The sequence below is a fragment of the Setaria viridis genome, chromosome 9, assembly GCF_005286985.2.
Source record: "Setaria viridis chromosome 9, Setaria_viridis_v4.0, whole genome shotgun sequence".
In the NCBI taxonomy this organism is placed as follows: Eukaryota; Viridiplantae; Streptophyta; class Magnoliopsida; order Poales; family Poaceae; genus Setaria; species Setaria viridis.
Genome location: NC_048271.2, coordinates 10,151,284 through 10,291,538, shown reverse-complemented (window position 1 = coordinate 10,291,538; position 140,255 = coordinate 10,151,284). Strand labels below are relative to the sequence as shown.

At 45.4% G+C, this 140,255-nt stretch overlaps 12 protein-coding genes, 1 long non-coding RNA gene and 3 other non-coding genes across 18 annotated transcripts in view; 4 read left to right on the top strand and 12 right to left on the bottom strand.

Annotated features, from left to right (window-relative positions):
• LOC117839240 (homeobox-leucine zipper protein HOX32) overlaps positions 1–2,040 on the bottom strand; it is a 5,654-nt gene extending 3,614 nt beyond the window's left edge. The window contains exons 1-4 of the mRNA XM_034719529.2: positions 1,536–2,040; positions 465–624; positions 193–308; positions 12–102 (exon numbers count right to left, since the gene is read on the bottom strand). Of these exons, the coding sequence (XP_034575420.1) occupies positions 12–102; positions 193–308; positions 465–624; positions 1,536–1,780 (612 nt within the window). The 5' untranslated portion in view covers positions 1,781–2,040. The remainder of the gene's footprint in view (positions 1–11; positions 103–192; positions 309–464; positions 625–1,535) is intronic.
• Positions 2,041–15,859: 13,819 nt separating this feature from the next.
• On the bottom strand, positions 15,860–19,695 carry LOC117836672 (uncharacterized). The gene is made up of 7 exons (XR_004636140.2): positions 19,044–19,695; positions 18,146–18,280; positions 17,141–17,346; positions 16,877–17,050; positions 16,614–16,797; positions 16,435–16,535; positions 15,860–16,173 (listed from the first exon to the last, which is right to left on the bottom strand). It is a non-coding gene; the product is annotated as an uncharacterized lncRNA (long non-coding RNA).
• A 22,808-nt stretch (positions 19,696–42,503) lies between these two features.
• Positions 42,504–47,831, top strand: LOC117837542 (uncharacterized). Its single transcript, XM_034717212.2, has 2 exons — positions 42,504–43,110; positions 46,299–47,831. The coding sequence occupies exons 1-2, from the start codon at positions 42,614–42,616 to the stop codon at positions 46,549–46,551; spliced, it is 750 nt and encodes a 249-aa protein (XP_034573103.1). The 5' UTR covers positions 42,504–42,613; the 3' UTR covers positions 46,552–47,831.
• A 1,069-nt stretch (positions 47,832–48,900) lies between these two features.
• LOC117837541 (U3 snoRNP-associated protein-like YAOH) lies at positions 48,901–55,135 on the bottom strand. The gene is made up of 7 exons (XM_034717210.2): positions 54,588–55,135; positions 52,918–53,254; positions 52,562–52,786; positions 51,366–51,567; positions 50,984–51,156; positions 49,629–49,694; positions 48,901–49,335 (listed from the first exon to the last, which is right to left on the bottom strand). The coding sequence occupies exons 1-7, from the start codon at positions 55,004–55,006 to the stop codon at positions 49,240–49,242; spliced, it is 1,518 nt and encodes a 505-aa protein (XP_034573101.1). The 5' UTR covers positions 55,007–55,135; the 3' UTR covers positions 48,901–49,239.
• A 453-nt stretch (positions 55,136–55,588) lies between these two features.
• Positions 55,589–59,648, bottom strand: LOC117837403 (cationic amino acid transporter 1). Its single transcript, XM_034717016.2, has 2 exons — positions 58,892–59,648; positions 55,589–57,175 (listed from the first exon to the last, which is right to left on the bottom strand). The coding sequence occupies exons 1-2, from the start codon at positions 59,313–59,315 to the stop codon at positions 55,791–55,793; spliced, it is 1,809 nt and encodes a 602-aa protein (XP_034572907.1). The 5' UTR covers positions 59,316–59,648; the 3' UTR covers positions 55,589–55,790.
• A 2,624-nt stretch (positions 59,649–62,272) lies between these two features.
• Positions 62,273–67,517, bottom strand: LOC117837401 (BTB/POZ domain-containing protein At1g30440). Of its 2 annotated transcripts, XM_034717014.2 has the most exons (4): positions 66,958–67,516; positions 64,970–65,039; positions 63,359–64,546; positions 62,273–63,186 (listed from the first exon to the last, which is right to left on the bottom strand). In XM_034717014.2, exons 1-4 carry the CDS (start codon positions 67,014–67,016, stop codon positions 62,617–62,619), a joined length of 1,887 nt encoding a protein of 628 aa, XP_034572905.1. In that variant the 5' UTR covers positions 67,017–67,516; the 3' UTR covers positions 62,273–62,616. The 2 variants fall into 2 exon arrangements, with proteins under 2 accessions (XP_034572905.1, XP_034572906.1); XM_034717015.2 differs by lacking the exon at positions 64,970–65,039 and having other exon boundaries at positions 66,958–67,517.
• Positions 67,518–72,278: 4,761 nt separating this feature from the next.
• Positions 72,279–78,057, bottom strand: LOC117839597 (single myb histone 6). Of its 2 annotated transcripts, none has more exons than XM_034719977.2 (7): positions 77,545–78,057; positions 75,988–76,190; positions 75,607–75,833; positions 75,439–75,523; positions 74,548–74,631; positions 73,654–74,001; positions 72,279–72,541 (listed from the first exon to the last, which is right to left on the bottom strand). In XM_034719977.2, exons 2-7 carry the CDS (start codon positions 76,135–76,137, stop codon positions 72,527–72,529), a joined length of 909 nt encoding a protein of 302 aa, XP_034575868.1. In that variant the 5' UTR covers positions 76,138–76,190; positions 77,545–78,057; the 3' UTR covers positions 72,279–72,526. The 2 variants fall into 2 exon arrangements, with proteins under 2 accessions (XP_034575868.1, XP_034575869.1); XM_034719978.2 differs by having other exon boundaries at positions 75,988–76,187.
• A 2,772-nt stretch (positions 78,058–80,829) lies between these two features.
• LOC117841149 (small nucleolar RNA Z247) lies at positions 80,830–80,965 on the top strand. The gene has a single exon (XR_004637179.1). It is a non-coding gene; the product is annotated as a small nucleolar RNA Z247 (small nucleolar RNA).
• A 5,181-nt stretch (positions 80,966–86,146) lies between these two features.
• On the bottom strand, positions 86,147–86,287 carry LOC117841174 (small nucleolar RNA F1/F2/snoR5a). The gene has a single exon (XR_004637201.1). It is a non-coding gene; the product is annotated as a small nucleolar RNA F1/F2/snoR5a (small nucleolar RNA).
• A 259-nt stretch (positions 86,288–86,546) lies between these two features.
• On the bottom strand, positions 86,547–86,637 carry LOC117841221 (small nucleolar RNA Z195/SNORD33/SNORD32 family). Its single transcript, XR_004637243.1, has one exon. It is a non-coding gene; the product is annotated as a small nucleolar RNA Z195/SNORD33/SNORD32 family (small nucleolar RNA).
• Positions 86,638–87,109: 472 nt separating this feature from the next.
• Positions 87,110–92,491, top strand: LOC117838442 (uncharacterized). The gene is made up of 7 exons (XM_034718474.2): positions 87,110–87,288; positions 89,210–89,274; positions 90,153–90,439; positions 90,523–90,765; positions 90,853–90,907; positions 91,008–91,150; positions 92,160–92,491. Exons 2-6 carry the CDS (start codon positions 89,229–89,231, stop codon positions 91,028–91,030), a joined length of 654 nt encoding a protein of 217 aa, XP_034574365.1. The 5' UTR covers positions 87,110–87,288; positions 89,210–89,228; the 3' UTR covers positions 91,031–91,150; positions 92,160–92,491.
• A 6,275-nt stretch (positions 92,492–98,766) lies between these two features.
• LOC117836581 (protein kinase PINOID) lies at positions 98,767–101,293 on the top strand. The gene has a single exon (XM_034716039.2). It carries the CDS (start codon positions 98,854–98,856, stop codon positions 100,288–100,290), a length of 1,437 nt encoding a protein of 478 aa, XP_034571930.1. The 5' UTR covers positions 98,767–98,853; the 3' UTR covers positions 100,291–101,293.
• Positions 101,294–120,082: 18,789 nt separating this feature from the next.
• Positions 120,083–122,479, bottom strand: LOC117835249 (G-type lectin S-receptor-like serine/threonine-protein kinase At2g19130). Its single transcript, XM_034714618.1, has one exon. It carries the CDS (start codon positions 122,477–122,479, stop codon positions 120,083–120,085), a length of 2,397 nt encoding a protein of 798 aa, XP_034570509.1.
• Positions 122,480–128,605: 6,126 nt separating this feature from the next.
• LOC117840056 (uncharacterized) lies at positions 128,606–129,489 on the bottom strand. The gene has a single exon (XM_034720508.2). The coding sequence runs from the start codon at positions 129,487–129,489 to the stop codon at positions 129,013–129,015; it is 477 nt and encodes a 158-aa protein (XP_034576399.1). The 3' UTR covers positions 128,606–129,012.
• A 617-nt stretch (positions 129,490–130,106) lies between these two features.
• Positions 130,107–134,108, bottom strand: LOC117840054 (ornithine aminotransferase, mitochondrial). The gene is made up of 10 exons (XM_034720506.2): positions 133,927–134,108; positions 133,194–133,302; positions 132,763–132,993; positions 132,098–132,257; positions 131,960–132,015; positions 131,421–131,573; positions 131,197–131,294; positions 130,941–131,021; positions 130,603–130,836; positions 130,107–130,468 (listed from the first exon to the last, which is right to left on the bottom strand). The coding sequence occupies exons 1-10, from the start codon at positions 134,091–134,093 to the stop codon at positions 130,324–130,326; spliced, it is 1,434 nt and encodes a 477-aa protein (XP_034576397.1). The 5' UTR covers positions 134,094–134,108; the 3' UTR covers positions 130,107–130,323.
• Positions 134,109–134,725: 617 nt separating this feature from the next.
• On the bottom strand, positions 134,726–136,233 carry LOC117840055 (glutathione S-transferase U24). Its single transcript, XM_034720507.2, has 2 exons — positions 135,555–136,233; positions 134,726–135,462 (listed from the first exon to the last, which is right to left on the bottom strand). The coding sequence occupies exons 1-2, from the start codon at positions 135,897–135,899 to the stop codon at positions 135,109–135,111; spliced, it is 699 nt and encodes a 232-aa protein (XP_034576398.1). The 5' UTR covers positions 135,900–136,233; the 3' UTR covers positions 134,726–135,108.
• Positions 136,234–140,255: the final 4,022 nt, after the last annotated feature.

Below are 140,255 nucleotides of genomic sequence, written 5' to 3'. Positions count from 1 at the left end.
AAGTTCATTACCTTCATCCCAACCATTTGCACCCAATCGACAGCAGTTCCCGTCGCCTTCGACAGGAACTCTGCCAAGGTCTCCTCAGCAATAGCGAGTAGACTGCCACATACAAAAGGACTCCATCAGATTTACAAGTCGTGCAAAAACAGAACAGAAATGGTCTTAAAAAATGTTAGGCACTGAAATTACCCAGCTGGGTTATTTGCATCCCTTTGAGGACGCGGAGCTGCTGCGTTTTGCTGTTGGTGGTGCTGACCACTTGTGACCACAGACTCACAGCTCGTGTCTGTAGTCGCAACAGAAGGCTAAAAGCATAATAACACACAGCATTAGAAAGCAGAAGCAGTTGATGAGGAGCTGAAATTATTTTAACATTAACTTTTGTTCCGATAAGAATATTCAGCTAAATAATCTACAAATATACAAGATGTGATGGGATCAGCAAAGGAGATGAATCTCACATTATGGAGCTGCTGCCGCATGTACCCATTCTCGTAAACGAGACGGGACACCTGCTTCTGCAGCCTGTCATTCTCCTCCATCAACAGCTTGTTCATCGCAGTCAGCTTTCGGTTCACAGTCTGCAGGCGCGAGGCCTCCTTCCGCTGCTTCTCGCGGCATCTACCAATTGCAAGAACCATCAGAATGGCAGTCACATCACACAGGAGTTACAAATGTCACTTGCATATGAAGAAACCGAGCCAACAATTGTTAATTCGCATTCCAACGCCATTGCTCATCCTACACATCACATTCCACCTACACATGCGTATGGCAGGAAAGCAAGACACTAACTCAGGGAAGTTAATTGGTCGCCCAACTGAAAATGATGTATCCCTACAACCCTTTAAATCTGCTCTTAAAGTGAACATTGTGAGAAGCACGGGATATGTGATTGGATCCATTTATTTATTAAAATATTTAATACGATGGCAACATATTAAGGCCAACAACTTTTTCTTACAAATGCTCACGAAATGTTGCTACTTGTAGATAGAGAAACCAATATACGCGACCAGCAGAAGACGCATCGACTACGCCTAACCGTAATACAATACAAACGGCAAAAATCTCAAAAAGATCACTTGCTATCCTACAGCGGAACTTGATAGTCAATATCAAGTTCCAGCTGGAAACTTGAGCAAATATGGGCCACAGTAGCTCAGAACTCCAACAAAATCATGTCCTAGAAGCTCATGACTCAAACCCAAAACAGACCAAGGTAGGCTCATGTGTGCCAGCCGCCAGCCCAATGCAAGAGACAGAATGGATGAAATCCTTGAAAAACAAATCAGAACTTAGTGCCAGAACCAATTTTCCCCACTCTGAACTTTGTACCCGAGACGACTTCGATGGCCTACAGTAAACGAACATCATGAAAATACGCGAAAGTTCGCTCTCTGAAGAGACTCAAAACGGGGGGCAAATTTTAGCAGCAAGAACGCATAATTCCTCAAAAGGAGAAAAAAAACCCCGCAGGCAGGAGCACAGATGAGGGATGGAGAGAGGCGTGGGGGGCTCCGGCGACGCACCTGCGGTTCTGGAACCAGACCTTGATCTGCTTGGGCTCGATGTTGCTGAGTATGGGGCACTCCCTGATGAGCTGCTGCCGGCGCAGCGAGCTGGGCTTGGGGCACTCGCTGTAGACCCGCTCGAGCGCCTCGACCTGCTCGGGGGTGTAGCGCACGTACTTGCCCGTGTCCACCTGCGGCGCCCCACCGCCGCCAGGCGAGGAGCGATCCTTGCCGCCCCCGCCCACCACCATCGCCGCCGCCATCTACCACCGCCCAAGGAGGAGGAGGGGGAGGGGAAGGATGGGTTTTCGTCGCAGGGAGAGGGAGGAGGAGACGGAGAGCCACGGCCACGGGCGGCGCCAAGTCATGGCCTCGGAGCGGGAGCGCAGCCGCCCGACGCCATGGTGGTAGGAGAGGCGGTGGTGGTGGGGAGCTGTTGCTTGCCGAGCCGCGGTGGAGGGGAGGGGGCGGAGCGCGAGGGGAAAGGGAAAGGTAGCGGCGAGGCGGAGATGGGGAGAGAAGGGGGTGAGACGAGTGGGGTTTAATAGTAGCGGCAAATGCTCAGCTCATGAAGTCTGGTCTGGTGTTGTGTGAATCGAGTGGGTCTTGGGGGCGAGAAAGATAGATACGGAGGGGGTTTTTCGAATAATGTACCCGTATTTCCCTTTTTGTCTTTCCTTTTGTTTCTATAAAAATCATCTATTTTCCCAATTGTACAACTACTAGGTGAAGTAGCGCTCGGATTTCTTTTGGTTTTGGTAAAACCTCATTCTTCTAACAAAAATGAAAAGCCTCCCAGCACATGGAGATTTGGTAGAATGGAGCTTAGGGTTCACTAAGCCAACAATGGGGTGCGGCTACAGCATATATAGATAGGGTAAACTTGAAAATACGATTTTAAAAAATGAAGTTTTGTCGTTCTAAATATTTAGGTCATTTTCACCAAACTTCAAGCTCATATAGAGATTTGTTAGAATGGAGTTTAGCGTTCACAGAGGCAACAATGGGGTACGGCAACAACATGAAAATGGATGGATAGGGTGACAAAAATTCAAAATACGTTTTTAAGTGAAATTTTATCATTTTAATTATTTAGATCATTTTCACCGAACATGCATCTATAGGGACATGTTGTAGCAAGATTTATTATTAGGACAGATGACGTGATAGACGGCTGATGACGCTAATAGAGGGGCTAGTAGCCATATCGTAGGAAAAAATTCTTCTCGATCAAAATAGGTTCCTTGGACCTTATGATTATGGTAGCTCGAGATCAAGCAATGAGAAGGAAAAGAGAGGTGTCTAGGAAGAACAATACAACGTTCAAGAAGAAAAAATGACCAACAAAGACACCGAGCGCATGAAGAAAATGAAACTATTTGTAGACCATTTTCAGGGTAACATTTGACAGATAGGACCTTATACATTGCAAGTATAGGCGTATTTTTATTTGCCTCGATTAAGGCTCTTATTTTACGATGAAATATGGTGCAACAGATTTTGGCGAAACTTCTGCATCCGTGATAGAGATAGATTGAACATCCTTGGCAGCTGGCAGGAAAAGGTTGGTTCCGAAAACAAACTTTGAGCTACATGCGACATGGAGTATACCACTCTTTGAACTAGAGTAGGGAACATTTACTCAAAATCCGTGCAAATTTACCGGGTAAAAATTTGAACATCGCGGACCCACGCTCAGCCCTCCAAGTCAGACCCGTGTGTGTTCTTGCGAAATTCGACGGACAAATATTCTCTCCTTTGGAGGATTCCATTTTATTTTCGGACTTGGGAGGTGTGTCGCCGTTGGTGGCGCTATGCTTTTGATGGCAGGCACATGCCCGTGGCAGAAGGGCAGGAGCATGCCCGCTCGCTCATGGCGCGGGTAAATATGGTGGCCAGGGCGCAGAACAGGGACCCCACGGTTGCCGGCCTTTTGGGAGGTGAACCGTGAACGGCAACACGCGCACACGATTTGCCTATAAGCGCATGCCAACCGTCAACCGATAAATTCCGGTGGCTATAACAAGGACCATGCTTTTTTAGTCCATTCCAAATTCCAAATTGCACTCGTTTTACCTTTTCTATATAGGTATATGATTTTTAAATCTATAGATTATGTTCAGATATATATCAAAATTTATCTATATTCTACATGTTCACTTTTAAAATGCACAAGACAGTAATTGAGCAAGTAGGTAAACTGCGTAAGCATTGTATTTGGCGACATGCAGATATTAATGCAAAGTCTCCACCTAAAGCAGCATGGGAAATGGTATGTTTACCAAAATCTGAAGGTGGCTTAGGTGTTCTGCAGTTATAGTCACAAAATGAGGCATTATTGCTGAAAAACCTTCATAAATTCTTCAACAGAGCCGATATACCTTGGGTGCATTTGATTTGGAAAAAATATTACAAAAATAGCAAATTTCCAAATGAAACTATGAAAGGATCCTTCTGGTGGAGGGACAATTTAAAGCTCCTAACTAATTTTAAAGGTACGGCCTCTGTTGTTGTAAAGGATGGATTATCATGTCACTTATGGATAGACCAATGGGGTGGGATGGTCCCTTATCAAGTTTTCTCTAAGCTCTTTTCTTTTGCTAAAAATCAAAGAATAAATATTTAGAATGCCGGAGCTGCAACTGAGATTATCAGCTATTTCATTTGCCACAGTTATAATAGTTAGCCCTATGTCTAGAAAATATGCCACAGGAGACTGAACAGGATCAATGGTCATATATTTGGGGATCTTTCTTTTACTCATCTCATGAAGCATACAAACATTTGATTGGACACAGGGAAGTTCACCCAACATTTAAATGGTTATGGAAAACATCTTGTCAAAATAAACACAAAGTCTTCTTTTGATTGTTGCTTAAGGACAGACTAAGTATAGGAAACATACTAAGAAGAAGGAGTATGGAGTTACAATCCTATAATTGTGCTTTGTGCTCCTTTGTCTTGTGAGGAAACTCTTGTTCATATCTTCATGCATTGTGAATTTGCTCAGTCTTGTTGGATGCTCCTAAATGTGTCAATTGACACTGATCAAGATCCATTTGATGTGCTCTCAAGTCTGCGGCTGCAACTGCAACAATCTTTCTTCATGGATATCATCGTACTCATAAGTTGGAGCATATGGATGTCTTGTAATGATATGATTTTCAAAGGAATTGCTCCTGAAGTTAGTCTTTGCTGGAGGAGATTTAAGAAGGAATTTGCTCCGGTTATCCTTCGAGCAAAATCAAGAACCAAAATGCCAATGCAACTATAGCTACTTTTGCTTATCTTTTTTGTATGTTTGTTTCTTGAACACTCTTTTGTTCTCACTTGTGTTTAATTAATACATATAATCAGTAGGGACTTACTCCTCCAGTTTCATAAAAAAAGTTATCTATCTAGAAAAGTTAAAACAACCTCAATTTGAAACGGATGGAGTATTTTTTAGCTCAGACGTGGCTAGTGATGTCTGCCTCACGGCATCAATTAACTATTGAAAACCCAACGAGAGTTTCATTTTTCATTAAGTAGAATGTTATATCAACGTTTTGATGTAGCAAAGAATTAATAAAGAGAGATAGAAGGGTTTTATATAGATAAATTATTCCGTGCACAACATAGATCTTAATGTATTGTCAACAAAACAATAAAAATGAGGCAGTGCATTGTATGCTTATATATGTGGCGATCTTGAAAACACTGATATGAAACCCTCGGGAATAGTCTAGGAAAAAAGAAAGGCACAGGACGCACTCGTTGTCTGCAAATTAAGCACAGGAGTTTTTCTTAAGAAAGTTTCTTTTAAGAAAGTAAGCACAGGAGTTTAGTTGCTCTTGATACCCTTTTAATTGACACCGCGAGGGGAGATCTGCCCTAGCTCTCAAACTGATCTGCATAGCCCGTGACCGTGACAGCCTGACTGACAGGCTCTCCGTAAGAACCGGTAAATAAAGCGAAACGAAAGCACGGCCAAGACAACACGCACAGAACTGCAAACAGTGATCGGAGCACGAGAACAAGCAGGGCTTTAGACTGTGTACAAACTGTTCATATGCACTGTTGTACTGGCCCGATTCCCGTGTGTAACTGTATTCGATGCCCTCGGCTATATGCAGAGCTGCATGAGTGTAGGCCGGCCCCAGATCACCTGAGGCGATAGCAATGTTTCGTTGAAGCTTGAGCAATTCTTTTATAAAAAAAGAAAATCTTTGAGAGCGAGAAGGCTGAACATATCAGGAGTAATGAAGTAATGGTAATGTAGTTCGACATTGTTGAGTTTGGTGGGATAAATTCGTCCTTTCAACTCGAAAATGGACGATTAGTTGCCTTATCTGATCGGGCAACAATTTTTAGGATTAAACTTTGCATATGAACCTGTAGAATTTTTTATTTTATAAATTTCAAACTGAAGAAAAATTTGCTCAAAAGAGATACAATCTCTTTGAATTTCTGACCCAAATTAAAACTCAGCAACCAGCAAAGGTTTCAATTCATTGCGGTAGCAGAGTCCCTGTGCTTCAGAGACAACAAAAACAGTGGGACAAGTTTTTTGCTGCCGGGAGGTTAAATTTTTGGCCGGCGAGAGACCAGGGGCCGGCACGAGGGAGGCTCTGCATCACCTTTTTCACCTTCTCATGCTTCCCTTCCGTCGCCTTTGGCCTGCTGCAATTCAATGGACGACGAGCTAGCAGCAGAGCTGCAAAGAGTTTATTTCCATCTTGCAGCTAGTTCATGAATTCGACGGCTACCAAGGATCATAGATTCGTAGGCCACTGTTGCCTTCCGGTGCTAGATGAACTGGTAGAGCTCAATTATTCATAGATTGCATGCATAGATTCCTTTGGCATGTTGTGGGACTAAAAATCATCCTCCAACAGGTTGACCAAGACTGAAGCTGGGGTTCATATATGATATATCTCTTGTATTAAAGGGAAAAAAAGCACTTTTATCCATGATGTTAAGGATCCATGTAAAAATAATACCTACTAGTTATGACATCACGTACTTAATTAATTATACATAGAGAAGTAACTAGGGTTCTACTATTCTTCAATTCAACAATGAGGTTGTGGTTGTCCAAACGGACAGAGAAAGCTTAGCTGAGGTATATAGGGTATGCAGTGGACCAACAGTTGGATGTAGAGAAATCAACTGTTGACATAAGTCATGTGGTTATATATACATGTGGTTATGCATTTTCGCTTAGCTGAGAGTGGTATGGTGGTGAAACAAAAGGGGCTAAGGAAAAAAGGGTGTGTATGTATTTAAATTTTGAATCCCTGCTAGTTCATCTTTACTACATGAAAATTTTGAGTTTGAGTGGGTGAATATATGAGGAGAGCACTACAAAGTTAGGATTAAGCTCCCATGCATGACCCTTAAATGATATAAGAATGTTTACATAGAAACTGTTGAGCAATGCCAACGGACAAGATTGATACTGTATTACGTTGTCGTTCCACCGCCACATCATTTTTTGCATCCCACAATGGATCTGTACACCAAACCCTAAATCCACATCGTTGAGTGATAGTAGCATTGTCGGAGATAAGAATCGTATCGAGCATAGAAACTTTCGAAAGTAACCCACTTGATCAAAATGGAATTGGTTTTTACGATAAATGTCTAAAAGTCAAACTTATTAAATATGGTACGACAGATATTACATTTTACAGGCAAACGTTTAGTTCCAATCAACGATTTATGAGGTCATCAGGGACAAATACCAACCGCATTCAATCTACAGGCTCGCGGCCACGCCATCACCAGGAGCCCTGGACAGTTCCATATGTTGGCATTGCACTCGAAGTTTGAAAGCGAGAGGCGTTGGTATTTGACAAGGAAACGGAGGTCTGCCAGCGCCGATGCAAAAGGGACTCGTCACTCGCCAAAGCCGGCGATGCCGCTCCCCTATTGTTACCTAGCCTGCGCCCTGCGGTGCCCGGGCTCGTTTGCGTTGCGTGCTGGACTCTTTGGACACACGCATGGACGCATGCGCTGGCTGGCCGCTTGCTGGTGTATGGTGGTGTGCCGTGGCATGCGTATGCATCGCATGGTCGCGAGATGCGTGGGATGTGTGGCCGCGTGGTCCAGCTCCAACGGCGCCGCGGTGCGCGTGCCGGCCAGGCTTTTGCCGCGCCCCCGGCCGACACCGCCCCGGCGCGCGCAGCGCACGCCGAGCCCCGCCACGCCCCGGCCGGCCGCCGGCCAAGCCCCGGCCCCATGCCGCACCATGCGTACGTCTCCTCACGACCTTTTTTTTTTTTTACCGAGCTCGCCATGCCGGCAGTGTGACCTGTGACGACTGGCGCGACGCGACAGCGTGGTGAATATACCAGCTGGCCGGCCTGGCCCTGGGGGAATGTCTCTGCTGCAACTGCAAGCCTGCGACGCTGGTCGATCGCTGGGAGGGGCGGGCCCACTGTTCAGTGGCGGTTAGCAGCGTCCTTAATCCTGTGGCTCGTCCGTATACGTGCAGTGAGGAGATGTAAATTCGCGCGTCCGTCCATCTATGCATGCAGGTGTGTGCAGTGCAGGCAAGAAGAAGCCAGCTAGGTCCCCCCACTGAGAGGCAGGGGAATATTCAGAGACTTGGCACATCATGGGCCCTTTTTTCTTCGGTCCGAATTCTCTCGCGTTTGGTTTTTACCGAATGTTCATTTTCTTCGATCGTGTCGTTAGAGTGACATGGGGAAAACTACTAGTGTGATCAACTCAGTTCCAGGTTAATGAAAGACAGTAGTTTACATTTTACAATAAGGAGAGAGCGAGCTATAGTCAGCTAGCCACGCATGGCAGACAGTGAAAAGGAGAAGAACACTAAAGCTACCCTTTTTTTTGTTTCTCTCTCTGCGTCTCTTTTCATTTGCAGAAACCGTTGTGAGTTGGTGACATATGGTCTTTAGATCCAAAAATCCTCAAAGAAAAGGGTTCCTGGTCGGTCTGTCGTACATGTTGCTTAGAAGCTACACTTGTTTCTATACCACCCACAGAAAAAGAAGCATCAGTCCAAGGGTATATACACCTGCTGCATTGCATACACAAAGAAACAATTCTTTTGTCACTACATGGAGAGCATAATTAAACCAATTCACAATCCGAATCCAATGTGACTGAAACGATACATAAAAATTAAGGTGCGTGCAAAAGGTGTGTTATCACTTTAAACTCGTATTATGCGAGACAGCTAACCAAAGTGCGCCATTTGGACCGACAGAGAATTCCAAGAACAAATAAACAACGAAAGGAGCCTTTTAGTGCTATCTATCAGAGAGACTTGTTAATTGGTGGGGTGTGATATGTTAGTTTTATGAGCACATTGCGCTTGGAAGCACTTAGCCCTGGTGTTAGGGGGCAAAGCATGAGCCAAGGGAGAAAAGCTTGCATCTTTTCCTTGGGCTTTGGTGATGTGCCTTGCATCCAAAGGGATGCCAATTCCACTAAGCCCCACGAATGCAGGCTTTAGCTAATGATCGCATATTGTGCCCGTGGAAAAGAGGACGAAAAGTTTTCGGCGGCAAATTCGTGCGGACAAATGAGGATAGGTGTTAAGGAAACACCAATTAATCCAAGATGAGGTGTTCATACGGCTCCTTTTTCATTATTTGTCTTTATGCATGGAACAAGCTTGACTTCTTATTTTTCGTCAATCTGAAACTGCTACTTCTCAATCAGTTGTCGCTATCGAAGATTGCTTAAATTATTGACATTGGGGCTAACCTTTCATTTTTAATTTATTTCTGAATCCTTCATCAGATATAATTCAGATTTATGATATTCTTTTATAAATACATAAATTGTTCCGTGCTGATATATACAGCAAAGTTCATCCAGTAAAAGAGAATCAATCCATATGGATATATAGTTGAGGTACCTACGTATGTCAATGCAACTTATAGATTTTTAAATTAAAGGTTTTTAAGAACATTCTCCATCAATTGATTTACTACTAAGATTGATGCCATGATGATAGCACCGTTATTAATTCCTCACAGCAATAATCAGCAGCTTATTATTCACAGTATGATTGTGGATGACCACGCATCAGTTGCCTGCCACATATATACATTGCTTCTGATCCTTAAATGTATACTTGTTGTGCCTATTTACTTCTTGATTAGTTTGATTTAGTTGAGCTTGGGACAAGGTCTCTATATACTTCACAACTAGCTAACTGAACTACCAAATCGTAGTATGCATCGGATGAACATAACTACTAGAAAAACTAAACTCAGGGTGATTTAATTAGTTTGAAATTGTGAACTCCATCATCAAATGAATTGCTATCGTGTCGATCACAAAAAAGCAGACAAATGAGTTTCAAGTTTCAACAAGTATGTGTGCCGAATTGGCGAATTCAATACTTGTCATTCGCTTCGTTGGTCTTATTTGTACACAATTCTAAACCAGAAGTGAGATACGAAATCGAATTATTGAAGGCTAAACACTGCCATGTTTTCAATCAGAGTTCTTCACAAATAAACAAAGACTTTGCAACACATCATTCCTTCAACTTTCGACATCCTCAAAAGTTGTTTGCGCTGATCAGGAGCTCCTCCAAATGTTGGCAAACATTTTTCTACTACCGATCGTCAGTTGTTGCATCGCTATCACCCAGACACAACACAAGGAGAAGATCTCCATGAACAGAAACACAAGCGGTACATCATATCAACGCCGTAATAATTGAAGGGAAAGCGCATCGTTGCATTCATGCCCTTGTCCTGTTGCTTCAGAACGGCAGGGCAGGGCGATGGGCACGAAAGCTGACTACTGCAGGGCTAGCTCGAGATCTTGCACTGGATTAGCAACTGGGAAGGAATGAATGCTTGCAGGCAGTATGTGGGTGCAATTGAGTGCTTGTGCCGGGTCATGAAATGGCAATGCTCGTTTGATCAGCTAGCTGCTAGCAGTGGTGGCCGATCTGACAGTCTCAGTTGCAACTCGCAAGCTTGCATTCTCAGTTGGCCTGCAGCTGAGAGCTCTGCTACTTTCGTTGGCTCTCATTGCTGAGGCATTATTTAAATCATGGAGCACTACAATTAGCAGTTAATCAAGCTGATGCACCGAAGCTAATTTGATGGTCCTTACTCCTGAGTGTCCAAAAAGTTTGGATTTGAGTAACTCATGACCCTGACATGCATGTACATACACTTTCAGTAGAATTCAGTTCAATTGCATGCTTATCCACTTATTGCTAGTCAAAAGGCGATCAAACGTATAGCCTATAATGGAGTAGTTAAGATTTTAGGTGTAGAACATTAGTGTCGTATGAGGTAGCCAATCACTGTCTGCCTACATGATCAAGGAAAAGCATGTGGTGGTCTGGTGGTCAAATGTCAATACTTACTACTATAATATGCATATATATACAGATGACTAGATGCCAGATAGTGTTTGAATATCATTTGTGAGAAAAGCACTACTTGAGGTTGAGAGAGATGTTTGTGGGAAAGGACATATTGATCAGAAATTTAAAAATTGAAGTATATATAGGGTTGCTCGATTATTTCTTGAAGAAAGAAAAGTAGCATGGTCTTCGCAACAAATGACGTGTACAAAAGAAAAATTAAAATGCCAATTCAGCCCAGAATCATGCATATGGAGTATGTTGTTTCAACTCATGTGGGTATACATAAGGATTTCTATGATTGTTCGTGGATATCTTCGTAGTTATTACTCAATCGAGTTTAAGATAACGACCCTAGGTGCGTAGGAGTCCACGGTTAGAACTATGATCTCTCGTTATCGATCGGTTGCTTTTTGGTGGCCAGCTTTTGTTAGAGGCAGCAGGGGCTAGCTAACAAAAAGGAGAGGGCGCACACAGCAAGCTGATGGAGTAGTGGCCTCAAAGTAAGAGAAGCAAAAGGCACTCCTGCCCCTTTGCATGCATCCTTACAAACATAGCCTTTCAAATCCACCGCAAAAGAGATTTGTCAAGATCGTGTAGCCAAATGGCCACACATTTCAGTGTGCTCAGGCTCAGTCAGTGCTCTTTCTTTCACACACACACATACACACGAGAGAGAGCACCAACCTTAACCCCTATGAACCCTAGCATGAACGAGCTGGACCCTCTCACAGGTCCTTTTGCCCTAAAAAAACAGCTTTCTTGGCATGAGGAGGCACCAACCATCACTTCCCAATAAAAACCCTTTTGTTCCTTTCTTTTCTCTCTTGCATGGGTGACAAGTGTGAGTGTTGGCCTGCTGGGGCTGTGGCCACCCTCCCCCTATCTCACTCATCTCCCTTGGCTCCCAAGCTTGTCACTGGCTTTATGCACTCAAAAGCAGGGGAGAGACGATCAAAAGCACACCACTTTTTAGTATTTCTAAGGTTTGACAAGCACACCATGGCATGGCATGCACCCATGGCTTTTTTGTGCTTTTTATATATACCACTCCTACCCTAATTAAACTTGGTTTTCTTCTCCTTTTCAAAGGTGCATCTCGGGAAAACCAATCATACGTGCTGGCCTGGCCTTGGATGTACGAGACATACTCGTATGTCATGTCACCTTTACGCACGCAATGGTGTGCATGCAACAAGGGAACAAAAGCCAGCCACAACAACACCGGAGAATATGTTGCGTGTCTCATAATTAAAGGGCGATAAGACTTGCGGATCCATGCCCTACGTAGGCACATGACATAGCTCTCTCACTACTCGCTGCATGCTACTAATTGCAGTACATGCAATGCAATGTGTTTTTTAAACAGAAAAAAGAAGTGCATCATGCATGTTTGGAATCAAGAAATAGAAAAGTAATGTATAAATTCCTTTATTATATATGTAATATAAGTAGTTGCATGCAGTGTCAAGAACATCATGATGGTCATGTAGAGGCGCTGTTAAGTTTGGCATGGCGTTTGTGATGTAGCCATGTAGGCCAGCGCAAGACGAGCTACGACTGTGTAAGAACGTGGCGAGCACCGGAGAAAAATAAAGCATATTGTGCAGCAGCAGGGTAGGGCCTGGTTCTTTTACCTCGTGCAGGGGCTGCACTGCGACGAGAGAGAGAAAAGAACAAGGATGGCAACCACTGGGAGCACCAAGTACCAACCGAGCAACACGCCGCGTAACAGCACAATTAGTGGCGCATGATGGATGGATTTGCCGGAGAGGGACTGAGAGAGAGAGAGAGGGGCAGGGGGAGCTTGACAAGATAGCGAGAGGTCAATGCTGGATCCCCAGCAGCTAGCTAGCTAGGGTTTGTGCATGCTGGATCGAGTTTGTGTATGCGCACCGGACACCGCCATATGAGCCGCCAATGCAGAAGAGAGTGTTGTGCTAGGCCGGGTGTGCGTGCCCTACCCTACCTATTGTCGCCGGCCCGGCCCTGGGATGCCATGATGAGGGCGCTCGTGTCTCTTTTCCCATGCCTTCTCGCCCTTGTCCCTCAAAAGAAAATACGGGAGAGAGAGCGAGAGAGGTGGCATGGGGGGCCTAGTAGCCTGCCGATGTAGTGCAAGCAAAGCATGCCGCTGCCCAGTGTATGTGGGCGTCCGGTCCATGCTTACATGCATGTCACCGCCTCTATCCACACAATGTTTTTTTCCGTGATGACACGGTGATCTTTGCGAGCTCTCGCGTAGCATATCTCTACAGCTAAAAACACCAAAACTGAGATTAAAACGTCATACATTGCGGGTCCTCCACCTAATCGTCCCGCCCTCCAGCGTTTCTACGGCCTCCGTGACCGTGAGAAGCGACGAGAGAAGCCTGAGCGCCCTACGATGGAAGGAGGGCACCGCTCGCGCCCAAGAATGCCCTCCTCGTGACCTCCTGCGTTTTTGGACCCTTGGATCGTTCTATGCCTATCCTCACTTCTTTCCCTGCTGCCGCCTCCCCTCGCCTCTTTCCCCGTCGTCGTCCTTGCCACCCTGTGTGATGCCACCGTCCATGCTTGCCACCATTCTCAGGATCGCTGAGGCAACCGCCACCACCAGCCCCTGTCCCGCCTTGTCCGGAGTAGATCTCCTTCCGGGTGCCATGTTGTTGTGACGCCCGGCCCAATTTGGTTGTGGCACAGTAGTGGTCCATGAGCGCAGGAGCACAAGTTAAGTACCACCTTGCTAGTTGAGCAAGGGTGGAGCCAACTTATAAGCCTTTGTCCACCAGCCATAGCACCTTTGGGTTAACCTTTTTATACGAAGCGAGGACGAAAGTATAAGCAAGGTGCTAGTGTACGCATGCCCGCCCCTCGGAAGGGCTGGGCGGTGTGGCTATGGAGGACAGGGTGTTACTGTTTGTGCGGGGGCATGCAGAGGTGCGGTCGTGGCACCTTTCCTCTGGTCAGCCGGAGGGTGCAGCCTGCGGCAGGTTGCCTGCCCATTCTCCTATGAGTGCCCATCTGCTACCTGCCCACATGATTATTTGATATCATATTTGTGATTTTTTGAGTACCAGGTGTCTTGCGAGTGGAGTCATACACGGAGATCTCAACCTGATATTATAGAACAACCAAAAAGTAAACTCAGGTGTTGTTAGATAACTATAATGTTGCATAAGCAAACATAAGAACATGTAAACTGTACACGTTTGAGTAAGGTAAATGACAACAATATTGAATAAGCCAGATATACTTCTGGACGTTCGTGTATGTTTGAATTATAGGAACACAAATTCTAAATGGAAAGTCCAATACTTAACGGTCCTTCATGCCTGTTTCTGACTATCCTGCAATTCTGTTTACTCCCAAACAGATTTATGTAATCTAACAAAGAATGAAAGATAAAACCATTTTATTTGAATAAGGACATATGAATAACCTATTGAGAATTTCTGCAGATGGACCATGCACATTGCAAACAGGTATATGCTGATATGCAGTGATGTCTGGAAAAAGAGACTAATCTTGCCATGAATTAACCTCAATTGTGGAGGTGCAGATGACACTAATAATGGTGGTACAGAAATAAATGATGATCCTTTTGATACAATATCGGCTTACCTGTTGATCCTGGCAACCACATTCTCTGAAGAGGCCATTACCAGTGGAATGCCCTTGAATGAAGAGGAAAAAAAGGCATCAAATTTAGCATCCTTGCAACATAAAATTATTTTGTAACAAATGGTTCCTTGCATGTTGTGCAAGTGGTCATAATGGTATTTCTTTTATGAATGAACTTTACTATTCCCTGTACTGTACACTTGTACAGAAGCAGTTCTTTCAACTAAAGAAGTAGATACTTGAGGCCTCAAAAAGAATTATTACAAAGGTAACAACATCTGCAATGCATCTTTTTTAATTTGCAATGGTGGGTACAATATGAGTAATACCACCTCTATCCAGAATATAGCTAAGTTAAGCGTTCAAACTTTGTCCTAAATATAACTACGTTTGGAGTTACAACTCCACAGTTTACATATGAAGGGACCAAAATACCCTTGAACCATATCTCCCCACGCACAGAACGAATTGATGGCTCTCTGCCCCTCTCCGCATGCGTTGTCCCAGGCCAAGGCCACGGTAATTAGCGTTAATACGTTGATTGGCGTTAATTTGGTATGGGCTGGCGGCAAGATTTTCCATGCTGAAACAATTTTTGCATGTCGCAATTGTTTGCATGGTGTTAAATAAATCAGATTCTCAAGCGCTGCATTTTAGCCTCAATCAAATTAGACGCCAAAGAAACTCCGGTGTGCATGGCTCATCCATATCTGACGCCATTTATGCACCCACCAAATTAGCACGTCATTATCATGTAACAAAGCTGTGGAAGTTAACTAAGGGCAATTGAGTCTTTTCATCAGACTTCTTAATCTGTCTGAAAATGTCTTAAAGTAGCTATATTATGGAACGGAGGGAGTATAAGAATAAGATTCATCTGCCTACACAATTGGGCCACTCAATAGCATGAATAAAAAATCGAAGCAATTTACCTTTGAACAGGTCATATTAGGATATAGGTATGTCATGATTAAACATGCCTTACAATTTATAATAGTGTGATCTTGCTGTTGCAGACAGCACTTCTGTGTACACATAGATTGTCCTATTTACAATTTGACAGTTTGAACTCTACCACTATTAGAGAAAACGCCTTTACTATCAGTTGGGAACCCCTTTAGTACTAGTTATCCAACCGGTACTGGCAATTCGGTACTAGAGGGGGTCCTTTGGTACCGGTTGAAATAACCCCTACTAAAGGTACCCTTTAGTATCGGTTTTGGAGACCAACTGGTACTAAACGGCCTGCCACGCCGTGCGCGGGGGCGGCCTAATGAGACCGCTCCCCAACTGGTACTAATTTTTTTCTTTTCTTTTCTTGTTTTCTGTTTCTTTATTCTATATTCGTATTTCATATTTGTTTCCTTTACGTATACTAGTTCTAATATGCTAATATATAATATATATATATATATATATAAAGTTCTATTATCTTTAATATTACATTTGAGATACTATTTTATATATAGATAGACATATTGTGCATACACATATATGAATAATATTACATTGCCTCAACTTTCCAAGTTCAACATTTCATATCTACTATTCTGAGCCTGAGTCCTGACGGTGATGTAGATTTGATCCATCATTATAAAACTCCCCCGCTGGATTTATGACCTCATCCAGAAGAAATTCTCAAAGTTGTTCTTGTATTGCTCTGAAAACATCCGTGTCGCGGACTCTTTTCTTCATGTATATCATCTGTGTCATTGGAAAAGGTTATTATATATATATATATATATATATATATATATATATATATATTAGATCAATGGATTTGCACAATTGAAACTTACTTGAAATATAAGCAAATAAATTGAAATACTTAATCTAATTTTTCTAAGTATATACAAATGAATTGAGTTTTGAAGCATATACATATGAATTGATTTTTGAAGTATATACACATGAATTGATTTTCTAAGTAGAACTAATTTATTGTTAAGAATTTTGTATACGTACGGTTAAGTCGTGGTCGGTCGTATGCGGCGGACCTACAAATCCGTGGACGAACTCACATACAAGTATTCGCATAAATTAGTACCCGGCTCCTGTCTCCAACACTATATATATGGAAAAAAGTTATGAAATATTTGTTGTGTTAAAGGAAGTGTCACGAGATGTGAAAATTAAACACATACCAGGAAATCAGTCTTCCAATGAAGTTCCTCCTTGAATTCACCCACGTGATTTCGACGGAATCAAGCTCATGCTTTGTTCATAGCATCTATGATGTCATTGTATTCTTTTTTGGATTTCCTCAAAGAGTCGAAGACATATGCCAAGCTCATATCAGGCACAACAACAATGAGGATCCAATGGAAGCTGTACAGGCAAATTAAACCTAGTTAGTCTTATGTTTAACTGCTAGTTCGAAAAAGAAAGAGATGGGAGACACGCTCACTTGAAGTTGTATGGTAATAGTATGTACTTCTTGTAATGTTACTTGTCGATGAAATTATATATATTCTTCAATGTCCGATTTAGTTTATCTCTTAGAGTTGCCTCATTTACAACATCGGGATCCATGAAGCCTACGTGATAGTATCCTTTCCTCCGAAAAATTTGAATCTCCATCCTGCATGATCCAGAATTGAATAGGAGTTAAGTCATCGCACAATGACTAGAGTGGGGATTTTGAAGTTAGAGGAATATATTAAAGACTTACAGAACCCAGCAACTGATGAGTGTCTTGTCAAGTGCATCTTGATTGAATAGGAAATACAGTTCCTCCAGCATCGCATTTATGATGGCTTCCCCACGGAAAAAATGTTGATCACCAATCCGAACTTCCATCATGGCAAAACCGTTGGCTGAAGCCTTCATGTACCATTCGTGCAACTTGTACATCTTTGTTGCGAGACGGTCCACCAACTGCGGCCACACAAGCGGTTTCCCATACTCATATTTCCATTTAGCAGCCCCAAGGTGCTTTGAATGAGTGAAATCCCCAAGAAATGGTCACAAATCCGGCAGCAACTCCCCCTATTTCGCCATGGATAGGGTGAAGCTCGAGCTGGAGGAAATGGCTCAGGCTGGAGGAAGGAGGAGGGATATTTATAGGAGGAACTTTAGTACCGGTTGGGGGCACCAACCGGTACTAAAGGGGGTTGCCATATTTGTACTGGGTTGGGAGCCTCCAACCGGTACTAAAGGGCCTCATGGGCGCCCCCTCAGGGACTATCCGACCGGGCTCAAATTGAACCGGTATTGAGGCTGGGGATGAGAGGTCATTTTTCTAGTAGTGTACATAGATAAACCAAAGTGGTGCCATTTCTGTCTATTGTTTTAAAGAGAACATATGAATGAATTATTTTAATGTAACACTCTTTGTGAAAATAAGCACACATATAATGGTTAACTGGTAATGGAACTGTACTCCTATCTCTGCAGAATTCCCATTTGCAGGTTTTTTCACTCATATTACCTGCTGCATCAGAGATAATAATTAAATGTGATATTGTACTGGCTTAATGTGGTTTTACATGAAGCTTATTCAATTTACAGGAAGTCTTATGGTGGAAGAATTATTATTGCAAAGCTTATCGTAGAACCTATGAATTTTCTGCACACATGAATTATGGACAATGCTAATATATTGCTTCTGAAACTTCATCTAACTACATGGAGATTTAATTTTGTTGCTTGTGCATGTGCACAGAGATATCATTACCTGATTGATAACTGTCAGTAGTGTTGTCCATTTCACGGCAAAGCTGCTCTGCTGCCTATTTTTGGTGGCGTTCCCTCAACACATTAACTCTGGTCCAAAGAGACGGAGACAATCTGCTTATTGCTACCTCATTTCCTATAAACAGAGCAGTCACAACTCTCATGAGTCTTGTGTTTTTGATGTAGACATTACTCTCACCAAGTCCCCAGTGAAGCAAAAGAGAATTGTTGCCTTAGTAGATAATGTAAAACAAATAGGCTAAATTTCTAAGGGGATAGTAAAATCAGGAAGACAATTGATATATATTTCTTCATCATAAGTAATATAAAGTTTGGCATTTAGACTGAATTGAACATCAATTAAAATACCAAACATATTATTTTGATTTCGAAGCAATCTATAAAAGCTGTGTCTTTCAATGGCAATGTACACAAATAAGCTCTTGCTTGACCATAGAACAACGATAAGTTAGATTTAGATGAAATTTGATCAGACCTTATGATTATTGTAAATCTGAAAATACAATTTGTAACTAAGAGAAGATGGGAACTCAGATAATTAGCTTTTTTTAGCATTGGAGCAACATATGTTTTATATTAAATAAAAAATATTGAGCAGTGGAGATGTGCATATATTCGGTAATAGCGGATGCTAAAATCAGAGAAAAGAACATGCCATACTTCACCATTTGTTCTGTTTTCTTTTTAGTTCAAATTGAATAGTCATAGAAAGTATAAATGTGTTTATTTCCAGATTGAAGGCAATGACTAAGTGCTACACTTATGAAGTATAAAAGGTGTGAAAAATGAGTAACTCAATGAATTAAATTTCACACGTAGTTTTCAAAAAAAAAATAGAACATGTATACAAGAGAAATGATAGAAACACCCCATCAAACCTTATCCGTCCCTATCCCCATGTGCGTGCCTTCCTCGTCGCCGTCGTCTACCCGCCGAGATCCACCTCGCCCGCTGCCGCGCTAGAGTCGAGCGTTGTCGCGAGGCTCTAGGAGGAGAGGGTCGTCGATTGCGGCGTGGAGCAAGATGAGGACTGGACGACACCTGGGGGACAGAGGGAGAGAGGCGGAGGTGGGCTGGCCGATTGACTGGCGGCGAGCTCAAGGGCATAGAGGTGCCTGGATCTTGAGATAGGGAGGCTGACGAAGAGTGGCCTAATTGGGCAGGCCATGTTGCGATGCCTTGGGAGCCTTTGCAGCCAAGGGTTGGGCATGAGCTCACCGGAGATGGGAGGAGCTAGCAACGCAAGCGGGTTAGGGGCGGAGCGACCCAGGGTAAGGAAGAGGCGCTTCCGCAGGATGCCTACCTGCTAGGCAACGCTATGCCATGGGATGTGCGGGAGTAGAGGGAGCTGGAGCCGAAGGGAAAGGAGACATGCATGGATAGAGGGCTTGAGTTCACCAAAGTCCAGAGATGATGTATTGAGCCAGAGGCTCATCCTGGGAGCTTGGCTCTCATGGTGAGAGAGAGAGAGAGAGAGAGAGAGAGAGAGCTGATGGACCCCAGGGAGGAGAGGTTACATGTGTCCAGCTGCCTGGCCATGCGTCGAGGAGCTTCAGCTCTGTTGGCTGCTAGCTAGATTTGGATGAATATAAGATAGAGACAAAGAGTGGACGGATGAGAATGATGGAGGAAGGGGATAAAAAAAATCTGAGCACGCAAGATGATATTTTGATTTTGTTGTTTGTCTCACTGTTATTTGGACCCACCATAGCTTGGGTAGCTAGAAGTAGCTAATGGTTATTAGTGAAACCAAACTAAGACTTTATATTGGTATATGCAGCAGATGGGTCCCAACATGCAACAGGGCATAAAGATAAAATATAGACCATAATTACCTGATAATAATCTTTATTTTGTGATTTACATGATTTTTTGATTCGTGGATCACTGTATGGGGAAAATGATGCATCCTTATAGTCTAATAAATTAGATTAGTGTACACTTTCAAAATATCTATTTTTTTCCTATATTCCAAATGCCATTCCTACACAATTCCGATTTTCATTTTCTCTATTTTCTCATCCCATTCCTTTTTTATTCCAATATTTCTTCCCAACTCTATATTTTATATTCCTCCATTGCAAACGAGCACTAAACATTTGCCCAATTCCTATGTGTTAGATTTTTACTTTTACTCACTACATTTTTATTAGTAATAAATATTACTAAACTTGATGCAACTTAAGAGGTTCTTGGCATATGATATAACCTACTTTACTTCAATTTTAAGTGTTTGTACCCAACATGTGTTGTAAAATTTTTACATTATTACTATGTTATTGAATGCTTCATATATTGGAATATAAATATTTTATTGCCTGAGTTAGTGTTTTGGAGCTAAGGGTTTGGGATTCGATTCACTAGAGTTCACCAGTTTACGGGACACAACATCAGGTTGGCCTGCAGCAATGGTGCGGTCGTGGGTTGGACGATGATGTGGTGTGGTGCTGCTAGCAAGGTGGTGGTGGATGTCCAATGGGTAGGGTAGGGGCGGGGACTACGGTGGAGATGTCAGTGGCTGGAGGTGGCGATGAGGTGGTTGTCGCTACCTCGTCGGTGGCATGCTAACGTGGAGTGCTCTGCCAATGACTACGTGGCGAAAGCAGAGGTTGATATTGGTGAAAGTTTAGGGTGAGAGAAGACAATGAAGTTGTACCATCGTTCCTTGGATATAGTGGTGGAAGAAAAATCATATGTTAGACACCTGTCAAGTACATAGTCATTTTTCTATTGGCATTATTCGCACTTTAGACTATATGTTTTTTACAAATATTTTACAAGATGACGATTAAGGAGAGAGAATTTATTTCGCCCGTAGCAAGTACATGTAAAAATTGAAAAGAGGTCAAGGAGTCAGCGCATACGGGAGGAGTGCGCCAAAAGAGGAAAGGGGCGGGCGGTCAGCAAGTAGGTCCGGAACCAGACGGAGAGGGGAAAGACGAAAGGCACCGCTCTTTAATCTGGGAGCGGCGCGTGACACCGCGCGGGGGTCGCGCATGCGCATGCGCGCGCGTGACGGCGCGGGTTGCGGCACGGCAGACGGCACACCACCATACCGCCACTGTGGGTGGACGGGACTAACCAACCAACCGACCTAGGGAGACAGGAGGCGATAGCTCTCGCTGCATCCGACTCTATCTGTACTACATACTGTCGCACGTCTTGCATGCATGGGCCAAAACGCATCTCTCACGGCATGGACCCTCGTCTGGAGTCTTAGCTCTCAAGCATCCAAGAAATCCTCCATGCTACCATACTATGTACTATGTTGAATTCGACAATTGCAATCCAATTATCGAATTCAACATATAGCATGTACGTATCGCGTCTTTGAATATTTTTTTATTATAGATGCTTTATTTTGCATTTCATGACTCTAATAAAAGGGTCTCCAAGTTAATGTGGGACCTATGTAGAGGATAGTTTTGAAGATCATGCTATGAGAGAATCGCATCGAGCTCTTCACCCCTGCTAGTCTTATAATTTTTGCACTATTCAGTGAATAAAAAATTGATGCGGTCAGATCTAAGCTAGTTCATTGGAGACACCCTAACTTAATACTCCCTCCGTTTATATTTATAAGATGCGCACGCATATTAAAATTCAAATTTAAAATTTTTATCAATAATTTAACCAACGATTCTTTATTTTTAATGTAAATTTGACATAGTTGGATTTATCATCAAATATAATCTCTAATGATTATACGTTTGTAACCATAACTAATATAATATAAGATAAATAAATGATCAAAGTTAAATTTATAATACCGTGTTGCTCTATAAACGGGAACGGAGGTAGTATTCCCCTTGGTGCGAGTCGTCGAACAAAATTGTTTTCACATGACCCACTGAAACTGGGACACGGGCTGCGATATACAGCACCGTACGCGCGATATTCCCGCCGGCAAACGATCCATGTGATCGCTGCTGGTTATTCTCATTCGATCATGCATGTACCCGCTAATTTTTGTAATGCATGCATGCACGGCCACCTGTGGCTAGTGGCCTAGATTTATTTGTCGCATGCATGATCATGGATCTGTTGCACGCAATCTATCGTTATCGTTAGGTTTGCAGCCACGACAAGAGAGTCAGATGGTAATCAAAGTGTTTTTACCTCCGAGGCATTCAACGACTCTCTCTGACTCCTAGCAGCTTGATGTGATGGATCGGTCGATCTGTGGCGCCATGCCGGTGAGGAGTGAGAGGACAAGCAAAATTTTGGCCGTGTCGCAACTTGGATTTACAAAACCACATGGCTCTCGATTGCTAACTACAATTATATGTACTGCAATTACGATTCGACGATGAGATGCCCGATCGCGGATTAATTGATTGCTTGTTATCCTTATATGACATGAGTGGTATACGATTTGCTATTTTTGTTCACTTTTAAGTGATTTCTAATGTCCACATGTACAAAAGCACCGTTAACATGATGGTGGGTCCCTTTGTATTATTATAAAACTACATTTTGAATAAATCTTCTTGTATCATTATAAATTATCTAAATAATTTGATAATCCGAGCCATGCAAACATGGCCGATCCTATGCATGCATCATGCATGATTAGGCAGTGCCGGTACGCCAAGGGCGCCGCTCGCAATCGATGATGTTGTATGATCTGGCGATCAAGATGCATAAACAAAAATTATCAACGAGAGCCTATAGCTTGCGTGCTACGTAGGGAGGCATGCTTCACTCATAATTCGGGGGGCCCAATTACACACGATATTTAGCTTTCAGCAAGCTGCATGCATAAACATTAAACAAATAGAACACATGCATGAACTCCTCTAACAAAGGTAAAGGCAATGCTTGGCGCAAAAAGTCTGTATGATATGTCGATGAGGAGGACTTATATGTGACTGACTAGCAGCTGCTAACTACAAACCGTGGCTAAACTAGCTATATATTCTTCCATCCATGCATATGTGTTCAACGTTCTGACTAGCTAGCCCTTCCTTTGCTTCCTCCTTTCTGCACGCCTATAAAACCGGCTCGCGGCCCTATGTGAGTTGTTTAACTAATTGTACTATCTATGCTAAGAAAAATGAGCTATCATCTCACTTTGCATGGGATTCTAGTCGCTTATGACTGGAAAGAGTACTATAATTGCTGGTTATTATGCATAATTCTGCTGGAAGCAAATGGCCTCCAATTATATGGTATTGTTTCACCTTTTTTTCTCTTTCTTTTTTTTATATAAAGTCAGTCTGATTGAGATCTAGTAATGCAAACCCATATTAGAAAACTGCAATAGAGTGATCCACTTAATTACCAAATGAGTATATAGACATTAACCTCACTGTTCATAATCTAATGCATAGTTTGGCTCAGCAATCTCCCAAACTATGATTTAGCCATTAATTTCTCTCATATTACATATATAACAATAATACTAATATCATTGTCTTATATAAGTACTGCATTCAAGCATGAATCCAATTAAACCCATCTAATATTACAAATTCATAATTATTTAGACTAATTTCTAGCTGGTCAAAGAGTGTGAAGTCAAATATTGAAATGTGAATGCGGATTTACCCCAAACTATGTTTTGTGAAGATTTCTAAGATTTATGTTTTTTTTCTAGCACATCACGTGAGGATTAACATGGTGAATTTAAAAGGAGTCTCCAATGAGTATAGTAACTCAAAATTATTATGCTCAACAGACGTTGGTGCATGCTACATTGAAGATGCGAGCATGGGAAGAGAAGATGGAGGCCTGCATGGCCGCATCGAAACACTGTTGTCACCCAGGACAACAACCACACGTGGAGGTTCTAAAAGAGCCTCCAATTAGTAATGGCAAGATTTTTAATAAAAATTGTGAGTTCATATATTGAAACGTGTGTGTGGATTAATAAATTGACCGGAGGAGTAACTAGTTCGTAGGATTATTGGACATAACCTAAGATTGTTTGAGTCCAGACTGTAAATTTCTTCTTAAATTAGTACCTAGTTTTGGCCATGAATCAATAGTTTTGCGAAATTTACTCTTGCTAAATTTTTATCCGTGGGAGAAGATCGTTATCTCTGGACTGTGGACACGGCTGAATTGAGCAGATCGACATATATCATCACGTTGCTTGGGATTAAAAGGCCGAGCTCGAGTCGTTTTCCCGGGGGGAAAGGTTTAATCATTCGCCGATTGCCTATGTGCGGACTGTCCAAATGTCCTATACTCCTATGCGCCACCTAAAAGTTCCATTTCATTAACAAAAAGGAAATGATAAGCACATTTTGACTCTTGGGCTAACAATGAGAAGCCTAGCTAGCTGCAATCAACGATTCAGAGTTAATCAGAAAAGAACACTGTCCCTTTCGGATCACCGAGCAGCTGGACTCATCCACATTTGCCTTTAACGTTGCATGGGCAAAGTCCTTCGCAGTCTGAAAACGCATGAAACCTGCTGGGGTAGTGGGGTTACAGTGTTTGCCAAAGGTCATAACCGTAAAACTACCCGACCGGATAATTACCGTGTTTAATTTGCAACGGTTGTGGTTACGAGAGGTGGCTAGATGAGCCGGTAGATTTGTAGATAAGCACGCATGCTTTGGCTTCCTTTTCAGCGGTAACTTGCTTGCGAGCTAAGGGAGATTAAAGAAAGCTAAGGGTACGAAGCTAGCAGACAGGGCAGGGTACGTCACATGTGTCTCGCCTTTGGTGAACACGCGACATTATCATCGCCCGGTCGCAGTCTGCAGGTGGGATTAGCAAGATGACAGGCTCGTCAGTGTTGGTCATTATCGAACCCCCGGATTAAGTAACCTCGATCAGGGTAAGAACTCGTCAGTATTTTATTAATTGCTGCTGTTGCAGGTCATGATTCCTGGGGAATCCTAAGCTCCGAGCCTCTGACAGGGCCTGGTTGGTCGTCGTCCTTGTAGTTTGTATGTGTGTGTATCGAGTCTGTGTCAAATCTGTGTAAAGGATGTTTGGTTCTTTAGTTCAAACTAAAGTTACTGTCAGAACGGATGTGCACATACTAATTAGGAGTAAATATAGACTAATTACGAAATTAATTGTACAGATGGAGGCTAATTTGCGAGACGAATCTATTAATCCTAATTGGTCCGTGATTTGATAATGTGATGCTACAATAAACATATGCTAATTATGAATCAATTAAGCTTAGTAAATTCGTCTCGCGAATAAGCCTTCATCTGTGTAATTAGTTTTATAATTAATTCATATTTAGTTCTCCTAATTAGCCTTCAAAGATTCGATATGATATGGACTAGACTTTAGCTCAAGGATCCAAACACCCCCTAATTCTAGACTCTATATCATATTGGGGCTCCCCGGCCCATAAGCTTCGCTGCTTTTGGTTCTCAAGCTTTATTAGAGCAAGGATGGAGGTTAAACTTTAGTCTGTATCGCATCGAATGTTTAGATACTAATTAGGAGTATTAAATATAGACTATTTACAAAACCAATTGCATAGATGGAGGCTAAACGGCGAGATGAATCTATTAAGCCTAATTAGTCCATAATTTGATAATGTGCTGCTACAGTAACCATTTGCTAATGATGGATTAATTAAGCTTAATAGATTCGTCTCGCCGTTTAGCATCCGTCTGTGTAATTAATTTTATAATTAACTCATATTTAGTTCTCCTAATTAACCTCTGAATATTCGATGTGATATGGATTAAATTTTAGTTCCAGAATCTAAACATCCCTATAACCTCCTGCTGCTGCTGGCTAAATACAAGTGCCATGTCATATGAAGCCAATCAGATAGCCAGCTGATATAATGACTTGGTTATTAGACTGGCTCAGCTTGGGGGTGAGCCAGCCATACCCTGATGCTGTAGCCCGACGAGCCATGGCGCGGAGGAGTTCTTCACGACTTGCGGTGCACACGACAGGCACCAGGTGGCGGGTCCAAACATGGTGCGGCAGAACGGGTAATCCCTGGGGGCGAAGGGGCTTGAAACCTTGGTGCCGGCATGTGCAATTGATTTGATGAGCGGGGAGCTGATTTTGTGGGAGGCGAAGGGGGATTTAGCGGGAGGAAGAAGAAGGGGAGCAGAAGGCGGCGGGATGGCGCACGGGATCGCGAGGAGGACGCGCCCGTGGAAGTCGCCCGCAACGGGCTGGGAACGGGCGTTTCCTTTTCGGGGTCCGTGATTCAGCCGGGCGACTCATCAGTCATCAGACGCCCGCTCGGTTCTCTCTCCTCTCTTCTCACTCCTCCACCTAGGATTTTGCTAACATGGACAGGTTGTTTGGATATAAGATGCTAAACTGGATCACATTAAATATTTAGATGCTAATTAGAAGACTAAACATGAGCTAATTACAAAACTAATTGCACGGATGGAGTCTAATTCGTGAGACGAATCTGCTAAGGCTAATTAATCCATCATTAGCAAATGGTTACTGTAGCACCACATTGTCAAATCATGGACTAATTAGGCTTAATAGATTCGTCTCGCGAATTAGACTTCATCTGTACAATTAGTTTTGTAATTAGACTATGTTTAATACTCTAATTAGTATCCAAACATCCGATGTGATAGGTGCTAAAATTTAGCGGGATGTCAAGTCCGCTGACCGTACGTTATTATACTTGCTTTTAGAAGCCGGCGATGCTTTGAAGTTTCAAGCAAAACGATCCTGGCTCTGGATAACGCTCGCCGGCCGCCATGCGTCCATGGCAGGAGCTCTTGATTGGTTTGGAGTCGCAGGAAATAAAGGTAGCTGCAAGTGTGGTCCAGCGTCGTTTTCTCTCGTTCATCAGCAGTCGATCGATCTTGCTGGCTCGGTATTAGTTCAATTTTTCCAAGCGCGAGGTGCTACCAAAATCTTGGGGGTCCTATCTGTATTAAGCCCAATTAAACCCATTAGCTATAACTATTGCTTGGCGCTAATTAGCTAATTAGTTCGTTGTGTTGGAGCCTCAGGTGAACTAGTGTGGGATGAAGAAAATGTAGGATGGGGATAGTTGAATCATGAACCAACATTTTTTGGACAAAGTTGAGCCAACATTTTTGAAAACTTCTTCTCCGGAGCCGACGAGCGACGCCGGGCGCCCGCGCCGTGGCGAGGCCAGGCTGCAGGGGGAGGCGCGCGGGGGCACACCAGTGTCGCCCGACGTCGTAGCGGGGTCGGGTTTCACAGCGGCGCTGGAGTGACGGCGTACGAGGGAGGCGCGTCGGCGTCGGTGCAACGCCGCGACGAAGCCAGGCTGCAGGGGCGGCGGCGCACGGGGCGCGCGTGCGGGGGCGGCGGCGGGAGCGTGCGATAACGACGCTGCGGGGGCGGCGGCAGTGGGGGGTGGGGGCTACGGCCGACGGGGGGAGGGGGTGGAGGAGGCAAGGGTGGCGGTGGGAGTGGAGGAGGCAGGGCGGCAGGGGAGGTAGGGGTGGCGGCGGGGGTGTAGAGGAGGCAGGGGTAGGGTGATGTGTGTTAGGGTTGTAGGGATCTATTGGTGTGAGTTGTTTTGCACGAATCTTAAACACGTGAGGGAGAAAAAATCTTCCAGAAGATAGAAGATAGAAGATGGAGAGGATTTCCGAAAATCTTGCTGCTCTGGATAAATGAGTTGAAAATGGCACTGTTGGATACAGCAAGCCCAAACGAGTTTATCGGCCCAAGACAGCATTTAATAGGGCAATGACACTTAGCAGAACCCATGTAGCAAGTTCATAACAAGTCTCCCGTTTTAACTGTATCGGTACGTCACGCGTGTAAATAGCGGGAAATCTATATAGCTTCCGGAAGTTTTTTCTTCCCCAACTTTTACTATTTGAGATTTCGTGCACACAATAATATTTGTTGGATGCATCTCTCCCACCCCACAACCCTAACCAGCGCACGAGCCACCCCGTCTCGCACGAGCCACCCCGTCTCACTGCCGGTCCGGCGCACGTGAGCCCCCATGCTAGCCTAGCTCCTCGACGGCTTCGAGCGTCGCCGTCAGCCCCGTGAGCGCAGCCATGTGTCGCCGACCGCATGCACCGCCACCAGCCGCAGGTTGCCAGCCTGCGGCTTGTGCCGCTCCCCAGGCTCACCGGCCGCGTGGATGGCTCTGCTCGAGGTTGAAGAGGAAACGGAAAAAAAGAGAAATGTTGATTCTTATTTCAAAAATTGTTGAATCCAGTTTATCCAAACATGGATATAGACAGTGAAAAATATTGAATGTTATATTTTCTTATAAAATGTTGAATATAGTATATTTAGATGTTGATCCAACTTTTGGAAAATGTTGAATTTGATTTGTTGAAATGTTGGATCTGATTTATTAAAATATTAATGTGAATTTTTAATTGAGCTTAATGGGCTTTATAGTTAGCTGCCTTAACCAGCTTCCAGTAGCTGTATAGGAGGCCCCTGTAAATCGTGTCTCATTTTTACCGTCCCCATGCCCACTTCGTCGTACTGGCCCGCTTCGTCATCCTCTATTTCTTGTGCCGTCCAAGCCTGCTCTTATCATGGGCCGTTTCTCCTGGTCTCGTATTGGGCTTTATCTTCCGTGCGCAGCCCACATAGGGCAGCGCCAGCAAACGAAAGCAGGCTTTCGCATCGTCCGTGTCCCGCAACGGAATCATCGACGCACGACGAGTCAGCGTGCATCCCACCAGCTCCTCGCCATGGCCCAATCATCGGCGACGGGCGACGGCTTGTCGTCCTTGCCCACGGATGAAATCCCCTCCGCCTGGTTTGTCTCGCCGTCCGCCAGCTCACCCTCGCCTCCCGCGCGGCCACGCTATAGCTGGCCTTCTTCGAGCCGGCGATCCAGCTCGACCCCGCGGCCCTCGTCCTCCAGCAGCCGCGAACGAGGCAGACAGGTGGCGGCAGCTCGCTCCGTGAAATGGGTGCACCCACACCCCACTAACAGGGAAAGAGTCTTCAGTACTGGTTAGAAACCCTCATTTGGTACCGATTTCGTAATCGATATTGTTAGCTCGGTACTAAGGGGACCATTTAGTACCGATTGAAATAACCGGTACTAAAGGGGTATTAAAAAAATAAAAAGAAAGAAATCTCCGCTCACCCGCCCACACCCCCTGCCGCCGCCCTCCCCCCGATCCCGCATCCCGCCGTCACCGCCACCCCTGCATCCCGCCACCGCCGCCGGCCCGCATCCTGCCACCACCGCCACCCTCCCGCTCACCGTTCTGCCACCTCTCGTCGCCCTCCCGCCTCCTGTCGCCCCCGCCCACCTGCCCTCCCGCCGCCACCTCACCTTGCCCCGCCGCTGCTCCTCACTGCCGGTGAGGGACAAGTGGAGGGGGGAGGGGAGGGGAGGCAGAGGAGGTGCCGCTGGTGGCACAGGAGAGGAAGGGGGCCGACGCTGCGCTGAGAGAGAGAGCGGTGCCGAGAGAGAGAGAGAGAGGAGAGGAAGGAGAGTTGCGCTGAAAGGAACTGCTGAGAGAGAGGAGAGAGAGATATAGGAAGATAGGATGGGATCGGGTACCCGGGGATGACCGACGGATGGCTTTAGTACCTGGTGGTGCCCCCAACCGGTACTAAAGGGGGTTACGGGGGCTCCTCAGGGACTATCCATTAGGCCCGGTATTAATGCTAACATTAGTACCGAGCCAAAATGCAACCGGTACTGAGCCTCGGGACGAATGCTCAGTTTCCTACTAGTACCCCAAAGCTGTCGCTGTAATGGAGGAGGCAGCGGATTCGTCGAGGATCTGAAGCGCCACTGCCCTGGAGTGTCATGCTCGGAGGCGCCTTGCAAGCGTGAACGCGTATTTGAGTCTAGTGTTCGGCTATTTACGTTTTCAAACTCAGTGTAGCTCTATTAGTGGGCCCAAGGCCAAGAGAGGGGTACGGCATATAGCCGAGGGATGTTGTAAGAATTAAACATGCTATGTCTGAATCTTATTCTGAAATTAAACATGCTATGCTTGCTGTCATTTGGCTCACGCCGACGAGTAGATCTCCTCCCGACCACAAGTGGTTACAGTGGTATCAGATTCACCAATCCTCGGCGGTAGGTTCGCAGCGGCGGCGGTGGCGATGGGATTATCCGGGTTGGCGGAGCAGGCGGCGGCGACAGGATTCTCTGGATTGGCGGTGCAGGCGGAGGTGTGTGGTGGTGCAAGAGGCGGTAAACACGGGCACGAGGCTTTCACCACGGCACATCACATCGATTGCCGCAGTGATTCTTGGTGAGTCTGCATATTCCGTCGACCTTGAGTTAGCAAACGAAGTGGGTTGGGTTAGCTCGATCCTTGTGGCAATATGCTGCTAGGAACGAATCTTGTGATTCCCCTTCACGCTGATTTAGTTTGCGGCTGATTCACCACGGCACCCCCAAATCCTTCTGTCCAGACGCAATTCATCCTGGAGGCTATGGCATCCTCTGATGCAAAGGAAGCTGAGCGTTCGGCGTCATACGATGTGAGGGACACTGAGCGATGGGCATCCTCTAACGTGAAGGACACTGAGCGTTGGGACCAAGTGTTTGAGAGCATTGACCTGTTGTTTGCCAAGATGGGGGAGATGAGGAATGGTCAGCAGCGTATGGCGACACAAATTGATATAAGCACTCAAGTTCTGGAACAAGTTTTGCTAAGCAAATGGAAGTTACCAGTCAGGCAGTAGCTCAATTGACTTTGGATCACCAACAGCGACCATCGTCTCATCATGCTCGCCGTCCAGCCCAAGTACCAGGTCCCAACCATGCTTCAGGATCAGGTGATATTTCTGGCATCCATTCTTATCATGGTCTGCATCACTTTCAGGAGCATTCTGGCTCAAGGGGCTATTCTGTTCCCAAGATGAATTTTTCTAAATTTACTGGTGCTAATCCTCGAATATGGTTAGATGAATGCAATGATTATTTTCACTTGTGTAACATTCCTGACCGTATGAGGACTACTTTTGCAGCCATGAATATGGATGATCAAGCAGCTAAGTGGTTACAAGTCTACAAGAGGCAACATGGACTGACTAGTTGGGAGGAATTCTCTACAGCTGTGGAGAATCAGTTTGGTTATTATGATTACAGAGATGCAATGGGTGATTTAGTGGTATTGGAACAAACTTCTACTTTGGAAGACTACATATTAGCATTTCAAGAGTTGAGGTACACTGCATCTATGCATAATGCTGGTTTGGGAGAATTGTATTTTACTACTCAGTTTATCAGATGTCTTAAACCTGAATTAAGACATGGTGTTCAATGTCAAGTGCCTGAATTAGTGAAGAAAGCTATATTGTTGGCTAAAGTCCAACAGCAGGTCTTGGACAACAACAAGTTTACCAAGTCCAGACTATTTGGAAGTAACAAAGCAAACCCTCCACCAGTTAAAAATGATCCAAAAGTAGTTGTTTCCTTAAGTACTTTGTGGAATGAGAGGCAGTTGAGGAATTTCAGAAAAGCCAATGGCCTGTGCATTTACTGTGGGGATAAATTTGACAGTGCGCATGCTACATCATGTAATTTACGGCCACAAAATCAAGTCCATGCTCTTGCCTTGAATGATTTGGATCAACCTTTATCTGAGGAAGTGCTCACTCAATTAGCTGTGGAGGTTAGTTTGACTGCAGAGTTTGAACATCTGTCATTAAATGCTATATCTGGTACAACTCATGGTGATGTGTTGTAGCTTAGAGCTATGGTGGGTAATAAAGTGATGTTGATATTGCTAGATAGTGGCAGTTCTCACAGCTTTCTTAACTCATTCTTTTTATCTAAAGTGGACATTACACCAGTTCCTACGACTCCCAAGAGGGTCAAAGTGGCCAATGGTCAAATTTTGATTACTGACAGGACAGTTCCTCAGTTGGAATGGTGGTGTCAAGGGTATAATATATCTACTGATATGCAAGTGCTGGATTTGGGTGCCTATGATGCCATTTTGGGATATGATTGGCTGAAACTTCATAGTCCAATGAATTGTTATTGGGCAAACAAGACTATTGAATTCACTGATAAAGGGCTATCCATCAAACTTCAAGGAGTTAAAGATCCACCTAAGACATTATCTGCCTTATCTGCTGAGAGCTTTGTTAAATGGCATAAAGGTAATGATATTTGGGTTTTAGCAGTGGTTAACCAAGTAGATTCTTCTATTTCTGCTCCTGCACTTGAGATTGCAAAGTTGATTGAAGAATATGATGTTTTCTCTAAACCACAAACATTACCACCCACTAGAGTTTATGATCATACTATTCCTCTTCTACCAAAGACAACTTCTGTCAATTTTAGACCATATAGATACTCTCCTTTTCATAAGAATAAAATTGAAAGAAAAGTCCAAGAGCTTTTATCTGCTAGTCTCATTTCTCAAAGCACCAGTCGTTTTGCATCACCCGTGTTGTAGTGTAAAAGAAAGACGGCAGTTGGAGATTTTGCATAGATTATAAAAAGTTGAATGAGTTAATTATTAAGAATAGATTTTCTCTACCAATCATTGAAGAAATTCTAGAGGAACTTACTGGTACTAAATTTTTCACAAAGTTGGACATGACAGCTTGCTACCATCAAATCAAAATGTCCCCACCTGATGAGTACAAAACTGCTTTTAAAACACATCATGGTCATTTTCAATCCAGAGTGATGCCATTTGGGCTCACTAATGCCCCAGCTACTTTCCAATGTGTGATGAATGAGGTACTCTAGCCATTCCTTAGGAAATTTGTGATGGTCTTTTTGGATGACATCCTTATTTACAGTCCTTCTTGGGAATCTCATTTGACTCACATGAGACAAGTGTTGGATCAACTGAGGGTGCATCAGTTTTATCTGAAGAGCAGTAAATGTTCATTTGCTCCTCCACAAATAGAATACTTAGGTCATATCATCTCTCAAGAAGGTGTTGCCACTGATGCCTCTAAAACTGCAGCAATGGTTCAATGGCCAACTGTGGCGGATCCACTTCGGATTAGCTTGATTAAACATGGTTAAGTCGCCTAACATGCGACACTCATGCCTTAGCCAAGTTAACACGAAGTGCCGTCGGATTTCATCCGATTTAACCACTTTGAACAGGATCGAGTTAGCAAACTCACACGAAGGTGAGTGGTTCCAGAGAATACAGCAAGTTCACTTAAGTTAAGCAATTTAACCATTTTAGTTCAACAACAAACAACATCAGAGTTTTTACAAGGTTCAAACGAAACAGACAGAAGGCAAAAACGATCGGAAGCTACTTCGTCGGGGTCGGACGTCCTTGGTGAGGCCTGCCAAGACATCAATGATCTCTTTCCTCACCGTCCGAGGAGGGATCCCACTCGACCGTCCAACCTGGAGGGAGTTGGGGCGGCCAAGGGCCAACAGAGGAGGACTCGGGAGCAGCGACTTCACCTGAAAAGAAAGGCCACAACAAGGTTGAGCTACTAAGCTCAATAAGACTTAACCGACCGGGGGTAACTACTCCACCACTTCTAGACATGCAAGGCTCTTTGGCTGAGGGGTTTGTTTGCCAAAAGCACTATGTAGAACCCTATTTTCAAGTTTTAGCTCAGGTTCTAAGTTCATGATCCGGTCTAAGTTAGCAACCTACTCTAAGCAAACATAGAACCAACCAAAAGGTATATACAGAACATCATCAAGACCATGTCATCATCATATTTCTTTCTTACTCAGGGTAGCATAGCAATCAAGCAGTCTCAAACTGTGAGAGGCAGACAAATCGATTCGAGTTCTTTAACCATGCATGGTGAAACTAACCTCACGACATCCGCGCACCACCGAGGGTCGCTTCCTGTGTCAGCCTTCCCCATCAATTCCCTAATCCGTGTCGGGCCTATTTCCTTTGGTGCAAGGTTTCACAGGCCCGACCTCTGCCGTTCTGTGACCACACTTGCCACCACGTGCGACAGCTAGTAGGAGAAACTCCGATCCAAAGACAATGGGGCGACCGCTCACGTCTAGGTTCAATCCGGTACTTGGCTTCCTCATCCCATAATAAGTATGAGGTTAGTACTTTCAAACACTTGATCACGAACACCACCACTGTCGGGCCTTAGCAAGTTTCATAGACAGACGGGGCGATCCACCGACCACCAAAGAGTTACCCAAAACCCTGCCCCGTCCATCATCCTTACAGTTGTAACAGAAGAGAACTCAACCAACTCCTATAAACTCGCGAGTGATAGGAAATCACTCGGCTTTTACCGCTTCCTATTTAAGCAAAGCATCTACTCGGTCCAACAGCTAGTGTTCAGATCAAGGGATCTAAGTTATACATCTAGGGTTGCAAACAACTCCTATACGTAAATGCACAAACAAGATGCAGAAAGCATGCGCAAGTTTGGAAAACATAGGGGTTTCATGCATCCGGGGCTTGCCTTCGAGCAAAGAGGAAGGGAACTGCTCGACTCCTGGGGCAGCTTCGGCTTCTGGGGGCAGGAGCTCAGCTACACCGTCGTCTTCTGGCGCCGGGTGCAGCTCGTAGTAGCCGTCGGCGAGATGCAGCTCTACACGAATGCAATGCAAGAGTTAGCATAGATGGTTATTTCAACAGCAACACTTGCAAGTATGAGCCCAGAAACTTGCGACAAGTTACAGGAGGGTGGGGAGGTTCAATGGAGTTGGTGGAGATCAAGAGGTAAGGGTCGGAGGAAGGGAACTTATGATCTGACCCTTAACCTAGAGGATTTGGTGTGCTAGGGGTCCTCAGACTCAATGCTGAAAGGTCTCCAAGTTTTACATCTACACCCTCGGTTCAAAGATAAAGATACAGCCGAGCCCTCGGACGAGGCGGAGAAGGGTCGGCGAACAGACAAGGTCGGGCGAGACGGAACCAGGGTCGAGCGGACAGAAGGGGTCGGACGAGGCGGAAAAAGGGTCGGACGAACAAAAAGGGGTCGGACGAGACGGACAAGGGTCGGCAGCTTACCTTCGTCTTACAAGGAAAGCTTGGGGTCGGGAAGAGCAGGTTCGGCGGAGGAACTGGAACACTAAGACTTGCAGCGGAGATGTCCGGCGGTGCTCCTTGTGGATCACAAGTAAGCTCTTACGCAGCACGGAGGAGCAAGCAGCTGGGTGGATTGGGGAAGCGGTGTGGAGCGGAGAGGAGAGTTCCTTAGGGACTTAGTGCGGTGGCGCTGTGAGCTCGAACAGGGAGCAAGAGAGATGGCAGCTAGGGCAAAGGGGAAACTCCGGCGGGGCTTGCGCATTCCCTTTTATAGCGGCGCGGGAGTGAGAAAGGGAGCGGCGCGAAGGCCAAGGGAAGAAGCAATGTAGTGCTCTGCCCGGGTGGCGATTGAGCGACGAGGGCGGTGGAGCAGGACTTCGGGGATGACGCCGGCGGTCATTGGGCACGGACGTCAGGGCGGCGCAGGTGCGGGTTTGCCGGTGGTTGAGATTTGGCGGAGGCGGGCGTCGTCGTGCGGTGGATCTGATGGAAGTGACCGGGAAAACGGTGCTAGGAACGAGGGCGCACAGGTGAGAAGACAGGCGGGCTGCTGCTGCGCGGGCGAGCGCGAAGCACCACTCTGTCGGGGCGGCTTCTGACAGGGCGGGAAAGGAGCTGTCGCTGCCGCGGTCTGGGTTGGCGGGGGAGGAATCGTCGTGTAGCGAAGACCGGGCGGCGCGACTGTGGCGAGGTGACGGAAAAGACGGGCGGCATCGGCTCTGCGGCCGGGATCTGGCGATGCGATGATGGGCGCGGGCGGCGAGGTGCTATAGAAAGGGTTGCAGAGGGGCTTCCGCTGCGATTGGGGAAGGGGGCGCGAGAATCCATCCGGTCGCGGGCCAAAGACGAGGCGGAGCGGCGGACGTCGGAGGAGTTGAGCCACGCGGCGGGGAAACTCTGAAGCGGGCATGCATCTCGAGTGCGCCTATCGCGGGAGATCTGGGGGAAAAGATCTCATGGGTCCACCGGTCAGTCTCGGTGGTCCACTGCTTGAACTGGAGGGCGATGCTGCGGAATGGCTTAGGAAGATCCGACGGTGGGTTGGGGGTCGGCGGGGTCGGAACTGGAGGCCAGCGGAGAGGGGTCGGGACCGGACTGGAGGTTGAGTACTTAAACTCGGGAAGGTTGAGATAGGGATCAGGGGCTCGGATTAAGATGAACTCGAGAGATTTGGGGTCGGTCGTCACACCAACACCAACAACTGTAACTAAATTGAGAGGATTTCTGGAACTTACTAGCTATTATAGAAGGTTTGTGAAAGGATATGGTGTGATAGCTAAGCCACTGACATAATTATTGAAGAAAAAACAGTTCCAATGGTCCTCTGAAGCAGACAAGGCATTCTTAGCACTGAAGCAAGCCATGACAAATACTCCCATGCTCACACTGCCAGATTTCAATGAACGTTCATAGTGGAAACTGATGCTTGTGCAAGTGGAGTGGGAGCAGTCCTCATGCAACATGGCTTTCTTAAGTAAGGCCTTAGGACCATCACACCAATATCTGTCCATTTATGAGAAGGAATTTCTAGCACTGATCATGGCTATTTAAAAATGGAGACCTTATCTACAGTACCGTGAGTTCATTATTGACAGAACATGACTTACAGTCAGAATTGCAATGCAAAGCTAGGACTAGGCTGATAGGTCTCAAATTCAAGGTGGTGTACAAGAAGGGCAAGGAGAATGTGGTTGTTGATGCCCTATCCAGATTGGCACATTTGATGGCTATTCAAAAAGTGTCTAGTTATACTCCCACCTGGCTGCAAGAGGTGCTTAACTCATATCATACTAATGAGATTTCTCAGAAGTTGTTACAGTCTTTGACAATCACATCTCCCAATGAACAAGGTTACTCATTGGACAATGGTCTGATCAAGTATAAGATCACATTTGGTTGGGTAACAATTCTGCCTTAAGAACCAAAATCATTGCAGCTTTACATTCTAGTCTTATTGGTGGCCATTCAGAAGTTCAAGCTACTTACTATAGAGTCAAGAAGTTATTTCTCTAGAAGGGATTGAAAAGTGATGTAGAAGACTTTATTAAACAATGTGGCATCTATCAACAGTCCAAGCATGAGCATACTGCTCCAGCTGGTTTGCTACAACCTTTACTTATTCCAGCAGGAGGATGGCAAGACATTTCATTGGATTTCATTGAGGGACTGCCTATCTCAGGAGGTGCTAATATCATCTTGGTGGTAGTGGATAGATTCACTAAATATGCTCATTTTTTACCTCTGAAACATCCCTTCACTGCTCATCAGGTGGCAGATCTTCTTTTCGACTCAGTGATCAAGTTGCATCGGGCACCAAAGTCCATGGTCTCTAACAAAGATAAATATTCATGAGCAAGTTATGGCAGGACCTCTTCACCAAGTTGGGTACCAAATTGCTTCACAATACCGCATATCACCACCAAACTGACATCCAGACAAAACGGGTGAACCAATGCCTAGAAATGTATTTGAGGTGTGCAATGCATCAATCACCCCAATAATGGAAACAATGGGTGTCTTTAGCTGAATTGTGGTACAACTCTTCCTTTCACTCTTCTCTGGGCCGCTCTCCGTTTAAAGAATTATGTGGCTATGATCTAGATGTGGGAATTCTACCAACACCTAGTTCCTCTACAGAGACAGAGTATGAAGTGGTAGATATGATAAAAGACAGGGCTGCACATGTTGAGATGCTTAAGGAACAACTAGCAGTAGCTCAGAACAGGATGAAACTTACGGCTGATCGTCATCGTACTATTGTGTTTTTCAAGTTGGGGAACAAATTCTTTTGAAGTTGCAACCATATGCTCAACACTCGGTAGTCAATCGCCCATTTCCCAAGTTGGCTTTCAAATTCTTTGGACCATATGCTGTGTTAGAGCGTATTGGGCTGGCCGCTTATAAACTAGATCTTCCTACTGACAGTAAAATTTGTAATGTGTTTCATGTTTCACAGCTGAAGCCCTTCATTCCAGATCACTTTCCGATGTTCCATGACATCTCCAAACTGATGGATTTGTCTTCCTCAATTACTGAACCTGAAGTGATCCTCAACCAGTGCCTGGTGAAAAAGAAGAACACAACAATTCCTCAAGTGTTGATCAAGTGGACCCACTTTCCAGCGGCAACAACAACCTGGGAGGACTACTACGTCGTCAAGCAAAAGTTTCCTCTAACCATTGCTTGGGGACAAGCAACATCTGAAGGGGGAAAATGTCATGCCCAGAGGCGCCTTGCAAAGGTGAACGCGTATTTGACTCTAGTGTTCGGCTGTTTACGTTTTGAAACTCACGTAGCTCTGTTAATGGGCCTAAGGCCAAGAGAGGGGTGCGTAAGAATTAAATGTGCTATATCTGAATCTTATTCTGAAATTCAGAAGGTAGGGGCTCATCGCCCCTCTTCTACTGCTGAGATCGTTCTATGCTTGCTGTGATTTGGCTCACGCCGGCGAGTAGATCTCCTCCCGGCAGGATGCCGCCGTCCCCTTCGCCCTCCACCTCCATGCCCATCAGGCCGGCGGAGCCTGCAGCCGCGGTGCGTCTCCAAAAGCCCAATTTGGGACGTTTCCCTTGCTCTCCACCTCATCCTGTGCTAAGGTGACGAAGCCCACGGCAGCGGCGCCACCCAAGGCCTTCTCCAATCCTCCGTCCACCTGCTCCAAACCCTAACCCCACGCCCCTGCGCCTGCCTCTTCTCCCGTCCGCAGCATCCCCACCCTCACGTCCTTGCCAACAGGATTCGATCGATGCACGTTGGCATGACGCCGCATTACCAGAGATAGGATTGCTGCTATGCTCATCCGTTTATGTGCCTGAGACCAGTTGCGCGCCGCACAGAGGCATGAACATGGATGTGCACCATGGATAGCGACCTTGAGGTCTTCTCTGAGGTCGACATGGACACCACTTCCATCCTCCCAAGATTTTGGCTCCTTTATCTTTCTGTATTGCATCAGGAATTCCTAACTCCGTAGCGCTAGGTATGTCTTCAACATCTTCTCTCGCTTCCTCTGATGTTGCAGGACAATGAAGTGAATGAAAATTGTATGTTAAACTCTGTAAAGTGGAAATCAATGTACCATTCAATGATTTTTATTATGCTTCCTCACGTGCTTCATCCAGATTTGTTTAGCTCAATCTGAATAGATCCTGCTCTGTACTGGTTAGTGATATGCCTAGCTGTATGGAATCAGGCGTCTTGTTCCAATTATGTCACGTTTGACTATCTGAGTGTTCAGTGAGGATAGGATCTTCTATTTTTTTATGCAAGTCATTAATGAAAACAGCTAGTGATTTAATATGATAGATTATTAGCTTATTTGTCTATTTATCAGTATGTCAGTTGTCAGGTTAGCTCTGCTTTCTATTTGCATGTACCCAGTTGCATTTCAGTAGTCAAGTTCAGTTATATATTGTCATTTGTTCCTTTTTTCAGCTTCACACACAAAATTGGTATGAAATAAGCTCAGAATGGCTCTTTTTATTCTTACTATTGCTTATGTCCTGTATCCCTGCAATACAAGAACTATCTCTATGGACTTGCAATTTCCAAACCGGTAAATCGTGTTTATTTTTTCAACTTTCATACAAAATTGGTATGAAGTAGCACAGTGCTGCTTTTTATTCTTACTATTGTTTTATGCCTTGTGCTCCTGCACCAAAAGAACTCTCTATGAACTTGCAATTTCTAAACTAGGTTAAACCATAATAGGCATAGGAGACAAAACTATGATGTACATTCAGATACATAACAACTAAAAAGGCTGAACCCTTGGTTTGATGTTTTAGTCCCATGTTTTGGTACAGGTCTTTTCATGCCTTAGGCCATGCATCAAGCATTTGCCATGAAAACAAACTTTTTCCCATGTTTGGAAATTCACCTTAGGTCATATTTATGACCAAATGATACATATTATTTATGACAAGGAAGCAGCACCAGACAATTGCATGGCATTGATTTTGATGACATATGTGAACCCTACTACTCTAGTGAAACCAGTCATTCTTGACAACCCCAATGCCTTCAATCAATTGAGATGTGTGTGTATGTGCAATTTGTAATCTGTCCTACTATGCTATCCTATAGGCTTAACTTCATGACACATACATCGTCTGATATATCAACTGATTTCAAAATTGCATATGGTCGTAGCACATGGTGTTCTGGGAGTGATCTGAATCAGCTATGGAGGTCATCCAACAGAGAAGATATTTTCTGAGTTAATTGATTTCTTTGTATAGTTTACACAAGAGATTATGGACAGTTATAAATGTTCTACCCGTGAAGTACGATTAGGTAGTAACTTATTGGATTACTTTCAGGAGAGTTTTTCCTATGTTAAATTAATGCTATTGTACACACTGTGTGAAATATTGAGTTTTTCCATGTGAAAATTTTATTAATATAGATTATTACAGCCTTTAGTGATCAGCTCATTTCAAGTATGTTTCAGATTTGTTACAATGCATATTTTGATATCACCATCTATATTCCTGCTTACGACGATATTTTGTTGTTTCTTCATGTCACCTTGTAGTGTTAGTGTTCAGTAATGTCAAGGATGATGCAGCACGCTGATCGTTCCAACATGAGATACTTATGTCATCAGGATGCACTATGGTCTTTGTTTCATTGAAAAACAATGTTTGATCCTTGGCTCTATCCCTTTACTATCCATTTGTACATGCCATTGTGAATTTCCAAGTTTTTGGCGATGTCGTCAGTCTTCGCTTTAATGAATAAAATCCCCAGGTTCGATGTATTCAGCTATAGCTTGGATAGGAGTTCCGTTTTCTGTATGAGATCCGTCACTATTTTTGTAGCCAATACACTATCTGTCCTTTGCTTCATTGTCTCACTCACTGTTCACTAAATTCATGTCACAGAGGTTATAATTTGTATGGATGTACATACTTCCCAGAACACACACAAATATGAAACAATTATTTCTATGTGTTCTGGGATAAAATTAAGTATTAGATTACACGTGATCCCAAACTTAATTACGCGGCAAGTTTGCACCATGATGCTGACTCTCCCTTATGCGCGCGGCTCTTTCCAATTGTTCAGAAGAGCAGCTCAAGAAGAAGAGGAGGAGCTCATCAACATCCGAAGCTGCACTATTGCTGCATTCAGTCCTCGGGCCTCAGAAAATCAAAACATCAATCAAAGGCCACAAAATTTTCTCCCATGAAAGCAATTCTAACGACAGGCCATGTTGAATCGGTTATTATTTTATTTTCAAGCTACTTCTAGCGGTCGCTAAGCTGGGCTTGTTTGGATATAAGTGTTATGGAGTAGAACGAAGGGGATTGAGTCAAAAATGAACTAATTTTCTCTCCAATCTCTTCCATTCCACTCCAATCCACTGTTATCCAAACAAATCTTTTAGCCGTTTTATAAAACGCTTGTTTTTCACCCTTCCCAGCATGTTTTCTCCCTGATTTTATAAGACACCCCCACCCCCACTATGAAATAGGGGCAAAATCACCTTTATTTTATGGACGGACAATCATATCGGTCATGTATGACATGTGGGCCTGAGTATTCCGTCGAACATGTAACACTGCATGACCCCACCCTTTGTGGCTCGCGTTAATTCCTTTCTTGCCACTGAAAAGTTTTTTCCTTACTAATATGACACCAACTTCTAACTTTCATTCTGTATTTGATATTTTCGTCACTTGTGTTAGGTAAGTCAAGTGAAACGGTCTCCAAATCACCTCCAAAAATCATTAAACTTTTTGTAGTGATACAACAAATGAATATGAACCCATATTTATTAAAAGGATGCATATACCTTTACTGTTTTAAAATTAAAATTCACCAACTTAGGCTACCTTTATAAATTATCTTAATTTTTATGGCACCAAAACACTTTTAAAAATTGTAAGAAAATAACTAATATTTCTCATATGAACTTATTAAGTTATTTCGAAGCAAAACTTAAATAGAGAATTATGAAGAATTGTAAATTTGAAAAAATTTAAAAGAACCTTGTAATTCTCTATGTAACTTATGATAAAAGATAATTTTAGAAATGATTGCATCTCATTTAAGGAATATTGGTTGTTTTTTTCATAATTTTGGAAAGTCTTTTGGTAGCATAAAATTCAAATATGCTTCAAAAGTAGTTAGATTTGGTGAATTTTAATTTGAAAATGGCAAAGGTAGATGTGCGTTTTTAAGTAAAATGGATTCATCTTCATTTGTTCGATTATAAAAAAAGTTTCATGAATTTTGTAGATGATTTGATGGTTATTTTGCTCAACTTATGTGATAAAAGTGATGAAAATGTAAAAAAATAAAAGATAGGATTCAGTGTCAGACGCAAAATTTTTCAGTGTTAAGAAAAAAATTCATTCTAATGTCAAATAAGGAACTCCTATAGCAAAATCACCTTTATTTGTCAGATTTGACTGACATGTGGGGTTGAGTATTCCATTGTAACACTGCGTGACCCCACCCTTTGTTGCTCGGGTTCGCGTCCTCGTCGGTGACCCCTCCACCGAAAGCCACAAGAATCCATCCGCTTCCTTCCTCCGCTCCGACCTCCGAAGAAACCCACCCCCAAATCGCGCACTCGCCCGCACGAATCTCCGCGCGCCATGGCCTCCTCCCGGAACCCCGACGCCCCTGCGGCGCCGGCGCTGCCCTCGGCGCCCGCTGTGGAGCCGCTTGAGGCTCAAGCCCCAAACCCTAGCATTGTTCCCAGCGACCCCCCGTCGCCAGAGATGGAGGCCACGGCGGAGGCGCTCACGAGGGAGGAGGTCCTCCGCCGGCGCCGCCGTCGCGCGGCCCGGCTTGCGGGCGTGTACCGCCGGCTGTACTGGGCCATGGCCGAGGAGGTGCGCGCGCGGCACCGGCAGTACGTCTGGGACCTTGCCCGGAGCCCGCTCGAGGCCGAGCAGCCGCCGCCGCCTCCCGGAGCCCCCATCCCCGCGGTCGGGGAGCCGCCGCGGCCGGCGCCGGTGCCGAGAAGGAAGAAGTGCGGGTTCACGGGGTGCAAGGTGCGGGCCATGGCGACGACCCGGTTCTGCCACTCCCACATCCTGTCCGATCCCAAACAGGTGCTCTACAAACCCTGCGCCTACATAACCAAGAGGTTCGTCCCTTAACGCTCCCTTCTTCGTTCGACTTTGTACTTGATTTGGAAGAGGCCATGGATCTTGGCGTTGTTGGGGTTCCTTATTCGATACCCTTGCTGGTCTGGATCTAGCCAACTAGTTATCTAGGTTTAGTTTTTCTGAAAGGGGATGACCCCCCTCTGTCACATTTGGGGATTGGATTGCCATGCTTCCTTGGAGAATCATTGAGATTGCTGCCATTTGTGGTGCATTTAGGTCAGTATCTAATTGAAACGGATGCCGTACTGTGTGGATGCTGCTGTTAATTCATGGTGATTCATTGGGCATCGGTTGTTTTGTGAATCTTTTTGGGGAAAGCATTTAAAAAAAAATAATTTGTGCCAAATAGAAGATCTAGGCTCAGGATTGGTGGCTCTGCAATGGATGCTCCTGCGCTCCTCTTATCTGTGCAGTGCAACGGCGGAGCTTGCCAATGAACTGAGAGGGGGCCAGTAAGAGAGAAAATTAGATTTACAAGCCAAAAAAATGAGCAGTCTTTAAGCAAATTTCTGAGTTTAAAGGGGGGCCATGGCCCACCCTGGCCATAGAGAAGCTCCGCCCCTGGTGCAGTTTGCATTGCTGCATGGATAAAGTGGTCTGGTCTAGGTGTTATTTAGTTTTGTTCAAGTTCAGCAGAGCATACTTTTCAGTTCCTGGCTTCCTATTTTATGGATAAACTGATGCTGTATTTCCGAGAATTGTCCTAGTGAACTATAAAGGAACCTTGCTTTGGACAGCAAGCTCCCCTGTGGTTGTCCATCTGCCTGCATAGGTGCTTGAATCTTGGTGTTATTCAAATTTGTTCCAGTTGTGCAGCTTAGAATTAGGCCTAGATCTTTCCTTGTAAGGGTGGTTGATGCTTCATTCATGGAATTGGTTCATGAGACTGCAGTGAGCCTGTTGTTGGCCAGTGAGTTTCCCCTTAATGGAACAGCACATTTTGGAAATGTGGAAACCTTGTCCACCTACACAGCGCCTCCGCTCTAGGTGCCACCTTTCTGCCTAGTCTTCCTATGTAGCTGCCTAATCGTGCTTGGTGCCACCCATCTACCTGTCTGATGCTTTCTAAAACACTACAATACAATTTATGTCCAGGTTAAAAAGTCAGGGAAAACATAACATCAAATGCTTATTCACTAAATGTGGGCCATCATGGTTACACAGAAATTTGTAGCCTGCTGTGCAGCTGGTATCTGTGTTTCAGTTATGTTCGCCTGATGCTTAGGTTTATGTTTACAATAAGTTGATATTCTGTGAAAATTGTGGATTAGAACCACTTTTGTTTTTCATTACCATAATTTCTGGGGTGCGGTCCCTGATAGTTTGGTAGATTATGACTCAATGGGATACCTTTGTCTTAAGATGTAGGGATGTAGACCAAAAGCAGATGATACAATTCTGTGTTAGGTTTTTCTTTTACTGGCCACATAAGATTCTTCTAGTGACCTGCACAAAAAAAAGATTCTTCTAGTGCTTAATCTATCTGGTAGCAGCCTGTCTTGTGTAATGGTAACCTCATACATGCAGCCTGTTCAACTGTAACAAAATACTGGGGTCCTGCTTAATGTTCCAAGTGCAAATATCAATATGATTTTTTTCGTGTGTTGTGATTAATGACATTTGCCACTTCTTTTCTTTCCTTTAGATCATCTGTATTCTTTCTCTGGAGTGAAGTAAAAAAGTCCATTTTATGATTATGTTTCGGTTTGAAGTTCTGAAGAATTAGAAATTTCTGTTGGTAGATATTTTATGATTTAGCCAAGTTGGATCGATCAGTTTCTGCTAACAATGTAGCTACATAAGATTCTCTTATGGCAATGGAACATTAAGGTTCAATGGGATAGGGTTGTTTTTCTCTATATAAGTGAGCTGCTCCATGTTTGCTAATGAAATATTGTTTCCTATGTTTTATTAATTTATTATAACTAGCATAAATGCACGTGCGACACGCACGTGGCTTTAAAAAATCACTAACCACCAATTTAAGATTCCATAGATCGAAATATTCATACCTGTCCATCTGTCCGAGAGTTGCATGCATGATATGGCCATCCATGCGTGGACTCGATTGTGCGACGGGATAGGAGATCAAGATGAACAGACTGAGTCCAACAGAGTAGCAACGGTGATTATACACGGCCCCGTACTTGCACTGCCGTTCGTCTTCCATGGCTGACCAGCAAAAGTAGGTATGGTGAACTTGTGTCATGCTTCCGTGCCTGATCAGCAGCCAATGTTCAATGAGCAGCCGTGATATGCCTGACACGCAACAGGCCGGCATGGACGGCAACGTACACCATGCGCAATCCTCGCACTAGATGACTGCAGGCGTGTGCGCTTATCACGCATCAGCGATCTCTTCTATAGTACAAGGCAACAAATCAACGCTATCCCATTTTGCATGCAATCTTGCTTATTTGTTGCTTGTTTAGTTGAAACACTGATTGAGTCATATTAATATTCTGCTATCACCTGCCAATGATAGCGTATCAATACATGGAAACCGATCAACAAAATACGTGATCGCTGGCCCACATGTATGGGTACACCGGGAGGGTAAGGCCAATGCGCGGTGTCGTTAAAAGCTGGAAAAGAGTGGAAACATGTTAGAAAACATGTTTTTGGGTGTTTCTCCATGCATCTCATCTTCATTTGGACTGCGTAGTGGGTCCAACGTGAGGAGTAAGGGGGAATATATCTGGGTAACAAATGTTTTCAATTGTTTTCGATCCTTATAATATAGATAGATTGAGCTCCGTCTAATAGGTTGGACTACACAACTCAAATAGGATGTGCTTTGGTTAGTTCATTCCAGTTAGGTTTTTGTGGTTGTCTACTTCAATCTGATTTTTCTGTTTGTGAATTTTGACTTACATCAGTGAACCTAGTTAAGATTTGAAACAAGTTTCAATATTTTCTGTTGACATATGGTGTCCATTGAATTTCATTTCATCGAACTGGTTGAACTTTGAGTAAGAAACAGTTGGTTTTGTAATGTTTTGGTTTGTTTACCTTGACTATGTCTCATAGAGTCATAGTTGGATTTGTTTTCCTTGATTGCCACCAGCTCAGTAAAGTTTTGGTATATGTTTCCATTTCTTTTAGATTTCTTTCCATTAACTGATTTTAACTTGAACATGCTAACTCTTGCCCTGTTTTTTTCCAGTGGGGTACAGGGTGGGCTTGTCACCTGTGGCAGGCCAATCATAAAGTCTGCAGCTCCCTCGTTCTGCAATATTCACTTGCAAAGAAGTCAGAAGAGCATTACACAAGCTTATAGGAAGGTTGGCTTTAACCCACCCCTTACAGGCAAGGTCACCCCAAAGTTTAGTGTTTTGGTTGCTGAATGTGTTCGTCAGATCCAAGACAAAAGGAGACAATCACGACAGAAATGCCCTAAAGATGGAAAAGTTGACTGACCCATACATTGATATCCATCCGTGCGAACAAAATTCATGGAAAGTCAGGCATTCTTTTGAGGTATACCCAAAGTATTGGTAAAGTACTCTGCCAGATTGCGGCTGTCACCCTTTGTTGAATGATTTGAATACTTGAAACTTACAGACATACATGAGTTAAAGTTTAAAGTGTCATTGGAAGAACTGTTATCTCAGGAATGGTTCAGTAGCATATTTGAAACGAAAACTTGAAGGAGCAAGCTTGTGGTGATAATCAAGTATCAGCTGCGAGGGCATGCAGTTACAGATTTCTCAGGAGGTCTATCTTTTATGTATTGGGCAGTCTTATATCTTGAGCTTTATGAGTTGCTGAACATGTTTGGTCTGATGATGTGTTGAACCATCATCTGCTTGTTGGTCCTATCATACCCAATACCTGCCTGCGTGAAGGCCTGTAACTGCCAGCATTAAACCTATCTACATGGATTCGTATGAAAAGCATGGTGACTCTTGTGGATGTCACAAATCTTTCTCTGATTTGGATTCCATGTCATGAGTTACACAGATCAGAATTTCAACCTGTGTATTTGGTCATGCAGATTGCTTAGTGGCGGTCTAATTGTTCAGCATGGTGCACTCGGTATAGAAAATGCTCATATTGTGGAGAAAAAAGAATTATTTCTTGCCAATTGGAGATTCAATGCATGTGCTTGGAGTGTACTTTGTTGAGAGATGTATGAATGCGAGATATGTACTTTCACGGACATGAGCTGTACATGGTATCAGATGCTACTTACAAGGAATGTTTCGATTATGACGAACCAAAGGAAGAGCCTAATAAAACATGGATTCATGTGGATACTGCAGAATGCATTTATGTTTATTGGATGTCCGGTGCCTGGCAATGGTATAAAATTTCATGATTTGCACAAATGTTACCCAGAGTGGTTTTATGGATGGAGGCTGCTAGAATCTGGCTACAATGTGTAAGCATTGTAAGCATATATCAGATACCGTGCAGGAACAATGGAACATAGTAGTGCTTGTTGCAGTTTCATGGCTGTAAGATTTCTGTCATACTAGTGATTGGTTACAGTTTCATGACTCTTAAGATCTCAGGTTTGGCAAGGTCTAAGGCAACTAAGAACAAACAAATGAGCACCTTTCCTGATATCTCAGTAGTTTTGCTGTTGTTAGTTGTTAGATATTACCATGTCAACTCTTTTATTGTTTTTCTCATGTTGTAAGATTTGGATTATGTGCTTCATATGATTAGATACATATGTTCTATTTTTGCCGCATCGTTTTCCAGCCACAATATTGGCACATGGTTAGTATACACTCCCTCCATTCCAAATTTCCAAATTGTAGGTCGTTTACTCATTTTGTCTTTTTTTTTATGTTCATAGCTTTTGCTATGCATCTAGTAATAGTGTATATCTATGAATCTAAAAAAATTTAAACAACCTATAATTTGGGACGGAGGAAGTATTTATTATCAAGTTTCTAGTCCTGGAATTTGTTTGGAGAGACAGCTATTTTAACGTATAAGATTTTCTTTTTCATTTTAGATGTGTTTGGACTAGTGTTGTAAAATCAGGTTTGTCCATTAGGTTCAGTTTTGTGGACACCTAGTAGTTTGTGTTCATCAAACAATCATTACAGGAAAACTGTTAACTTCCTTAAAAGGGACAATCTACATTTCATAATCAAGAGCACATCCGCCCTGCTTTCAGGTTGGTCAAACCCTTGTAAACATAGAAGTACTTCCATCTTAGGCTACTATTTCTTTTGTCATTTCTGATTTCTAATGATGGCGCTGTCTTGACTTCACAAACAGGTCAGACAAATGTTAGCGAAAATTAGCTGTTCATTGACCCGTGAATATAATTGTACATGCTGTTCAATATCACTTATATGTTGTAATTGGATATTGGAATACCGTTAACGTCTTGAGGGAGAGCTGACGGCTGACTTCCGGCTCTTCTTGTCCTGGCTCTTTAATTAAGGGACATGTCACGATATATTACATGAATCCGCTCTTCCAACCAAATGCACCTAGCAACTGGAAGCGACACGGGGCTCTCTTTATTGGGCTTTATGGGCCGCAAGGACTCCATTTGGGTCAATCACCAGCCCTACTCACAGCCGGGCCAGACTGGGCTGCCTTCCCACGCACTCCAGAACGAAAAGAAAAAAGAAGTTGTACAACAGAGCCCATGATCTGACTGGCGACTTGCAAGTTGCAACCAAATGCCGCCACAAGCCCTCACCAATCTGTACGGTCGCAGCATTCGCCAGTCCTCGACCATCAGGAAAAAAAACCATCAATCAAAGCCATAAAAATCAATACCAAGAAGCCAGGCTAAATAGCAAGAAGTGAAGTGTTTGGAGAAACAACAGGCAGGCCGGATCATATTTGTTTGACAAATTAATTTGTGTTTCTATTTAAAAGGCAGAAGAGCTACAAAATTGCCTCAAGTTATACTAGTTGGGGCATCCGGCAGGATGATCCCCAACGAACATACATCTCTCTGAGCTCAAACAATCTGTTCACACCTCCAAAGTCCTGTTGCTTGCTGTTCGCTTCTTGCATCGAATTCCTCCTGCAGGCGTAGCTGCAAAAGTGCCGAACTTTGTGATTTCTTCTTGCTTGCAATGTCATCTTCTACAACACAGAGTGTTCCTCCACACATCCAACCAACTACCCTACAAGTCGTCTTTCTCCTCCTTTAGTCGGATTGGATGGATGGCAACCCCATTTTGAGCTGACCGAACACGGCCCCATCTACCAAGGCGGGGCTCCTGATGAAGCAAAGATTTAAGCACAGAGGTTCAGCTTTGAAATTAGTAGTAATAAGAATAAGAATTTGGTGGTGTTGCAGGAGTCGCGCAGTTAGCATAAAGAATGAACATTTATGGATCTTCACACATTATTTAGCCTGTTGAAGGACACATACTATGCAGGAAGCTTTACTGAAAACCTTTTTTTTAACCCGTATTTCAAGATAAAAACCGAGAAAGTGTGCATTCAAACAAAAGAAGCTGGATCATCAAGTATATGAACTGTACTGAGAAAAGGGTTATGATTTACTGACCTGGCCAACACCAGCAACAATAAAGCGTCCAGATTTGGCAATAGTGAGAGAATTGACAAATCCATCCTGAGCATGAGAGGAAGTATATCAACAACTGTTTGCAACCCACAGCATGGCACAACATCTTAAACTTTCTTTTGATAGTTAGCATGAGTTGAATCGAGCCAAGGACTGTTAGTGGTGTAGTTCAATAATTAAATTAAACATAAAAAATGATCAAAAGTCATCACAGAATGGATCCATTATATTAACCACCAAACCTAACTGTTCTGCAGAGCCTAGATGGTCTCACCATCCAAATAGATCTATTATATACATTTAAATAAGGTGAAATTCCTTGAAAATATAAAGAGAGCACTCCATCTCCACGGTATTAAATCAAACAATATGGTGTGAACAATTTTCTGGATGACTCGAATCATCCAGACCTCTAATGGCTATCTTCAATAGTAAGAACATCTAGAAAATAAATATACCTTTTTAAAAGAAATTGGAATGTACAGATTTGCAATCCAATACACTGAAACAAAAAAGGCCACAACTTGGTGACCAGGAGCTGAATTGATTCAAACTCTATTTGTACTTCATAGTTAGTTCACAGGGTTTAAGTAATAAATTTGAGAAACTATTAAGAGAATGTGACTTGAGTGCCCGTCCATCAAGTGACTCAGAAAAACAAGAGGCTATGTGTCAGTAGTTGGTCATGTATAAATGCCTGTGAGAGAGAATAAAATGCCTAAGGAGAAAAACAAAAGGTAGCATTAAATCCACATGCATGCGTTATAAATATAGAAATTTAACATCCTATATAACTGCCCAGGTGGAGTAACCTTCTAAAACTCAATGCATAAATACTTTGTCAACCTAAATGGACCATAACACGATGTCTGCCAAATAGTCAACCTGTTTGGAAAGTAATGACCAACATACAGCCATACAACACATCACAAAAGTAAACCGCTGGTCAAGGCAAACTCAAAGTAATAAAAGAAGTAAAAGATATGACTGGATGTCTAAGGAGGCGAATAGTTGACAACTCATTCACACATTATTAAGAATTGGCAGGTTCAGTGGTTCAGAAGTGTGCCCTACAGATTGGCAACTAATCAACATTGAGCACCCTGAATGGCACACATTATCTATCTGCACAGCTAGTAGAGTACATGCCCCTGGTTACCTGCTAGGATTATTATGACCCACTCAAATTCCCACAACTAGAATTGACGTAAGAAATTCCAGTAGTGTTGAGTCTCAACAATAGATAATGAGAATCATGCACATTGGTCACTGGTATACCGTAGATAAGATATTATTTTCAGGACAGTGGTGTTCATTGAGTAGCAAGAGTACTATACCAGTTTAAATTTAAATAACGGTCGAATCCCCTTAGAATCAGGTTCGATCGCCCAGAGACGAACTAAACCATTTCCTGCTCCTGATGCAGCAAGATCGGAACCTTTTCTTGCAGTTACAGCACTAACCCATGACTGGGCCATTGACACATTTTCAGGTTTATGTATTCCATTTTCTGCACAGTGAAAAGATGTAAGTAATAAATACGGAGTCCACAAATATAAGGAACAAACATATTTCAGCCATGAGGAAATTGATGTTTCCATTAATGGCCATCTTAGCGGCAACTAAAGAGAAAAATGTTAAAGTAACAAAACAGAGACCCAGAAGTGATGAATAGGAAAACTTTTCATTAAGTGAAAGGATTCTCACATAACATCTTACCTTTAGGTAACTCCTGATCATCGCTGTCTAGTGAAGGGTGAGCATTTCTAACAATGAAAGTAGGCTTTTTCCTCATTATGCTCCAAAGCTCAATGCTTCCATCATCAGATCCAGATAAAAATTCCTTGTCGTCAATAAAGCTGCAGCACTCTAAAGACGCAGCAGCAGGAGCACGAAAAACTAACTGCGATTCTTCCGGAATCTGTCCATAAAGAGGGTTTCAGCTATTAGGGTACATCACGGTATCTGCCACATGACTGGCACAACCAAATAAGCCACATGAATAATTAATTGAAGCTTCTAAGAAAGCGTGGCGAGTCCTGGTTAAAATCTTTGAGCTTTTGCATAATGCACGTACACAACACTGCTATGTTGTGCCGCGAAAGGAACACGATACAGTATAAGTTGTACAGAATCTTTACCAATTCCGTTGCACTACGTATGTTGTAGCTTTTCTTTTTAAAACAAGGTACCCTACTGTATCGTGTTCTCAACTTTGCTATAGCTGTAGAGTATGAAAAAAATATACTTTAGACACAGTAAAGTGTAAAGATCCCATGCTCTACAGCAACCCATTCCCATGTCCCAATCACGTTCCCACTTCTTACTATGCAACAAACAGCACCTTTCACCCATCAGCTCAGCTGCAAGCTCCATCCTAGGCATGAACCACTCTGTTAGCCAAACTCTTCCGTTTTTCTCCTGTCTCTCTTTCCCTCCACTGCCACTATTGCCCCTCAGCTGATGTCTTGCTTGGTCAGAGAGAATTTAAGAAAATAAGAAGCATCTCAGTAACACCAAAGCATTTATGCCGACATTCAATTGGGCTAGGCATAACTGAAAAACATGTGGTCTCTGCTCAAACAGAGATTAAGTTGCTTGGGATAGCAGAACCAGGATCAGATGTGGTCAATGTGGTTCGTGCGGCTGTAGTTTTGGGTTAGTCTCTGTAGTCAAACCAAGATGGTTTTTCCTTTTTTCTTTGTGGGTGTTTATGCATGCTATTTTCATTCTTTGGCACAAGTGGAGGTATTTTGTGATGTGAAAATTTCATTTCATAATTATAAAGAAACAAACTTCTGAAAAATGTTTATTTAACTAGATAAATCTTCCTATTCATCAGAAGAAAATGTTCTGTTTAATGAGACGACTTCATCCGTGTAACAAACGCATGTATGCTTTAAAAATATTAGTACCTTCCAAAGATGCATTGTCCGGTCCCGTGCTACAGTCAGAATCCTATCTTTACTAAATGCATCCATGGTCAAGATTTCATTCTGATGGCCATATAGGCAGTTCATGTATGTTCTGTCTTCAGCATTCCACTGCATTATTGAACGATCAAAGGAACCAGAGAATAACTCTGATGAATCCGGCCCAAAAGCAAGGCATGATACTGGCCCGCGATGACCACTAAAAGCCTGCAAAAAACAAAGAAAGAATATGCAGTCACAATGTTGTTATGTGTAAGATAGAAAGTTTATAAGTCCTCTTGACTAGTCTAACAAAATTGACTTTCCAAACATATCTCGAAATTGCAATCGCTGGTTACCTGTATGTGCTCCCGTGAACGAACATCCCACAAATGGATATGACGGTCCAAACCACCACTTGCCAAGTAGCGACCATCTGAACTGACAGCTAAAGCTAGTACATGCTTACTTCTTCTAGCTGATAGAGGTGGTTTAGCATGATGAGAAATCAATACATTTTCACTTGGCCATAAATACTTCTCACTTTTGCCAGTTTCAACATCCCAATGCACAATGACTCCATCTTTTGATGCTGAAAACCCCTTATCATTATCCTTGGATAAAGCAACAGCAGTTACAGGTTGTCGATGCTTCACAATAACCTTGAAGCCATCCTGGGGCTCTGGTGGTAAAACCCTGTGAAGGTTTTGGAAAGTTTAATACATGTACAAGTTCACCTTCAAAAATTATCAGCTGTACAAATAGTGGTCCAGAGTTGAATTCAAACTGACATAGCCTGTTCTATCGTGTCCTTTAGTAAAATCTTTAAGAAAGTAAGCCGAATTCAATTAAAAGGACATCATAGCTACAAAAATAGAGACATTACCAAACTCCATTTCACATGATTCATTAGTAGTGGTTATGCATACCAACAACCATATCAGACAATTTCATCATATGCATCTCCAAGCACTCAATACATAAATATCCTTTTAACAGTCTATTGTTATATCTTCAGCAATCTAGTTATACACTGGTACCAAAAACATTCCATGTGGATTAAAATATGTTATGGGCTAGGCCTTGGGTCAGTCCAGCAACTCAGCAGCTGTGCATACGGTGAGGCAGCAAAACATGCACAGCAGTTTACTCATGTTGCAATTAGTTTGTTAGCATCATCCGTTGGTTAGTTAGCTACGTAGCTAGCTATTCATTAGTTAGCCTTAATTCGTAGTAGTTGGTTGTTTAGATCTTGTGAAATTCCATGGCTATTCAAGGATAAACTTGTACCCTGTAGCTGGCAAACAAGAAGAACCTAAAGGAAGCAGTCAGAGCCGCTATAGGGAGGGCAGCTAGCAGGTTGGTTGTAACCCTGAAACCGAGTCATGCTAACCATCTTCCTCATTTTTAGATAAACTGTACGAGTATATGACAGCAGTCTATGGTTGGAGGCACAATAGAAACCAAAAAACATGTTACTGGAAAAACATACTAAATCATCGCTGGTAGCTGGTAATTAGACAGTTACGGGCCGGTTTCTGGTACCTTCCTAAATTCAAATTACTACAACATGAACGTACTTCTACATGCTTAGCTTTGGAATTTACAGGTCCAAAACAAGTAGCATGTAGACAGACGTTTACTTGTCCAATCCCTGGGTGCATTTGAGATTTTGTTTATATTACTGAAATGAAGCAACAATATTGCTCCCAATCTTACCACCAGATATCAATCACCTCCTTCCCCAACTCCAAAGCCAGGGTTGCAAAGGGGATTGCTTTAAGGGGAGCTAATCAATAGTCAATAGCTAAATTGCTTCTACTCCAATTCCTGTCCTGAACCAAATGAGGCTCCTTTCCTCCCGTTCCAAACTACGAATTGTGGCTAACTGGCCACTTGAAAGCAATCCCCAGGTAAATTATACCTCATCGTGGAGAGCATCAAAGCGCTAAATATCAACACACTAATGGAGACAACGTAGAAACAAAAACTAGGGGAGACCTCCAAGAAAAAAAGAACTGTTGCTGACCTTGCGGCGAGCTCCCATCGCTTCCTGCCACTCTCCTCTAGCTGCCTCCTCTGAAGGATCTCCGCCACCCGCCTGCCCCCGGCCTCCTCCTCATCCTCATCCTCGTCGTCCTCCTCCCTCTTCGAGGCGTCAGTCAACTTCTTCAGCAACTCCTTCGCCATCCGCATCTTCTTCTCCCCGACCGTCTCCTCATCCTCCTCCTCCTTAACCCCCTCATCCCCATCCTCATCAACGGCGCCGCCGAACGCCATCGCATCGTCGTCGCTGTTCTCGCTCTCGATTTCCTCGTCGCCGCCCCCGCGGCGGCGCTTGGGCTCGGACTCGAAGAAGGGGTCGTCGTCGCTGCCGCCGCCGCCACGGCGGGAGCCCGCGCGGGGCTTGGTGGGGCGAGAGGCCCGCTTGCGGGGGCGCGGCGCCATGGTGGCTGGTGGGGAGAGCGAGGAGCGTACGCTTGCGGTAGGATTTCGGACAGGGCGAGGCGGGTTTCGCCGCCGCCGCCGGTGGTGCGCTAGAGTTTGGGGGAAGCGAGGAAGGAAGCGGCGGGCGGCGGAAAGCGAGGGTTTAAGGGAGGAGGGGAGTTGCAGACGAGGCGAGGGCTTTACGGGTCTTGGGCCGATGGGCCTTGACTTGCAAATGGATTTGAATTGGGTGGGGTTTGGGCCGAATTGCTCTCAGCTTACAGAAGACGAAACTCGGCAGTTTAAAGTTCTCACCAGTCACCCCTTTCCCTCTCAAAAAAAAAAAAAAGTAGCGTGAATGGTGTAGGCTTCTTCTCATGAGTTGAAATTTGGAATGCAGAATTTTTTTCTCATGAGTTGAAATTTCGCTGCGAATTTTCAACTCATTCCCAATGAGGTCCATTTGTAATGCAGATTTTTCTTACAATTCCTGCAGATTGAACTTTTCTTATTGATACAATTCCACGCAACTCTGCTTTTGGCGCTGTGCAACGCACTACCATGAGGACATGAGACATGAGGCTTGAGAGCACACTGGAGCCATTACAGAAACTCTTGATCTCTAGGATAAAATTCAAATAGTGTACGAACATGAACTAAACACAATTTAACTACACAACAAGCGTGGTCTAATGACCGCATGAGATTTGTACAAGCTTACTTATGTTCGACTAATAGTTTTCAGTCGTAACATTAAGCACTAGCACTACCATTTTATGTCCACGACTACATCTCCCTTCAGAGTTCAGTAATCACCGTTGTGGACGGCGCCTCTTGCCGGCTTGCCGTCGCCTTCCTCCACCTTGGCGGTCAAGGCCAACTCGGCGGCGAGCGCCTTGGCCGTGTCGTAGGACGCGTGAAGGCCGACGAAGAGGTAGTAGACGAGCAGTGCCACCGTCCATATCCCGAACCGCATGAACGACTTGTAGTCGATGGAGCCCAGCAGGAACACGTTGATGGCGATGGACGCCGACGGCAGCCACGGCACCAGCGGCACCCCCCACAGCTTGGGCGCCCTCGCCTGCGGCACGAACGCCCACAGGCACGCCGTCGACGCCAGCCACGCGGGCACCGTCACCGCGTACGGAACCCACCCCTTGACGTCCACCCCCCAGCACCCCGCCGTCGCGGCCGACGTCGCCAGGATGGCGGCGATGCACGCCGCCAGTTTGTTCCGGTCGGCAACCGTGGTCTCCCCGGAGACGTAGTAGCGGCGGACCAGCAGCGCCACGGCGACGAGCGTGAAGATGAAGAGCGTGGAGATGGAGAGCAGGCTGGAGAGGATGTTGAGGTCGGTGAAGAAGGCGATGACGGCGGTGGCGGCGAGCATGGCGACGGTGGCGTTCACGGGCGTCCCCGTCCGCGGGTGCACCTGCGCCAGCCACGGCGGCATCATGTGCGTCCGCGCGATGTGCGTCAGGTACCGCGCCTGGCCGACGGCGCCGACCAGCAGCACGGTGGTCATCCCCTTGAGCGCGCCGAAGGCGACGATGTACTTGGCCCAGTCCATGCCCCTGTCCGCGAACGCCACGGAGAAGGGCGCGTCCTTGTCGATGGCACCGTACGGCTGCATGAGGCAGAGCGTGACGGCGAGGACACAGTAGAGCGCGGTGGTGAGCGTCATGGCGCCGACGAGGCCGATGGGGATGTCGCGCGCCGGGTTCTTGGTCTCCTCGGCCATGGTGCTCACGGCATCGAAGCCGATGTAGGCGAAGAAGAGCACGGCGGACGCCGAGAAGATGCCGCGGACGCCGTAGGGCATGAAGTCCCGCATGTTGGCGGTGTCGGCCCTGGTGAGCCCGGCCACGATGATGAAGATGATGACGGCGATGTGGACGATGGAGAGCACGTAGTTGAAGCGGGAGGTGCCCTTGGTGCTGACCACGGCGAAGACGCACACGAGCGCGATGACGACGACGGCGATGGGGTCGAGCTCGGAGTATTCGGTGGAGAGCGACGACGCGTGGATGCGGAAGTCGTTGGGCTTGTGGTTCAGCAGCGTGGCGAAGTAGGACGTCCACGCGCGCGCCACCGCCGCGCCGCCGATGCAGTACTCCAGCAGGATGTTGCCCGCCGCCACGAACGCCACGAAGTCGCCGAGCTCCACGCGCAGGTACGCGAAGGATCCGCCTGCAATTCATCACGAATGAAAACGCACTCACGATTTGCATTTCTCGAACAGAGAAACGTCATTGCCATTTGCCAGTTGAGTTTCATCCGACACATCCTACCTTGCTAAGCTAGCCGCATGGTTTTTCAGACTGCAAACTAAAAATGCATCAAGCAAGTAATGCTCTCATGCTGAAATGGCCAGGCTAATTGTTTGAATTAAGCCAACCTAATGACGTTCCCAGTTGGGTACTACTCGTCAAGCAAATTGCAAAGAACTTCCAAGCTACTGATAGATGAGTGGCAATGCAGTCTCCAAGACAACGAAATACGGTGACTGCCTGGTCGTTCTGCTTCAAGAAGCAGAGTGTCTGGTCAAAGTAGAGAATTTTCGTCGCCAACGATCAGAAAAATTCGACCAAACGATTTATTTTATGAGACTATGACCTGCTGATGTGAAGTACGATCTGCCCCCTTCAACTCAAGGAGAATGCTCAGACAGAGACATACTACGCCATTTTTTCCTTCAAGGCTGAAGTGTTTTTTTCAGCGCACGAAGAGAGTTAAAAATGTCGTGAGTTTTATTTTTGGAAAAGCGTCGCTAGGTTTTCAAGATTCAAAGAGTTTCAGATCTGCCCATGTGAGGGGGGGTCTCAGCCTGATTCTGACTGAGCAACTGGATAGGAGCACGAGATGTACTATACAAAGCTTGAAAGCTACAGTTGCTCACTGACCATTGACCAAACCCAAGGTGCTTAGGGGGCGTTTGGTTCCTTTGCTTATTTTTAAGCAAGTGTCACATCAATGTTTAGATACTAATTAGGAGTATTAAACGTAGGCTATTTACAAAACCCATTACATAAGTGGAGGCTAAACAGCGAGACGAACCTATTAAGCCTAATTAATCCATCATTAGCAAATGTTTACTGTAGCAACACATTGTCAAATCATGGACTAATTAGGCTTAATAGATTCGTCTCGCCGTTTAGCCTCCACTTATGTAATGGATTTTGTAAATAGTCTACGTTTAATACTCCTAATTAGTATCTAAACATTGATGTGACACTTGCTTAAAAATAAGCAAATGGAACTAAACCAGGCCTTAGACGGACTAGTAAACGCTGGCACACTGTACTGGCAGTGGCAGTGACATGTTGTACTGATCCAAGAGAAATTAGTACTCCAGTTACCGGTGTTATACTGTGTTTTCAGTAATTCTGTCAGTTTAGTGTACGTCCATACAAATTTTGCTGATTGGATGGATCATGGATACGATGAGCGAGGCTGGTTCCAGATGGGAAGGTCATAATCACACACTGCCTGAACAATATTAAGAAACTCCATCAATTTCTTACAAGTTGGAATCTTTCCATTTGATCACTCTCCATGCTTAGACTTCTCTCTCTCTCTCTCTCTCTCTCTCTCTCTCTCTCTCTCTCTAAATCGACAGCCCTAAAACAAACTGAATATTTTTTAAGACGCAGAAGAATCTTTCCATTTCATAGTAGATGTTTATGTTTATCCATCGACCTAATACTATTTCAATTTGTATTTTAAAAAGAAACAGTCTGTCCATCTGCTAATGAATACCGTGATGTTCTTTTCTTTTCTTAGGCTGAGAGATGTTTGATCTTAAGGCGATGAAGGAAATGAATCAACTAAGCATGCCATGCGAACATAACAAGCTGTGTAATTGATCTTGTAAGCCTGCTGCGCGCGAGAGGGTGCGTGGTTTACCTGCGACGGGGATCTCGACGCCGAACTCGGTGTAGCAGAAGACGGAGAGCATGGCGGAGACGCCGGAGATGACGTAGGAGACGACGACGGCGGGGCCGACGGCGTCGTGCGCCTCCTGCCCCGTGAGCACGAAGATCCCGGCGCCGATGACGGCGCCGACGCCAAACCACACCAGGTCCCACCACGTGAGGTCCCGCCTCATGTCGGCGCCGCTGCGTGCGCGCACCTCGTGGAGCTCCGCCGACTCCGCCGACCGCGACGTGAGCCGGTCCGCCAGCCGGGAGCCCGTGCTCCGCAGCGCGCGGCCGTACGCCGACCAGCTCGAGAACGACTCCTCCGGGAAGAAGTCGGCCTTGGTGCACAAGCACCCGCGCTGGCGCCGCCGCACCCCGCCGCCGCCGTTGGCGTCGTCGCCGACCGCCATGGCTGTGTCTGCCGGCCGGCTTCTTTGTCTTGTAATAATGGCTATAGTTTGTCTCGCTGCGTGGGGTGCGTTTATATAGAAAGGGAGAGGAGGAGGTGGGGAATTAAAATGGAGTGGGGCAATGGGCTTTGAATCTTTGATACTTGACGGGGTTTTAACAGGGGAGGGGTGTGATGAGGAAAGCCGCGGGTTTCTAAGCTGGCGATGAGATGGCAAGAGCCAAGAGAGCACTCTATTTCCTAACGTCCCAATTTGAACAAGTACGGCGTGCTCAGCAGGCCCTGTCTTGTTCGACTCCAAGTCTGCAAAGTTAGATTTTCGGTGTCAGCAGTAGCTAGGTTTCGGGTGGTGTGGTGTTTTATTTCAACGAAAAAGGTACAGCACGTCAACATTGGAAATTTCGGAAGCACACACGCCATCAGGAAAAATGATGACACGACGCGATCATCTGATCGGGAGTCGGAGACACCTCAATCATCAAGTCAACCCGCATCCCGTGGATCCCGCGGCGCGACCCCTACGCGTTCGCAGGCTGTATGTACGTATATTCCGCTCCAGCACACGACATGATGCAGAGTTTTTTTTTTCTATTCCCTCCGTCCCGATTCGTTTTGCATTTTCTAGATAGCTATGCACTTAGATATATATTTCGTCTAGATAAGTAGCAAAAAAAACTATGAAAACCCAAAACAAATAGTAGTTTTGGGACCGAGGGATCAATAATCATCTCCCATGCGTCCAGCGCCGCATTATTATTCACCGGCCGGGCGATCGATGCCTTGCAACTTGCGAGCGGCAGGAGCGTCATCCAACGAAGCGAGCTCGAGCGGAGGCGGGCGGAGTCAACGCTCTAGCAACATGGGAACGCAGCGCGCGCGCTCACACTGACTTGCTGCTGGTCAGGAATCGGGGCTTTGGCTGGCGCCACCATTCGCGTCCTGCACGCATGCGCCTGCCTGACGTTTGTTTGGACGCACAACTACACTGATGGCTCAACTCTGACGTTGACTTCATAGGTAGATTGCATTCTTACTCCAAAATGGCCGTGATTTGGGTAGCCGTCATGTTGCTTCTCAGCCACCTAATACGCTCCAAATTTGTTAAGATTAGATTCATATTTAAAATTACTACTAATTTACAAATTTCTCATTCTCTAACCAACCATCACTCTCACAAAAAAATTAACCAATACAATCGGGTGATTACACCATACTGTACAAAGTAGTAACATTAAATCCAAAATTTAATATGTACATCTGTCCTATAAGGGATCTAATAAGTTTATCATAAGTCAAACTATTCTAAATTTGATCAAGTTTGCAGTTTGTCAAAATCAAACTATTATAAGGCACTTAATTACTCATTATTCCTGGTCAAGTTAGTCACATCATATATTTACACGTTTGTACGGCTGAGACCAGAGTTGTTCACGCACTAAATCGAAATGAGTACAATAGTGCCGTTTGCCCAGTTGCTTTTCGCGTGAATAATAAAGCAAAATTTTAGACATCCTGATTCCTGAACTTGGCATAGCAGGTTGCACACCTGAGACACCTTGGATGGATGGATGGATCCCAACCTTTTCTGCATCGCAGGGATTCAGACACCTCTTGGATGGATTTTCCCAGATTACCCAATTCACAGCACATGACAACAGGAGCAGATGAGAACATGTCCCCCGTCGGAGTACGCGATGAACAAAGCATTGGTTACTTGGCTAATTGCTGCCTATAACCTGTCAGCTGTCACGAAGGATCAGTGCAGTATTTTCTTCAAAACAACAAACCATCGGACAAAAACTCGCCGGCAATCGTAATGGACAGGAGGAGGACCGGTTCCCTTTGCTGGGGATGTGAACAGAGCAGAGGACGCAGGAGCCGAGCAAAACCTTTGGAAATTAAGAACGCTCGAGTGTGACGGCTGGCCTGGTGCAATCAGTTGACAGGGAAAGCAAGAAGAATCCGGCATTAATTTTGAATGCGCCCGTCCACTGTCAGTAGCTGCTAACAGCTTCCAAAAAAAACAGAGAGATGGAGATGGTGTCACTTCCGAACAGTTGAGAAAAGAAAAAGAAAAAGAAAAGGAAGTGGAGATATCAAGATACCCCAGCATTCACTCTACGTTTCCGGCAACCAGAATATGTATCGACTGACGACGACCTGAACGACCGACGACGACGACGACGACCTGAACTTGTGCCACTCACCCTGTCACCCAGGAACCACGTGAAAACCAATATTTAGCGCCGTTTCACATGTCCACCGAGTTTCACTAGCACATAAGCGCATAACCCAAGACGTCGCAATTCTGCCTGAAATAAGCTTCCAAGTTTAAGCATTTGTCTTTTGGGTTGGATTCATAATCTGCTTGGGAGGCACAAAAATTAGAGTGGCTTCCGGCAGCTTCAACAATTTGATTCGCTTTGCCCTAAAAAAAACTAAAGAAACTAGTACGTATTTGCATTTGGTTCACTGGCAACTCCAATAGAAATCCATCTGATCTGTCCAGAGTGCTTTGCTTCAAGCAACAAAATGCTCAGCAGGTCAAAGATTCTCTCTCTGTAGTTTGATGTCACTTTTAGTTAAACCGAAGACTTCTAAATTCCATGCCCATTTGCACATCCCGCACTCAAATCAGAGAGAGACGGACACCGGCTTCGCCTTCACAAGTCAAAATAAGCAACTGAATTCAGCAGTGTCATTAGCTCCATCTTTCTCCAGTTCACACCTCGTGCTACTCGATCAGTCATGGTAAGAACACTGGGGCCTGTTCGCTTCAGCTTATAAGCCGGCTGAAAAGCTGAAACGGCTGATTTGTTGTGAGAGGAAAATACTGTTTGGTGGCTGATAAGCCGGCTGAATAAGCTGAAGCGAATAGGCCCCTGGACTTCTGTGTCTGAACAGTCTGCAGAACAAGCAAACTGTTGTTGTAACTTGTAAGGTAAAGGGAGTCTCCAGTTCAGTTCATGGCTGTCCGTATTTGATGCTGGCTGATCACAATACAGGCGAACAATTCAAGTGGCCAATGCTCTGCGAATAAACATGTAGCACTAACAGCAGACATGTCACAGATCACGGTTGCCAAGTAAGCAGACGAAGTCGTTACAGTTACAGCTACTGATCACAGCTGCTACTTCAGTCAAAACACGGGAGCACTTCGGATTCTCACCCACGGATTCAACCACTGCACTTCAGACGTTTAGCCTAGCAGCTACTACAGGCAACAAAAGAGGCAAAAGCGATTAACACCGGGCTAAAATTACAAGGTCAGGCCATGGAGCTGGAGTCTCCAGAACTTCACTTCAGGCATCCGCGGCCAGCTGCTTCTTCTGCTTCGTCACCTTGGCCTGTAGCTTGTCGAGCTTGGCACTCATGCTCCTCTGCTGCTCGCTGACGGAGCCCTCCTGGGCGCTGCACATCTGCGACCTCACCTTCAGGCCAAGCCGCCGCGGCACGACTCGGGAGGCCCACCCACCACCACCACCCTTGCTGCTGCGCCCACCCAGCTTCTCAATCTCCTGCCGCATGCTTGAGCACTCCTTCTCCAGCTCGGCCAGCCGCATTCGCATGTTGTCCATGCCCACCTTCAGAACCTGGTTCTCCCGGACTGCAGTGGCCCAGCCCCCAGCCTCGCCGGAGGTTGCAATGCCACTCCGCAGGGGTCTGGACCCCTCGAGGTTGTCGGAGACCAGAAGGCACCCGGCGATCGAGGTTCGTAGCTGGAGCTGCTCGAAGAAGAGGACTTGTACCACCACGCGCAGCGGCAGCCTCTCGTTCTGGGCCGCGTGGGTGCATGCTTCCAGGGAGAGCTTCTGGCAGTCCAACAGGCGGCAGAGCTGCTCCCTTTCAGCTTCTGATAGCCAGGAGTGTGCCTGTAAAAGGAAGATATAACATTTAATACTTGGAAGCCTACAAAGATATATTTTCCTTAGACAAGTCATGCAGACATTTCAGTAGTACTCTGTGCAATGTTCATTTTATGACAAGGCAAATGAAGAAGCAGTGTAACTACAGTTGTGAAATACAGTAGACTATAAAATGTACCTTCAAGTATATATCAATGGCACGATAGAGTCCATCATCCAATGGCCGAGCATACTCAGGGACAGCAGATGCCAAAGCCTGGAATTTAGGAAGCTTCAAATTGATATCTGGTGCAATCTCTGCAAGATAGCCGTCAATCAGCTTGGCTACACTTGTGATTGGTGTCAAGGACGGGGATGCCATCACATCATCCAAGCATGGGGAGTCACCGCCATTAGCCTGGTCCATTGCCAAGAAATGATCAAGAATCCTGTGCACACACTCAACATTGTACAGAGTTTCCATTGTGTAGGAGAAATTTGGCAGCAGTAGATCCTCCAGAGTGGCCTGGTCCAGTTGCATGCCAATTCGTTTCTCTAAGTTGGAGATACATGTGGGGCTGGCTTTCAGAATCATGGCTGTGCGAAGGAGCCCAAGCAGAACTTTTGTTGATGCTATACCCTTGTGAACGGGCAATAGCCTATCAATTTCCTCAAGTAAATTTTTCTGTTCAACCTCAGATAGAGTAGCAGTAAGAGGCACTGTGCCCATGCTATGACGCCTATTGAGTCCTGGGAGATACTTCTTGGCATAGTATGTCAAAGAACCAGCAATTATCTCAGGGCGGATGCCTCGGGACTCCATTGTGGAAATTAACCTCTTGTACATGGGGAAGCTCAATGATGAAGCATCGTCATACCACCAGTCTGCATTGAAGTTTCTGGGCCTTGCTCCTGTGCTGATCCCATTCCACAGTACACTGCCACCAGGACTTTGCATGATGCCATGTTCCCTTATCGGCCATCCAAAGAGGTTTGGATCAGTAGTAGCTTTGGATGCTAACGACTCGATGCATCTCTTCACAATCTGAAGGTCTTCAGCATGAGGGAGTAAGTCATCACATGTTTCCAATGCTGTCAAGGAATCTTTCCAGTTGCGGAGAACCACCTGGTTGAGGAAGATTTCTGACTGCGAAATCAGGTTGTCCTCAGCTACCTCTTCAGTCATTTCTAGATGCTCAGAGGCACATCGTAGGTAGACAACATTTGCAGGAGAAAGCTCTATTTTCACACCATAACAGAACCTTGCGACTAGCTCAAATGACTTGGCACCCCCAGGAATGTCATTTAGTTTTATGACACATTCTTCTTGGTCTGAATTCTCTTCTATCGATCGTGCAAGGAAGGCACTCTTTGAAAGCAAAGGGAACTGCAATGAGATAGACATCATTCAGAAGAATACAGACAAAATATAGCGAAGTTCACTCAAGGCATACGAGCTTATCAAGTTCAGGGAAAAAAATAAGTATAGGGCAGATAGTAAAAAGTTTGTAACCATTTTCACATTCTTTCTTAAATGCCACTAGAAGCTAATTTACCCAGAAAGCACAGCAGTCAAACATATTATGATGAGAGTTTCATTCAAATCAAGGAACCCTTTATTGTCCAACCAGGATTTGGATAGAGAACTTTAGCAAGTTACACAAGTTTTAGGAGTCCCCCATGTACTTTGAACAGTTTTTCATAGCTATCGACTGGAACAAATAAAGTTCTAAATAGTATCAATTCTAGGATTCATTAATAGGATGGGCATACTTAATGGGTTATAGAGATCCGCATAAAAGCAAAATACCTTGTGAAGGTGAAAGGACATATCCCCAACCTCAACAGTAACATCACTAGGAAGTCCTGTTGTGCAGAACCTAGAGGTTCACAAGCAGAAGAACAATCAGACTTCAGATTAAATTACAGCACATTATTCTAGTGAGAAGATCTGAAAGATATCTTTGATGAGGCTCTGTGAGGTCACTAAAAACAATAAAGCGCACACCACCAAATGGCTAGTGTCAATTTCAAATTATGTGTACACCATTCCTACAAACAACTCAAGGGAATAATGTTGTACTTGCACCTATTGAAGAGTCAAGTGTAAATACATACAGGTATGTTTGCAACATCATTCTGACCCCAAAAAACACAATATACCAGCCAACAAATTAAGATAAAAGGCATAGATTCTCTACATGTATATTATCCACGAACACAAAATCGCTGTGACCCCTCTAAGCACAGGCACATCAAAATAATTGGGGCAATCAGCTGGAAGAAGATTGATGACTTTGACATTCAGACTTGCCCCACGAAACCAAAGGTTGAATATGCTCCTGGAAAATAATTTCATGATGTTTACATCTGCCTCCATTATTAGGTACAATAACATCTCACAGCCAACTAAAGTGATGTAAATGAATACCGGCCAACAGATTAAGATAAAAGGCATATATTCTGTATGGATATTATCCATGAACACAAAATCACCGTGGCCCCTCTAAGCGCACATCAAAATAATTGGGAGCAATCAGCTGGAAGAAGTCAAGAAGATTGATGAGTTTGACATTCAGACTTGCCCCACGAAACCAAGTCCAAATATGCTCCAGGTTAAATAATTCCATGATGGTTACATCTGTCTCCATTATTAGGTACAATAACATCTCACTGCCAACTAATGTGATGTGGATCCATGACACCCACCCATAAACTATTGACAGAAGCAGTCAACTATAATTAACTAGAATTTCTGTCGATATAACATGTGACTAACTGCACCCACAATGCTTAAATGCATTTAGTATGTGCAATAAGGCACTCATGCAGGACATGTAACTACCAAAATGTATGAGCCCATTTTATTGTGATTGTGAAGAATAACACCAAGCTACTCATGACAACACACGTACATGAAAAGAGCTCTGGCAATCCAACATTTTGCAGTTGGAAATTGCAATAAGGGGCCTATGAGCAGGACAGAACAAATCCAAGCACGGTGCAGCCAAACTTAGAATTCTGACAATTTGAGGGCCCGGTTGGGCAGCGAGGATGGTCTAGGAATACTTGGGTCATAGTTCAAAATTTGAACTGAATCTCATGGATTTGGATCCCAGTGACCCTCTATCCAAAAAAGGCTCACAGACAGAGCTCTTGTACCCTACGACCAATTTAAACCACCAATTTGAACAAAAGAACAGTCCTTGCTCCCAGATTTCTTCTGCTTCCATGCTTTGGGCGAGCAAAAGAACAAGGGGAAACAAGAGAAGCAAAGCCCAATTATTTACTGCAGAAATCAAAATGCGAAGCACCAGAGGCAACTCCGGATGCACAGACACACAGGAACTGAACCGAACAGAAGGCAACAGCCTGCCTCGTAAGGCCTGAGAATGCCCTCGCCATCTGGAATTAGCATCAGGTAGAGGTCTGGAACGCGAGATGAATGCATCTCGGGAGGAGCCGCGACGACACGCGGTACGGCCAAACTAATAGTTTGACCCGTGGCATTTTCAGACGGGACCGTACGAAATTCGCACCGATTCGAGCAGGAACCCACCGGAATCCCCGAATTCGGAGGCATCGGCACTTCGGCAGACGGCAGGTAGCAGGAGGAGGAGAGAGGAGACGAGGCGACGGAGCCAGCCCAATTGCCTCTATCCGGCTATCACGGCGGCGGCCGGGAGTCGACCGCCGCACACAAACGCAAAGAGCCAAAAACCGCTACCATTCACTTGGCACAAGGAAACTCGTGGAGGACGACAAGGAAAGCGCTGAAGGGGGAACCCAGGAGCTTACCATGCCTGGCCTTGCCTCTTGAAGGCGTCAGGCTTGGAGCCGAGCTTCATGGACGCCATCCCGGCCGGAGATTAGCTAGGCCCTCGTCGTCGTCGTCCTCCTGCAGCCGAGCCTGGCTAAGTAGGAGCGTCGCGGAGCGCAGAGGCGGAGATGACGCGCGCGCAACCACCGCGAGAGAGCTCAGACCATGGCCGCGCTCCAACTCCAAGCTCCCTCCCTGTCTCTGTCTCCCAACTAGCTCCCCCTCTCTCCAAAACCAAAAGAGCTCTGGTCTGCAACCCTGCTTTTGGGCAGGGCCGCAACCTAATCCAACCACCCCGGGAAACCACCAATGCGGGCAGTTAATGCCGGGGTGGTCACACACACGGAGCAGGGGCAGCGGGGGAGGAGGAGAAGGAGGCCTGCAGCTGCAGGCAGGCAGGCGGTGGGGGTGGGGATGGCCGGATGGGGAGGCTGCGTGGAGTTGGAGTAGTAGGCGGCTGGCTGCTTGAAGAGTTGAAGGGGACAAGGCAGTTTCTATTCTGTCTTCTCCCTCGTCCACTCCCCTCTTCATGTGGGTTTGAGTGCGCTTAATTAAGATGATTAAGGATCACGCCGGCGCTCTCATCATCGTGGTTCGTGGAGGTGGAGGTGCTTTTCTTTTTGCTTCCGTGAGTACTACAGTACTTTGTTTAGGGGCAAAGGGAGATAAAGGGGGCGATTTTGATTGTTTGGAGCAGTCGACGTGGCAACAGGCCTGTGCCAGGCGAGCGGAGGAGTGGACAGTGGAGGACAGGAGGTATACGATAGGAGTGAGGGATTGCCGGTGGACATCTCCCCATGTTGATATTTGTTGATGGACAATGTATAAATTGATCTTTGCCGGTAGACATCATTAAGATGTGGATATTTGCTCTTAGATACTGTAAGTATTATAATATAATTTCCTATAACAGAGGAAGGAGAGAAAAGGTGATCGAAGTGCCCCTACCATGAACCACTACCCCAAGTTCGGGGGTGAGACATGTCAACGCGTGGCACAACAGCAGTGTCATCCTGGAACGGAGGTGAGGAAAGAGAGAGGGAAGGGGTTAAAATTATTAATATCTTTGTTCGCTTCAGCTTATCAGCCGGCTTATCAACCACCGAACAGTGTTTTTTTCTCATAACAAATCAATCGTTTTAGCTTTTCAGCCGGCTTATAAGTTTAGCCGAACAGGCCTAATATTAATAATAAGAGAGGATCCACGTGGCAGTAGCAAGCAAGGGTATTTTTGTCCATTCACTCGTTCTCCCTCCTCACATACAGAAAAATTATTATTATAATAACCTTGGTGTCTAATATGTCCATTGACCAATACTTAATTTGAATAGTGTCCTGCCGTAAAGATGGACATTGAACAGTGTCTAGCGGTAAAATCACCCAAGAAAGAATTCGTGCAAGCGAAAAGGAACGGAGGAAGAAGACAAGGCAAAGGGCAGTCCGTCCCGAAAGCTGCCGAGAGCCATCAATCGGGTCAACAGGCTCCTCCTGACCTCCTGCCATAAAGCGGCAAAGGGAGACGGTGCAGAAGGACAGTCGCCAAGCATTAGCAACCGAGGATGAGCGTTTCCTTAATTATTTACGGCAGAAAATAAAGGTGGAATCGTCTGAAACAAGAGAGAGAAAATCATCGGGGAGGAAGAAAACAAGTTTTTATCTGCTCCACGGCGGATGCGTGCGCGTGCTTGGGATTCGGGAGCGTGGGTGCATGGGCGTGGGGGACTGTGGGCGCAGCAGGGCAGGGTGGAGTAATTAATTGAGCTCGAGGGGCGCATTAAAAGTTCTGGAAATCTGGGGCCGCGCGCGCAGAGAGTCGCTGTAGTGTAGCCCCACGCAGCCTTTTTTGTTTACGCTTCGGCATGTGGGGTTTACGGGCGTGGATTAGCGACCGCGTCGTCTGACTCTTTGGCACGTCGCCGTCGTCGGAGCTTAAAAAATAGGGTTCCAAAGGTTTCCTGGGTGGACAAACAAGCTGGAAAGCGCTTTCTCTTGTCCCGGGTTTGCCATTCTGCAGTGCAGTGGCCCTTTTCTCTCTCTGATTTTCCATCTCTTTCAAAAGCTGTGTAAATGTTCACAAATTTTTTGAGGAAGAAGGATGGCGAAGTAGGATTAAGCATGTGTTTTTATTCTTTTATAGAAACGTGAATTGCCATGCTAGCGTGGTACTAACCGTTCAATGCAGTCTGGACAAAATAGGAATATCACCTCATCTTGGCTTTTGTCGGTGTTTACTAGAGTACTACCCATTTATTCCGAGTCAGATCGTACCCACCGTGCTTTTGCGGATAGATGTGTGTATGCGCCGGTGCGCTGAATGTGTGTCCGTATTGTATGAAAGAAAAATAAAGAAAGAAATAAAGCTCGAAATTAATTTAAGTAGCCGTTTCTGGTCTTAAAACAAGCGTAAGTTAAAATTTTGTTTGATTTCTCATCAGATTATTAGTGCCAGCATGTAGAGTTTGCTAACTTACAAGTAGAAGGAAAATACTTGTGAAACATGCGCATTGTAGTGTGGACAACATCACTGCATCTTGAATTTGTAGCTGTTGCTTATGGGTAAGCTATTCCGGGTATGTTCGGTTGAACTTATAAACCGGCTGAAAAGCTGAAACGGCTGATTTGTTGTGAGAGAAAAATACTCGGTGGCTGATAAACCGGCTGAATAAGCTGAAGTGAACAAGGTGGGATCCGTTTTTGATCGTAATCATCTCTATTTGAACATAGATGACGCCTGGAATTAATTCGTGCAGCCATTTCCGATCTTTCTAAGGCCTGCACCTCAAAGACTATATATTTCATATCTTTCTAAGTCCTGGAATTTATATTCATCAAAAGATAATAGTTTTAGTGTATTTTGCGCAGCATAAATCCAGAGTCTGCATGCGCGTTGTGTGTCAGGATTACATGGGGACAAATGTGTCATTTCCACAGGGTATTATTAACAATTATTTTCCTGCATGTTAAGTACGTTCGCTTTCTTTAATCTAGACGTTAGTCTACTACCTACTGTTGTCAAATTGGTCGCCCATGTGGCTGGTATGGGGACGCCTAATTTTAGTTTTTTCCCCACAAAGATTCTGGCGAAACAAAATTTTAATCAAGAACTATACTATACCATTATTAAACGTATCGTCAGTAGATCCGGTACAAGTATGGTTGACGTGGTCCATCGTAGCAGAGGAGAGGGGACCGTTAAAATTTATAAACGTACGTATTCGTAGTGACATACGTGCTAGCTAGCTGGCGACATTTTTCTTTTCACAGTAACACCGTACCGTTGGACCTTCGGTAGGTAGATCGTGGAAATACGGTGCGAAATTCCCTTTCCCCCCTCTCAAAGATTCACTTTCAGGTCTGTCTCCATTTCTCGATTGGCTACATACATGGTGAAATGGTAGCTGATTTTGTAAATTGGGCGGCGCCCGTAGTGTAATTTGGCTATGTTTGTGCAAAAGAAATTTGACAACACACGTGTGTCACAACGTACAAGATGACTCCAATCCTAATATTACTCCCAGTTTTCAAAAAAATATTACTCCCTCTACTTCAAACATGAGCCCATTGTTGTCATGCGTAAAGAACAAGATATTATTGCGATATTCTTCCACTGTGGGCTATTAAACAAAGCGGAAACCACCTCATGCCTTTAATAGTCAGTTAAAGTAGCCACAAAAAGAATATCAATGTACTATGACTGGTAGTAACAACTAGTTACAGTCTACCGGTTGAAGCAGAAAACATGGCCTACAATGTCGTAAGTGGTTGTTAACTCGTTACCCTAGTCCATACTGGCCTCGAGATGCCATTTTAGACTATGCACAAGAACCAAAAATCTGTAGCTTCCATTGTAGCAGTACGGGCGATGACTCTCGATCGGCCGCAACATTCCCAAGAACAAATCAAGGCCTTCAGCGCAAGCAAATGTTTGTCCACCACCCCGACATCGTTCACGCCACGCATCGTGCCGTACCACATGGACGTGGACCTGGGACGGACGGGGAGCCGTGCGCCCCTAGCGTAGGCCGGCGTACGTGGCCGCCGCCGCGCGCTCGCTTTGAGCGTGCGGGAGCCGTTGCCCTCGCCCCACGCCGGCCGCCGCGCGCGCACGTGCCCGAGGTCAGCGCGCTGGGCGGCCGCTGGCTAGACGAGCCTGCCGCCGTGCACGGGGGCGCGAGCAGGTCACAGCAAGCCACCAGGGTTCCCCGTGGAACGCCGAGCAAGATGTGCTAGCGCGGTTGCTTGCCGTTTGGTCCACGCGGGCGACGGCTCGCGCGCACCCATGCGCCACCGGCGCGCGCTACAGTAGATAACAGGACACCGCACTAGCTGGGCGACACAGTGATCCTCCTCACGCCCGGCCACTGCTTAAGTTGCAGTAGCTGTTACAGGCCAAATTTCGGGTAGTCCTGTCGCGGTCACAGCAAGGACGCAACGATCTGAAAAACTGGGAGAGATCACCTGGACGGCCGGAACGTACCCATTCTGTTCCAGAAAACGCCGGCACGAAACGGAAACTGTACTCTTCCACGACGATCGTTTTGGTACCAGAAAGAGGAGCCATCAGCCCATCACATGCCTTGCGGATACTGTCATGCAAAGCTGTCCGAGACCACAGAGAAAGCGTGCCCACTGCTACCGAGTCCAGCTGAAAGGAAGATAGGAGATGGGATGCGTGATCCCCATCCCAGCCTGTATGGATCCACCACCACCTGCAAGTCTGCAACCGCGAGGCAGATGAATCTCACTCGGATTGGATGGCTTTGCTTGGCTCCACCACCTGACCCGAACCAACCAAGAAACATGTCAATTAGAGGGCGCGTTTGGTTAGTTGTAGATAGCGCAGCCTGGCTCTGGAGATGCAGGATGCGAGAGTGTGGTTGGCTGGATACCTAGCTGAACCTGGCTCTCGGCGTGCAAAACGGCCAAGCGAGCCTGGCTCCCCAAAAACGAAAACGAAACGCGTTTCTCGGCAGCCTGGCTCGCGCGGGACGCGAGGACGTGCGCGGCAGGTAAGGGCGCATGCAAGATTAGAAGAAACCAAACATCCGATGTGCTTATCTTGTACCTGCACATTCATGCAACCAATCACCAAAGTCTTGTATGCACAGGGCCTGTCCCAGTAGAGACCGGTTACTGGATGCGAGCCAGGCTGCTCTAGGCAGCGAACCAATCGCGCCCTAGGTGCATGAGGATATGCAGGGATCCACGTCGTTGGACCAACGTTTTTCAGCGCCCGGTCCGGCTGTTGGCAGGCAGCGCAGCAATGCGAACGCTGTTGATGCACAATGCAATCCTGCAATTCGTCAGCGGAACACTTGACATTGGCAAAGAGTTTAGCGTGTTCAGGACAGTGGAGGGCCATCGTTGCCGGTGACCATGCGTTGAAGCTCACATGGCTCTCCCAGTAACAGAGGGTGATACAACCACCGAGACAGCAGCTTTTAACCCAACAACAGTACTCATCATGGAGTAGTACAAATGTACAATTGTACATAGGTAGGAGCTGGCATCTGCGGTGACGCTGCTCCCGAACAGCTCCAAGTAGCATCAAGCTTGGGCCATCTGCGAATTAACACCAAGGCGTCAGAATCTCATGGAGAAGCACATCACAGTAGCAATTTTCTTTCTTGTTTGTTAGATCAACGAATCCATCGCAGCATAACGGAACATTGGTATTTATGTAATCAGAGTAAAAGCGCAAATACAGGCCAGTTATCATTTTGTTTCTGATAGTACAGCTGTCCAATATGGATTGGACACATGCTCAAAATAATGTAGGGAATTCAAATAGAGAGTTCGCAAAGACAAAAGCAAAAGACTAACACTCTGCTAAGGGGTTGCTTTCTCCAAAGGGCTCGGTAGATGCTTTTATCCTTAATATCTAAACATGGGTCACAAAACTGCACGCAAGAATTATATGCCATATATATTCAGGGTATACACAAAAATAACAATAAACTTTCTGACTGAAAAGCTGTTCAATACTAGGTTTCTTTTGCAGATGGCTCACAGTATCAGAAAATGCAAACATTGTGCAGTGGAATAGTTGTCTTACAAAATAGTTGACATAAAACCAAAGCAAGTTCCTTTGACAGATGTTAGAAACTGTCATTTTATCCTTATGAACACATATGCGAGGTGGGGAGGAGGGAAATTTTCCAAAACAGCAGCTACAATCACTAACAAAACTCTGTACAGCAGACTTCACTTTTCACTCTACCCCACACACAAAAAAAGAACTTTACTTTAGTTTTCAACTTTTAATCTTAAATAACATGCATGATTTAGTACAAGAACAAGCAAATAAGTTAAAATGAATGTTTTTCACACCTTGTCATAAGTGCCTTTACTATTTGCAACAACTATTATTATTAATACCTTTTCTTTTTCACTTTTCTATTCTCTTTATTTGTGGCTCATTGAGTTGCATCTCTAGTCTAGTCCAACTTGCTTGGGATTGGGACTAGGTTTTGTTACTGTTGGCATAAGTGCAAATGGAAATCATAACATTCATTGAACAACAGAATAGATATATGGAAACTTGATAATTTCAGGATTTTCTTTAAGTAACCAGAAGTAACCAATCAGTTGCAGAAGGGATTATGAAACTTGGTTCAACATGTGAAAGGACAATAGGACATATAACAAAGGGATCCATGGACTAGAACTATTACCAAATTTGCAGTGTTTCTATTCTTCAGTGTCAAAAACGCTGCTTCAGCAAAGGCTTGTGCAGCTTGGGCTTCTGCTTCTGCAGCTTCTGCTTCTCTTGCTGCTGCTTCAGCTTCTGCCATGATAGCCTCTGCTTCAGCAACTGCACGAGCAGCTGCTGCTGAAGCTTCCTCACCAGTCATTGTCGCCATACGTGCCAATTCGGCATCAACTTGAGATCTCGTAAGGGTTTTACTATCATTGCTCCCTATTTTGACAGGCTCTCTTTGCACGTCTTCCAACAAAAGCATTTTGGGGCTTCGGCCCTCTGAATTGGGCGAGCTAGGTGCTATCCTGTACTTGCGATTCACCTGCAATCTTCCCAAGCGTCACATGCTGAAATGCTCTTAGATTCTTAGCATGAGAAGTAACTATTGTCTAGTGCCAAGATAGCAAATAGCCGTTTTCATGGTGTAACAAATATCACATTCTGATTAGCTTAAAGCAAGAACATTAAGCATTAAAAAAAATGAGCCATGAACACCATAGAAAGATGGCATTTTGCTAATTATAAGCAAAATTCCCAGGTCACAAACATGTGTATGCACAACATTATAGTAATGGACAAAGAGTATATCGACGGTGTATGCCTAAACAAGTGCATGAACCTTTTAGTAAAAATATGCATGTGAGTGCAGTAGGGCACACACATATTCTCTATAATAGATATCTTCGAAAACCTTCATAAATACTGTTTTCACAAATATGGTATGTCAACTATTCCAGTTGCATTAAAAATATGACTATGAAGGTTTTGTGCAAAAGTTTTATGTAATTACACCACATAATTAACTGAATGCACCCAATGGCATAGTAGTCACCTATGGAATTAGCTTGTTTTTCTCAGTAAGGCATACCTTTATCAATTTTCCACTGGTGGCCAAGTCCTTCAGTTTTGCAGATAGTAAGTGATCAAAATCACTAGGTGGCCAATATTGCTCCTACACAAAACCAGGGTAAGAAACTGACTCTATTTGTAGCAAATAATAGCAAGTGTAAACATGATAAATTCAAGTGACACCAGAACTTGGCAAGAAGATACAATACAGCAGCCTGCCTCCCACAAAGCAGGAAGAGGGTGAACACAAAGTTGGTTGCGGTTCTTGCACAAAAAGACACAGGAAATCTCAGGTAAACAGATTTCCCCAACAATTGGATCCACTAATTTCTTTTGGTATAATACAATTAGGTTATGTGTAGACATGTAGTGTGGTTTTAGTTTCTGATAATCTGGTACAAAACTGTGTTTGCAATTTTGGTTATGCTTTCAGTTTTCAGGCATAATGAGCCCACACATATATGAATGGTGCCATCCACTGCCACCTAATTAGGTAGCCTGCCAACAGGAAAAGTTGTGGCAACTGGGTAGATCCGCCTAATCTGATTTGTGAGACTAAATCAAAGATAAACGTCATGTATAACTGCTATGTAAAATATTAAGTTGAAAACTCAAATATATACAGAAAATGCAAAAATGAACACTCTTTTCCCTCGAGCGATCAGGGAAGAGCACATCATTATATTTAAGAAGAAAAGGAGTCTGAAAGCGGCCACCAGGGCTGCACTTTTTTTTTTTACATGAGAAGCAAAAATGAAGGAATAATAAAAGTAGATAAACATGGATGAAGGAGGCAATGATGTTAGATATTATCCTTACAGAAGACACAGCATTAGGAATGCTCATTTTGTAAGCATACCATTGAACATATAGATCTAATACTGGAAAGGAACAAAAGAAGGATCCATACCTCTATGTAATTAGCAATAGTAGTTCTGTGAGACCCCGTAGGCTCATTTAAGCTCTTTATAGCCTCCATTATAATATTATCTAGTCTGCAGGAAAGCTATTAAACTAAGATGGAGCATCCAAAGAAGCAGCTAAATGCCAGATTTGAGGATTACGCTTATACATATACCTCGAGTGAGATTTCTTTGGATTTGATGTATTCTGTGCTTCACTAGGCACTGCTGCTATAGGCTTTTCATCAACAATCTCGTCATCAATATCAGAAGTAACTGCTGTGCTGATTACCACGGTGTGATCATTATTCTTGGGAGTAGTTCGTGTTTTCCTCACTGCAGTCTTTCCCTTGTCACGAGAACTCGATGTACTGACAATTACATTCATGTTGCGCCATTTGTCCTAAGTAGTAATTAGTACAATTGAAGCATGCAAACTGAGACTGAAGATAGAATGTAGAAATTTACAAATGACTCATAATTTCAATGAATAGAGAATTTGGAATCCATTCACTAAAACAAGCTTAGGTAAGAAAAGGAAAGCAAAAAAATCGAACCTTGAGGTCAACATTTGAGCGATAGCATAAGGTGGAACTAAACTCTGGGTCTTTCAATATTGTGCGCCATTTTCCAACTCCATGCCTTGCTATTCCAGCTCTAAGAGCAGCCTCTTCCTCAGATGTCCACCTCTGTTTTGGAGCCCCCATGCTTAGTCCTAATCTCCTCTGACCAGTACAATGCAAACACAACTGTGCACCTTCTAAGATGAATTCAATCCATTAGAACATTGCAAATACTGGTATTCTGAAAATGGCAAGTATTGAGTATTCTGAAAATGTCCATTACAAGAATATTTTGACAAAAAATTAACATATGCAAGAAATACTGAACAGAAACGAATGATTCTTTTCACGTGTACAACATCCAGCCATTCTTAGCTGAAGCAAAACCTGATTCATACTACAACTTGAATATACCAAATAATAGGGGGGAAGCTGGGAGGTAACATGTGAATCTGTACAAACCTAGAAATCAATGAAGAAAATATTTGCCATACCGTACCTCATAGGCTCCATCATCATTCACATCAATTACAGCCTATCACATCCATAATAATAATTCACAGTGGCATGCTAGTTGAAATGGTACTAAACTAAAGAATGGCCTATGCAATTTGACTAGTCAAAGTTGCATAGGCGAACTAAGGTAACTTCAGTACTACTAGTTTTTCAGAAATAATTTGAGTAAAACATAAAAAGTGGCGACTGGCGGGTTGAACTGTCTTCCTCAAAGCTATATGCATTTATAGTTGATACATGAGAAATCCATTGCTAAGTCAAAAACATCATGTGATAACCATCTAAAATATTAAAACAGACCAAAGGAATATTAGCGCAAAACATAAAATGTTCCTTTGTTGGTGCTAATAATGTTCCGAGTAAACAGGGACATTTCATTTAGCATAATTCGCAAAAAGGGAGAGAAGTATAACATAAACAGTAAAGGAAATAACACATGAGCAGGAATTTGGTTAGCAATGCCCATGCCCCCCTCCCTCTGAAGGTCTCCATTACACCGTTGTAAAAGAAATCATATTATTTCTGAATATGCATGAAAATGAATTTGTTCCAAGTAGCTCAAGCTTTTGTTGAGTGCCAGATGTAACAAACTCGATGAACTATCAAAGTAGAAGGTGAAGAGCATCTAACCTATTTTGCTCATTCATCATCAAAAACTGGAAATGTGGTTTAGGCATATAAATGAATAGTTATAATAAGACAGCACACTGGACTCGCATTAGTGCCAACGTGACAGGTCCTGCCAAGCAGACCAGTATGACAAAACCATGTTTAATCCATGTATTAGACTTTCCATCAAATCAATATGTGAAACCGGGACGCTGAAACGAAGAGGAGAAATGGTGGACAGTGGACATTGACTTTCCCCAGAAACCAGGATACTGTTTCAGAGCAAAGAACTTAAAAGATTCGGAAAAACTACTCGTTTTAGCGTAACGCGAGAGCCCTCTCGATTCATAAATAGAACCCTGTCGGAAGGGGAAGTTGCTAAACATGGAAGGGGGGAAAAGGGATGTAGGAAGTAAGAATGGGAACCTTCGATTCCGGCGATGGTAGTGCTCCGGCGACGTGGTGCTCCGGCGATTTTCCGGTAGAGCTTGGGACTGGAGTTAGGTTCGGGGTTCGGGCTATGGGGTTTGGGTGGGGATGATTTGGTGGCTGCGGGACCTAAAGAGAAGCCTGGGTGGTTGCCGGCCCGGCGGTGGTCGCGGGTCGCGGGTCGCGGGCGGGACGGCGGGGAGGCGGGGGTGGCGGAGGAGGCCGGATGGGAAGGGTAAGCAGCGGGGGAGGCTAATTGGAGTGGTTAGGGGAGGGCAGGGATGAGTGGCGGCGGTGGTATGTGTGGGCGGCGCGGCAGAGGCGGTGTGGCAGGGGACAACAGCACCGGAGGCCACGGGGCGGCAGCAGGGCGGGTGGGGGAAGAGGTCGACGGGGGAGACGCGATGGATGCGCGAGGTTCCGATGCGCAAGGAAGAAGATGCGATGCGGTCGGGGACGGCAATGCGGGAGGAAGACGAAGCCAGTTTTTTCCTTTTTTTTCCTTTGGATTTGGGGGAAGGGCGCTCGTTGGATAATAAATATAAAAGGTTTTAACGCAATTTTTTTCGAAACAAATGACTTCAGCACTTGACTCTGCATGTGTAACCTCAAAACTCTGCTCAACGGGAGCCTCTGATTACGGTGCGCTACAGTATTTTGTACTGCGTCTGCTTTTCTTTAGTAAATACAGTGTCGGTTTCACGCAGTGCGAGAAACAGGCATACCTGCGGGCTGTCAGCCTAATCTCTACGCGTCCTCCGTAGGGATGGCAAAGTCTGAGTTCAATAAGAACTGAGCTATAAAATTATATAATTTTGAACAAAAATAGATAGAGCCGAATTGAATTGTAAAGAAGGCATAAAAGTCATGATCCATTACCACCCCTACATCCGTGTCCCGTGACGGAATCAACGATTTCACACGTGTCCCAGCACACTCCTCTTCTTCGGTCCTTCCTCGCTCGGCTCGCGCTCCGCTGCCTGAGACCATCCTCCAGCTCTAAGCCACTTGCCCGGCTCATTCTCACCCTATCTTCATTCGCCGCCTACTGATGCCGACCTCCACAACTGTGACCCCGTCACCACGTCGCCATAGATGGTAGCAGCGTGGCGGCCAACCCGCTTGAAGGCTCGTAAAAACCGAGGCAGCAGGAAAATTGCAACACCAATACACCATAATGGCACAACTTACACATTCACTAAACATCGGGTAGAGAAACCATCTTAAAACACAGTGTGCTGTGTGTGTTCTACCATACAGTGGAGTTTCCAAATACTACCTCTGTTCGCTCAAAAATGAGCTCAAAAATGAGCTGATCAATGTCATATATAAATGGATGGAGAGTAGAAATTATTCAAAATGATTTACGCTTACATTTTCATTCAAACCGGTTTGGCATAATACACGTAAAAGCTGCATATCAAACTTAGCAACTATGTGTCTCCCAAATTCATGATGGGACTTAGCATGGAGTATAGGGTTCGATCGAACCCACAATTTCTCTGAAAATAAACTGCAACCGCACCTAGAACCGAACCGGGATTATGGATTGGATTATCACACTCCATCACGTAGCAAAGAAACCCGCTACCAACTCATGTAGATAGAGAAGGATTTTGATTGATTTATCATGTTGATAGTTCAACTATCCTCGGAATAGTGTGTATGAAGACCCATCCAAGCAAGTTTCTAGGATTCCTCGAAGAAGTAAGTCCAAGTTCAAAAGTGTCTCCGTCCCCACGTATGCTAGTGGAGTGGGAAGGGTGAAAGAGGGGGAGGAGGACGATGGGGAAGGAAAAAGTATCGGAGAAAGAAGAGTAACCGGCATGCTTCGGTGGAAACTTAGAAGGAGGCTGGAGCTTGGCGTGGGTGCGCCCGCACGGGCACCTATCAAGAAAAGGGAGCCTAACCCACAAATGATTTTTCATTTCTTATTTCATTTTCTTGAATAGTAAACTGGAGTCAAGAGGTCATATTTCTAGTCCAACAGTCCACCTAGAGGCTACCCAAATGGTTGATCTATAGGTAGAGGGATCGCAAAGATCATGAACTTGATCGTAACACGGGGACACAAGATATAAAAATTTATATAGGTTCGAGCTATCAATGTAACGTAAACCCTACGTCCTATTTTGAAGATTGTATTGTGCCTTGCGCTCTTTGGTTTAAAGATTGTATTGTGTCTTGCGCTTTGTGGTTTAGGGTTTGGGTTGTGAGTCATGGATGTTGGGATGAGATAGATTGTCCTCCTAGGATACCTCTACCTCCTCTTATATACTCCGATGGGTAGGTAGGGATACATGACAAGTCCCCTAGTTGGTTAGAGATCTAGTTGTACCATTGCATCCAAAGAGCCCTATCTTTTACACTCTTTGTCAAGTCGAGCCGGTCCATTAGCAGTCGGTTGGACCATTCATGAGGGTATCCAAATTGTTAGAACGTGGCTAGAACTACAATTGTATTAGATAGGACTTATCCTATAAATGAGATTCCTATGCTGTGATCTATTAGTCACACGGTCTGTTGTATGAGCTAAATATATAATGAAAGGTGCGTCCCCTTGAGGGTCAATGCTTCCAAATATTTCTTTCATGGTATCACGAGCCACCTTCCTCCGATCAAGTTGTCGTTGAGAGATTGTTCTGGTTTGATTCAAGAAGTCGTCGAGTTGTTCTGAAGCATTGCCGAAGTATTCTTGCAGATTGATTGTTGCTATCTTTTTCACTGCCGAAGTATTCTTGCAGATTGATTGTTGCTGTCTTTTTCACCAACAAAAGTCGTCGAATTGTTTTGCAAGCAATGGCTTCAACCTTGTCGTCTGCTTCGTTATCTGGCTCGCTTGGCGGCGCGGTGTCAGAGAAGCTCACCAGAGAAAATTTTTTGGTCTGGAAGGCTCAAGTCCTTCCCGCTGTGCGTGGAGCACGGCTTAGTGGTTTTCTGGATGGTTCAGCTGTCAAGCTGGCAGAAACTATTGCTAAAGCAGCGGGCAAGCTTGATGAACGGATTGAAAATCCAGAATATGTGATCTGGATTGCAAAGGATCAGCAAGTCTTGGGACATCTTATGTCCTCTCTCTCTAAAGAAGTATTGGTTCAGGTAGCACACTTGGACACTGCTGCGAGCGTTTGGCACGCAATTTCAGAGATGTTTTCCTCTCAATCTCGGTCTCGTATTGTTTAGCTTCGGGCCCAACTGTCTAGAGAACACAAGGGTGATCTATCAGCTACTGCATACTTTACAAAGATGAAGAGCTTACTGGATGAGATGGCAGCTGCCGGCAAGAAATTGGAAGATGACGATATTGTTGCTTCCATCCTCAATGGCCTTGATTCAGATTACAATGCCTTTGTCTCTTCTATTATGAGCAGGGATCAAATTACGTTGTCTGATTTATACGCTCAACTGCTTGCCTATGAGGCACGCTTGGAGCAACAGAACAATGGATGGTTCCGTTCTTCAGCAAATACAGCTTATCGAGGCGCCCGTGGTCATGGGCGCGGCCGTGGAAGAGGCCGTGGTCATGGAGATTTTGGCCGAGGTGGTGCTTCTGGTCGCAGCGGTCGTGGAGGTCGGAACAGTGAAGGAGATCGATATCGACCTACATGCCAATTGTGTGGTAGAGAAGGCCACATGGTTCAGACATGTTACAAGCGGTTTGATAGACGCTTCACTATTGAAGAGACAGTACAATGATTGGCTGCTGCAGCGACTAATTCCTATAACTCATATGGAGTGGATACTAATTGGTATATCGACACCGGGTCTACTGATCATATCATGGGAGAGTTAGAGAAATTAACCACAAAAGAGAAGTACTATGAGCATTAATCATATTGCTCATGCTATTTTACATACCCCCCTCTCGTGGTCTTCATCTCAATCGTGTTTTACACGTTCCTAACACTAAGAAAAACCTTGTTTCCGTTCATTGCTTTACTCGAGATAATAATGCTTTCTTTGAATTTCATCCTAATTCCTTTTGTGTTAAGGATCAAGCCACGAAGAAAATTCTTCTTCACGGTAGATGTAAAGATGGTCTTTATCCAAATCCCAAGACAAGTCAAGCTCTCAGTGTTGTCAAGCCTTCCTCGTCCAGATGGTATTGTTCAAAAAGTCCTTGAGTCTCATAGTCTTCCTTTTGTTGATGAGTCCAATAAAGATTATGTGTGTGATGCTTGTCAAAGGGCCAAAAGCCATCAACTTCCTTATCATAAATCAAATAGTGTGTCTTCTGTCCCTTTGGAGCTTGTTTGCTCAGATGTTTGGGGCCTTGCTCCTCAGTCGGTTGGAAGATTTAAATACTATGTGAGTTTTATTGATGACTATAGTCGTTTTACTTGGATCTATTTACTTAAGAACAAGTCCGATGTTTTTCAAGTTTTCTTAAATTTTCAAAAACTGGTAGAGCGTCAGTTCAACAGGAAAATTATCACATTTCAAACTGACTGGGGAGGCGAATATCAAAAGTTAAATTCTTTCTTTCAAAAGGTTGGAATAACTCATTATGTTTCTTGCCCTCATTCGCATCAACAAAATGGAATTGCCGAACGTAAACATCGACATATTATTGAAGTAGGTCTTGCTCTTCTTGCTCAAGCCTCTATACCTCTTAAATTTTGGGATGAAGCCTTCTCTACAGCTGCCTACATTATTAATCATCTACCTAGTCGTGTCTTGAATTTTGATTCTCCCTTGAAGGAGCTGTTTGGTGAGGAACCAGATTATCTTTTTCTTAAAACTTTCGGTTGCGCTTGTTGGCCTAATTTAAGGCCTTATAATACACGCAAGCTTGAGTATAGATCCAAACAGTGTGTTTTTCTTGGCTATAGTAATATGCATAAAGGGTACATGGATGTACAAACTGGCCGTGTCTATCTTTCCCGAGATGTCATCTTCGATGAGTCTATGTTTCCATTTTCTAATCTCCATCCTAATGCTGGTGCTCAGCTAAGAGCCGAGATTTCATTGTTGCCTGATTCTTTACTCAATTCTTCCACTTCTGTTCCGGGGGTTATGTTTAACCATGATCAAGATGGTTCTAATGCTTGTGCTGATACAACATGTGAGAATTTTGTTCCTAGTTCACAGGTTTCAGGAGGTGTCGTGGAGCATATTGAAGCAATTGCACCCAATCTTGGTGCAACTTCAGATCACAGTGTTGATGCTTTCTTGCAATCAGAAGCGGGAAACTCCAGTACTGATCATCTGGTGATTAATAATGGTACTAGTACTGGTCCAAGGATTCCTGATGTGCGGGCAGGCGTCTCCTCCTCGGCGTACGAAGCAGCTCCTGCCACGTCTCCAACAACTTCTCATTTATTGCCTCCTCTACTGTTTCCGCATGAATCGGAAGCTGATGGGCCTGTTCGCTTCAGCTTATAAGCCGGTTGAAAAGCTGAAACGGCTGATTTGTTATGAGAGGAAAATACTGTTTGGTGGCTGATAAGCTGGCTGAATAAGATGAAGCGAACAGGCCCGATGTGTCCCCTGCAACTCCGCCTACTGCTTCATTGCCTGCTAGTTCACCTACTGTTTCTCCTGAAGCCTCAACTCCTGTGCAAATTTCTCGGCCACGGACAAGGTTACAGAACAATGTTCGTAAGCCCAAGCAGTACACAGATGGTACTATTCGATATGGAATGCTCACGGCTACAGGAGAACCTTCTACTTTCCAGGAAGCTCTTGGCAATGCTGATTGGAAAATAGCCATGAATGAGGAGTTCTCGGCACTAACAAGAAACAAAACATGGCATCTTGTGCCACCATCTCAAGGTACTAATATAATCGATTGCAAGTGGGTATACAAGATCAAACGAAAGTCGGATGGTTCGATTGAAAGGCACAAAGCTCGCTTGGTGGCCAAAGGGTTCAAGCAACGTTATGGAATTGATTATGAAGAAACTTTCAGTCCAGTAGTGAAAGCGGCGACAATTCGACTGATCTTGTCTATTGGTGTGTTAAAACATTGGAGTATACGGCAACTAGATGTGAAGAATGCATTCCTACATGGTGTTCTGGAGGAGGAGGTTTATATGAAACAACCCCCAGGCTATGAAGATCCTGATTGTCCCAATTACATTTGCAAGCTTGATAAAGCGTTATATGGACTAAAGCAGGCCCCTCGAGCATGGTATGCTCGGTTAAGCAGTAAGTTGCAGCAACTCGGTTTTATGCCTTCACGAGCTGATACATCTCTATTTTATTATTCATGAGATGGTGTGGTTATCTACCTTCTCATATATGTTGACGACATTGTGGTAGTAAGCTCAAGTGAGCAGGCAACAAAGGCCTTGTTGTGCGATCTTCAAACTGAGTTTGCATTACAAGATCTAGGAGATTTGCACTATTTTCTTGGTATTCAAGTTGTGCCCCATAAAGATGGTCTCCATTTATCCCAGACAAAGTATGCTTCGGACCTTTTAGTCAAGGCTGGTATGAAGGGATGTAAACCAATAACCACACCTTTACCTATCTCGGTAAACATGTCAATGCAAGATGGTGTACTATTAGGTTTAGAAGAAGCTACGAAATATAGAAGCATAGTGGGAGCCCTACAATATTTGACTCTAACAAGGCCTGATCTTGCATTTGCAGTTAATAAAGCTTGTCGGTTCTTGCACTCGCCAACAACTATTCATTGGGCAGCGGTAAAACGAATATTGAGATATATTAGTGGTACTCTTGATATTGGACTTGTGGTTTCACTGTCACAGTCTTCGACTATTAGTGCCTTTTCGGATGCCGATTGGGCAGGCAATCCAGACGATAGGAGATCCACAGGAGGTTTTGCAGTGTTTTATGGAAGTAATCTGATATCATGGAGTGCTCGAAAGCAAGCAACAGTTTCAAGGTCTAGTACTGAAGCTGAATATAAATCATTAGCCAATGCAACTGCAGAAGTGATTTGGGTGCAAACCTTGCTGAAGGAGTTGAATATTCTACAGCCAAGAGCCGCTATACTTTGGTGTGATGATATAGGAGCTACATATTTATCATCTAATCCTATTTTCGATGCTCGAACTAAACATATTGAAGTCGATTATCATTTTGTTCGAGAACGAGTTGCTGACAAGACATTGGATATTCGGCTCATATCATCATCTGACCAGGTAGCAGACGGCTTCACAAAAGTACTAGCCATTCGACAGTTCAGGAAGTTCAGAAGCGATCTAAACTTACAGAGTTTAGACCGAGGAGGAGTGTTAGAACGTGGCTAGAACTACAATTGTATTAGGATAGGACTTATCCTGTAAATGAGATTCCTATGCTGTGATCTATTAGGTCTTGGTCTTGGTCTTGTAATCGTGTATCACACGGTCTGTTGTATGAGCTGAATATATAATGAAAGGTGCGGCCCCTTGAGAGTCAATGCTTCCAAATATTTCTTTCACAAATGTCTATGTCAGTTGGACCCTTCGTGAGGGGATCCTGATGTCTATCTCTGTTGGGGAGCTCGTTCCTCTTCTTCCTCGGCAAGCTCCTTGCCTCCCTTGGATCTTTATGGTCCGCTCTTTCTTCCTAGCAACCTTGGCTTGCTTTGCCTTCTATGGGGCCTGTTTGTGTCACTAGCTTGAGAGAGGTTGATGTTGTCGGGGCACCTAACTGGAGCCATCAAGCTAATTGCAGGACGAATCCAAGACACCGCACTACGCTATGTCTCCTTGTTCCGAGCCAGTGCCACCCCTCAACCGCAGCCTACGCCCCCACGTCCAACCCTAAACTAGTCCTCTCTAGCGCGGGTGAGCTCGAGGTACGCCGCGAGTAAGCTCCATGGCCAACTTGTAAGATATACACGAAGAATGGTATGTGTGGTCCATATAAGATGATATATGGGGCCATATACATCAAGTACACATCAACGCACAATCAACAACCACTCAGGTGGTTTAGGGATGCTTTAGAAGTTTGGGGACATGGCATTCTAAGCCAAGTTTGGAAACCTCATGTGCATTTTACACTATTGTGCCTTTATCCTGGTAATCCAACAGTTCTTAGTAATCAGTTATTCTCTCCATTTGAAATTGCCATGTTGTAGGTTAGGTTATTGATGAACACTGTTTGGTATGGTCAAGGGATCCTGACATTGCTTGTGCTGAGCAATCATTTCTCCGTGCCAGTCATCCATTAAAAACAAATTTCAATATTATCACGACATTTAAGCTTTTGCAAATTTAAGTGACAGCCCTATCTCCGTTACTTATCCAGCCTCAGCTACTGTGCAGTGGGTCGTTCAGTGTTTTTTTTCTTTTGAAAATTGTGGCCTTGTGGGCCGTTCAGTGTTTCCGTGAAGATTTGGCAGTCAAGCAATCTGAAATGATTTGCGTCCAGTGGTAGCACTCCCGCTTAATAATCTGAAACAGTGGAATCAAGATCCGATCATCGGCTATGCTGTGTTTTATCTCATTTCAAGTTGCTGCGTTTATCTCATTTTAAGTTTTTCCTTTGTCATAATAGAATATTCTCTTGCAGAGACTAATCGCTCTTCCCAGTGCAGAGACTAATCGCTCTTCCCAGTGCTTTTTTCAGCCTAGAGGAGCAGGCACAAATACAATTCAGTTCATGGAATTGGCAAAAAAAAATGGTCGATACAATTACCAAGAAATGTCGCGGGGGAATAGTAACAGGAAGCTCATTGTTGCAGAGCAGCCAGTGTCGCAAAGAACCCGCCCATCTCTGTCTGCCACTCTTACGAGACGCGAGGCCATGGAAAAGACCAGGCATCAGATACCACATGGCATTTCAATTCATTCAAAGTCTTATTTGTTTTTATAAAAAAAGATTTTGTTTGCTGCTAAACAAATTACAGGATCAAACACAGGCAGAAAAAACAGGTGAGCAGGAGCGCAATCTCTCAGCCGAAAGATGGTGATTTTGTTGTGTGAATAATCACCGAGGAACTCAGCACAATTAAACGACTTCATCACCGATTGCATCAGATACAAATGAAAAAAAAAGGCCAAGAAAAATCCAGCAAGAGCACAGGGAAAAAAGAACTTTTGGGGAGATCAGATGGTAGTGCATGTAATTTTGGCAATCATCATACTGAAGATGCAGAGATTGGTTTATGGATTGAGATTCCTCACTTCACCCCCAATCAGAACAACCATATAAACGAAAAAAGCACAGATAACTCGAGGAAATCCACAAGAGGGAAAGGAGAAGAAAAACACAAGCAGATCACCGAAGGCACGATTCAACAGCATAATCACTATTCACTTCCCGCTTGCGGCGGCGGCGGCGGCGGCGGGCAAGGCACGAGCGGCTGAGCAAGCGAAGGAAGGCTGGCTCGTTTATAGGCGCCGGCGGGCGCTAGGGTTTGCACGGATTACTGGGCTCATGTCGTGGAACCTGCGGCCAGTCGCGGGCCAGACCCATGTAGCAAAACATATGTAGCCCACCTAAGAAACTGGGACCCGGCTGTACAGAACATTTATAACCTATCTAAGAAACACATGTAGCCCACCCAAGAAACTGGGTATGTACAGCCCATTTAACCTATCGAAGAAGTCAGCCCACGTGAGCAGCAAGCTCATCATCATCTCCCCCCCACGCTGCAATAGGCATACATAGCCAGGAAGCTCACGCTACCTCACGTCCTCACCGTCACCGCTTCTCGCTGCGTAGCTTGCCGTCTGGCCGCCGCCGCGCTCCAGGGATTCCGCGCTCGCCGGCCTCCTCGCGGCGCTCGCTCTTCACCTCACGCCGCCGGGAGGAACCGCAAGGCAGCGCAGAGCCCTACAGGTTTCGCCTCGCCCTCCGCCGCTGGCAAGCTCGGCATCGCCGAACACCCTCCGTCAAATTTAGGAAGCCGTGGATCTAGGGGCAATACCGGAAACTTGCAAGGAATATAGGGGGACTCGAGTAGCCCAGGTTTTCCTTCCTTGCTGTGCTATAATCCTATCCGCCTCTTCTCTCAGACGACCGCCGCCGCCGCAATTGGTTGCGCTACACCGCCGGCGCCCTAACCTTAGCCGACGGGGCAGGGCAAATTAGACCTCCGGTCCGCCCAATTCTTCCCTTGTTGAGAAGCGGCTGCTTCCTCATCTTTCCCTTTTGACTGGTACTGGATACTGGACTTGCTGGAGTGGAGATCCATCCTCTTGTTTCTAAGGCAAGTAGCCTAAGCTTGCTTCGCTGGGTCCTTGCTTTGCTCTGACAGTGCGCTGTCAGATTCGAACATTTCCTTGTATGGATTCAGTTAGCTGTAGTATGTAGATTCGTGCGTTGCGTGATGCCGTACTAATCCAATCCATCCGCTGTTAGATTAGTGTCTTAGTGTGTTCAGCTTGCAGGATCAGTGTAACCGAGGTGCTGCTGCAGTGTATTTTGCATGGATTTTTTTTAGTTTTAACGGAACCCCCATGCTTGGGACTGAAAGGCTTTGGGGTCGTTGTTGTAACGGATAAATCTGCTCATGTAGAATTGGTGGATAAAAGTGCCATCTGATTCTCTTGTTTCTCTAGGAATGATTAGTTTATAACCCAATTGGGCATGTATTTTGCTAGCAATGCCCCTTCCACAGTTTGAGCCACACCACACACTGACAACTTAATTTGAAGTCAAATTCTTGTGCTTTGTTTTTCACTTTGTGTTATTCTTACAATGCGTAAGTTAATGAGTTAAACTTGCAAAACTTGTGAGGTATGATACCATGCTATCTAGTTTGTGGCTGGAAGAAAGGCAAGTTTATTATTGAGCACTTTTAACCCTTAACAAGCATATACGATTATTATGGTTTTGTTGTGATCATGGTAAAAATGTACTTACTACTGAAATACGCGAAGATGGTACTTTTTAGTTTTTGACGAGTTCTCCAAGTCAAAGGACTAGTAGAGTTAGTGAGATCTTCCATATCTCCACAAAGTTTCAAGAGCAAACTCAAATTGATTGAGTTATATGGAAATGACATATAATCCTTTTCTACTACCAGTAGCGAGCGTGCACTGTTCATGAAGCTCTATTCTTCCAGGCATAATTCTTGAAATCTAACATGAATATGGAACATGTTCTTCCCTAGTTTTTCAAAATTTCTTGAAACTTTTATAGACCTCATATTCATAAGTTTGCAACAATTCTTACATTTTCACTGGATATGCGCCCTTTTATCATTGCTTGCTAAATCTTAAGTAGCAATTAGCATTATCTTTCTAGTTTCTATATGCTCTAAGAGTTAGTAATTGGTGCCTACACGCATCTTTCTTCCTGGCTGTGTGCCTGTGTTCTTAGATTAGCAGAGGAGGTTCTTATATTAGCAGCTCCTCTGTGACAGCTTGCAGCCTGGTGTAGTGTTATATCTGCCTACCAGTTACCGCCTAGTGTAATAATACTAGTCTGCATGGGGCTTCACTATTTATTATGGAAATTTAAACATGTGCATGGAAAGTTCTATAATGTCATGGTTGGAGAATGTTACTTCAGTCTGCCAGATGAAATACTTTGCGTAACAATCTTGACATCATTAGTATTTACCTCTATGGCCTAATCGATGTATGGAAATAAAGTCCTTCCTAGAACTAATAGCATATAATAATAGTAAATGCATGGTCTGTGCGTGTAGGTTGTCTTCAGACCCCTCTATTACACTGTTTGGAATACTATTATAACTTGTTAAGTTGACATTGTATGCTCACTCACATATTTTTTTTTCTGAATCAAACTTCAGGTGGGCATGCATTTCCAATATGTCTAGCTCTAATCAGATGGGTTCTGATGGCAAGTTTGGGAGAGGTAAACTTTTTGGTTACTATTTTAATTTATCTTCAATTACCAAGAAAGGGAAAAGTGTAGAGTTCCAGGCTGTCTTTTGGTGTAGCATGTTGGATAGATTTCACATACTCAGTTGGGTTTTGGTTAAACTAATTGATGGATAGGTAAATGAATAAAGGAAATGTTAGACGTATGGATATATTGATTTATGATTAAGGCATGAAGCTCTAGCTGTTTCTCATCCTTGAGTTGACTCTGTAGTTTTTTTGTAAGCATGCCTCATTTGCAAATGTTGTAATGATTGTGCTTTTGCTAAAGTGATGTCTTGTTAGGTTCATTCTCTTGCTATCCTCTTATCACTCTATGATACTGTTGGGTGTTGGCTAATACCTTTTGACAATGCCATGTGAAGTTTTCCGCAATTTTGGCTTCAACATAATCAACATGTGCCCCTGGTGGTATATGCAATGGACTTAGTCCACAATAATACATCCTTTTTAATTAGGACATTAACTGTTGATCTGTAGCACCATGTATGGCCATTAGTACCTTTGGAGTTGACTTCATAAGTTCATAAGTACCATATGCCTGGAGTGATAAGGTTCTATGTAGAATAGCGGTGTACAAATTTGGGTTACCTTCTTGATTCCTTTTTCCTAGGGAAAATATATTCATTTCTTTGAAGTATTTTTGTGGTTATTTTATGAAAATCATCACCGTTTGCCCCCTTTACTAATCTTAGTCGAACTGCTCACTATTGCTACTACAATCAGTGTATTCAGAGGTTCTCAGCCCATATTAGTCTTGACTCTGAGCGCCTGAATCTTCATTATTCATTGCAATATCTAATGCAATTTTTATTAAATACTGACCCACCATGATTTCCTTTTGTATTTCAGGTCCTCGGGAGCTTAGTGGTGCTGTTGACTTAATTAGCCGCTACAAGCTGCTGAACCATCATAGTTTCTTTTGCAAGAAACCTTTGCCATTGGCAATTTCAGATACAAATTATCTTAACAATGTTGTGGGCGACACAGAAATTCGTAAAGGAGAAGGGATGGAGTTGGACCAACTCTTCCAAAACTCATACCCAAGTGAGAAGACTGCTTACATTCAGCCCTTTGACATGGAAACGCTAGGACAAGCATTTCAGCTGCGAGAAACTGCACCAGTAGATTTGCCTTCTGTAAGATATTTTCTGTTGGAATTTTCATGTCTTTAGTTGTATTGACTCTTCCTTCTTACTGAAGTAATCTGCACTCAAAACAGGCTGAAAAAGGTACACCAACCATATCTGGGAGACCAAAGATCAGGTCCAAGGACAAAGTAAGGAAGCATAAGAAACACAAAGAGAAAGACAGAGACAAGGAGGAGGAGCAGAAGAAACACAAACATCGGCATAAGGACCGGAGTAAAGATAAAGATAAAGATAAGGACAAAGACAAAGAAAAGAAAAAAGACAAGAGTGGGAATCATGAGTCAGGAGGTGATCATTCCAAGAAACATGAGAAGGTTACCCATCTATCTTATTTGTTTGAGATATGAGCTTGTCTGAGCTGAAGATTACTATGCTCTAATGTTTTCCATGTATTATTTCAGAAGAGGAAGCAAGAAGTAACTGGAAGTTCGGCAAGTGTCCAAAATCACAAGAAAAGTACTATCCCATATAATTAATCAACATTTCATAATTGTCATAACATATTTCCTAATATTCCTTATTTGTTGTTGTAATATCCCTTGTTTTTTTATGACAGCACAAAAGCACAAAAATCAGTGAAATATGCTATGGACTTCGTTAATTGCCAGCCATTCATGTTTCTTTATTAGTTCAACTCCATTTTTGCTGTTAATGAGTGTGGCTCTGAAGTCTTTCTTTTCAATATCACTTCTAGCAGAGGTATGCACTTCTTGAATTCTTATAATGTATTGCTTAATTTGTTTAGATGTGCTTAATTGCTTGCTATATGCCTATATATAACTTTATATGCATATGGGCATCCTTTTCTTTTTTCTAGTGAAGGTTTGAGAGCACATAAGTACACTTTTCCTTTTTAGCGTGTCTTTGCACTTTGGAGCTAAGACCACCTGCGTTTTCTTTCTTTTTAGTACCTATCAAAAACATTTATGTACAGCTGATTGATTTCCTGTTGCTGAATCACTATGGCAATCTTGATAGATGCACTATTGAATTTTTTGGTTGTTTCAAACAAGGTTTCCAGGCATGAAAAATGTACTTATTTTTCAGAAATCTGTTGGTTCTAGTTGTTGCCAGTTTCCACATTCTTTTGTTGACCCTCTTTTGGGAGGGAATTCGTTTGTGATCAAATATACAGCCATAACTTGGTGTAAGCAGACTGGAAAAGTGGCAGCCTTAGTTTATTACACTATGGTCAAAGACTCAAAGTTTAGATTCAAGTGCTGGTTTCAGTTGGTTTCGTTGTACACATTCTGTGTGCATTGGCATATATTGATAATGCAGTCCATGTGCATGACGTGTTGTTTTAATAAAAGTAAGATGATTATTTATTTTTTGGGTATATTTTCTCACACAGAAAACCCAGATAACGGAGTTAGATCATGGGCGCTGAATTGTAAATGAGGAGACAATACTGTGCAAAATAAATAAGGGGTGTACGCTGGTGTACTGTGATAGTTGCTTTAGAATTTCCTGTCTTCCTCTTTGAGGATTTTAAATTTTCTTTGCAATCGTGGCGTTCTTCTCATCTTTCAGGATTTTTAAAAGGGTTATTTTGATATTATTCCTAGATCAAATACAGATACAATGCAGTGAGTTTGTTAAAGAATTATGATAATATGGATCTTTATCTCCCAAGAAAGCATCTAGTTTTTGTTTTGGTGTACCACCTGCCTAATCTTGGAACACATTTTTTGTGCTGTAAATGCAGTTACCACAGACGGAAAATTCATACTAGGCTGCTCCGGAGGAAACAAGATATAAGCTATGATGGAATACACCATGTATATTGTTCTTCGAGGAGCTTGGACTTTGGCATATGGAGTTGTAAATTATTTTCTTATGGAGTTGTAAATTATTTTCGCGTCGTTCCAGCTTATGTCCATTAGCAATTCTTCAGCATTAATTGCAATGTATGATCCTGTAATTCAGACAACAGCAGGCCCAAACCGGGGCCAGGATATCTTCCCAACCTTGTGACTTTATGTAACAGAGAAGGCAGTGGATAAATATGCATGATCCAGAAAACTGTGTTACAGACAACAGTGCATCAGTGACATCAAATCGAGTATTATCCCTGTACTTTGAGCGGGGTGAGCCTTGCAGTATTGTTCTAGCTGCGCTAGTCAGCGGTCGAACCTATTTGACGCAAGGCTCTGTATTACTGTTACTAGAACACGGTCGCCATTTTGGTGATCATGCGCCTGATTTACTGTTCGGACCACTCCACCTAGGTTAGGGTATGTTTGGTTGTTTGTATCATTTGTTTCATGTATGGAATGGTTTAAAATAATAACTATTTTGTTTGATCAGGTGAATTGTACCAATCCATTTATGATGAAGTCATTCCACTTGATACATTATTCTATTACTAATAGATTAGTAATAGATTTGATACAAGTAATTTGGTTGGATAGATTTGATACAAGTAATTTGGTTTATCCAGTACCATCCATACCTGCACTGAATACACCCGACTAATAGATCGTCATTTGAGAGGCCCTATAGGGGCAATGTTCTTTGTGCCAGGCCATTCTGACCAGCTGATTTCGGAATACCGGCTGAGGCATCTTGAGGTCAACTCGGTAACGCTTTACACAGCCCTTCACGTATATTGTGTGTCCGAGTGCTCTTCTCATCGTCAACCACCATTACGTGTCTTTGCATGACTCCATTACGTGTCTTTGCTATAGTCTTAATCATGTGTGAACGTTCTTGCCCCTAGTCCTCTGCTTGGTTTTCACACCTTTTTTTTAAAAGAAATTTGGTTTCCACACCTGCATCAACTGCTTACAGCAGCTGTTTATTTAGAATAGAATTCAATTTGATACGAGAATTCTGGTTCAAATAAGTCGTCGTTGTCAGCAAAACCCTTGGTGCATGCCTCTGTCTGTATGAACGCTCCTCCCAGCGTCAGACTGGAAGACAGCCACAGTGCATGTTTCAGCCATGTGCCCATGTCATTAGGTGGCCACTCATCTCTACGATCCATCTCTTAGTGTGCTCGCCCAACCAATAAACAGACTAATCAAATCAAATAGCCTCCTATTGATGGGAGAGAAAAAATAATCAGCGGCGGAGACAATCTGGCCTGAGATTCACAGGATTCCACTTAGATATAAGCGATGGCTGTAGGGCTCTTAGGTGATCCATCATACTCCCCCTGCTGGGTCTGTCTCCCTACCGTGGTAGCGCGAATATTGGTGGCCCTGTCCGTCCAGCTGCTTTACTTGTCTTTGGAGAGAAGCCAGCGAGCCGTTCCGTAACACATGCCTCATGGTCATGGATTAGCCTAGTTTAAAACTTTGTTAATTACTTTAACACACTGGGTGTGAGTCATCCTCCCTGCCTATGGCTACGCCTATAGATGGATCATGACAAAGCAAGATCTCGCATGTGATCCAACTGTAGCTGCTACGACTCTAACAAGCCGCCAGGGTTTATATCTATCCATCTATCTTAGCATTTCGAAGTTACTGCGTGATGCGTGCTTGATCACCTTGTTACTACTTCTTTATGAGCTGTGTCAGTGAAGCTTGTCGGAATCTTTTCTCCTCTCGGAGGCTTTGTCAGAGAAGCTAGCTGGGCAGTTTGGCCATGGAGGGGATTATTGAGCTAGCTAGAGGCAGACAGGATCACAGGATCGCAGGGGGAGACAGTGGTGCATGCAGCTCCAGGCATCATCAGGTGCAGGGCTGCGGCCGGCTTGGAGTTTTGCTCAGAAATCAAGGGCATCTCTTCTCGTTTACCTCATTTCCTGTGCCTTCAGATTGGCTCCTTCACTTTGATCAGTAAATGATAACCTTATGATTACACTGAGGATCATTTTTGTGTTTTTTTTCCTTCGGAGATTCATTATTATACGCAAAAAATTCTACTAAGGCATTGCAGTTAAGGTCAAGAAACGACACCAGAAAGCATGCTGCCTAGGGCGCAATTGTATGTGTACTGCTGTCATAATTAATGAAATAGATATAATGTACTTGCAGATAAAGAAAATTGCATTAATTGGGGAATAACAGTTCTTCTGTTTCAGTGTCAAACATAATAGTATATATTAGGGGGACATGACAGTGGTCCACCGGGCAGAAGCAAATGTGCATAATTCCTTGCCCCTGGAACCACTGAACCGTGGGCCCTCGATGCCCACAAATAATTGGACCAAGAGCAATTACTTATATATGTTCTCTGATTCCTTTGCCGAGTGACCGACTCATCCGCGCCTGCTTTCGAGTAGTGTGTGGATCATGTGGACATTTTCCTTTTCTAGCCCCCCACACAAAAAACCATTCCAAATTTGTTTCCTTTTCCATGAAAGCAGTCAAAAAAGAAAGTTAGATGGACCTCAAGTAAAGCTTATATATACGTATACTATGCACCGCAATTTGATTGACAGCTAGAACTACTGAAAAGCTCTGTCAATCAAAAGGGACAAATCAAAAGGGACGACAAAAGGAAAGCGAGAAGTAAACAAAGATTTGTAGTGTATACTACGCAGCGTTGTTCAAGGCTACAGATCAAGGCCATGCCCATGCGTGTCACACTAGATGGGTAGATCATATCTTTGGCACGAAGCAACTTTGGAGATCATCTGAAGAAGTAGTTGCCAACTCCCCATTACTTCGGTGTACTTTTGGTTGGCATTCAGCCGGACAGATTGGAGCCGAGGGTGTACTGACGCTGTTAACATAATGCACCCTCTCATGGTGTAGGGCTGCATGCTCGAGTTGTTTAGGGAGCCCTATATGTGACATGTGGGCAGTGGGCTACACACCTAGCTGCCTTGCAAATGCTGGTGAAGTGAGCAAGCTGTGATCTCTCTCGATCTTGAGGTGTGTATAATACATACATGATCCCCTAGACACAGGAAGAAAAAGCTACTATTTGATACCATAATACGAGCTCTTGTCACCTCACCATGCGCTTGTTGATTTGATTTCTACTAGTGGAGAAGATACAAAAAGAGAGGACCACTTTGCCTTCATCGCACTTTTGTTTAGTTCCTCTTTTGTATCTTTTCTCGTGCCCCCAAGAACACTACGTGGACATCACAAATCCACTCCACCAATTAAACTAGCTTTGGCACTATGTGCCACCGGTATCTCTCATCTTTGGAAATTCAATGTAATCCAGAGAGATTTGTATTGCTATTGCAGCATCCACTCTGGAGCATATGCATGTAGCATATGTATAACTTGTTTTATTTCAAAATATATTTGCAAAGGTGGTGGATGCAGGGGGCTGTTGGTTGCAACTTGGCGCAGCAGCAGATCTTGCAATTTGAATCGAATGCATGCATGCCGCACTAGGTAATCACTAGCTCAGATAAGGTGCACTAAGCGCGGAATATGCCGCGTAATTGGTCGGTCAGCAGAACAAAATATGAGCGCAGCGTGAGAGTGACCTCACGAAGCCGTGCACTTTGTAAAAGGAAATATGCGCGCTTTCTGCCCATAGAGTATTTTTTTTTATCAAATCAAACTTGTAAAAAGTTCTTCATCGTCCTTGAGTTTTTGGGCCTGCTAGTTCATTTTCCTCGTAATTTGTTTGAGTTCGAAAGCATAGCACCACATAGGTGTATTTCACCATCATCTTCTCGAAAGCTCTCGTCACTCGTAGCGAGCATTCAGTGTCAGTCATCGGTGCTTCACGGATGCGGTTGAAATTTGGTGGACTTCAATTCTCTAACAAAGAAAATTTCGGTGAATTTCGCACATGTATTCCTCCCTCTCCCGACAAGTTCGCACCTTTTATGCCCCCGCATTTTTTTATCCTACTGGCACCGCCAGGAATGTGGCACCCTCCGACGGATGCGCCTTGTTCGTCACCTCCGACGTACCGCAACGTCGCGTCGCCGTCGCCGGGCTGGCCCTCCGCGGCGCTGGCGGCCGTTGACGCGCGCACCCCCCCCCCCCCCCCCCCCCCCCCCCCCCAATCGGCCGCGATCACGCACGCACCGCGCGCGCGGACGATCGACACACAGGCAGGCACATGAGCGCCGGCCGGGGACAGACAGGAGGAACCGATGCCCTGCCCCGCTGCCGCCGCTGATCCCGGCACCACACCGTACCGCGCCGCGTGGCGGTGGCGGGGGGCACAAATCCCTCCCGCCCCGCGGCCGCCGCCTTTATTCTCCCCCCGCCCCGGCACTGTGCGGCGCGGCGCTTTTGCCAGATTCGATCGATCGAGATCGGCCGCGCGCGCGGTGCCCGCGCACGCCGCGTAGTACGGCCGCCGGCGGCCGGGTCGCTCGCGTCGCGTCGCGCTGCGGCGCAGGAGCACGGATGGGACGAACTGAACTGGGACGATGGGATAGGATGGGTGGGTCTGCCCGGGCGCGGGTCGGGGGGAGGATGCGATAGCGATGCTCCCTGTCCCCGGCCGGCTCGATCTCGCATCGCCCGGCGCAGGGCGCGGGGGCATATATCTCATCTCGGGACTGTGGCGGCCTGTTGCTCGCCGCTGTTGGGGAATCCGATCGCTGGATCGCGTGGCGTGGCCGGAATTCCTTGGGGGTGCAGTGGTACGCCGACGTGCGGTGGTCGTGGGCCTGATTTTGGATCCACCGTTTCGTTTGCAGTCGACCTTGGTGTGGACTTTTTGTCCCCGGCGATGCTCGCGAGAATCGAACGTACGTCGAAATGGTCCGTGACCTCGATCCACCAACCTGCGTCTGCGTTCTCCATAGGACCGTAGCTAGCAGGGGTCAAGAGCATCCAAAACGCGAGATGCCGTTGAAGGAAGATCGGCAAAGAAACCAATGGAACCCATAAGCTTCGAGAGGTTGACGACGGGTGTATACGTGTGCGTACACTGAAGGAAAGGAAACGAAAAAAAAGGAAAGGAAAAAAAAACAGGCGTCTGCCCATGCATCTTTGCCAGCTCCGGCCTCGTACGACAAGCAGTTTTATTTCCCTCGGCGTCAGCAGAATGATGATCCGATCCCCGATCCCCCAGCCGCGGCAACCCAGAGCAGCGAGCTGAGGCTGGCCGGGCCGGCACCCCGCCGCCGCGCCATACCTTGCTTGGCTTTAAGTAAAGAGCAAGGACCACACTCTGGACCGGATTAGCATGTCCGGGCTTTTCCTAACAGCGGATTAGGCTACCGCCAATTGATTTATTAAGGGGGTTAAGCTTCAGCTGCAAGCCGACTAATCATCATCATTCTGACAGACATGACTGGATCGAGTTACATTACATGCATGCATCTCATTCTCACCCTATACCGCCTCTCTCCATCGAAATCTTGGCGAAACAGCGGCAAGTCAGAAGAAGCGGGCCCACCTGCATCGACTTACTTACACTGCTCGTGCTCTCTGTCTCCTTCCGATCTTCCTCCTCCATCGCCGAGCCGCCGTTGACTACTTGACCGCGACGGTGAAGGGGGTGGTGGCACGAGCTCGAGAGACGTGTACGCTAGCTACCTCCATTCGCGTGTTGCTTACCCCTCCGTCACTCCCCAGGGGGAGGGGGGGGGGGGGGGGGGGGGGAAGGAACGTGATGGGTTGGACATCATCGATTCGAGTCAAACTTCTTAAACTTTAATTATCTCTCGATACATATCTTTTGAAATCTTTCTCATCAAAATATGAACTTTCTCGTCAAAATATGAAAAATCACGTATTTAAATTTGTCTAAGACTTAGTCCCACTGTATCATTGTTCTCCAAAACAAAAATAAAGTACCTCGCTACTGCAGACCAAGCCATCGCACACGGCCTATCACAGCCGGTTTTAGAGGAACCGACGTGGTATCACCGCTAGCTCCTAATAGGAATCGTCGGTGATGAGCTTCCCCGAACTCGAAAAATTATCCCAACACAATTTACCTCGTCCGCTCCTCTTCCTGTCTTATCCACATCCTGTTGCCGCCTCCCTCTCTCCTTCGCTCCCCTCCGCGCCTCCCTCTCTCCTCGACCGCCTCCCTCTCTCACCATACCTCCTTTTCTCCCCGGCCTCCTCCCTCTCTTCCTCTCCCGCCGGACCTCCCTCTCCAGATCCAGGGCATAACAGGTGAAGCATGCCATGGAGGCGGTAACGGTTACTGTTCCAGGGACGTTTTTCTATGAGGTCAGGAGGAACCTCGCAAGGACAAAAACAAGAGGCAGACACACAGGGAACCTTCTCCGTATGTGTAGCCACCGTGGGTACGTCACCTGCAACGTGGCACATCCACGTGCCCGACACCAGCCATCGCAAGCCAGCAGGCTTTCAGCGGCCGGGCTGCTCGCTCGCTTCCCCCCCCCCCCCCCCCCCCCCACTCTGCCGCTGGCCGTCGGCTATAAAACCGCGCTGCACCCGCAACCACCTTCGCCGAACGCGCAAAGCGCCATTAGAAAAACCACAGCAGAAGACCAGAGATCAACCGATCCGAACGCGAGGGGCAACCGCAGGTAGCGCTATATAATGGCCGCTCCGGCCTCCTCGCCCACCACCGCAGCCGCCGCGCCCGCGTCGTCGTCGTTGTCACCGCCCAAGCCTCCAAACAACGCCGCCGCTGGCACCATGCTCGTCGAGCCGCAGATGCCGTCGCCCTACCCCGACGCCGCGGCGTCTAGCGTCAGCTCGTCGAGCAGCAGCAGCAGCAGTGCCAGCAGCAGCCAAGCGGACCGGTCGTCCACGTTCTCCCTCGACTCGTCGTCGGCCGCGACGCCGTCGTCGTCCCCGCCGCGCCCGCACCGGGCGAGCGACGTGGCGTGGGCGCCCATCCGGGGCCGGGATCTCGGCCCGCGGGACTTCACGCTCCTCCGCCGCGTCGGCGCCGGGGACATCGGCACCGTCTACCTCTGCCGCCTCGAGGGCGGCGGCGGGCAGGCCGAGGGCGGCCCCGCGTGCGCGTACGCCATGAAGGTGGTGGACCGTCGCGCGCTCGCCAAGAAGGGCAAGCTGGGCCGCGCCGCCGCCGAGAAGCGCGTCCTCCGGCGGCTCGACCACCCGTTCCTCCCCACCATGTTCTCGGACTTTGACGCCGGCGCGGATTTCTCGTGCATCGTCATGGAGTTCTGCCCCGGCGGCGACCTCCACTCCCTCCGCCACCGCATGCCGGGCCGCCGCTTCCCGCTCGCCTCCGCGCGGTTCTACGCCGCCGAGGTGCTCCTCGCCCTCGAGTACCTGCATATGATGGGCATCGTGTACCGCGACCTCAAGCCGGAGAACGTGCTCATCCGGGGCGACGGCCACATCATGCTCACCGACTTCGACCTGTCGCTCGAGTCCACGGCGTCGCCGGCGCTAGAGGACGCGAGGAGCGGCGACAGGGGGGAGGGCGCGCCGGCGCCGGCGCCGACGTGCCTCCCGATCCCGGAGCTGCAGCTCCTCCGGCTGCGGCGGTGGAAGCGCCGGTCATCCGCCGCGCCCCGGCCGCGGTTCGTGGCGGAGCCCGTGGACGCGCGGTCGAGCTCCTTCGTGGGCACGCACGAGTACGTGGCCCCCGAGGTGGCGCGCGGCGGCGGGCACGGCGCCGCCGTGGACTGGTGGGCCTACGGCGTGTTCCTCTACGAGCTCATCTACGGGCGCACCCCGTTCGTGGGGGAGACCAACGAGGCCACGCTCCGCAACATCGTGCGCCGCCCGCTCGAGTTCCCCACCGCCGCCTCCTCCCACGGCGGCGGCGGCGACGACGCCGCGGCGCGCGACCTGATCGCGCGGCTCCTGGACAAGGACCCGCGCACCCGGCTCGGGTCGAAGCGCGGCGCCGCCGACGTGAAGGCGCACGCCTTCTTCAAGGGCCTCAACCTGGCGCTGCTGCGGTCGTCGCCCCCGCCCGTGGTGCCGCCCCCCGCCGCGCTGCACCGGTGCGACGACAAGGCCGCTGACATGCAGCAGCTGTTCGAACACTTCTGACGTCATCCTCGGCTCCTCGCCTATTCAGCTAGCCCCCCAAAACAAACTAAATCAAATCAAGCAAAGCATTTTTGTTGTCGATCGATGCATAGCCAAGGCCCGGACTAACCATTCAGCTGGGGTAGCCAGATGCAAAGCCTGTGTTGAGTAGCTAATTACTCTAGTAGTACTCCGTACTCCATTAGCACACTGCTGTTAATTACTAATCAATGGATTAATTTGATTCCAATTACCGCGCCAGTTCATCCTTGAGAGCCAAGCTCATGTCGGTATGATACTACCACCTGACGAAGAAGACGACGGCTGAGCTGGACTGACAGCGGCAGCACCGAGGAGGAGGACACGCGCGACTGCTGCGCGATTAGCTGGCGCTAAGCGGGATCTTACCGCCTACTAATTAAGCGCGTTCTAGCTCCGATCGAAGAAACAAAAAAGGAGATGCAGTTCTGCCGCCATCGATCTACTGGCGCTCTTGTTCTGCCCCGCGGCCTGGAGCCAATTAACAAGGACCGCCGCTGGATTTGTCCGGGCTAGCTGCTGATGTGCAGTGGTCGTCTGTTAGGGTTGGGGAGCTGTGTGCACAATGATGGCGACTGGCGAGGGATCTGAGTCGAGCTGTCAGTGAGATGGAGGCGGCGGGCTGTCTCGAGCTTGTCCGGTGTCTGTCCATGATGAAACGCCGCGTGGACTCGTGGGCTCTCTCTCTATCCGGGGAGTTTCCTTGCAAGCACAGAGCCACAGACCGAGAGCAACAGAGGCGGCGGCGGTAGTTGAGTTCGTTGGTGAACCAGCCAGCGATGGGAAGTCGATGGATAGGGGCCAGGGCGAAGAGTAATCTAGGGGAATGCATGATCTGGAACCGCAACCGTGGTTTGTGGATCAGGCTAACCTAGCACAATGTGAATTGAACTTATATTAGCCTCTGAAGCTTGCATTTATGTGTATGTGCTACTCATTGTATTGTACATGTGGTAATATTCCTTATTAACACATTCTTATGACACCCAAGCTAGTTCTCATGCCTCTGGTGATAGCAATGCGGCGTATTTCGAAGCAAGGTTATGCTGTTATAAATAAATAAATAAATAAATAATAAATAAATAAATGCACTGTCAGCCGGGAAGCATGTGGGGCTACTCATCATTTGTTTGGAAAAAAATCACTCAGGATAAGTTCATGGACCGAACGGACTCTTAAGAACCTTTCTTTTGCTCTGAAAAACTAGCCTCTCCTTTAGAGATGGATAAGAAGCACATGCAGCCGGTACAACAGAACAACCTTTTTTTTTTTCCCATCTCCCATGATGGATGGCATATATTGACATATAGTGGCTTGAAATCTTCATTTCAAAAATGAAGCAGCCCATGCATCATCAGCAACTTGTTCTCTCCATTGCGAAGACAGACATTCGCCTGCCATAACAGGCCACCCATGCCCAGCATCCCCTAAGCACCGCGTACACTGCCTCGCTGTTTCCTTTTTGTACCTTTGTTGCATGGGCGCTCGTATTGTACCCATCCCAGCACCAACTGCCAATCGCACAGCGTCGTCCGTCGCAGTAGAGTACGTACGTCGTGTCTCATATGCGCAGCGGCACAGGAGTACATGGCCTGCCGCCTGCAGATCCAAGGAACCTTTTTGGTGCCATGCAAAAAAGGCATCCACGCAGGGCCCCACGCGCAGGAGAATAAGGTGGCGGGCCACGTTGTGCGAGTGATGGGGACTCTCTGGCTGGCTGCTAGGCTTCAGATCGATCAGACTGCCAACAATGGCAGCTGGGATGTGCGATGGGGTGACAGGCAGGTCCCGGCCGGCTCGCACGCACGCATGGCATGGCAATTGGCATGGCATCTCCCCGCGTGCGGCGCGGCCCGGCCGGCCGGCTGCTGGAGGGTGCAGTGGTCACTCACTCCGTCGCAGCTGCCCCGGGCGAAGGGTAGTCACGGTGTCAACTGTCACGGGCGATGGCCAGCCTCGCATGCTGCAGGACCGCGAGGCGGAGCCTCTTGCATTGTGCGCTGCACTGCCGCGGTCACGCACGCCACGCTCTCGTGCATGGCAGATGGTGTGGCACCGGCCGGCCGGCCGGCAACTTTTCTCGGCTGGTACGGTGGTCACGGCCACGTTGGTTGCCGGGGGGCGGGGCGGGCGCGGCTCGCGAGAGCCTGTCTGCCAGCACGCGCCGTGTCGACCGATCCGTCGATCTGGACGCCGCGCGGTGGCTGCTGGCTCTCGCGATCGATCGACCAAACGGCCTTCAATGCATTGGATTGAAGGTGCTGCTGTCTCTGGTCCTCCCAAGGTGGCAAGGCAACCACGCACGTTTTTCGCTTAGCAAGTGCGCGGTTCAAAAACTTGTGAGTTCTTGCATAAAGAAAGCTTACTGCACGAGTACTCTGGTATGTTCAACTCAGTGCGTGGCGTATTCAATATCTGGATGATGATTCAAGCTCGACCGAGAGCTTTATTCCCCATGCATGAGCACAAAAAGCTGCGCCGCTCATCATGAGCCGGAGTTGCACCTAGCTGAACTCGATCGCCATGAGTGCCTATCTAAGACCCGAGGATGTTATCATCATCGTGGCCTTTACAGTCGAGCAGTGGATTGTCATGTCAATTACAACGGCATCATTTACCATACCACACTCTGTTTGTAGTAGTACCAGATGTCCAGATGCCTTGGAGTCGTCAAAAACGTACGTAACGACGTAACGTAATCGACCGATCCATCCATTGTCGTTTGTCGTCCCAATCCTAAGTTCCCGACGGATCGATTCAAAGAAAATTAAAGGACTAAAGGAGAACTATAGATGGCCAAATGGGTGGCCCAGCTTGACCTGGCACGAGCACGGTTTGACCCGACATGTTTAGGCCAGTAAACGTGCCGGGTCGTGCCAGCCCACATGTCGAAGAAGCGGCCCAGGCACGGCCCACTACCTTCTTAGGCGGTTCGTGCCGGCACGCTGGCCCAGCGGGCCTTAATGGCCTTGCCGTGCTCGTGCCAGCCCGCGGGCACGGCATCAACCTTCGAAGCCGGTTCCTCCCCTGCGCCTCTTTTCCGTCCACCTCCCCTCGCCGGTTGGCACCAGCACCGTCATCCACCTCTGGGCGCTCCCCGCGGGATGGCGTTGAATCGCGGGTTGCCAAGCAGCTCGTGGATAAAGGAGTGGTCCCAGGGGAGCTCCTCCAGCGTGACCCGTCGCGGGGCGGTCCCGGTGGGTGGCAGTGCCTCCGCGGCAGTGGGGTGGGACCCAGGGGTGGTGGTGTGACGGAACCGTCCAAATTAACATAGCTAAAGCACACTTAAGTCGCTTAACACGCGACCATGTACTTTAAACAAGTCAACTTGGTCGTCCGTCGGATTTCATCCGATAAACCACTTAACTCCGGATCGAGAAAGCAAGACTCGCTCGAAGGCGAGTGGTTACAGAGATTACAGCAGTCCATCCAGATTAAACAAGTGCAACAATTTATTACAACATCAAGTTAGAAATTCAACAGAGTTTGCGGAGTTTTCAAGCGATAGAAATAAATAAGCGGAAGCTAAATATCGTTGCATGATATCATGAAGAAGCCGATCATGACATCAATGATCCCTATCCTCGCCGTCCGAGGAGGGATCTGTGGTGGAACTGCCCAAATTAACTTAGCTAAAGCACATTCAAGTCGCCTAACACGCAATCATGTACTCTAATCAAGCTAACTCGGCAGTCCGTCGGATTTCATCTGATAAACCACTTATCACAGGACCAAGAAAGTATAGCTCACACGAAGTTGAGTGGTTCCAGAGATTACAATAGATCATCCAGATTAAACAAGTGCATCAAGATTCTTACAACATTGAGTTCGAAATTCAAACATAGTTGCAGAGTTCAAACAGCAGAAAGAAATAAGCGGAAGCTAACGTCGTTGCCGGACATCATGATGAAGCCGATCATGACGTCAATGATCTCGATCCTCGCCGTTCGAGGAGGGCTCTCTGGCGGAACCGCCCAACTTAAACTGGCTTAAGTACGCTTAATTGCTGTCAGAACAACAATTATCCATAACGCACTTAAAACAATGTAAGTCCGGTAGTCCGTCAAGGGTTCTGTTCACAGAACTCCTTGAAAACCTCCACGGTATGTTCCATAGCCATACATCAAGATCGCTTCCACGATGGGATCGCATCAACAAACATTACATTTTTACATACATAACAAAGGTACGATTTATTACAAACCATAGATTGAAGAAACTTAACAGTGCAAGTTAAACCATTGCTAAGAGTTTAAAATATAAAACAGTCCAGGGTAAGTAATTAAACATCTAAGTTTATTCTAGGGTATCATGAGACTCATAAGATACCCTAGTTCTTCGGTGCTTCCTCCTCGATGGGTCTCTGCTGGGTTTCTGAAAACAACAACAAAGAGTCCCCTGAGTACGAAGTACTCAGCAAGTCTGACCCGCCTAGCCGATATAAATATTTTTGACACACTGTATGATAGCTTTATGGTGTACTGGCTGACTCATATTTTGCAGAAAGAGCTTACTATAAGTGAAACCTTAGTTTTATCTTTTATTTTAGATTGAGTTTGTTACCTGATCAGTCTAGATGATGAAAAATATTTTAGCAACCAGATGGAACTAAGTCATACAACATCTTTATTCGAAAGCAACGATTCCCTTCTCTTTGTTACACTACGATACTTAAGTGATGATCAAGTGCATTCATATCCGAGAATTGTGACGATCCGGACCGATTTACATCCTGCAGGAGATACCCGACCACCAGCTACGCACAACTGATCGGGTTGCACATAACGACCTTTCGATTAGATGTACCCAACGATCGGAAATATGACTACTCGAACCTAGGGCCGCACCCCCACATGGAATCCCATATCTAGCGATCTCCACTGTGAGTTTCAGGCTACACCCTGCCCTTCCACTGCACGCCAAGCACGGGTACGAAATATTTCCGATCAGAGAGCCAACTAACCTACCGGGCTTGCTGGTTCCCATATAGCAGTAAGCAACCAGGTAATATCACTTGATCAAAGGTTAAAACAACGATCGGTCCTTAATCAAATTAACCGAGTAGACGGAACTACGGAACTCAAGACTCCTCTCTTGATTCCATCCAAACTTCCGTCCACTATCTTCCAAAACAGGTCATTTCTCTGATATACATATGTATGACAATGTTACCTTAGGTTGCTGAGTACCATAGGTACTCAGGAATGGTAAAGGTAGCGCGACTATGCTTTGTTAAGCATGGGTTACTTACTAATTATTTAACAAGTGGCAAAGATATCCTTAATAACAAGGTTGGATTGTGCATAAAAGTAAGGTTTCAATCAACTCCTAGACTTAATGCATTCATAAAGAAATAACCAATAGTTGTACACATGAAATAATAACTCCAAAATAGATAGGCATAGATGCACCGGGGCTTGCCTTGATCTGTAAAAATGTTAGCATTGCCCGATGGTCCGGCTTCACAAGGGATCAACTCAATAATTTCCTCAAACTCTGGAGGTTCTTCAGAGATTTCCAGAAATTCTGCTTCTGGAGCTTCAGTATCTACGATAAAGCGTATGCATGAGTTAGAGATGCAACTTTTTAAGCACAGGACTCTACAACTTCTTTCATGATAAAGTTGCAAGCCAACAATGACTTAGACAACTTAACTTCATGATAAAGTTGCAAGCCAACAAAACTCTACCCATAACGTCTAACTCGCGATTTAAACTCCCTTAATTAAACCCATTTTAGACTTTTCTTTTTATTTTTGAAAAGCATTTGAAATAATTTATAATGTAAAAGAAAATGCAAAACTATAGATTAACATTTGTTTGGAATTAATCAAAATATTATTCAGAATTTTATTTATTTTATATAGCTTAAGCATTTATTTAAACATTTTTAAGGAAAGGCATTAAATAAATACTTAAATCTTTATCTTTTAAAAGCAAGCCTTTTCTTTTATTTTTGAAAAGCATCAAAATATTTTCTAACCTTAAACTCGTAATTATTATAGATTATGGTTAATTTGTAATTAGAAAAGCATTAGTTCATATTTTATGTATTTTGGAATTATTAGTACTTATTCAATACCTTTGATTAAAGGCACTAAATAAATACCTAAAATGTTTCTATAAATAATAACCTTTAATAATTTTAATGCATAAAAGAGATAAAAACAAACCTATTAAAATTTATTTCATTATTTTTGGGTGTTGCTCTGAATTTTTGGTGAATTAAAAGGTGTAACAGGTAATTTAATCGATTTTTAAAATATGAATTTCCAACCTTATCCGAAAAACCCCCTGGACTACTTTTTTTTTCCTACTGGCCCCCCTACCCTATCCTCAGTGGCGCGTGGGCCAGCCGGCCAAACCTCCCCTGCTCGACGCCAAAACAGGGCGCCGGGGCAGGCAAGGCCGGCGGCTCGCCGGCGGCAGCCGTGCCGGCGACAAGGCCGGGCCGGGGAGCACCCCTAGGCCCCGGCGCACCTGCGGGTGGCGCTAGCCCACCCGGAGGTGGCCTGAGCTGGGCCCTCCACGGGCGGCGGCGGCCATGGCCGGAGGCCGGCCGGCTTCTAGGTCCGGCGGCGACGCAAGCGGCTGGCGGAGGTGTTCTACGGCGTCTACGCGACCTAAGGAGCCTCTAAACCTGAGCACAAGAGTGGAGAAGGGGCAGCGCGGAGGGCTCACTGGAGGAGCAGGGGTAGCGGCCGAGCGGACAGGAACGGCGGCGATTCGGGCTCGCCGGCGGGGAGCTGGGGAAACGGAGGGGTGGGGGTCTCGGTGAGGTGCTAGCGGAGCTTCGGGCAGAAGGAATCGAGGAGAGGAGCGGCGGCGCGGTGGAATCGGCCGGCGGCGGTGCTACTGTCGTGCTCTGCTCGTTTGCTCTGCTCGTTTCGGTGAAACTGGCGGCAGGGTAAACGGATGAGGTGGGAGCGGTATATATTCAAGTATTCACCGCGTGCATGAAGGCCACCTCGACGGCTCACGGGCGTGCGTGGCGTGGATGAGGTTGTCGCGCTGGCTGGTGGGAAGAAGTGCCGGCGGCGGCACGGCTCCTGCCATCTCTGTTCTGTTCTTCCTTTTCTCCTTTTATCCCTTCCCAACCGACATGTTCAGGCCTCCCTTACTCAAAATTTTCTATCTCAACTCATAAAACTCCTTTAAGTAAACTTGTAGAGTAATCCAAGTACTCCATTTGTTATTTTTGCTTCGCATTGAAAGGATCACTCTAAGACCGTGAATTCGAGCTCCAAAGTTCCTGACAACCCGAGACTGTAACTGAATCGAATGATTCAGTTTCGTCAGTCCTCTCGGCAGAGCCATTTCCTCCACTTTGGATTCGATTCCAACTACCCAAACTCACTTTACCTTGCCCAACTTCCACTGATCTTAGTCCAACATACAACAAAGGTTCCATTTTGCACATAATAACCTATCTCTTACACACTGGATTTTTCTGAAATTGGCCCCAAACATTGTTAATCAATGCTGTTTTTCAGACTTAGGATAATTTCAGCGAGAAGCCTGAAATCTGCTCATTTGCTGGTTTTGGGCTTCATTTTAAATTTAAACCTTCCACTTTTTCTGGACAACAACATTTCATTTACCTTCTCCATAGTCCATATTTCACTAATGTCCAAAAATATCTGCTCACTTACAAGAAAATTTTTCCATAAATTGGCTCCAAAGTTATGTACTCAACATTATTTTCACACTTGCACGTTTTCGGACGACGAATAGTGACTTTGCTGATTCCATCTTCGATTGCATTTCTGAGAGCTTTAGGACTTGATTTAGACTTCAAGATTCATTCCTTTGAGTTTTGAATACTCTCAAGACTCTATTTCATATTTTTGCCAAATTTATCCAGATTTGAAACTTCAAATTGCAAATTTGGTCGAATTCGGCTCAAATTCAATTTTTGCTCAAATTACCTTCCTTAAATCCTAATTTCACCATTACTTCTTGATGTCATACTTAAGTTGTTGTTAATACTGGGTGTCATAGGATCCCACTCGACCGTCCACCTAGGAGGAAGCTGGGGAGGCTAAGTGCCACTTGCAGCAAGCTCATAGGCGTCAACATCACCTGAAAGAGATATGCCACAACAAGGCTGAGCGACTACGCTCAACAAGACTTAACCGACCCCCGGTGGTACTAATCCACCAACACCTAGACAAGCAAGTTTTTTTTGGCTCTCGGGGTTTTTTTTTTGTGCCAAAAACGACTAGAGTAGGTCCTTATTTTCAATATTTTAGCCACAAGTTCTATGTTCATTTACCAGTCTAAGTTAGCAACTATACTAAACAAGCATAGTTTCCAAACAATTTATGACAAGCATTAATATTAATACCATGCATGGCGAACCTAATCTCACGACATCCGCGCACCATGAAGGGTCGCTTCCTTTGTCGGCCGTCCCCATCAATTCCCATACCCGTGTCGGGCCCACTTCCCTTGGTACAAGGCTCCATAGACCCGGCCTCGGCCGTTGTATGACCGCACTTGTCACCACATGCGGCCGCAAGGGAACTCCGTTCCAGAGACAGTGGGACGATCCGCTCACGTCCCGGTTCAATCAGGTACTAGGCTTCCCCATCCCATACTAGGTATGAGATTAGTACTTTCAAACACTTGATCACGAACACTATCACATCTCGACCTTAGTCCAAATTCATGTAGACAGACAGGGCAATCCACCGACCACCAAAACAGTTCATAAGGCCCTGCCCCGTCCATCGCCCTTATAGTTGTAACAAAAGGAAAGCAAACAACTCCTATAACTCGTGAGTGATAGTCCATCACTCGACTTTTACCGAGTCCTATTAAGCATTGCAACTACTCAACTTCTTATACTAGTGTTCATGCATCTATGGTTTCAATCAATTCCTAGGAACGTAAAGGCACAATCAAAACAACCAATATATTGAGAGTAATTAAACATAGGAATTTATGCTCCGGGGCTTGCCTTCACGCGGGGAGGTAGCAAACGGGTCTTCGGCTTGCTCGGGCTCGGCTCCGATGGGCTGCAGCTCAGCTACGGCTCCTTCTGGCGTCGGGTGAAGCTCGTAAGTCCCGTCAGCGAGGTTCAGCTCTACACGAAATGAAATGCACCAAGTTAAATTCCCAAACTTTTTCATAGGACGAAAAACACGAGTTAGTGTTGAAGAAGAAGTTATATTAAGGCCACATTCACCTAAACAAGATTTTACACGTGCTTTATCTACACGAGGAAGGGGGGGTGTGGTACAAGCAGGGGGTTGGTTTGATGGCGATTGTGTACATATATACATCTCAACTTTATTAAACTTTAGATCGGAAAGTTATCCTATTTCTGAATGTTATTTTGTATCTCTTCCAATATTACCTTTATTACCTTAAGGTTGCGTATACTTAAACATTTTTATAGAAGAAACCTTAATGAAACTGGTCATGAAATTCTAACAGTGAGTTATAGGGATGATACAGAGCCTTTGATGAATTTTTCACGATTTTTAGTGAAAGGCATCCTTTTCTGTACATTTACGTATTTATTCTTCCCTAAACAGGAAAGTGGTACCTCTTTTTATTTCTGGTGGGTTCCATATTTTTTCCACAAATTACATTACACCACTGACTTATTCCAAAAGGTTTCATATTTTTCTCAGTTCTGGTTTAATTGTTGTGCAAAAAGGCAAAAACAAGCTTAGATTCTCAAGGTAAAACTAAAACAGAGATTTAATCATCTGAACTGGGCTCCAAATCATTTTTCCAAGCTTCTACTATCTGAAACAAACACTTGAGAGTTGGATTCAACTTTTTATACTTTTTCTAAGATTTGTTATGATTTAAATAGCTTAAAAAAGAATTAAAACACATAATAATAATTCTAGCAGTTACATATGCCAAAAGTATTTTTATTAAACACTACTCTTTAAACAGAGTCTAGCAAAATTGGTTTGATATTTTTCTGAATTTTCTACAAATTTTGGTGAATTTCCAAAGTTAAACATATATTTTGCTAATATTAAAACAAAAACCGAGGCGAACTTACGGTCTAGCCCCTAGGTCTAGGGTTTAATTGCGCAAAGGTCTCGGGTTTTAGCACTAAGGCCCCTGATTCGACTTTCTCAATCGCAATCAGGTCCTCGGCGGCGTACGGCGGCGGGCGGGCAAAATCCCGGTGATGCGCCGGCAGCCGTGGGACGGTGAGGGGCCGTGAGGGCTTACGGGCTCACCTTGGGCTGGTTTGAAGTGGTTGGGGGCGACGGGGATGCTTGGTTGGGGCAGAACGGTGGGAAGCTTCGGGTGGCGGCAAAGTTCGGCGGTGTTCCCGTGGCGGCGGCGCTCTTCGCGGGCAACAAGCAGGCCCTAGAGCTGCGCGAGAGGGAGGCGAAGCAGCTGGTGGTGTCGGCGAGGTGCAGGGCCAAGCAGAAGGGGGAGCTCCACGGAGAGGGTGTGCGGTGGAGCTGAGAGTGGAAGCTGGGGAGCGCAGTGAGGTTCGTGGGTGAGCGGGGAAGGGGGCACCGGCGGCGCTGGGCTCCCATTTATAGGCCCAGGGCGGAGTGGCAAACGAGGTAGGGCCGTGGCTTTGGCGGGCGGGACCAGAGGGAAACCGGGGCACTGCTGCGGCCATTAATGGCGACGGCGCCATTAGCGGACAAAGGAGGGGGAAGTGGTGCGGCAGGCGAGGGCACTACAGGCGAGGTGGGCAGGCGCGGGCGGAGCAAGCGTGCGCGGGAGTGACGGCTTTGTTGGGGCGTCGGGTTGGCGAGACTGGGTCCGATGCGACGCGGCCGGGGTGGCGGTTGGTGGAGGCGGCGACGCTCTGGCAGGCGAGCGCGGGGGCACGCGCTCGACAGCAGCAGGGCGTGCCCTCGGGCAAGGCGAGGCGAGGAAGCGGGCAGGGCGTCCGCGTGCTCGACGGGGCTGCCGGTGCGTCGACCCAGCTGGTCACGGCCGGGGATTGGGCAACGGGGCAGCGCCGGTGGGCTTGCACCATGAGGCGGCCAGCAGGCGGAGCGTGACACACGCGTGCTCGGGCGCGCTCTGGCTGAGGGATCCGCGAGATCATTTCGCCGGGCTGGTTTTCAAGTACCTAGATCTCCCGATTCTTGAACCGCTCAACATTAACTCCCTTTGCAAAAGTTGTAGTCCTCAGACCAGAGTTCAACTTTTGAAATTGAACCGAGTTCAAATTCGTAGTAGATTTGGAGATACGAGGTATCGAAGTTTGAAGGAACGTCGATTTTTGGGACTTAGAGAAAAACAACGGCTTGGCGGGTTTTTTTCAGGGTGTTTGGCTGACTTGAGCTGCAGTTTTGAAATGCTTCGGAGGTGAATTGGACTAGGGTTCAATTGACAAAGTTGTTTTATGAGCTTTTTTCTCAAACTCTTATAAAGGATTTTTCTGATGTGTGGTTCAACATTTGAGAGATAAGCTCGTGCCAAGATGTAGGGTTGATCTGATTTCTAGACAGTCTAAAAAGCAAGTCTTGGGCTGAGTGGACCAAACTAGGTGACTTTGACCTGGATTGTGAAGGCTTTCGGGGCAGATTTAGAACTTACTCCTTGAATCAAAGTTGTTAAGGTCTCAAAGCTCCAAAACTTGTTATAGAGCTCAGATTGAATTTATATTAGAAATTTTGAAATACAGAGCCCCAAAGTTGGGACTTTGTCTAATTTTCTTAAAATTAACACAGATTTGTACTTCGAGTTTTTGAAGGGCTTCTGCTCAGATTGAAGCAAAACACCAAAAATAAAAGTTGTCAGGAAAGTTGAGTTCTACAACTCTTATTTGGATAGATTTTTAAGTCCTTAAGCAAAAATTTAAGTTACTATTTAAACAACGGTTTATCTTGGGAGGGGCAAAAGTGTCCTTTCACTTGCCTTCACTACTGTCAAAGTTCTCCTTTATGCGCTAATGACTTTATTTAGGTTTTAAACATGGCTTAATTTAGATAGGGTGTTACAGGATCCCACTTAACCATCCAACCTAGAGGAAGTTGGGTAGGCCAAGTGCCACTTACAGCGAGCTCAGGGGTATCAACATCACTTGAAAAGATATGCCACAAGCAAGGCTGAGCAACTATGCTCAACAAGACTTAACCGATAGGTGGTAGCTACTCCACCAACTTCTAGACATGCAAGGCTTTTTGGCTGAGGAATTTGTTTTTGTCAAAAGCAACTAGTGTAGGTCCTTACTTTCAATATTTTAGCCACCAGTTCTAAGTTCATTTGCTCGTCTAAATTAGCAACTATACTAAACAAGCATAGTTTCCAGGTAATTTATGACAAACATCAATATTAAGATCATCACCAAGTTCCATTCTTACTCAGTGTAGCATAGCGATCAAGTAGTCCCAAACTGTGAGAGGCAGACGAATCGATTCGAATTTCTTAACCATGCATGGCGAATCTAATCCCACGACATCCACGCACCGCGAAGGGTCGCTTCATTATCAACCGTCCCCATCAATTCCCAGACCCGTGTGGGGCCCACTTCCCTTGGTACAAGGCTCCATAGACCCGACCTCTGCCATTCTATGACCGCACTTGTCACAACATGCGGCTGCAAGGGAACTCCGTTCCAGAGACAGTGGCACGATCCGCTCACGTTCCGGTTCAATCAGGTAGTAGGCTTCCCCATCCCATACTAGGTATGAGATTAGTACTTTCAAACACTTGATCACGAACACTATCACATCTTGACCTTAGTCCAGTTTCATGTAGACAGACGGGGCAAACCACCGAGTACCGAACATAAGTCCGGCCCCGTCCATCGTCCTTATAGTTGCAACATAAGTAAAGCAATCAACTCCTATATCTCACGAGTGATAGGAAATCACTCGACTTTTACCGAGTGCTATTAAGCATTTCAACTACTCGACTTAACATACTAGTGTTCAGATTAAGGGTACTACATTCATGCATCTATGGTTTCAATCAACTGCTAGAATGTAAATGCGCAATCAAATCAATCAATTGTATTGCAAGTATTTAAAGATAGGAAATCATGCTCCGGGGCTTGCCTGGAATCCGCCCCTGGAATCCAACACTAGGTTAGTGTTTGTTAGACGACACTCGCTTGGCTAGTATCTCCCATCTCGGCACTTGCTTAGTCCTTCCATCTTCGGGATAGCTCCACCATACACCGTCTTCGGGTTTGGTTCCATCATCACATCCTTCACGTGGTTTATCTAGCGTATCTAGATGAGATGCAAGATGCAAATGCATGAATACGAAGAATGGTAACATGAGATGCATTACATAAAAGCATTCAGAACCAGCACAAGGTTACACCACAAGATATAAGTACTTAGAGAGCAAGTTATTTAACTAACTATCACTGAAGTCTCCATAAAGATAGCAAGTATAGCAAGCATGGAACACTAGTTAACACAAGTCAAGCTATTGCAAGCATTTAACAATCAAGAGCTAATTAAGCATAGCATCATACAAAAACTAGGGGTGATGGTGCTAATCAACATGGCATACATAAGTGCATCACACAACCAGCAAGTTGAAGGTGATCAAAGTATATTATATTTGTTTTTAAACCACTCATACACAAGCAAGTCACACACCAACATCACTAGGGTTATAGTAAGCTATGTAGCAAGGTTATTTCGTAGCAATATGTATACATGACCATTTATTAGTTAAGTGCTTGACCAACATTATATAACACATTTATAAGATTCTCAGTAGATCAAGTTAACTCTAATAGTGATATGAGCTAACTAACAAACACACAAGTCAACATCAAGTTTAAACTAATAACTTAAGCACATCCACAGAATCTGGATAGCAGCACAATAGTCACTTGTTTTAACCATAACTAGAGATATAACCATCCAGCAAGGGTGACCCTAGACTTTTTGTAAAGTTAATGAAGTTATATAAAACTTTGTTATTCATTCCAAAAGCTAATTCATAGGTTAATATGATCAAATATGCCAATATCTCTGGTCTGTACCGATAAAGATAGAAAACTAACATGAACTTCAGAAATGTATAATTGGAGTTCTAATCATCCAACAAGCATGATCATTAACTTTATAGAAAGCTTATTAAGTTATCTATAACTTTCTTTTGATCATATTTAGGTGATTCAACAATTATTTAGCCTTAAACACACAAAGCAACAATTCTGTCCAAAATATGTGTTGAATCTGATATGCAACTTTAGACAGCAATAAGTTGAGTTCTAGCTTTCACAACAAGGTGGTTCTAGATTTTTTTTGAAATACTAGCAAACCACGCACAACTTTATTATAAACAACATAAGATAAAACCAAAGTTAACCAAGTCAAACATCACAAAGAAGACATCTCTGTCCAGATTAGGACAGATTTTGTCATTCCACTTCACAAGCTCATAATTGGAGATTTAGACCACTAAAAGGGGTGATCTTTAACAATTATGAAAGCTCCTGAAAATCACTACACTTCTTCCATTAACTCCAAGACATGATTCAAAGCTTAGCTAAGTCAAACAACACAATCATTCAGACCTGTACAGAGAGCATGCAAAACTTGGCAATGAACTTGTAAAATCTATAGCTCCTAAACCATCAAGTCTATGGTCATGAAAATTTAATACAAGCTACATTATGAAGTTTTCTACAACTTTTGTATTACACACATTCATAAAAAATATCATTTGCATCACGAAAATATTATCATAACAGAACTGCTCTAGCAGCCATTTCAGCACATATGCAACAAGGTTCTTCATTTAGTTGTTTAACAAGGTAACATATGCACAAGTTAAACACATAGCTCACAACTACTATAAACATAGTTAATTAGTATTAGTTATAGGTAACATGGAACATTCTAAACACCTTAAGCAAGAATTAAAGCAAGGATGAAGAACTTATATAAGCAACATAATCATTAGTTGTTATGTTAACATGAGGGCATACATATGAGTTATATTCAAAGCTTAACCACTGCTTATCATAACTTAGTATCATATGTAACCCTAAAAAACAACTATTAAAAATATCACATGACTTAAGTATATGCATCTACTAGCAAACTTTCATTTTCCAATTATATAGTGAACATATATATTATTTATAGGTGATGTGGCAAACATCTCATTTGGAGCTGAGATGTTTGGATGACAGATGTTATCAAAACATGGCTACTGTAAAATTTTCATATGCTCAGATGGTATAGTTTAATTGCTATGAAAAAGACAAATTGCTAATGCAAGAAAACATGTAAAAGCAAGATAATTCTAAAGATTATCATTTTCTATAAACACATAGCCATATAATATGTTAATATGATATAACAACCTCATAAAAAGGTAGTGGAACCATAATTTCTATTTTTAGACACTCCTAATATTTATAAATCACATAAAAGTTAAACCAATAACTACTTCATACATGCACCAATAAATATTAATTTTTTTCCACAGCACAAGAGCATCATTTATAGCCTACCATAAAAATTTCACATAAATTGGAGCACCAAAACTTTAGATATGAAAATGACAAGCAAACATGCTAAAATTGCCTATTTATCAAGATTAAATCAAAACATGATAAAAACGGTACACAACTAGCATGTTCAATATTTTTCTTAGCTAGAGAGTGTCATCACAAGAATAACACAACTGGAATCCCAATTTTTGGACTTCTAGAACTCGATACATGCATCTAAGCAACTTAAAAGGATTTCTAAAAGTACTTTGTAAGAATAAATAAAAACATCAGAAACTTTCTACTAACACATATCATATTATGACTCTAATGCATATTTCTACTCACAAGGATTCCAAAATATTTTTATTTGCTATTTTACAATTTTTCTACAATTTACTACGAATTTTCAAAGTTTCAGCCTATTTAGATCTAGGAAATTAAAGAAATCCGAGGCCATCTTCCAATCTAGCCCCCAGGTCTACGGGTTAATCGCGCAAAGGCTCCTGGATCTTGCGCCTACACCCCTGGACAGATTCCCCCTTCACTCTTAAATTTGAAACTTTTCACAGGACCCCTACACTTCTTTCCCAAAAGCAATCGGGTCCCTAGGCCCTTTCTTCTACCTTTAGTCACGCACAAAAATAGCAGGTCACACACAACACATCGCACAGCCGGCCGGGAACAAGGGGAAGGAGCACGGCGGTGCTAGGGAGGAGGGCGGCAGGCCATGCCCCAAGGTCAGGGACCTCGCCCGTGGGGTCACTGACGGGGGATGGGTGGCGCACTAGAAGCTCCGCTGGGCGGCGGCAAACGCCGTCGACAAGCCCGGGATATAGCGCGGAAACTCGATGCAAACGGAAAACGGACAAGAGCATCACGGTTAGGAGCTCACCTAAGTTCCATTTGAGCTATTGGTTGGGGACGAGGAGGGCCGGAGCATGGGGCGCCATGTGAGGTCGACGGCAGTGGTGGAAAAGTTTCTGTAACTTGGGGGAAACTTCGATTCTCGTTGATTCGGTGGATGATTGAGAAAGAAGAGGGGCTGAGAATGTAGCTAGGGAAGTAGCGCAACTTTGGGTGAGAGGAATCGAAGGGAGATGGTAGGAGTTGGATTGATTTTACTGGCGAACAGGAACCTCTCAAGCCGGCTGTCTGGGGCAATAATGGAGGAAGGCTTGGTTTGGGAGGCTTTAGCTTGGAGGATAAGGCCGGCTCAAGGCCTGGGGGTGGTGCGAGGATAAGAATGACACAGCAAGGCATCGGGGGCACGCTGGACGGGCATTGGCGGAGCTGCTGTGACGTGGCAGTCATGGCGTGGGCATGTGCGTGCGGTGATGCACGGCAGGCGAGGTGCCGCAGCGAGACGCGGCATGCGAGGTGGAGCATCGACTGGTCTGCGCGCGGGCACGGATTGGGCGACGGGGGCGAGCTGCGCCACGGGGTGGGCGACGTGCAGCACGCTCTACTGCGCGTGCTCTGGCGCAGGGCGAGAATGCGGGATAGTTGCAGGGCCAGACTTTGGGGACAAATTGCGCGCAATTTTTGAACTAAACCTTATTGGCTCCCTTTACAAAAATTGTTGTCCGAACAACCGAGTTCAAACTTTACTAAAGGTTTTTGCCCAGATTTCAAATAGATTCAGAGGTAAATCGTGTCAAACTTCGTCAAAAACTGAAATTTTCAGACTTGGACACATTTCAGCCGAGTTGCTCGTGTTGACCAAACTGGCTGTGTTTGACCTCTTTTTGAAAGCCTTTTGTGCAGATTTTGGCCTAACTCCAATAAGCAAAGTTGTTAAGGGTTTGTAGAACTAAAACCTTTATGTAAGGCTTGACTTGAGTTCATATTAGAAATCATGACAAACAGGGCTTCAAAGTTGGGGACTTTCATGCCTTTCGGCACTTAGAATTTTGAGTGATTTGAAAAAGCCACTAGTTTTAATCTGAGTTTTTGAATCTCTTCTGCACAATTTCAAACAAAATGCTTATAATAAAAGTTGTTATAAATGATGAGTTTAACAACCCTTATGGACAAAATTTCAAGTTCTTAAATAAAATATAAATTATGGACTAATCGCCTTTTAAGCTCTTAGCGGCAAAAGTTGACCCTTGACTTGTTTACTTAGCTGCTAATTGCCTCTCTTAGGCTTAATCAAGTTTAATTAACCTAGGGTTGTTACAAGTGGCGGCCATGCCACGGAGCAGGGGCCGGCGAGCACGGCACGTGCCTCATGGGAGAAGCGGCGGGGGAGGCAACGAAGGGCGTGAGGGGCCAGTGGACGCGGGAGGTGGCGGAGGGCTGTGGGAGAGGCGGCGAAGGGCGCGGGGAGGCGGCGGAGGGCCATGGGAGAAGCGGTGGCGGAGGCGATGACGGAATGGAGGACAAGAAGGTAGGGTTTAGGGGTGGGGGGTTTTTATATGCGGGCCAAGCGAGCCTTAACGGGCTGGGCTGTCCACTTAATCCAAACGAGTTAAATAGGCTAGGCCGTGCCGGGCCAGCACGTGGGCTGAAATAGCGGCCCAAGCATGGCTTGTGGTGTAGGTCGGGCCAGCATGGGCACGACGGCCACCGTGCCGGGCCGTGCCTGGACCAGGCTAAAATTCCGTACCATGGGCCGGCCCACAGGCCACGGGCTATATGGCCAACTATAGTCGCAACTAGCGCTCTGTCCATTTGATCACTAGCTACGTACTAGTACTACTAAAGCGGCTTATGCTCTGTTTGGATCCATCTCTAAATTTTAGCTAGCTAAATTTAGCTCATTTGGATCCAAACGGGGCAGCTAAAGATTTAAAGATATTATACCCTTCCACTATCTAAGTAAAAGTCCCAACTACAATTATGAAGGGTAGCATGGTAACTTATTTTTAACAACTTGCATTTAACTAGTGGATTCAAACATCCCTTGCTAAAATTTAGTCAGCTAAAGTTTAGCTAGCTAAAAAGAAACTTCTAAACTTTAGCTAGCTAAATTTTAGATGGGTGGATCCAAATAGAACCTTAAAAGCTAGGATAGTGATTAAGCTAGGATAGTGATTGGTAGCTTGTGCTCTTCCCAAGTATCAACTGACAACTTGTTACTGATGTACTTAACTCAGTCTTAGTGAAGGTTTCATCAAGAGTTTTATGATCATTAAATAACATAACACATCAGCAATTTTACTGACGTGGCAAGGTCATTACGAGGATAGAAGAGAGGGAGTTTTATCATATGTGAGAGGGGTTTTATCACCATGAAACCCAACAAGTACAGTTACCAAGTTCCCAATCTTAATAACTATGCTATAAAACTGTGCATTGAGACTGGCCTTATGAACCAGGGTTTGCTGCCAGATTTAATATAATTACTGTACGTGAGAATCCTAATCGTACCGGTACTCATCACACATATAGTTAGCTTCACTGTAAACGGTGGCGCACGTTTTCCAGTCTCACGGAAATATATGTGGGGGGTTTAATTTGAACTGGGATGAGAATGAGATAGGAAAGTTATATGAAGTCCATGAGCGATGCCATCACGGGAATCATTTAACTTGCACCACCACTTATGTTTGTCCTGTTGAAACATCATCCGGAGTCCTAAACTAGTTTGGCTAGACACCTAAACTATCCCTAATAGATTTATTTGGAAGAAAAAGAATTTTTTTTTGCTTCGACAGCCTTCTCAAACCATCCTTATATTTTCGCCCACCCAATCACGATCCCAACGCCCCACTTATTTCACTTATTTGCGCGCCGTCTCTCCTCCCCTATCAGCCCCCGTGCTTCTGTTCCCGCGCCCTGTCGCTCCTTGCGAGGGTGCTCCCGGCGGGGGAGCTCGCCGCTGCTCCCGGTGGGGGAGCTCTCCCCGGCCTCGCACCGCCGCCCGTCGCCCGCGTCGCCGCTGTTGCCGTTGCCGGCGCAAACACAGGCGTCGGAGCCCGTGCTGCTGTCGCCGCCCGTGGCCGCACGCCCGCGCGTGCTGGGGATTTCAAGCAACCAAATTGAAAACACAGAGGAGCTCAGTTTCCTAGATTCAAGTGTTCAAGATCTTAGATCTGGATGAAATGTTGCTTCTGCCTAGCAAGATCTTAAACTCACATACTCTTGCAGCAATCCACACTGTCGGAACCTCAAAAACTATAAACTACTACTTCGGAGAGGTTTATGATAGGGTGATACCCATTTCTAATGCCATTCATCCAGTACAACCGAAATCTACAGAACCTAACAATTGACAGCAGCCTTGACAGTTGCAAGAAGCTGCCTGTTTTTCAAACTAGCAAGGTGTGAACAAGAAGGAAAACTAGCAAGGATTCTGAAAAGACCATAGCACACCTGAAAAGCGCAAATCACTTGGGTAGTTCAAGAACTCGCACATCTATGCGATCGTTGAATCTGTGCCTCCTGAAATTGCTTCAAGAACCTTTGGCATGGGAGGCACATCGACCTTAATCAAGCCCTCAAGAATCCAGACTACTTCTCCCATAGTCAGCCTGTGGGACTCGTGATCCTGAATACACCAACAAGCAACTCGGCAAGCCCTTTCAACCTCTTCCAGATTGATGCCATCGTGCATGCTTTGATCCATCAAGCACTGCACATTCCCCTGAAGGAGTTTATTTACAACTTGTACAGGCAAGTAGGTACTATCGCTGTTATATTCTTCTCCGGAGTTTCTTCTTCCAAATATGATTTCTAACAGTACCATTCCGTAACTGTAAACATCTACTTTTGATGAGATAGCCACGCCACTTATCCATTCAGGAGCAAGATATCCCATAGTTCCTCTCATTGTTGTTATGACTCGGCTAAAATCTCTTCGAACAAACTTTGCCATCCCAAAATCTGCAATCTTAGGAACAAAAGAAGCATCTAAAAGAATGTTCTGGGGCTTAATGTCGCAATGGATAATACAGTCTTGGCAATTCTCATGCAAATAGGCTAATCCTCTAGCAACACCAAGTGCTATCTTGTACCGAGTACCCCAACACAAGGGCATGCCACTGCTTTGAAACAGATGGGCATCAAGAGAGTGGTTTGGCATATACTCATAGACAAGCAATCTTTTGCTTCCTTGGCAGCAAAAGCCAATTAACTTGACCAAGTTAATATGCTGGATCATTCCTATCGAACTCAATTCTGCCCTGAATTCCTTCTCTTCTTGACGAGCACCATCAAGTCTTTTAACTGCAATGACAGTTGAGTCAGGTAAAACACCCTTAAACACAGACCCAAAACTACCACCTCCTAATTTTTCTGAGAAGTTTTTTGTTGCATGTCGCAAATCTTTGTATCCAAAAGCCATTATTCCTCCTCTGATGTTGCTTGGTTCCATAGATGAATGCTGCCTTTTCCGTCTCCTGACAAACATGCAAATAATTGCAAACAGAGACAAAGCGGCGAAGATGGTTGCAGCAATCACCAACCGAACTATCATTCTTCTTTTGTGTTTTGAAGTTTTTAGCTCTTCGGCAGCAAGCCGAAGGTAAAGAATTCCTTCGTCGCTGGCACTTCCATTATACCTTTGCAAAACATTAAGCAGTTGAGAGTTCCAAACACTGCACTTACCAGAGTAGGAATATGCGTAGCAGGAGCAATCCCCAAGACAACTTTTTCCACATTCCTCGGCACTCCCAGCTTCAATGTGTTTGGCATTATCAGGGTATATAACATTCCTCATGGCATAGAACATGTCTGTCAGACCACCACTTATGCCTGAGTTGCTGCTGGCACAGTTTAAGGGAATGTTTCTGTTGCATCCGCCTGTTCGATCCCCTAGCTCCCAGTCTTCCTGTGATCTGATGGAGAAACCCTTCATACAGTTGCAGAAAGGGAGCACATCCTCTCTGCAAACCGTAAACGGTCCGCAGACAGCATACGCCTCGCACTGAGCATCTGGTTTTGGATAAAAGAATATCCACTCCGCTGAAGCATCAGACCAGAGCACCATTTTTGCTTGCCCGTCTACATCAAGGACATACCTTGTGACCACGGTCTCGTTTTTCAACCAGTATGTGTAGTACTCTTCCCGATCATTGCTAACGAACTCGGAGAAGAACAAATAGCGACCCGACATCTCCGGCATGTTGCTGAAGTACTGCCCCTCCCATTGCCCGGATGACCAGTATGTAACCGAAGAGTTCCATGAAAGGAGCAGCTCGAAGTTGGCAGAGTCTGGAGATGGGTGGCCAGAGTAGATGCCCGGAGACAGATCGTGCGAGTTCTTATTGGAGACAAGGCCATGGGTCCACCCGGTCACCTTGTTCCTGCCCATCCTGGCACCGGGGAGGAAAGTGTCGGTCATGTGGTCGAAGCTCCTCCAGAAGATGGCAGTCGAGTTCGACGCGTCGGACAGGACGAGGTCTCCGCTGTTGAGCAGCACGGCGATGGTGTTGTTCGTCGTGGTGTTCGCCTGGCTCGACCACAGAATTGACCGGTTGGGTCGGTTGAAGATGGCGAGGTTGCCATCGTCGGAGATGATGAGCTCCGACGAGGTTCCGTCGGGGAGCGGGTTCTCCCGGTTGGCCACCCAAGCTGGGGTCAACTCCGGGACTGTGTTGAACCATATGCCCAAGTACCATTTCGGGGTACTGGAGCGGCTGCCGGTCCATCTTTGGAAGAATCCCAGTGCGAACTTACCGTTCTTGGAGACGAGCTTCCCGCCACGGCCGGCGAGGGGCTGACCGGCCGAGATGGTGTCCGCCGCGGAGCACAGGGATGTGGCAATGATCAGGATGCAGAAGGAAACTGGGATGGATATGTAGGATGAGGGCATGTTGGATTGGCTGTGTTTATAGTTCACCATTCACGGCAGGCAATTATGCTGGAAGCCTGGAAGCAGGGTGCTTTTATCATATCTCATTGTATCAGGAAGTTGCTAGCGTTGAATGATGATTAGTTGGAAGCCTAAAATAAAGAAACTGACAAAAATTGCATCAGATATGATTGCTCATTGCGTTAGATATTTTATGGGCGTCCCTTATTTTATGGTCATCGTGTTTGATAGTCTCTCCGTTGCGTGTCATCCTTGCGGGTAATTTGAAGCAGCTTGCTTGATTTGGAGAGGTACCGTCCGAATGATGACGCAGACGTGCCGCACAAGAGGCCAGGGGGTTGGCCGTGGCGTCGTCGGTTCTGCCGCCCTCGGCAACCGAACTCAGGACCACGCTTCGCCCCGTCATGTGCTTCGCTCACTCGTCTCGCCGTCGTCCGAACGGGCTAGAAATGAAACGAGCTTGGAAGGGCTAGTGGAAGCTAGACTAGAAAAGCTGTTGTTGGGTCATGATCACGTACCAGACGAGACACTTACTTGGCTGCTGTAAAAAAAACAGAAAGAGTTTCGGTGCTCTTCGAGTAACTTTCAAAGGTACCCAAAAACTACCATGCGGCTAGAATGTACTCAAGCCTCATTTGACTCAGTCTCATATCCTTCAATCTTGAATTTTATATGGAAGTGCGATGAAAGTTGCACTCTATATGGAGTAGCCCCCGAGCCTTAGGTTAAATCGAAGAATCAGGTTGAGGGTCAAACTGTAATTTGTATCTCTTTCCCTTTAAAATCCAGAGAAAAACTTTTTTATCAATAGGCACGTGGTACACAGCCCCCGAGCCTTTTACCGACTAGTTTGGTGGGATAAGGGTCAACCTCTGGTCAACGTGACTATCTCTAAAAGAAAATCTTATCTCGTTCGAAAATAGAGGTAACTGTCAATGAGGTGCCCAAATCCAGGGAACCGTTGAACCAAAAGCCCTTGATTTGCGCATTTATCAAGCAAGGATACATTGCATTCAATAAGCTTCCTCATTTCTTCATCGAGAGACTCAAGTTCCTTGACTCTTTCAATAAGATGGTTCTCTTGTCTCTCAATCTCTCCTCTCTGCTGTACACAGTCTCCATGAGCTTGACCAGCTCTTTATTGTCTCTTTTGGACATCTTGTCAAATTCAAACTCAAACTCTTCATCTTCATCTTTTCTTTTCTTCTCACCCTTAGCCATGAAGCATTTATGGGTGTACTGATGTGAAGAAGAGTGGCTTGGAGCTTTGGACTCTTCATGAGGCCGATGACATGAATCGTCTTCCCTGATGGACCAGCCAATAGCCAACTCTCTGATAGAACCGGAGTATCCGGTTTCTAAAATCGGAACCTCCAGTTTCACTTCATCAGCTGAGGCTGGAGAGTTCTTATGATCTCTCGGTTGAGTTCGTTGAGTCTCTTCTTCTGACTCACTTACTTTTTGACCATGGTACTCACAAGCACCATACGTATCTTTGAGAGTGATGCATATACGATGTGCATCATGACTTGTATGATAATTGTCATCCTTATCCATGATAGCATCTAATACATCTTCACTCAAAGCACGAATTGAAACATAAGATGCTTGAGCGTTGAGTTGTAGGCATTTCTCTTTCTCTTGGGTTAATTTTGACCAGTCAGCATTTGAAGGAGAAATACTCACAACTACAACCTGCTCGATTTCAGGACCCATGGCCCTAAAAATATCAAGTTCATGAGTAGACCAAGAATCATAGTTCGAGTCGTCGCATGCGAGTGGCTTGAAGTCAAAGTTACCTCAAATGGTGTCGACATCTTATCTCACGGCGGTTAAGCTTGGATGTGAGTCCAGGCTCTGATACATATTGAAAGGATCTTGATGTCGCCTAGAGGAGGGGTGAATAGGCGTAACCTGAAATCGTCACCACTTAAAACAAGTTTATCAGCGACTTGCAGATTATTCCGAAAATACTTCTGGAGATTCCGCAATTTACGGAATCTCCGAAGATAGAAAGCACAAGCCTTAAATAGCGGAATAAAACTGCCTACCTGAAAATCAGAACTTCCTATTTCAAAACCGGAACCTCCAATTTTGGCTCGGGCAGAGAGAACCCCTTAAACCTTATGCGATGCAAGTGAGGTAAAGATCAAACTGGATTTAGAGAGTATGCTCAGATGGTGAATCTTAGCAGGATCACAAAGCTCCTGCACTTCACAAACACTAACATCCAAGTTGATCAACCAATGTTACAAGATCAGCAATGAAGTGGAAGTGTAAAGCAAGAGTAAGAAAATCAGTGAGGAGACACAATGATTTGTTTCACCGAAGTTCAGATTCACCCTAGGTGAATCCTACATCTCCGTTGGGTACTTCCAAAGATGCCGGGTTGCACTCAACCCTTTCCCCACTTCACTAGTTAGCTTCTTCCCTTTTGGAGGTGAAGTTTGACCTGCACAAACTATCCCGTGGCTCACTACACCTTGGGAGCTCTTGGACGACGCCTAACCATCTAGGAGGAACACCTCCAAGAGTAACAAATCCTTCACTTGAAACTTGACAAGGCAAACCAATGCTTAAGTGTATTAGTGCTCTTCTAGTGCTCTCAAATAACTCCTCTCTACTACCCAACTCGCAAGATCTAGCAAAGATCACACTATCTTACAAAGAGGGGTTGGGGAGAGCTATTTGGCTTTAGTTCAGCTTGGAATAGGCAAGAAACACAGCAACAACCGCAAAAATAGCAGCTAGCCACTGAGAGGGTCGTGGGGTATAAATACTCCACTCCCCAGAAACTAGCCGTTAGAGTTGTCAGACCAAAACCAAAACCGGTTTTGAAAAACCGGAACCTTCAGTTTTTCAAACCAACTAGTTGAGTTCCGGAGTTTTCCGGAACGTTCTTCAGAAACTATGGAACTTTTGGAATCTTTTGGAAAGTTCTCCGAAAACTTCCGCAACTTCATGACCATTAGTGTGTACGTGTGGCTTTTGTATCTTTCATCCCGCACATAGGATACTTGAGCATTGAGACTAGTCAAATAATCATGTGATGCATCTCTCTTGATAGTATAGCACACCTATACTCAAGATCAAAATATAAATACCATGTTCATCTTCTTGAGCTTCAGTACCATGAACCATGCCATACTTAATAAGAATATCTACTTGAGAGCTGCATCCATCTTTGTCTCTTTGGTTTAAACACTTCAACCTTGAGCTAGTGACTTGGATCAATATTCAATCACATATGAATGAAACCCAATTTTAGATCACAACTGACTTCTTCATATGACTCAATAATAAACATTTGATGCATCCCATTGCTATACTCAATAAGGCTTGACTTGATACCTCAAAATCCTCTAAGCACTAGCCACTTCACCCTAGCAAAGCTCATGGCCCAAGTCACTAATTGGCCAAACCTTACCTAGTATCTCATAGCTAATCACTTTGCTTGATTTCTTTATCCAATCGCTGCCGCATTTGAGTCTAGCTATGTTTTGACACCATGAATAAAATTCTCTTTAGATTGTATCTTCTTTTAACTTCTATATCCCAATATTTATAACAAGATTCTCATTTTATTTAGAGACCAACTAATATCCCAATACCATCATGTCTCTTTCTTTACTTCAATTTGCTTATCATATATCACATTTAGCTATCATGAGATTCACAAAATATTTCTTACTATGACATTCATCTTTAACTTCAAGCAATCTTTCAATATAAGGCCATCAACCAAGCCTCAACTTTCTTTCACACCATTGCTTGCTTGAGTAAACAATGTCATATATTATACTTGCTCTTTTTCATTGTATGAGTCTTTTAATGCAATCTTTCCCACAAAGATTATTCATCAAGTATTACGCCTGCTCATAGACTTAACAAGTTCATTAGACCTTTAATCACGTTGTCATTCAACTCACCAAAACCCACTAGGGGCCTAGATGCTCCTTCAATCTCCCCCTTTTTGGTGATTGATGACAACCTTGATTAAAGCTTACAAAAGATATATCATTAAAGCTTTTGAGTACTGAGATTTAGATAGGGCTATCCCTCAACATGTGCATAGAATTCCTTTTCATCGATTTTGGCCTAAAATGCCAATTTGCATATTTTCAAGACAAGCATGGAGCTCCCCCTAAATCTCAGCATCCGTAGGGTGCAAAATATGTGTGTGAACAAATAACACGTGGTGCAAAACATCGATTTTGTTAGCATGGCTTGATATGTAAAATATCAACTGCCTGGGACTAAATGCGTCATGACACTTAGTTCCAGCTCCCTACGCATTCCAATTTTCTTTGAAAGTCAAAAGCATACCAAATTTATACAGTAAAACACTAACATTTATTATACCAAATAAGTACTATTAGATTCTTCATTAAATATATTTTATAGTATATCTATTTGGTTCCATAAATTTTTGTAATCCTCTCTATAATTTTGGTTAAACATAAAATGATTTGAATTTTCAAAAAAGTTGGAATGACTTCAATTTGGAACAAAGGGAGTATATATTACAAATTTTAGCTGATGTGGAATGGAAAGAAAATAATAAGAGAACACATGTGACATGTCACACTCTCCATTTCGAATTATATTTAAAAACAGAGGAAGTATAAAATTTATAATTTTGGTGGAGTGTATAGTTCCAAAACAAAAAATATATTTCTTGATACTATGGCATCATCACATTGTCAAATGGCAATATTTGTTTCTTTTATGTAAAACTATGGGGGAGTTACCACGGGAGATTTTAAAATGGAAAATTTACCAAAAATAGACCACCGAAAGAACTTGCCTCTATAAAATATCATCGAAAGATGTGGATGTTAACTGAATATAGCATTCTGTTAGATTTCGCCGGTAGCGCTGATAACTTGGAAAAAAATAACCCCAGGTGTGCTTGGCAAGGATGACCGGCGAGCATGGAGCGGTGCTGCAACTGTAGTGGAGGCGCACCAGCGCGGCCACCACGAGCAGCTCGGATGCCTCGGCGCGGGACCGGTCGAGGGTCCACGCAGCGTCCGACGCATTGGAGCGCGTGGCCTCGGCCCTCAGCCCCCGCAAGACGACCCTTGCGCTCAGGCTATGTCGGGCGGGAGCTGCTACTAGCGCCTGGCAATGAAAGAGAATGGGCTAATCCTCGCCGAGTTGGTGGTGGAACTGTGGAAAGACATGGGCAGGGCAGCTGAGCGGGGTGCAGAAGCATTGGAGCGGACCATGGCGCACGGGCAGATTAGCGGCCGCACAGGCGCTCCGTGCTGTTCTTGCAGAAGGGCGATCAGGAGAATGCAGAGGATGGATAAGAGTCCAAGGTTACAAGAGTCATTTCATATCCATGATATGTTCCTCAAATAGATGAAAATATGCTTTTCGGTGGACAAAAATGTAACAGGGTACAAGAGTCATTTCATATCCATGATATGTTCCTCAAATAGATGAAAATATGCTTTTCGGTGGAAAAAAATGTAACGGAGTGTTACACTCGGTTAACGTTTGAATATTTAGGTGGTACTTTACAGAGGCAAATTCTTTTGGTGGTATTTTCCGGAGTCGTGATCTTTCGGTGTTACAAAACTAATTGATAGAACTATAAAAAAGGAATTGCAGCGGTAACTGATAAATTGGCTTCATCACAGCGGTGAAATGGCGACATATGTTGTAGTGGAAGTTGGGACAAACTACTTGAAAGTTTGTGAGTCCTAAGCTAAAAGTAAGAAATTACGTAGAAAGTATTTTATGAGATAAAATTATTGCTATGACAAAAATACATTTCTTAATATTTAATATCTATTTGTGGTAGAGGTGGATCCGACTACTTGAAAGTTGTGATTCCCCCAACCTAAATATGAAGAACTATGAAATATTGGTAAGTAGTGTTTCTCTCTAATTAGAAAACCAGCCGAAGTTCACCAGTGGAGATGGGGCACAAAGTCTGCCTGTGGTTGGCAATAATGTTTTTATCAGACCTTAAGTTCGAGAAACAAAGCTAAATATGAACGTGAGAAGAGTGATTGTATAAAAGCTTGAATTCTTATATAGATGCTCAATGATATGGCACATGATGACAGGAAGCACCTTTAATCAACTTTTGCATTGTATGAGTAAAGAAAAGACTTTGCACTGTGAATGGCCTTGCTATGTTCATTTGGAGACAATTGTTACGAATAATTTGTAAAATCTTCGAATACAGAGAGAAAAGAAAAAAACAAAAAAGTTGTAATCGATTCCTATGTTTTTTTCTCTCGATGTTATTCAGTCCTTATCAGTGATCAAGTACTGATTGCAACCTCATCGATGAACGAGATGACAAACACAAACACATCACCTCCTGGCAGGCACGTCTTATTTTTTGCGGATCAGAAGAGCCTGCAAATGCAAGATCGTCGCACCTTCTCCTTCCTTTGGCCTCCTCCGACCTCCGTCAATCCATCGATGCAATTGTATCTTTCAGGTACAGATCCAGCATTGCAGCATGCGCACCTCACCACCAATCAATGGCGAGCCGGTGACGACGCGCGTTGCTACGTGCACATGCGGGCGACGCAGCCGGATAGGAAGGCGGCGAGCCGGCGCGCCGAGCCCGCCACGGCCGCGGCGCAGAGGCGCGGCGGGTCCCCGGCGCCGCAGCACCCCGGCCACGGCCGCTGCAGGATGCGGCAGCGCCGGCGGTGGAGCAGCCTCCTCCACAGCCTGCTGAGGCACCCCGTGTCCCGCGGCGGCACGACGATCGCCGACTGGAGGTACGCCGACGCGGCGTGCTTCAGCAGCTGGTTGCGGATGTTGATGTTGGACGCGTCGAAGTCGGCGCCGTCGCCGAAGCTGCCGCCGCCGCTGCCGGGCCCGGCCTCGGCGATCACGTCCCGGAGGCTCGTGTACTCGACGCCGCCGCTGCTCCCGCTGCTGCTCCAGCTCGACGGCCGGGACCGCATGGCGGCGCGCGGCGGCGGCGGCGGCAGGCACGGCTCTAGCGGCGGGACCTCATCGTCTACGAGATCCATGCACAAATCGGTCAATAGGTTCAAAACAAACGATTCTTGCAGGAATGATGGCGATGCAACGATGATAAGATGGTGGTGTTTGCTTTTGTTATGTCAAAGGCTAAAGCTTTGACGTGGATAGGATTAAGATGTAACGGAAAGATTAAGCAGTTCTTAAAATGTGCTTATTTTCTGAAGGTTGCGCTTAAGTGTAGGGCGTCTGGTTGACCAAGCCAGTGGCTGAAAAGTGCCGCCTGGAGATGAAATGGGCCCACTCCAACTTGTATTTTGCGTTCCAGGTCTATAGGACCTGCAGGTGTACTTTTGCTTATTTCATTTCGATTCAGTCTTCAAACCTAAAATTGGACCGTTGTTTTCTCATGAAATGTACAGCTAAGAAATTGCTGTCCTCTGAATATTTTCAAATGGGAATGTATACCTTATCAGAACGTGGGACCAACAGATTATCCTTTTTGTCTCTTCAAAACGATTGTCCATCGTTAACATAACATTGCTCATTTGCTGATCAACTACATTGGAATTTTCAGTTACTACAACTTCTTCACAAATCGTAGAAAAGCATTAAGTGTCACAGATAGATCACTTTCGTCAGAAGAAAAGAGGAGGAAAAGATCATATAGCTTTGACGGTAGATTCACAATGCAGGTGAATACTACCACCCATTTATTTGCGATTAACCATGGTAATAATACCACCTTCCCTGAATATACAATGCAACAAGGTGCAGGATACTACAGTGAGCTACGGCAGAGAATCCCATATTATGTTTCTCATTTGGGGAAATGGCCTACTGCCCATGAAAATGCGGTAATCCCTGCTTGTAGGCATCACTCATCATCCATACAAGTCTCGGCCACATCTGTCACAGACTGGTTTCTCTGCCTCTGATTCTGGCTTCTTGATCTCCTTCTGCATCTGTGGCAAGTCATGCTCCAGCACGTCACTGAGTGCCTTCGATGCTTCTGCAAGCTCCTCCGGACTGAAAACCATACAATGTAGACATCAGCTTGCGATCAGTTTACACTTTCAGGCATAAAATACTACTAGTTGTACATGCAAACATACAAACAACTGATAAATGATGTATGGCGATAGCATGGTGAAGAGCTATACCTGATTGAAAGGGGAGGGGCTAATCGAATTATAGTGTCATGTGTGGGTTTTGCTAGAATGCCTCGCTCCTTCAACTTGATGCATATGTCATATGCAGAGGCAGGAGATAGTGCGTCGTTGTTTAAGTCCACCGCGTTAAGCAAACCCCTCCCGCGCACTTCTCTTATGATTTGAGGGAATTTCTGCTGGACCTTCTGTAACTGGTCCCTGAACTCCTGTCCTAACTTTGCTGCCCTGCGATTCCGTATATCATTCAGAAGACAAGATCACTAAGCTGGATTTGAGAACAGGAGATAACCTGGCAAATCACTAGAATTTCTTATAAGAAATTACTGTACCTTTCAACAAGACATTCATCTCTGACCACTTTCAGTGATGCAACTGCCACAGCACTAGCCAATGGATTCCCACCAAATGTACTGCAATTGTCAAATACGACACACTTCAGGAGCAGTACATACATACAGTAAAAATATTGCTATATGAAAGTAACATAAAAACTATTCAGGAGCACAGATTAGTTCGGCGTGAATTGAATTAGTTTGGCTATGAAATGTTTTATGATAAACAAAAAGTAGTGGGATCTGTTCACACCTTCCATGTTCCCCTGGTCTGATACACAACATGATGTCCTTATCTGCAAGAACTGCACTGACTGGAACAACTCCAGCACCAAGTGCTTTGCCGAGAATCTGGTAGAGACGATGTACTTAGTCAAAAATCATAAGTTGCCTTTCGAAGAAAATAAAAACATCACCATTGGTCAGTAGCGTAACGAGTATAGATGATAAACAGGGGTACCGGAAAAAGAAACTTACCACCATATCAGGCCTTATGCCTTCCCAATCACATGCCAACATTCTCCCAGTTCTAGCTATGCCTGTTTGGATCTCATCAGCAATCATCAGAATGTTGTGCTTAGAACACAAGTCTCTGACAGCTTTCAAATAGCCATCTGGTGGGATTACTACCTGTGTGTTACACAAAAGATCGAATTAATAGTTGTCAAACTAAGAAATTAAAAATATTAACCATTCGTGCTAATAATGACAAAAACCAAAGACAGGTACCATAAAAGTCAAATTTGAACTATATATTTGTAATCAAATTGGCTCCGGTTTACTTTACCACTATAGCTAGCAAAGTGTGATAAATTCATCCAAACCAGATGAAAAAGAAAACTGAAATATGATAACCCAGCTGGTGTTGGACAAATCTCAGGAGGCGAATTCAGAAAAGTATAGACATGGACCAATGTTTATCAAGATATTGCTCGGAAGCAATTAGTTTCTCACTGTATAGGAAATATCTAATCAGAACCAACAGAGATGGAGCTTATAGCACGATAGATACGTACCCCCGCTTCACCTTGGATAGGTTCAAACAAAAAGCCACAAATCCGATCTCCATGCTCTGAAACAAATATTAGTTGTCAACATACAGAAACACGTAAAATAGTACCATATATGCTTTCCACAGTTGACAGATCAATTACCTTCAAAGACTTTCTTCAACCCATCAATATCTCCAAAATCAACTTTAAGATGGCCAGGAACCAAAGGACCAAAACCACGAGTAGCATCATTGTCACAGCTCATGGAAATGACGCCCAGAGTTCGACCATGGAAACATCCACAGCAAGAGACAAGCATAGCCTGCAAAACAGCAAACAATTTGGCAGATGAATGAATCTCTATTTCTCAAGATACAAGATGTAGGATTTACCAGACATGGCATATGCCAAACCTTCACCAAAGGGAATTAAGAATGAAAATAGCATATATATTGCCAGATTGTTTGTTCTTCTATTGAACTTTTTGTTTATTTGATATAATGAGATGAGATTTGTATTAGGTTTCATCATATCCAAGTAACATAAGTAAAAGAAAACAGAGCAGAATAATAATACTAAAGCAGGGAACAACTGAAAAACTGGTACATATGTCATCACCATGCTTATGCGTTAACACGCTATGCAGGAACAGGATAATTTTAGCAACCACAACGATAGATGGAACCTCATCTAGTAAGAGCCTACTTCAAAACTTTAAAAGCCTCACAAGGTAGACCTTCAAGGAAGCACAAGCAAATCCCAGTTCAGAAAAATGCACACCGCTACCAGGACCGAAGTAAAACTCACAACTTTTTGTGGGGTCATACCTCATTCTTTGGTATCTTTTTCTTCTCATAACCCCACTTCCTAGCCACCTTGATAGCAGTTTCAACTCCTTCAGCTCCAGTGTTCATTGGCAACATCATGTCATATCCAAACATGCTTGTCAGATATTCCGCAAAGATTGGGAATTTGTCATTGTAGAAAGCTCTAGAACTGAGCGTAAGCCTTTCTGCCTGTTCTATCAAAGCTCTCAGGACTTTTGGATGGCAATGACCCTGAAAGGAACGGCAAACACTACATAGTTTCAGTACATAAGAAAGAAGTCTGCCAAACAATGCAGCATGGCAACTAAAATTCTCTTTAATTTCCCGTCTGTTTTGGCAACAATAGTTTCCAGCCACAGGATCGTGGATTCCTGATTTACTGAATTTACATTGATGAAGTAAAAAAAAAAGTTCCCAGGAAAGAACCCTACCTGATTGACTGCAGAATAAGCAGAGAGAAAATCAATGTATTTGTTGCCTTCAGGGTCCACTATGTGTGAACCTTCTCCTTTGGAGAACACCATGGGGATCGGATGGTAGCTGCAGGCATTGAAATGTTAAGAGTACAGTAAGTAACCGCATTGTACAACTCAAATTGTTGCAGTGGCATTTAGAAGTTTAGAGCCTCCGAATAAACTTCACAGAATATGCATCAACAAGTGTGCACATTCAAATCGAACTGCAGCTCTCAATCACTCCCTTGCGGGTATCAAAGAAAAGATTATGCTACTTGAGACAAAGGAACCATATGAGTAAGAGGAGCCTCTGTGTCAGGTCTCTAAAAGACAACATGCCAGTGTCTCCCTGATGAGTTCAATACAAGGATCAATTGAACGCTTGCAAAATTATGTCGAAAACCATTTTGACAGGCTCCATTCCAGGACGCGAGGACTACGATCCACTCCGTTGGCCGGAGACACGGAGCCGTACGAAGATCGAGGAGCGGCGAGGAACAGAAAAAGGGGAATTAAATTAATTTTTCCGACCCCAAACAGAGGTGCAGAGGGCCAAGATTCTGTCGAAAACCATTTTCACAGGCTCGATTCGGGGTCCAGAACCCAAGGCAGGGGCGAGGCGCAGATGCATTTCGACAAGCACGCGGCGGGCGCGCAAGCAAGGGGATAGACCGGCTTGGAGTTGGGGGAGGGCGAACGGGGGACGTACTTGTGGGCGCTGCAGTCCCGCTCCATCCGCATGAGCTCCTCGGAGGAGAGCGCCGCGGCGCGCCCCGCCGCAGCTGGCGCCGACGCCGAGCACATCCCGCGCCCCCGCGCCAGAGCCGCCAACGCCGCAGCGAGCCCCGCGCCCCGCTTGGCCAGCGCAGTCGCCATGCCCGCCCGCCCGCCCGCCGCACCCACCCCGCTCGGCGCTCGGACCTCAGTGGCTCAGCCCCTCGTGCAGATTCGCAGCGCCGCTCCAGGCTCCGGGTCCAGCGGGGGGCAGGCAGCCAGGGCCAAACTGAAAAAGGCGTTGCGGTTGCTTGCTTTGCTGGGTCCGACGCGCGCGCACGCAACGAAACCGAGGTCGATCGCTTTCGGCGCCGGGTCTCGTGCTCGTGCCGCTTGTTATGGGCAGCGAGCTCACGCGGGGCGGGGCGCGGCGCGGCGATCTTATCCGTCCGACCATCTCCTCGGCGCGACGACGGTCACCAGCAGCGGGAGAGCCGTGCGGGACTCTCCGGCTAGTCGGTGGCCTGGCCAATCCCGGGGCTCCCCCGTTTCCGCACGCCAGTCACCCACGGCGCCGCTCCCGTTCCGTCCGGTGCTCGAGCCCCGGGGTTTCTGTTGGTTGGCGTTGCGCGACTGGGGCGAGCGTTGCCGCTCCGCTTGAAGACCGCTTGGCTCACACGATCCCAGGCGCTCCTACTCCGTGCCTGTTCGTGGTCGTGGATGGGCTCGTGCTCATCCGAACGGTGCCATTTGCGTAGACCAATTTGGCCATACAGTGCAGACACGCTCATGTCTTCCATTGAGGATCATCCATGTCAAAAAATCATCGTTCACACAACCACTCAATGGGACAAGCCTCAAGATAAACAACAGTTCTGATGAAAAAGAAATTACACCCACAAATGTTTACCAAACCGCCGCAAAAACAACAGCAACATCGAAAAACAACGGCATAGACGACATGCAAAAACAATAGCCAAGCTTTGAGAAGTTTGTGACGAGATCGTGGATCACGCGTCAACGTGCACGGTCGTGCACCGGCGCGGCCGTGCCGTGTGCAAACCAAAAGACAGGCACCGACAACTGATCCACTCCCTCCTTATTAATGCAGCCAACTAGCCAAGCTCTTGCCGGCGCCGCCCGCGACGAGCGAGCGACGACACCCCCAATGGTCGGCCTAGTCGAGGCCCAACATTTTCCTCATGCCGCACACGAACTGGAATACGTCCTCGGCCTCCGGCAGCGACTTGGCCACGCACTCATTCTCCCGGACGCAGCGCTCCGCCCACGCCGCCAGCGCCGGGCACTCGCCGGCGACGCTGAACCCGCCGAGCCTCTCGTAGGTCAGGAACCACGGCGCGAACGGCACCAGCGCCACGTCCACGTACCCGAGCGCGTCCCCGGCGAAGTACGGCTTGGCGCCCAGCTCCGCCTCCAGCGTCTTGAGCACCGCCACCAGGTCCTTCCTCCCCTCCTCCACCGCCGCCGCGCCCTTGGGCGACCGCCACACGCGCACCGCGCACTCCGGCAGCTGCATGGCACACACAGGCTCAATTGTTGTTCAAGTCAAATCGAACAGTGAAGAAGATGGAGCAGTGAGCGATATGATCGGCGATGGGCGACCTTGCTGTCGACGTAGGATGCCCAGAAGCGGGCGTGCGCGCGGGCACAGGGGGCGGCGGGGAGGAGCGGCTCGCCGTTCCCGGCGAAGGCCTCGTCGACGAACTCGAGGATGACGAGGGACTCGCACACGGGGCTGCCGCCGACGAGGAGGACGGGGACCTTGGCGTGGACGGGGTTGGAGGACAGTAGCAGCGGGCTCTTGGGCGCCAGGTTCTCGTGCTTCTCCTCGTACGCCAGGCCCTTGCGCTTCAGCGCGATGCGCACGCGGTTGCCGAACGGGCTCACGAAGCAGTTGAGCAGCACCAACCCGCCGGCGCCGGCGCCGCTGGACTTGTCTCCCTCCATTGCCTCCCTCGAAAGCTTCGAGCTCGGTCGACCAGGTGTGGCCGGTGATGCTCGAGCGCTAGCTGGTTGGAGCTTGCATTGCCCTGGCTTCTCTCGATTCCGTGCCTATATATATATAACAGGAGATCTTCGCTGCAGGCTGTGTTCCTAGGAGATGGTGTCACTTTTCTTGGTGTTCTGTTTGCCTCGTGGCCACGTAAATTTGTGCTGGAAATCAGCAAGGTATTCTGGTTGGTCTCATCGATCTCACCGTGCGTGCCTTCGGTTACGTCGTAGACAGTTTAATTTGTTCGTTTAGCTGGAGCTTTGTTTCGCGCCAATGGCCGGATGTCCCAAGGCCCGTCGTGGTGATGTGCGCACTCCCGCCATGTATTTTGTCTGCAGAGGATGGAGGTAAGCTCAATCCTGACGATTGTAGCGGAAACGCTCAAATTAACCTGACTAAAATGCACTTAAGTCGCCTGACACGCGATCATGCACTTTAAACAACTTGGTCGTTCGTCGGATTTCATCCGATAAACCACCTACACAGGATCGAGAAGCATTGCTCACACGAAGGTGAGTAGCACAGAGATTACAACATTCCCATCACATTAACATGGTTCAACAATTTATTACATCAAAAATTTTGGAATTCAAACAAGTTTGCAAGGTTCAACAAAGACAAGGTAAATCAAGTGGAAGCTAAACGTCGATATACGATATCATGACGAAGCCGATCATGACATCAATGATCCCTACCCTCGCCGTCCGAGGAGGGATCCCACTCGACTGTCCAGCCCGGAGGGAGCTGAGTAGACCAAGTGGTGCCAACAGCCACACTATCGACATTACCTGAAAAGTTAAGCCACAACAAGGCTAAGCAACTAATACTCAGCAAGACTAACCCGACAGGTGGCTGCTACACCACCGACACCTAGACATGCAAGGCTTTTGGTTGTGGGTTTGTTTTTGCCAAACGCCTAATGTTGGTCCTTACTTTCAATATTTTAGCTCAAGTTCTAAGTTCATTATCCAATCTAGATTAGCAGCGTATACTAAGCAAGCATTGTTGCCAAACAATTAAGAACAAGCATCAAGGTCAAATCATCGTCATGTTCCATCTTTACATAGTGCAGAATAGCGATCAAGCAGTCCCAAACTGTGAGAGACAGACGAATCGATTCGAATTTATTAACGATGCATGGCGAACCTAATCTCACGACATCCGCGCACCACGACGGGTCGCTTCATTTGTCAGCCGTCCCCATCGATCCCTTAGGCACGTGTCAGGGCCAACTTTCTGTGGCATGCAATGCTCCATAATCCCGGCCTCTGCCGTACTATGACCGCACTTGCACCCACATGATGCACCATGGGAACGACGTTCCAAGGACAGTCGGAGGGTATGCCACGCCCTAGTTCAATCAGGTAATAGGCTTCCCTATCCCATACTAGGTATGAGATTAGTACTTTCAAACACTTGATCACGAACGCCAACACGTTTCGATCTTAGCAAGTTCATTACTAGACAGACGGGGCAAACCACCACATCAGAACTATTCCCGGTCTCGTCCGTCATCCTTATGGTTGTAGCATGAGTAAACAAACAACTCCTATAACTCGCGAGTGACAGGCAATCACTCGACTTTTACCGAGTCCTATTTAGCATTGCATCTATGTGACTTATCATGCTAGTGTTCAGATCAAAGGGGTACTAAGTTCATGCATCTAAGGTGTCATTCAACTCCTATAATGTAAATGCACAATCATAAGCATCAACATATTGCATAATTTAAAAACAGGGAAGCATGCACCGGGGCTTGCCTTTAGGAAAAGTTAGCGGTTCCTCAGGATCTTGATCTAGCTCAGGCTCGACTTCAGCATGATGTAGCTCCACGACAGTTTCCTCTTCCAAGGTAGGGTGGAGCTCGTAGGTTCCATCGGCAATATTAGCTTCTACACGACATGCACATGCAAGAGTTTAGAATTATCCATGCTTTTACACGAACGATGCAAGGCATGACTTATTGCTAGAAAGAAAGTCGTATTTAGGCCACATTCACCTAAACAGGGTTTTAACTTCCATTTACTTCATAAAGTAAGGTGGCGTCGGTTCAAACTCGAGGTTGACTTTGATGGTGATTGTGTACATATATAGATTCTTACAACTTAGAGTTGTATAAAGAAGGTGGGGTCATTTTTGAGGTCATTCAGGTGCATTTGGAGAGTTATTCACTTCTGAATATTTTTTTTATCTCTTCCAAAAATTATCTATTTAGCTTATTGGGATTTATATTTCTTCTTTTCCTTTAAACCGATTTCTTAGCCAAAAAGTGGTTCCTCAAGCAAACAGCAACAAAAGGCACTGAAAAAATTACAGCACCATACTTAAGTCATTTCTAAGCTACTGTAAAAATTTGGGAGCCATTGGATTACCACAAAAAGATTTAAACGTATATTACCACCAAGGGTAGCATGCACTCAACTATTTTTATCTCCAAACCTATAGTGAATCTGAGGGTGAAATTTTAACAGTAGGTTGAAGGTGTGTTACAGAGGCTTTGGTGAAAATTTCATGATTTTTGGAGAAGGACATATATTACCCATATTTATCTCTTATTTAATCATGTTCTATAAGGAAGGTGGGTTTCTTTCTGATTCTGACCCCAACCCATATTTTTCCTGTAAACTACCCCTCAAACTAAGCTACTTCAATTGGTTTCATATTGTTCTCAGCTCTGGATTAAAACTTATGCAAAAAGAAACATTTAACCCTAGATTTCAAATATAAGGTTAAAACAGTGACTTTAAGTTCTACTCCAGGACACTAAGTATTTTTCTGAGCTTCTACTCACTGAAACATACACCACATAGTTGGATTTACCTTTTTAGCATTTTTCTTCTATTTACTATGATTTAAAAGGTCTAAGAAAGAAATAAAACTATAGGATATTATTTACAACAACAACAACATAGGCAAACTTATTTTTGTAAGAAACTAGACATAATAAGGATTCCAACAAAAGTGGTTTGGTATTTTTTTTATTTTTCTACGATTTACTGGGCATTTCTAAACTTTACCCTATTTTCTGTCGGTTTAAAACCATAAATCGTGGCAAACTTGCACTCTACCCCTCACGTCTAAGGTTTATTCGCGCAGGGGTCTCTAGGTTTTGCGCCTAGGCCCCTAGAAATAACGGGGGAGACGCAATGTTGTCCCCGTGGTGCGCACGGCAGCGGCGGGTGGAATCCTCGGCGATTCGCCGGCAGGGGTCGGGTGACAAGTGGCCGGGGGTGCGTAGGGGCTCACCTGAGCTCGACTTGGCAAAGTTGGGGCAACGGAGATGGCCGGCGAGGGTCGGAACGCGGCGGCGGCGACGAGCTCGGGCACGGCCGCGGCGGCTTGAGGCGTTTCGGTGGCGGGGCGGCCTCGGGCGGTTGTCTGACGGCGGCTAGAGCTTCGGGGGCCACTAGCAGCGTGCGAACGGGTGATGGCGAGGGGGTTTGGCCGGCGAAGGGATGCTCTCCGTGGCGAGGTGGGTAGCGGTGTGCAAAACAGAGACGGCGGGGAGAAAAACGGCGGAGGGGTGCGGAGGGCTCTCCCGGCGGCTCCTTTACTCGTTTTAAATGGCCTGGGGGAGCGGCAGAAAGTTCTTGCTGGCTGGTGGGCCGAGGGGGAGCGAGGGGCGCTTCTGGTGCTCGGGGATTGGGCGGCGGCGCCATTAGCCCTGGGAGCGGAGCTCCGGGGCATATCTCGCCGTGGTTGGTCACGGGCGATTTTTAGCGTGGGCAACCGGTTTGTCGGGCGGGCAAGGTGGAGCGCCAAGGCGCTGGTTGGGTGAGCGGGCGGAGGCGTGGGACGATGGCGGCGTGGCGGCTTTTCCGGCGAGCGAGCAGGGCTCCGGTTGGCAGGCGTGGGTACGCGACAGGGCAAAGGATGGGCTCGACCGGCGATAGGGTAGCGGGGAGCTCCGTCGGTTCTTGTCGCGGCACTAGTTGGGCGTCGGGCTCGCCGTCCTATCGCTTCCCCACCGGGGATAGGGCGCCGGCGAGCTGCCGGTGACGGCGCGCCACGGGGCAGGCAGCGCTCTGGGCGAACATGCCGGAGCGCTTTGGCGTCGAGGCGAGGCAAGGCAGGGACGGGGTCGACTTTGGAGGCCTCTTACTCAAAATTTTCAAACTAAACGCTCGAATATCCCTTTACCAAACTTGTAGTCCTATGGTCGGAGTTCTAACTTTACTAAAGGTGTTTGTCTAGATTTTGAACGGATTTGGAGATAACCCGAGCCAAAGTTTGCCAAAAACTAGAAATTCCGGACTTAGCATATTTCGGCTGATTTGGTGGAATTTCAGGAATTTGGCTATCTTTGCCAC

What these genes read in the sequence shown, in the direction of transcription:
- LOC117837542 (XM_034717212.2), top strand. Translation starts at nt 42,614, where the DNA reads ATGGCCTCCTCCCGGAACCCCGACGCCCCTGCGGCGCCGGCGCTGCCC. An exon ending in TGCGCCTACATAACCAAGAG is followed by an intron (nt 43,111 to 46,298) that starts GTTCGTCCCTTA and finishes GTTTTTTTCCAG; the next exon opens with TGGGGTACAGGGTGGGCTTG.
- LOC117837541 (XM_034717210.2), bottom strand. Translation starts at nt 55,006, where the DNA reads ATGGCGCCGCGCCCCCGCAAGCGGGCCTCTCGCCCCACCAAGCCCCGC. An exon ending in GTTCACGGGAGCACATACAG is followed by an intron (nt 52,787 to 52,917) that starts GTAACCAGCGAT and finishes TGTTTTTTGCAG; the next exon opens with GCTTTTAGTGGTCATCGCGG. An exon ending in TGATCAGGAGTTACCTAAAG is followed by an intron (nt 51,157 to 51,365) that starts GTAAGATGTTAT and finishes TTCACTGTGCAG; the next exon opens with AAAATGGAATACATAAACCT.
- LOC117837403 (XM_034717016.2), bottom strand. Translation starts at nt 59,315, where the DNA reads ATGGCGGTCGGCGACGACGCCAACGGCGGCGGCGGGGTGCGGCGGCGC. An exon ending in CGTCGAGATCCCCGTCGCAG is followed by an intron (nt 57,176 to 58,891) that starts GTAAACCACGCA and finishes GATGAATTGCAG; the next exon opens with GCGGATCCTTCGCGTACCTG.
- LOC117837401 (XM_034717014.2), bottom strand. Translation starts at nt 67,016, where the DNA reads ATGGCGTCCATGAAGCTCGGCTCCAAGCCTGACGCCTTCAAGAGGCAA. An exon ending in AAGAGGCAAGGCCAGGCATG is followed by an intron (nt 65,040 to 66,957) that starts GTAAGCTCCTGG and finishes GTGAACCTCTAG; the next exon opens with GTTCTGCACAACAGGACTTC. An exon ending in CCATTGATATATACTTGAAG is followed by an intron (nt 63,187 to 63,358) that starts GTACATTTTATA and finishes TTCCTTTTACAG; the next exon opens with GCACACTCCTGGCTATCAGA.
- LOC117839597 (XM_034719977.2), bottom strand. Translation starts at nt 76,137, where the DNA reads ATGGGGGCTCCAAAACAGAGGTGGACATCTGAGGAAGAGGCTGCTCTT. An exon ending in CTATTGCTAATTACATAGAG is followed by an intron (nt 74,632 to 75,438) that starts GTATGGATCCTT and finishes GGTTTTGTGTAG; the next exon opens with GAGCAATATTGGCCACCTAG. An exon ending in CCAGTGGAAAATTGATAAAG is followed by an intron (nt 74,002 to 74,547) that starts GTATGCCTTACT and finishes GGAAGATTGCAG; the next exon opens with GTGAATCGCAAGTACAGGAT.
- LOC117838442 (XM_034718474.2), top strand. Translation starts at nt 89,229, where the DNA reads ATGTCTAGCTCTAATCAGATGGGTTCTGATGGCAAGTTTGGGAGAG. An exon ending in TGATGGCAAGTTTGGGAGAG is followed by an intron (nt 89,275 to 90,152) that starts GTAAACTTTTTG and finishes TTTGTATTTCAG; the next exon opens with GTCCTCGGGAGCTTAGTGGT. An exon ending in CACCAGTAGATTTGCCTTCT is followed by an intron (nt 90,440 to 90,522) that starts GTAAGATATTTT and finishes CACTCAAAACAG; the next exon opens with GCTGAAAAAGGTACACCAAC.
- LOC117836581 (XM_034716039.2), top strand. Translation starts at nt 98,854, where the DNA reads ATGGCCGCTCCGGCCTCCTCGCCCACCACCGCAGCCGCCGCGCCCGCG.
- LOC117835249 (XM_034714618.1), bottom strand. Translation starts at nt 122,479, where the DNA reads ATGCCCTCATCCTACATATCCATCCCAGTTTCCTTCTGCATCCTGATC.
- LOC117840056 (XM_034720508.2), bottom strand. Translation starts at nt 129,489, where the DNA reads ATGGATCTCGTAGACGATGAGGTCCCGCCGCTAGAGCCGTGCCTGCCG.
- LOC117840054 (XM_034720506.2), bottom strand. Translation starts at nt 134,093, where the DNA reads ATGGCGACTGCGCTGGCCAAGCGGGGCGCGGGGCTCGCTGCGGCGTTG. An exon ending in GTTGAAGAAAGTCTTTGAAG is followed by an intron (nt 132,016 to 132,097) that starts GTAATTGATCTG and finishes TATTTGTTTCAG; the next exon opens with AGCATGGAGATCGGATTTGT. An exon ending in GATGAATGTCTTGTTGAAAG is followed by an intron (nt 130,837 to 130,940) that starts GTACAGTAATTT and finishes ACGGAATCGCAG; the next exon opens with GGCAGCAAAGTTAGGACAGG.
- LOC117840055 (XM_034720507.2), bottom strand. Translation starts at nt 135,899, where the DNA reads ATGGAGGGAGACAAGTCCAGCGGCGCCGGCGCCGGCGGGTTGGTGCTG. An exon ending in CATCCTACGTCGACAGCAAG is followed by an intron (nt 135,463 to 135,554) that starts GTCGCCCATCGC and finishes TGTGCCATGCAG; the next exon opens with CTGCCGGAGTGCGCGGTGCG.